Source organism: Elephas maximus, chromosome 3 (genome assembly GCF_024166365.1).
Source record: "Elephas maximus indicus isolate mEleMax1 chromosome 3, mEleMax1 primary haplotype, whole genome shotgun sequence".
In the NCBI taxonomy this organism is placed as follows: domain Eukaryota; kingdom Metazoa; phylum Chordata; class Mammalia; order Proboscidea; family Elephantidae; genus Elephas; species Elephas maximus.
In genome coordinates this window covers 206,216,676-206,338,571 of record NC_064821.1, presented here as the reverse complement: position 1 = coordinate 206,338,571, position 121,896 = coordinate 206,216,676, and the positions used below count along the sequence as shown (strand labels likewise).

General features: G+C 42.5%; 2 protein-coding genes across 3 annotated transcripts; one reads left to right on the top strand and one right to left on the bottom strand.

The window, feature by feature from the left end:
* The first annotated feature begins 15,225 nt into the window (after positions 1–15,225).
* ALDH9A1 (aldehyde dehydrogenase 9 family member A1) lies at positions 15,226–66,941 on the top strand. The gene is made up of 11 exons (XM_049881119.1): positions 15,226–15,468; positions 17,749–17,894; positions 35,016–35,145; positions 48,760–48,894; positions 52,287–52,483; positions 53,333–53,473; positions 58,589–58,777; positions 59,007–59,094; positions 61,833–61,974; positions 64,336–64,448; positions 66,248–66,941. The coding sequence occupies exons 1-11, from the start codon at positions 15,288–15,290 to the stop codon at positions 66,340–66,342; spliced, it is 1,557 nt and encodes a 518-aa protein (XP_049737076.1). The 5' UTR covers positions 15,226–15,287; the 3' UTR covers positions 66,343–66,941.
* A 6,077-nt stretch (positions 66,942–73,018) lies between these two features.
* MGST3 (microsomal glutathione S-transferase 3) lies at positions 73,019–97,029 on the bottom strand. 2 transcript variants are annotated; one of them, XM_049881117.1, is made up of 6 exons: positions 96,946–97,029; positions 80,124–80,247; positions 78,826–78,899; positions 76,150–76,207; positions 74,218–74,290; positions 73,019–73,266 (listed from the first exon to the last, which is right to left on the bottom strand). In XM_049881117.1, the coding sequence occupies exons 2-6, from the start codon at positions 80,238–80,240 to the stop codon at positions 73,133–73,135; spliced, it is 456 nt and encodes a 151-aa protein (XP_049737074.1). In that variant the 5' UTR covers positions 80,241–80,247; positions 96,946–97,029; the 3' UTR covers positions 73,019–73,132. The 2 variants fall into 2 exon arrangements, with proteins under 2 accessions (XP_049737074.1, XP_049737073.1); XM_049881116.1 differs by having other exon boundaries at positions 96,821–96,993.
* Between the last annotated feature and the right edge of the window lie 24,867 nt (positions 97,030–121,896).

The window sequence follows — 121,896 nt, the reverse complement described above, 5'->3', positions numbered from 1 at the left end:
CTGCTGAGATACCCCCAGACCAAGGGAAGATGGATGACTAGGACCTTCCTCCAGAGCTAACAGAGACAAAAAGTCTTTTCCTGGAGCTGATGCCCTGAATTTGGACTTGTAGCCTACTAGACTGTGAGAGAATAAACTTCTCTTTGTTAAAGCCATCCACTTGTATTTCTCTTATAGCAGCTCTAGATGACTTAGAACCTATGGGCAGTTCTACTGTGTCCTGTAGGGCCACTATGAGTCGGGCTCGACTTAATGGCAACAACTAACCCAAGTGTCAGGGTGCCTGAGTGAGAAATTTATATTCTATAAAGGAAGAATATGTGGACACTCAACGCTTAGGATGGAATTCAATCTGTAAACTATTATAAGAGAAAGTCTGTTAAAATGGGTAACAACAGGATTCTGACTCATTTTTTCCTATCTTTTTGTGTGGATGGTTCTCTGGTAATATATAGGCTATTCCCCACTGGAGGAATTATAAGAATGATAGATGTCTTAGTCATCTAGTGCTGTTATAACAGAAATGCCATAAGTGGATGGCTTTAACAAAGAGAAATTTATTCTCTCACAGTCTAGGAGGCTAGAAGTTCAAATTCAGGGCTCCAGCTCCGGGGGAAGGCTTTCTTTCTCTGTCAGTTCTGGAGGAAGGTCCTTGTCATTAATCTTCCTTTGGTCTAGGAGCTTTCCCATACAGGAACCCAGGGTCCAAAGGATGGGCTTTGCTCCTGTCACTGCTTTCATGGTGATATGAGGTCCTCTTGTCTCTCTACTCACTTCTGTCTTTTATATCTCAAGAAGATTGGCTTAAGACACAGTCTATTCTTGTAAATTGAGTCCTGCCACATTAACCTAACTGCCACTAATCACGTCATAGAGATAGGATTTACAATACATGGGAAAATCATATCAGATGACAAAATGGTGGACAATCACACAACACTGGGAATCCTGACCTAGCCAAACTGATACACATTTTTGGGGGACACAATTAAATCCACGACACTCCACCATTTCACCACCCAAAATTCATATCCTTGCCACATGTAAAACACATTCATGCCATCATACCATAGCAAAAGTCTTAAATCACCCCCAAGTGCAAATTCCATCCTGGGGCAAAAATCCGTCTTCATCTGTGAAATCTAGAATACAAGTTAGCTGCTTCCAAAGTACATAGGTGGAGCAGGCACAAGCTAGACATTTCCATTATAAATGGGAGAAATTGAAGGGAAAGAAGGCATAACAGGCACCAAGCAAGTCAGTAGAACACATAACATTAGGCCTCAAGTCTTGAAAATAATCCTCTGTTTTCTGAGTTCATTTAGACAGTGACCCTGCCCTCCAGACTCTGGGTATTGGCCACATTCTTCAGATTCTGAGTGGAAGTCCCTTGGCCCTGGGCTTCAGCTTCACCTTCTAGGCCCGCTGGAAAGGCAACTCTGGTCCCTTGGCTTTGGGTAGCCATCATTCTCCTAGTCTATCTGAGTGACAACTCTACCCTTTGAGACCAAGGCAGCTCTGCTCACTGTGTTCCTTGTCTCTTCAGTTACCGCTTCCTGATTCTTTGGCCTCTTGGCCCCTCTTGCCTTATGGCTCACATCTGCCTTGCTGGGGCAAGTGTTCCAAAGATCTGTCACTCCACCGATAAGTGCCTGTAGGCACCCCACTGTGCCAGTAAACTTTGGCTGGAAGGTACTCAGCTCTCTTGCTCCGTGAGTCAGCTCCAGCACTGTCTTATGCTGGTCTCTTGGCTCTGCTGCTGCTATTTCTCTGCTGCTGCAGCTCTCTGCTGCTGCTTCTCACTGTCTGTGCCATCTCCAGTGTAATAGCTCTCCTCACTTCAGAGAATTCACCAGAATTGTCTTAAAGTCCATAATTCCACCAACAGTCTCTTCAAGGCAATCTATGCTTTTACTATTGGGCACTTTAAAACTCTTCCAGCTTCTACCTATTCACAATTTCAAAACTGCTGCCACATTTTAGGTATCTGTTAAAGCAGCACCCCACTCTTGGTACTAAATTCTGTCTTAGTCATCTGGTGTCGCATAACAGAAATACCACAAGTGGATGGCTTTAACAAAGAGAAATTTATTCTCTCACAGTCTAGGAAACTAAAAGTCCAAATTCAGGGCACCAGCTCCAGGGGAAGACTTTCTCTCTCTGTCAGTTCTGGAGAAAGGTCCTTGTCATCAATATTCCTTTGGTCTAGGAGCTTCTCTGTGCAGGAACTTTGGGCCCAAAGGATGTGTTCTGCTCCCAGTGCTGCTTTATTGGTGGTATGAAGTCTCCCTTTCTCTCTACTTGCTTCTCTCTTTTATATCTCAAAAGAGATTGGCTTGAATGCTTCGAAGTCCAGAGTAGCAGGGACAGTGATCTGGGGACAATGGTTTCAGGGGACATCTAGGTCAACTGGCATAACAAAATGTATTAAGAATGCATTCTGCATCCCACTTTGGTGAGTGGTGTCTGGGGTCTTAAACACCAGCAAGTGGCCATCTAAGGTGCATCAGTTGGTCTCAACCCACCTAGAACAAAGGAGAACAAAAAACACCAAAGACACAAGGTAAATATGGGCCCAAGAGACAGAAACGGCCACATAAACCAGAGACTACATCAGCCTGAGACCAGAAGAACTAGATGGTGCCAGGCTACAACCGATGAGTACCCTGACAGAGAACACAACAGAGAATCCCTGATGGAGCAGGAGAATAGTGGGATGCAGACCTCAAATTTTCATAAAAAGACCAGACTTAATGGTCTGGCTGAGACTAGAGGGCCCTGGAGATCATGGTCCCCAGACCCTCTGTTAGCCCAAGACAGGAACCATTCCCAAGCCAACACTTCAGACAGGGATTGGACTGGACTATGGGATAGAAAACGACACTGGGGAAGAATGAGTTTCTTGGATCAAGGAGACATGAGACTATGTGGGCAGCTTCTGTCTGGAAGCAGGATGAGAAGGGAGAGGGTGACAGGAACTGGTTAAATGGACACGGGGAATACAGGGTGGAGAGGAGGAGGGGGTGTCTCATTAGGGGAAGAGCAGCTAGGAGGACATAGCAAGGTGTGTATGAGTTTTTGTATGAAAGACTGACTTGATTTGTAAACTTTCACTTAAAGCACAATAAATAAGAAAATAAATTAAAAAAAAGAGATTGGCTTAAGATACAATCTAATCTTGTAGATTGAGTCCTACCGTATTACCATAATTGCCACTAATCCTGTCTCATCACATCATAGAGATAGGATTCACAATATATAGGAAAATCACAACAGATGACAAAATGGTGGACAATCACACAATAGTGGGAATTGTGGCCTAGACACATTGACAGATATTTTTAGGGGACACAAGTCCATCCATGATGATAGGCATACTATTTTACTCAGAAAATAAAATGTGTGCCTTTATATATGGTGAGTTTTGCTAATAATAATAATATATTAATAATGCTAATGATAAAAACAGAGATAGGTAAGAGGAACTGCCAGTGGGATATGTATTTTGGAGGAGGCTTGTCTTTTCAAAAATCTATGAATTATATCGACAGATGTCATGACCATATTTCCAAAACAAATATCAGGAGTCATGATTTGATGAGTCAAAATGCATTTGTTGAGGGTAGAATATTTTAAATAGAGACTGTTCCATAAAATTTGAGATGTATGGTCTCTGTACACATAAGTGATGATCTATGATCCAGTGGTCCTAGAAATCTACAGGGCTCATCACCAACTCCAGATATACTTCAATATATCTAGTGGCCAACAATAATAAAGGTAGTAGCTTTTAGCTTAGCCCAGAGTGTTATATTAGTACTGCCTTTTCTATTTGAAGACCAAAACGTACAAATCTCAGTAGCATAGAGCGGGTTAACAACTTGGTATAGAGTGCTGTAAAACTTATCTCTACTCTAAACCTGAAAATCACACATCCTGATATTGCTGTAGGCAGTTGGAACCCACCCAGCAGTACTGAGGAAGAAAAGGCCTATCAGTCTACTTCCATTAAGATTATACCCAGGAAAACCCTGTGGGGCAGTTCTACCCTGTAACATATGCGGTCATGGTGAGTTAGATCCAGGACCAGATTAGGGCATGTGAAGGCCCTAAACACTGATACTCTGTGGTGCTTACTCACGTATTCAAATGGGTTATGCAAGTTTTATATATATTCATGTATATACATGTGTGTGTCTTAACTGTCCACAATGAACTTCTTTTTAAACGCTGCTATATTAGTGATTGAGCACAAAAGTGGCATATGCCATTTTAGTGGAATGAGATGAACTGGATTATAACATTTTTAGTGGATGTGGGATACTAAGATTTTTACTGTTATTATTATTAGGTGCTGTTGAGTCAGTTCCAGCTCATAGTGATACAACAGAATAAAACACTGCCCGGTCCTGTACCATCCTCACAATTATTGATGTGCCTGAGTTCATTGTTGCAGCCATTGTGTCAATCCACCTCGTTGATGGTCTTGATGGTCTTCCTCCCCTTCACTGACCCCCTACTTTACCAAGCACGATGTCCTTCTCCGAGGACTGGTCCCTCCTGATCACATGTTCAAAATACATGAGATGAGGCCTCACCATACTCGCTTCTAAGGAGCATTCTGGCTATACTTCTATCAAGACAAATTTGCTCGTCCTTCTAAAAAAAGAATATTTCACATGTTCTACAGCAAAGAAAATAAATCAGTGAACTCAGGTGCTTCAACAATCAATGTCAAATTCTGTTGATCTCTGTCATGGATTGAATTATGTCCCCCCAAAAATGTGTGTATCAACTTGGTTAGGCCATGATTCCCAGTATTGTGCGATTGTCCTCCATTTTGTGATAGTAATTTTATGTTAAGAGGATTAGGGTGGGGTTGTAACACCACCTTGCTCAGGTCACTTCCTTGATCCGAGCTAAAGGGAGTTTCCCTGGGTTGTGGATTACACCACCTTTTATCTCTTAAGAGATAAAAGGGAAGAGAAGCAAACAGAGAATTGGGGAGCTCATACCACCAAGAAAGCAATACCAGGAGCAGCATGATTCCTTTGGACCTGGGGTTCCTGCACAGAAAAGCTCCTAGTCTGGGGGAAGATTGATGAGAAGGCAGAATGAGAGAGAAAGCCTTTGCCTGGAACTGACACCCTGAATTTGGACTTTTAGCCTATTTTACTGTGAAGAAATAAACTTCTCTTTGTTAAAGCCATCCACTTGTACTGAGACAGGGACAGAAAGCTGGACAGCCTCAAGACCAGAATAACAGACCCATTGATCTGGGACTCTATCCCGTGGGTAATGTTACTAGACAACTCACACATGCAGTCTGTAATGCACGAAGTCCTACATATCTCTCTCAAGTTGTTTTTCAGAACCCCGCTATGGGGGTGGCGTCCTGCATATCTTGTAAGTTGTTTTTCAGGACTCCACCATAGGGGGTGGTGTTACAAGATAACCCACATCCTGGACTCTGACACATGAAATTCCACATATCTTTCCTACAAGTGGGTTTCCAAAGATGAACAGACTCAGCCAATCCCCGGGGCATGAGCAGTGAGAACAGGTGCGACCTTACAGTCTTGTCAAGTGGCCACGAGGCTGCGCAGTGCTGACGTGACATTGTCCAAACTGACTCCACCTTGGATTCCAGTTGTACACGCAACTAATTTCGTAAACCCTCAATTTCTCAGAAAGCCCCGCCTCTTTCCCCCAAAAGCAATGAGTAAAGCATGAGATCCTTCCCGCCTAAAACCCCTTATAAACTCCAGGAAAACTTCCCTTCAGGGAGAGACTGGCTGCTAGCGGAGGCCGAAGCCCCTCTCCGTCCCTCCCTCATGAGCCTTTGCTTTTTTCCTGTCACTAATAAACCTTTGTTCATGTGGAACCTCTGAGCCTCTCCTGGTCATTCTTGGTCAGTAGAAGGCAAGAACCTAAACAGGACTTGGTCCCAAGCTGGGAAGCCTTGCCCTACAACAGTATTTCTGTTACAGTGGCACTAGATGTCTAAGACAATCTCCCACAATGAAAAATTGACTTTGATCAATTTTGCTTTAAAAAGCTTATACTTCAATTTTGATGCTTGTTTCATAATAAATGCTATAATTCTAGACGAACAAATGAAAAGATATCATAAAAGAAAATTTAATGATCAGAGAACAAATATTACAACAAATTACTGTATTTTATTTTTAGATAGATCTCTCATCAACTGGTGCCCCTGTTTTGTTGATGCCTTAAAGCACATGCTTACCTTGCTTATTGAGTAATCCGTCCCTGAGTGTTTGCTATTAGGATTATGATAATGGTCATACCTCTGCTTCTCTGTTTGGTGAGAGCAAAGCAGAGTCAGGACAGCAGTGGAGGCCCTAAACCAGGAGACCTGGGTTTGAATCCCAGCTTTGAGCAAGTTGTCTCATCTCTTTGAACTCCAGTTCCCTCTCTCATACTTTGGGAACACTACTCACTACCTTCCAGGCTTGTGTGGATTAAATGTAATACAAGTAAAATGGCTGACATGATAATATCAAAGGTACTTAATGGAATTATGTCCCCCCAAAATTATGTGTATGAATTTGGCTGGGCCATGAGTTCCATATTGTATTGTTGTCCTCCATTTGTGATTGTAATTTTATGTTAAAGAGGATTAGGGTGGGATTATAACAGGCTTGCTCAGGTCACATCCCTGATCCAATGTAAAGGGAGTTTTCCAGCAGGTGTGGCCTGCACCACCTTTTATCTCTCAAGAGATAAAAGCGATGGGTAGCAAACAGAGAGGGCGGACCTCATACCACCAAGAAAGAAGCACCAGGAGCAGAGTTCGTCCTTTAGACCTGGGCTTCCTGCACAGAGAAGCTTCTGATCTAGGGGAAGATTGAAGAGAAAGACCTTCCTCCAGAGCTGACAGAGAGAAAAAGCCTTCCCCAGGAGGTGACACCCTGAATTTGGCCTTCTAGCCTACTAGACTGTGAGAAAATAAAATTCTGTTTGTTAAAGCCATCCACTTGTGGTATTTCTGATATAGCAGCACTAGATGACTAAGACAGTCCCCTTCCTTCATCTCAGCTCTTGAGTCCTGCCTCTCCTGGAGGCTCCCCTGCAACTCCAGTCAGGATTCATCTCAGTGAGTGTCTTGATTCTTGCTGTGTGCGCATACTCAGTTGCACTGGGAGGACCACAGAAGTGAAGTGGGGCGGGGGGAGGTACGAGGACCCCAGGGGCAGGGTGCTTCCAGGCTGGGAACAAGAGGGAGTGAAGGGCCACAAGAAGGTTCTGGCTCTTCCATGCCCTGTCCAGGAGCCTTCCAGCCTGACGGGACCAGGACCTGGTACTATCCCTGGGTCACCTGGGAAAGGAGGCATGCCAATTCCAGATGCCAGCTCCTGCCACAGGTGCCTGTCCCTTTTTCTGGATGGAGGCAGCCCATGGGAAGGTGGTAGCCAAGGGCTTGTTCAGATAAAAAAAAAAAATTCTTTTTAATTATTTTATTTTTAGGGGCCAAGAAAGATGCCTGGTGATAGCTGCAGGGAGACACTGGTACAGGAGTCCTGAGGAAGCTGGGCCTTTGATCCACTCAGCAAACGTTGGTGTGTGCTAAGCATTGCAGTAGCCCATAGTTCCCAGGTCCCCACATGAGGCAGGCAAGGCCGTCTGTCTTCTTGCTCCTTAAGTATCCGTTTTTTGATAAGCTGAGAGTAGAGAAGAGGCAGGGTCAGGGGAAGGACCTGAAGTGTGAAATTCTGGTCACACCACAGTCTAGACCCTGTATTAGTTTTCCAGGGCTCTCATAACAAAACCACAGACTGGCTGAAAACAACAGAATTTATTTTCTCACAACTGGAGCCTAGAAGTTCAAAATCAAGGTTTCAACAGGGCTATGACCCCCTCTGAAGACTTCAGGGAAGAATCCTTGTTGCTGCATCACTCCGATCTCTCCCTCTGTCTTCACGTGGCCTTCTCTTCTTGTGTGTCCTTTTCTTACAAGGATATCAGTCACTGGATTTAGTGCCTACCCTAATCTAGTAGGAAACCCTGGTTGCATAGTGGTTAAGTGCTACAGCTGCTAACCAAGAGGTCGGCAGTTCAAATCTGCCAGGCGCTCCTTGGAAACTCTATGGGGCAGTTCTACTCTGTCCTATAGGGTCGCTATGAGTTGGAATCAATTCAACGGCAGTGGGTTTGGTTTTTTGGTTTCTAAAAAAAAAATAAAAAATAATTTTTTTTTTTAATCTAGTATGTCCTTATCTTATCACATTTGCAAAGACCCTATTCTAGTATGTCCTTATCACATTTGCAAAGACCCTATTTCAAAATAAGGTCACATTCTTGAGGTTGTGGGTGGACATGAGTTTGGGGGGCACTATTCAACCCACTTACAGACCACCTTAACCATATGTCATTGGTGTTCTGGCCTCGCAGGATCGGCCCTGCTCACTTCTGAGCTTACCCATCTGCATTACTGCATTCCCCCTCTGTCAATTCCTTAAACTAAACTCACTTCTGCTTCAGGAACTTGGCACTTGAGGTTCCTCTGTCTAGAACATTCTTCCCCCAGTTTTCTGTACTGCTGGTTCTTCTTATCCTGTAGGTCTCAGCCTTCCCAGACAACTTGTATACGGAAGTCTCTCTTGTCCTTGTATGCCTGCCCTTTTACTCCTGTCCATTTCCTTCTTGGCACTTGCTGGTGGACATACACCTATTTGTTTATCGCCAGTCTTCGTGATGAGATGGACTGGCAGCTCCACGCCACAGGCAGAGCACATGTTTATTTAATTCTCCAAAGCATCCCCACACCAAGAAAGAACTGGGCCTGGCCATAACAGGCATTCAATAAATATGACTTGAATGATCAAGAAGCCTTGAAAAGGGGAGCAGCAGGAAGGTTGGGAAGTGCTGACTGTTCTAGTGAATAGAATAAGCTGGAAATCTGGAGCCCTATGATAACCTCAGGGAAGGTTGCAGACTGGAGTGACTCCTACTTCTCCAGCTTGAACGGCCCAGGCTTGGGGATCCCTGGCTGGAGGTGGAGTCCTGGCTGGCTTCACCAGGTCGAACCTTAGGTGTGCTCATCAGTATAATCTGAGTTGATCAAATGCATCTCACAGGGCTGGTGTGATTACTAGAAAAAAATCTGTAGATGTGCCAAACCAAAGCTGTTGCCGTGGAGCTATGTCTGACCCATAGTGGCCCTATAGGACAGGGTAGAACTGCACCATAGGGTTTTCAAGGCTGTAATCTTTATGGAAGCAGACTACCACATCTTTCTCCTGCAGCGAGGTTGGAGACCTTTCAGTTAGCAGCCGATCTTTTGGGTAGCAGCTCATCACTTTAACCACTGTGCCACTAGCGCTTCCTGTAGAGGTACAGTGCTAAGTAAATGGTAGCTTCTGGTGAACTCTTCACAGGGGAGGCTCCCAGAAAGATACACACCCTACCGTGCCCATGCCCCACCCCATACATGCATCCACAGTTCCTAATGTTTCTCCTCTCTACCCTGCTTCTGAACTGGCAAGAGTGATTACAGTGGCGCCTCCACTAGAGAGAAAGAAGGAGAAAAAAACAAACCAAACCCCTTGCCATTGAGTCAATTCTGACTCATAGTAACCTGACAGGACAGAGTAGAACTTCCCTGTAGGGTTTCCAAGGAGTGGCTGGTGGATTCCAATGGTCAACCTTTTGGTTAGCAGCCAAGCCCTTAACTGCTGCTCCATCAGGACCTGGATGATAGGAGGTCGTATTTGTTTAAGAGTTGATGTTTTAAGCAAGTTTTATATTCATGACCTTACACCAGCCATGCAGCTGAGTAACTGTTTTCTAATTTAATCCATAACTATTTCTAAGTAATGCCCGAGTGAGCTTCTGTAAAATCGGTCTTGTCACATCTCTAGGCCATTAGGAATAAATGAGGGTGAAAAACAGCTAGGAGTATTTGATGGTTTTTAAATAGTCAAGAATGATGCCATGATTAGATGTCTGCTGCGCTTCAACGTGCAGAAACTGCATTTACCAGGGCCGAATGAAGGCATGTGAGAGCCCTAAACACTGATAATCTGTGATGCCCCTCCTCTGCTTACTCACAAATTACTGTATTTTATTTTTAGATAGCGATTTCATCTCTAACATGTTATAATTAGGGAAATGCTGGTGGTGTAGTTGGTAAGAGCTACTGCTGCTATCCAAAAGGTCAGCAGTTTGAATCTACCAGACGCTCCTTGGAAACTCTATGGGGCAGTTCTACTCTGTCCTATAGGGTCACTATGAGTCAGAATCGACACAATGGAAACTTTCTTTTTTAAACATGTTATAATTAGAAACATTTCCTTCTATTCTTTGCTCTTACAAATTCTTCAATGGTTTCATCACAATTAAGTTGCTAAAAATATATACTTCCATACATAAGGATAATGAGCATAGTCTTTCTTGAATCATTGTTATATGCTGAGGGTTTTTGAGTCTCTTTAGGGACGAGAAAGAGCATTCTATTGTGCAGTCTGTGATCGTTAAAGTTTGGAATATGCATAAAGCAACTTCAACATTGGGAAACATGTATTGTATTTTATCTTCTGTTATGAAATCATACATGCCTACATGAGTAAAATTTGTCTTTCCTGAATCTGTGAACTTAGTTTTCTTGTAAGAATGAAATTTTTGCACTTCTCCATAAAGGTCTGTATTTAAGTCATTGGAATAAGCCTACACTGATTTCTTGGATGTTTTCATACATTCTTCATCAGGCATATCCACACTGTTTAAGAAGGAAAATCTATTTGAAGAACTTGATACACTTTTGCCCTTCTTTTCATGCAAGATTTAAGTGTGTCAATGATGGTGTTTTATGTGGTTAGGTGAAATTGATCTCTGGCACTCAATGCTCTGGATCACTTCTGTCATTTACTTGTTCTTTCTAGTGATTCTGCAACAATGATCTGCTCCACAATCAATATTTGCTGGTATTTGTTTTGTTGTGTTTTCAAAATTTTCAATATCTCCTCTTATAGTATGTAAATACCCTGTTAATGACTGGTAGAGATCTGCGCATGTCTTTAAATTTACTTCTGAGCTTTGGAGAGCTTGACTTGTCTGATGAAATGCTGCAATGTATTATTCCGCATAAAACCAACATAAATACATACCATAGTGTTTGCATTTTGTTGGTGATATTTTCAGCTTCTCTTTTGATCTCTCCTTTTTTGTCTGCTTTTCAGCAATATTTTCTAAGGCATTTAGAATCTGAGTGTAGGATTGCACTCATTGCTACAGCATGTGCTTTCCAATGTATATTAGAAAGATATTTTAATACCTGATCATCACCTAAATATGTTATAAGAACTGCCCATCAGAGAGAGTAGGGGTGGAAAAAAAATGTGTAGAGTAACTGAACAGTAGAAAAAAAATCAACCACTTCCTTACAACAATCTACTACACTATGTTCCATATGGTTAAGTGAATGTGCAGCACATGGTATGAAAATGGCATATGCATTACATTTTAAATTTTCTGCTGCATGCTTTTATAACACCCTGAAATACTGAGCGTTGTCATAGGACTGGCCTCTGCACTTAGAAAAATCAATTTTGCAAACTTTACATAAATAACGAAGTACTTTATTTGCAATTTCTTCACGGTATGACTTCTTAAGCTAGTAAATGTGACAAATTGCTTAACAAGTTTTCCACTTGTTGGAGATATGCGTCTTAAAACAATACTTAGCTGACCTGTATGAAAAAGATCAGGAGTGCAATCTACAGACAAACTGAAATATTGACCTATACCTAATTTACTGAAAATAGTTGATTGAACTTTATCACTTATTTTGTTTATTGTTTACATGTTGTTATAGACATATACGACGGGTTGTTCTTTCATGTGTTACCATATTTTGAGATGTGACCTGCTAAAAATGGATCAAACTGAGCAACAAGTTTAAGTAAACCGCCAAAATTTCCATTTTGTGGAGACTCAAACATTTCATTTGTTCCTCCAAAAGGTAGTCTATGTTCAGTGATGTTATAGTGACTGCAACAACATGTTGCAAAATAGCCTTCCAATACTGACGTTTTTCATCGTGTTTCTAGTTCATGAGTGAAGCCAAAACATGTCTTTGGTTTAAATATGACAACATACAATCTCTGTGAATTGAACCGTTTTCATGTTTATCAATCATATTTGAGTTGCCAATCACTAAATCCAACAGTAACAAACTGAGAATTAAATTATTTAGAACTGAACAGTTTGCAAACAAAATACAGAACCAACTGCTGGAGCATATAGTAGCCACTCTCTCGTAATTTTTGCCATTAGTTTTCCACCCTAGAAATATATTCTGACTACAGAACCTTGTTTGTTTCCAATTCAGAAATTTTCAACTTTAATTTTCAAATGGTCCACTGTGATGTTGACAATCACTTGGCCCTCTTTCTGTTCAGTAATTTACAGTTCATTGGACTATTGCTTATACCCAATTGGTGCAAGAGCGATCACAAAGAGCATGATTCAAATACAAGAGCATGCTCAATCTGAAGATGTATTTTGGTTTGCTTTGTGTGGGACAGGACCAGATATGTCACAGGTCATGTGATTATAGTGCCGTTGGCGCATTCTTATGTGATTGACGAGAGAGAACTGAATGTGAGGTTATACTCAATCGATCAAAAATGAAAAGGAAAATATAATTATTATAATATATAAAATTTATAAAATATACATTTTCTTTGCAGAATTGTTCAATTCCCATATTTGGAGATAGATATGTAATTGACGTAAAAATGGCACCACTTCTTGATGAGCAAGTTTGTTTTACAAGTTGTAACAATATTCATCAATTTCTTAAAAGAAAATCATTCTGAAGGGAAATGCAAAATAAAATACATTTATCTAATTTTTATTATCTAAATATTCACCTACTTTATTTCCTTGAGGAATTGTTCTCAATTTCCTTACATGAAGATACGTAAATATTTTGATGAACTAGAAATGTAAGGTTCTGATAAACACCCTTTGTTGCTTTCTTGGAAGATGGATTCAGAAACACAGTCATTGTTGCAAGACAGAAACATTTTGCATGATAAATGAATATTGGATTTTGTGTCCTCTTCCTAATACCTCATTCTTAGCATATATAGAGTAATATCAAGCACCGTGTCCTGCACAACAGACAATAAAAAAAAAAAACTCACTTGATACACGAATTAAAACTTTTTGTGTTAGATAAATACAAATCTTTCCAGTATTCTTGGACGTTTGCTATGTTAGTATTACAATAAATTATTACCCATGTTAGTATTATATTAAATGTATGCTAGATTGCACCCATGTCTATTCCAAACATATTTTAAAGTTATAAATATTATAGTTTACAAAACTTAGGACATAACTCTGCATGTAAATGCTATACAGTTAAAAAGTAACTTGATTGAATTGATTGCAATGGTTGCCTTATTTGAGTTCCCTTGCTTTTGCACATCATCTGGGAAAGGAGTTTCCATTGGTTGTTTGCCAGGACATGTACAAGATCATGGCCTTGTGTTTGTAGCCTGGCAAAGAGCATTGCTGGCCCTCCTGGCTGGAGTTGCTTGATCAATCAACGTGGATATACAAGATGGTTCTCTCAAAATGGATTAGAAACCTGTTATTTATCAATGTAATCCTTCCTTGCCCAGTAGCTGCTCATGTTGGATCCGGGTGCATATTGGGTGAATGCAGCAAGAGTCAGACTTGACAGCCCATCCACACCTCTTGTTTATTAGAAAGAAAAAGTGTACTCCCAAGAAACCTGCTGAGATAAGGAGTTCGATTTCATGGGAGAGAACCGTGGAAGACAGATGCCAATGAAGGTGTTGAAGTGGTAGGGGTCTCAAAGCTTAAACGACCTTGCATGTGGGTGCCCTCCTGAACCCGCATGAACTTAATTTCCTGCCAGCACATTCTCAGCACTGGAGCTGGTATCAGCTTCATTTAGTGCCCTGCCAGTTCCCTCCCACTGCAGTGCTTGCTTTTCCTCCTGTCCTGTCTGCTTGGCATCTATGGATCTTTGCTTTGGACAACGGGTGCCCCGTTTTGTTGATGCCCTAAGCTCTGCTTACCTCGTTTATTGGGTAATCTGTCCCTGGTCAGATAACTTAACGGCAACTAACAACAACAACAACAGGTAAAGAAAGAATATTGAGAAAAATTCCAACTCCTAGAAGAGAAGCAAGACTGTAAAAAACGACATCCAAATGGTCAGTTACTTTCTGTTCATAGAAGACTCTGCTGCACATGCATGGTAGTTCAGTAAGAAGAATGAACAAGGTTGTCTTTGTAAGATCCCTCGCTGACTGAGACCCGAGTCCTCTGAGCCGCAGGTTTCTAGTACAGCAGGCGTGTATTTATTCCTCAGACCTTTTCATGCGTACGTTGCTCTTTGTATGCTGTACAATGGGCTTCTGTTTGTGTCACTGTCATTAATAGCATTTACATTGCTCTTTTAGAATTTAAAAAGCAGTTTCACATCACAATGCCTCATACCTGCTTGAGAATACATCCCTTGGTCTTTACAGTAACCCTTAAATTGTATTATACAGATAAAGAAACGATGGATCAAGAGTGAAGTAACCTCCAAAGTCATACTCTTGGCAAGCGAAGAGCTGCAGTCCTCTGCTTTCTTTAGCTGATAGGATCAAGAGTGGGTTTCTATGATGTCCCTGAAAACGCTAGGCAAAATATAAAGCACTGCACGGCTGTTGCCATCAAGTCTATTCCGACTCATAGCAACCTACAGGGCAGAGTAGTGTCCCGTGGTGTTTCCAAAGAGCAGATGGTGGATTCAAACTGTCGACCTTTTGGCTTTGTCGACCTTAATCACTGAACCATCAGGGATCCTTGTCAGTACCAGGACCGCAGATTCGCCTCCCAGGCCCCACGTCCCCCACTTGGAGGCCCCGCCCCGCCGCTCACCCCGCCCGCGTCCTCCGCCGATCGCGATTCCCATGGGGCCCCGCCCCCGCCGCCCCGCCCCGTCACTTCCTCCACCCCTCTGCGCAGAACCAGGCCGCAGCCCTTACCGCCCCGTCCCGCCCCGCCCCGGAGGTCCCGCCCCTGCCCCGCCCCCGCCCTCGCCCCTCCCCGCCCCGGAGGTCCCGCCCCTGCCCCGCCCCCGCCCTCGCCCCTCCCCGCCCCGGAGGTCCCGCCCCTGCCCCGCCCCTGCCCTTGCCCTCCCCTCCCCGGAGGTCCCGCCCCTGCCCCGCCTCCCCGGAGGCCCGGCCCCAGTTCTTGGCACCTCAACTCCGACCTTAGCTGCGGCGCCGCCCCACATGTTTCTCCAAGCGGGCCTGGCCGCAAAGTCTGCGCTTCTCCGCGTTTTTCAACCTGCTTCTTTTGCCGCCATGAGTACTGGCACCTTCGTCGTATCGCAGCCGCTCAACTACCGCGGCGGGTCCCGCGTGGAGCCGGCAGACGCCTCCGGCACCGAGAAGGCGTTCGAGCCGGCGACAGGTATCCGGGGCAGGGGACGTGGCGGGGCCGGAGCGCGGGGCTGACGCGCCCCCATCCCAGGGGTGCACATATTTAATGCCCGGACCTCCATTTTAGTTAGCGCATTCAGCAAACATTTACTGAACACGGGTAAGTGAGAGTGAGGAGTATACAGTGTTAGGTGTAGGCACCTAACAGTTCTCTGCCAGCATCACGCGCCAGGATAGGAGGGAAGTCCAGCAGAAGGGAGAAGGTAGTGAGTTGCGTGGTGGGGTGATGACAGAGTCCACAAAGTCCCGGTGCATCAAGTTGTGCCGTTGTTAATTATTAATTTGTAACGCTAGGACCGCTATGGTATCTTCAGCCGCCTGCACAGAAGAGGATTTCTGGAAGGACGCCTGGGGTCGGGGAGAAACATTTGTACTGGGAATGTTGGGGCCCACACAGATAATTTCTAACGAGCATGAATGAGGACCTTCTTTCCGTTCTCTAGTGTTAAAATATTTCTGTAGGTGAATCAGAATTGGAAAGGAAAAGAGTCCCGCCTTTAGTGTTTATGTTTTCCTCACGCTGTGCTAGGCAGGCGGTGGATTTCCACTGGCAAAGCTGAAGATCACAAAGCTAAGGAGGAAGAGTTATTTGTTTGTTTTGCTGGTTTTAATGGAGTATTTATGGAGAGGAAAATGTTTTGTGCAAACCAGAATGGCATGTGGCCAGAATGATAAAACTGAATTGCAAGGGACAAGGGAATTGAGGATTAACCAACCACACCAAACCTCAGAGCAGCAGTTTGTCAGAGCAGGAAGGGGCCACAGATCATCACCCTTCTCTTGTAGTATGAGGAAGCTCCTTCCCCCTTTGGATAATGGTACAAAAGGAAGAAAAATTGCCCTTTATTTCAGTTATTTGCACTGTGTATGATTTCAGTCGCTGCCTTTACCAACCGGCTTCTCAAACTTGTAGCAGAAATTGCAGATTTTGTGACGTGTCTGGAAAAAGCACAGCGCCAGGAGTTCTTCTGGGAGGGGAGAAGGAACTGCTGAATTGACATACTTGTATTCTTGGGGAAAGAAAAACTGATCATTTCATATTTAGCCCCAGGATAGGGCTAGGGAAGGGTAAAGTTGAAGTAAGAAAAGGCGAGAATGGATTTGTTTATATTTGGGGCAGGGGGGAGGGGGGATACTATGTGCATAAAAAAAATATATATATATATACATGTATATACATATACATACATATATAGCTTTTAGGGATATCTTTTCTTGATATTGCTGTTTATTAACCATATTCATGAAGTATCAGTGTGGTATAACTTACATACAGCATAGACGAGGGTTTTAAAATCAGAGTTCATAATGCAGGAGACATTACTTTCAACTTTGATTTTGTAAGACCCCTGAGATTCTCACACAGTGTTAAGCAGTGTTGCTGTCGTGGATTGAATTGTGTCCCCCCAAAAACATGTGTATCAACTTGGGTAGGCCATGATTCCCAGTATTGTATGGTTGTCCTCCATTTTGTTTTTGTAATTTTATGTTGAGAGGATTAGAGTGGGATTGTAACACCACCTTACTCAGGTCACCTCCTTGATCCAAGGTAAAGGGAGTTTCCCTGGGGTGTGGCCTGTACCACCTTTTATCTCTAAAGAGATAAAAGGAAAGGGAAGCAAGCAGAGAGTGGGGGACCTCATACCACCAAGAAAGCAGCACCAGGAGCAGAGCACGTCCTTTGGACACGGGTCTCTGTGCCTGAGAAGCTCCTTGACCAGGGAAGATTGAGGACAAGGACCTTTCTTCCAGAGCCAACAGAGAGAGAAATCTTTCCCCTGGAGCCGACGCCCTGAATTTGGACTTGTAACCTACTGGACTATGAGAAAATAAATTTTGCTTTGTTAAAACCATGTGGTATTTCTGTTATGGCAGCACTAGATGACCAAGACAGTTGCAAAATGATTTATAGGAAGTTGATGTTAATAAACCCAGCTATAGGCTAGACAATGGCAGGGTTTCTTAACCCTAAATCCATGGTGGACTTTGGGCAGGGAGTATGAATTCTCTGTAATTCTGTCATGTGGGTGAGGATGTTTTTCTGAAGAGAGATTTGCAACAGTTATTAGATTCTTAAAAGCGTCTGTGACCCCAAAATATAGTTAAGAACTGCTGGTATAGGGGTGATCACTGAATCAAACCATACTTAAAAGCAAGAACGGGATCACTAAGAGGAGATCTGAAAACGTAATGCTTTATTTAAATGTGTGACAGCAGTTTGAGATAACTCTGCCTTTCCCCCTCTTTACAGGTCGAGTGATAGCTACTTTCACTTGTTCAGGAGAAAAGGAAGTAAATTTGGCTATTCAAGATGCAAAGGCTGCCTTTAAAATATGGCGTCAAAAATCTGGCATGGAGCGTTGCCGAATCCTTTTGGAGGCTGCCAGGATAATCAGGGTATGTTTTAATTTATTCCCTTCCAAAAAACCCCTCTTGCATTGCACTGAGGGTTCTTTTTGATGATTTGCAGTTCGACTTTGATGCAGTATTAGGTTGTACTGTTTTTATGAGATCGAAAGACATTCCCATATGCTCACCTTGGTCTGTAAAACAAGCGTTCATTCAGTAATGTCCATCTGAATCTTGACTCTTTGGGACATCTGCCTTGGCGGGTTTTCTTTTCCAACTTTGTTTTGAGTTAGTGGATCATTTGTAGCTTGTCTGTTCTTTTTAAATCATGTTTGGGTACTTGTTTCCCTTTTACTTTTTCCTGATGACTCTTAAGTCTCTTTTTTCCAGATTTGTTTTCTACCTTAATTGCCGGAGAAGATTTCATAGATGTTGCCTTCTTTAGGAGCCCTGGTGACACGGTGGTTAAGAGCTCTGCTGCTAACCTAAAGGTTGGCATTGGAATCCACCAGATGCTCCTTGGAAACTCTAAGGGGCAGTTCTGTTCTGTCCTGTAGGGTCACTATTGTAATCGACTTGCTGGCAATGGGTTTTTTTTTTGTTTGTTTGCCTTCTTTAAGAGGAGCCCTGGTGGCACAGTGGCTAAAGCACTTGGCTGCTAACCAAGAGGTCGGCAGTTTGAACCCACCAGCCAATCTGAGAGCGAAAAATGTGACAGTCTACTTCTGTAAAGATTTACACCCTTGGAAATCCTGTGGGACAGTTCTACTGGGTCCTGTAGGGTCTCTATGAGTTGGAATTGACTTGGTGACAGTGGATTTGGTTTGGTTGGCCTTCTTTAAAAAAAAAAAAGTTAAACTTTTAACAATCTTAAAAATCAAAAGTACTAGAGTTAGAAAATTTCAGAATATACAGAAAAATATGAATATCTCTGAATGGTAGGACTGTGGTGATTTTCTATCATAAGTGTGAAGTCAGAAACTGAAGGATCTGACAGCTATCCTGCTTATAAGGGTGTGTGTGTGTGTGTGTGTGTGTATGTGTGTATTTTGACAGGAGACCTGAAGGGTCTGACAGCTATCCTGCTTATAAGGGTGTGCGTGTGTGTGTGTGTGTGTGTGTTTTGACAGGAGACCTGAAGCTTTCTGGACCAGAGAAACAGGTGGTTTATTACTCATGGCAAAATTTAGCAGCCAGAGCAATATTTTAGCCCTGGTTGTTGAGCCCTAATCCTCAGAGTGATGTGTTGAGAGCCACATGTTACTCTGTGCCTGCAGCATGTTGAGAACCCCAGAATTATGAGACTTAACTTATATAGGGACTACTGGTAAATCTGCCCATTCTCTGCTCTGTCATTAGGCGTATCTCCCCCTAGTGTTTATTTATTCCCCTGGAATTTAAGCAGATGTCTCCATGAAGGGGAAGTAGAGAGCTTTACATCTCCAAATCTCTCAGAAATCTGTCTTTACAAAGACAATAATTACACCTTCCAAGACCTTTACTGTTCAGTCAGCTGGCCAGTGTCTTGCTGAGAAAATGAGGACCATGCAGAAATATTAAAATATTTATGGAGCATTTTCTCACAACAAAGCATTTCCCCCATTGTTCAAAATTCATTTTTTAATTTTAATCTAATTTCAATTCATTTTAATTGAATTTCAAATCATTTTAATTTGAAATTAAGATTTCATTTCATTTTGAGTTATCCAAACTGATAACTCAAAAATGGTAATTTATTATTTTAGTTTGGCTTTCATTAATTCCTAGTGCATAAACATTTAGGATTGGTATGCCCTTTTAAGAATTGACCCCTTTATCATTATAAAATGACTTTTTAAAATCACTTTTAGTATCTTGATAATTTTTTTGCCGTGAAATAGAACCTTTCTGGTATTAATATAACCATTTTACCTTTATTTTAATTCAGTTTAGAATGGTTTATCTTTTTGTATCTTCTTACTTTTAACCGATTTTTGTCTTTGTATTTAAAATGGGTTTATTGTAGGCAACATATAGTAGGGTTTTGCTTTCTTATCTAATCTGGTAATCTCTGCCTTTTAATTGGGGTGTTTAGACATTTACATTTAGTGTGTTTATTGATATACATGTATTTAAATCTGCCATGTTGGTTTTTTGTTGGCCCTATGGCCCTATCTGTTTTTTGTTCCCATTGTCATCTTTTTTCTGCTTTCTTTTGAATTTTTTTTTTTAAATATTATTTTGTTTCCTTTGTTGGCTTATTAGCTGCGCCTTTGTTTTTCCAGTGGTTGCTTTAGGGCCTTTATTCTTAATAGAAGTGATACATTTCTAGGGGGCTGAAATTTAGTTCTTTGGGGGTGGAAACAAGCCTACTCTTTTTATGTATAAAGCACAAATTACGATGTATCTGTGGTATAAAATTTAATGGGGAAGACAGGGAAAAAATGTGTAAAAAAGGCTTGTTGGGGGGTGATAATGAAAAAAAGGCTGAGAAACACTACTTTAGGATTTATAGTATACATATTTAACCTATCACAGTCTACCTTTAAGTACTGTTGTATGTATGTTTCTGTTTCCTATCTCCTAGCCTTTGTGCTATTATAGTCATATATTTTATTCCTAATTTGTTATAATTTTTGTTAGCAGTCAGTTTTATTTTCCCCCAAAAGTAATACATAAATCAGCATATATATTGTTTTCACAATTTTGTTTGTATTAAAAAAAAAAGAATATTACACATATGAAAAAGTATATGTTAAAAATAATGGAAGGAAAGAAAGAAACCCCCAAATTAATAGTTTTTGTAAATGGCTGGTGGGGTGATAGTAATTATAGTTTTCATTTCTTTTCTTTTTGTACCCCCATTTTCTTTAATATCTATGTATTGTTTATTAGTCAGAAATATGTTAGTACTTTTTTTTTTTTAACCTTTGGTCTGACGATATGCTCTGAACCTGTCCTTACCCAAAATAATTCCATAACTGCACAAATCCCACCCTCTGACCACAATTTACAATCATATCAGACCTCAGGCAGTTCTTTTCGTCATTTTTCTAGTTAACTGAAATTTGCAGCTCTTTACCCTCCTTCATTCTTTACGATAAACAATAAGTTATCTTTTTAAAAGATTTTAAAATAAGGGAAAATTATTTTTTTTATTTATCCACATATTTACCATTTCTGTTGCTCTTCATTCCTTTGTGTAAATTCAGATTTCCGTCTGGTATCATGTTCCTTCTGCTCAAACGACTTCCTTTAGCATTTATTATAATGCAGGCCTGCTGGTGATGTTTTTATCAGCTTCTGTATATCTGGAAAAGTCTTTAATTTTCTTTCATTACTGAAAGAATTTTAGGTATGTGTTCTAGGTTGACAGTTTTTTCCTTTCAGTACTTTAAAGTTGTTGTTTCACTGTCTCCTGTACTGCATTGTTTCCAAAGAAAAGTCTGCAGTCATCAGGGGCAGATTAACCAGTAAAAAGGTACATGCAGGTTTACAGTAAGTAAAGTATGTAAGGGTTTAATTGTGTACTTACTAATCTGTAGTGCACAATTGTGAAAACAGGTGAAATCGTGCACTGCAGATTAATAAGTAAGCATAAGTAAGCCTGTGTGTACCTTGCTTACTGGGTAATCTGTCACTGGTTGTCATTCATACTTTTGTTCCTCTACATATAATGTGTCTCTTTTTTTTTTCTGGCTGCTTTTAAGATTTTCTCTATCACTGATTTTAAGCAATTTGATTATGATGTACTTTGGTGTGATTTTCATCATATTTCTTTTGCTTGGGGTTTGTTGATCTTGAATCTGTATATTTATAGTTTCATTAAATTTAGAAAAGTTTTAGCCATTATTTCTTCAGGTATTTTTTTCTGTCCCTTCCTGTATCTCCTTGCATTCCAGGCTCCAATTGCATGTATATTAGGCCACTAAAACCTGTCCGACAGCTCACTGATGCTGTTTGTTTTTTTTTCCAGTCTTTTTTGTCTGTGTGTTTTATTTCTGATAATTTCTGTTGTTGTATCTTCATCACTAGCCTTCTGTAGTACCTAATCTGATGTTAAATCCCATCCAGCATATATTTCATCTCAGACATTATATTTCTTATCTTTAGAAACTCAGTTTGAGTCTTTTTTTGTTTCGTATCTATCCTTATCATGTCATGTTGTCCCTTGCCTTCTTGAATATATGGAAAATAGTTATAATGACTTTTTTTTTGGAACTATCAGCATTTATTGAAAAGCTAACATTAAAAAAATTTTTTTATTGTACTTTAGATGAAGGTTTACAGAACAAACTAGTTTCTCATTAAACAGTTTATGCACATATTGTTTTGTGACATTGGTTGCCAACCCCATGACATGTCAGCACTCTCCCCTTCTCGACTTGGGTTCCCCATTACCAGCTTTCCTGTTCCCTCCTACCTTCTAATCCTTGCCCCTGGGCTGGTGTGCCCATTTAGTCTCTTTGTCTTATGGGCTGGTCTCATCCTTTGGACTAACCTTTCCCTTGTGTCTTTGGTTTTCTTCATTCTCCCTTGTTCTAGATGGGCTGAGACTGGTGGAGTATCTTATCTTAGATGGCCACTCACATGTTTTTAAGACCCCAGATGACTCATCAAAGTAGAATGGAGAACATTTTCTTTATAAACTATGTTATGCCAGTTTGATGTAGATGACCCAAGACCATGGTCCCCACAGCCCTCAGCTCGAAAATTTGATCCCTTAGGGAGTTTGGATGTGTCTATGGAGCTTCCATGACCTTGCCTTGTACAAGTCGTGCTGGCTTCCACAGTATTGTGTACTGTCTTACCCTTTACCAAAGTTACCATTTAACTATTGTTGATTTAGTGGTTTTCCATCCTTACCCCTCCTCTTCCTTGTAATCATCAAAGATTGTTTTCTTTTGTATGTAAACCTTTTCATGAGTTTTTACACTAGTGGACTCATACAATATTTGTCCTTTTGTGACTGACTTATTTCACTCAGCATAATGGACTCCAGATTCATCCATGTCATGAGATGCTTCACAGATTCATCATTGTTCTTTAGCATTGTGTAGCATTCATTGGGTGTGTGTACCATAATTTATTTATCCATTCATTTGTTGATGGGCATCTAGGTTGTTTCCATCTTTTTGCTATTGCGAGTGATGCTACAATCAACATGGGTGTAGATGTCTATCCATATGACAGCTCTTATTACTCTAGGGTATATTCCTAGAAGTGGGATTGCTGGATCATATGGTATTTCTATTTCTAGCTTTTTAAGGAAGTGCCATATTGTTTTCCAAAATGGTTGTGTCATTTTGCATTCCCACCAGCAGTGCATAAGAATTCCAGTCTCCCTGCAGCCTCTTCAACATTTGTTAATTTCCATTGTTTTGATTTGCCAGTAATGTTTGGTGAGATGATATCTCAGTGTAGTTTTGATTTGCATTTCTCTAATAGCTAGTGGGAAACCCTAGTGGCATAGTGGTTCAGAACTATGGCAGCTAACCAAAAGGTCGGCAGTTCGAATCCACCAGGTGCTCCTTGGAAACTCTATAGGGCAGTTCTACTCTGTCATATAGGGTTGCTATGAGTCGAAATCGACTCAACAGCAATGGGTAATGGCTAGTGATCAGGAGCATTTCCTTGTGTATCTGTTAGCTGCTTGAATGTCTTCTTTGGTGAAGTGTCTGTTCATATCCTTTGCCCATTTTTTAATTGGATTGTCTTTTTGTTGTAGAGATATTGGATTTTCCTGTAGATTTTAGAGATTAGACCTTCGTTGGATTTGTCATAGCCAAAAACTTTTTCCCAGTCTGTAGGCTCTCTTTTTCCCTTTTGGTGAAGTCTTTTGATGAGCATAAGTGTTTAATTTTTGGAAGATCCCAGTTGTCTAGCTTACCTTCTGGAGTTTGTGTATTGTTTGTATCCTGTTTATGCCAGGTATTAGGGCCGCTAGCATTGATGCTATTTTTTCTTCTATGATCTTTATAGTTTTTGGTTTTATATTTAGGTCTTTGGTCCATTTTGAATTAGTTTTTGTGTATGGTATGAGCTATGGGTCCTGTTTCATTGTTTTGCAGAGGGACATCCTGTTTTTCCAGCATCATTTGTTAAAAGGACTGTCTTTTCCCCCATTTGATGGACTTTTGGCCTTTGTAGAAGATCAGGAGACTGTAGGTGGATGGATTTACATTGGAATCTCAATTCTGTTCCACTGGTAAATGTGTCTGTTGTTGTACCAGTACCAGGCTGTTTTGAGTACCATAACTATATAGTAGGTTCTGAAGTCAGGTGGTACAAGTCTTCCTACTTTATTCTTATTCAATAGTGCTTTACTTATCTGAGGACTTTTGCCTTTCCATATAAAGCTAATGATCAGTTTTTCCATCTCTTTAAAGTATGCTGTTGGTATTCAAATCAGGATTGCATTGTATTTGTAGATTGCTTTGGGTGGAATTGATGTCACAATGTTGAGTCTGCCCATCCATGAGCATGGTAGTTTTTCCATTTATATAGGTCTGTTTTGGTTTCCTGCAGTAATGTTTTGTAGGTTTTCGTTTACCTGCCTGATTACATTTGTTCCTAAGTATTTTATTTTTTTAGGGGCTATTATAAATGGTATTGTTTTCCTGATTTCCTTTTTGTCATTCTTTTTATTGGTTTATAGGAATCCTACTAATTTTTGTATGTTCATCTTGTAACCTGCTACTCTGCTGAATCTTTTTATTAGTTCCAAGTAGGTTTGCCGAGGAGTTCTTTAAGTTTCCTATATATAGTATCAGATCATCCACAAATAGGGACAGTTTTACTTCTTCTTTACCAATTTGGCTGCCCTTTATTTCTTTTTCTTGCCTTATTGCTCTAGCTAGAACTTCCAGCACAATGTTAAATAGGAGAGGTGTTACAGGGCATTCTTGTCTTGTTTCTGTACTCAAAGGGAAAGTTTTCAGCCTCTCTCCATTAAGAATGTTGTTAGCTGTTGGTTTTGTGCAGATGCCCTTCATTATGTTGAGGAATTTCCCTCCTATACCTATTTTATTGATAATATTTATCAGGAATAGGTGTTGGACTTTGTTGAATGCCTTTTCTGTGTCGATTGAGATGTTCATGTGATTCTTTTTGTTTATGTGGTAGATTACATTAATTTTCTAATATTGAATCATCCTTGCATACCTGGTGTGAATACCACTTGTATCTGTTCTACTTAGTTTTTGGGTGTTTGCTTCAGAGGGTCAACATGGTGCTTCTGCCTGTAGTGCCATGTTGGTGGAGATCCTAGTTATAACTTTTAATGTCCATGTCTACTAATGGTATCATCTGTGTCATTTCCGGATCTGTTTCTGTTGATTTGTTTTTTTCTTCCTGTTTATGTGTTGTATCTTCCCGTTTTTTTCATGGCAGTAATTTTTGATTATTATCGGATATTGTGAATTTTATGTTGTTGTGTGCTGAATATTCTTGTATTTTAAGATATTCTTAAGCTTTGTCCAGGGACACAGTTAAGTTCCTTGGGATCAGTTTGATCCTTTATGCTTTGTTAGGTGGGACCGTAACAGCTAATTTTGTCCCACTCTTGAGTTCTCCTGTAGCTGTGTTTATTAATAAGGTTTTTTTTTACCCCAGCTGGTGAGAATATGGACTATTCCTGGCCCTCTGTGAGCTCAGGGAAGTTTGTTACCTGCTATTCTTAGGTATTTATCTTCTTAGTTTCTGGTACTTTCCTCATACACATGCACTGATCAGTGCTCAGATGAAGACTCAGGGGGCTTTGCAAATCTTTGGAGTTTTCTTTGTGTGTATCCCTCGGCTTTCCTGTACTCTGCCTTGCAAACTCCTTAGACTTCTTGGACTCTCAGATCTGTCTCTTCAACTCAGGGAGTCTGCCAGGCTCCACCTAGGTTTCACCTCCCAGTTTTGTGGCCTGGAAATTTTTACCATAGTTCCTAACTGAACTTCTTTACAGGTAGTAGGCTGTGGCAGTTGTGGGGCTTACCTCATTAGTTTCCCTCTCTTGGGTATCACAGTCCTGAGATGCCTGATGGTCAGTGCCCGAAATTGTCATTTCACCTGTTTTATCTGGAATTGTTTAAGGTGGGAGGGTCAGTCTGGTCCCTGTTACTCCAGGATGGCCAGAAGCCCATTGATTCCTAGTGAAAATGAACAATTTTTTTCACATTTATTAGTTACGTGTTACCATTTTTACTTCCAATCTTTTGGTGCTTTTACCAGATTATAAAGATCTTGTTGGTGCAACCCAATCATTTCTCAGCTGGAGTCTCCTTAAGAAAGTCGCTCTCATTTGATTTAAAAGGAAAGGGAAGTGTTATATGTTACGATTACAACGCTGTTTAAACAAAGAAACAACTGTGTATGTAGACTGTTTATCTGCCTCCAGCCCTACCCAAGGTCAGTTCATCTTGTACACTGCCACCAGAGAGATCTTCCTCAAAGTGCACATTTGATCGTGTACTACCCTGGGTACAATCTTCCGGTGGCCCTCTCTTCATCAGTCTGGCCCATCTGGCCATTCATGATCAGACCCTTGTTTCTCTAGCTTCTTCACCTTTCTTCTTGCACCTTGAGCATCAGCTGACCTCTACTCCTGGCCTTTCTTTACCATGTGCGTACTCTCGTGTCCTGTACTTTGGCACATGCTGTGACAGTGTACACCTTTGAGAGCTTTTCCAGCTTCCTCATTCCTGTAAGGCTTTCTTCACCTTCCTAGGCTGAATTTGGTACCACTGCTTCGTTTCTCTTGCACCTTGGGCTTATATCTGTAGTAGTTAATGGGCAGTACTCTAATTATTGGTTTATTGCTTTCTTTCCCCTAAGACTCTTAATTTCCCTGAGCATAGGACCTTCAGTTCCTCTTTTTTGAAATCTGTTACGGTAGGTTTGAGCCTTGAACTATAACTCGGTAACCTTTCACCTGCATTGAAATTTTAGCATTACTTCCTGTAATGCAATTCTTTCCTCTATTCCCCTCCCAGTTGGCACTTCCCACTTAGAAGGAAAAATGGGAGTATGAATTAGCTGTAAGGAAAATGTGTATGACACTCTACACAGTAGTTGGGAGACCAGAGTGGAGGATACTAAAATTGGTAGTGAGGTTATTAAAGGTGAAACAAAAGATTGTGTATTACATGTAAGCAGACGTGAGACTTCAGTTAGGAACTGAATAAAAATGAGTTAACCTTTTAAAAGTCCTTACGTGACATGCAAAGTGCTTTTCTGTCCATAATCATGTTTAATTATCAAAGACATCCTGGAATGTAGCTATTATCTTACTTGATTTACAGATGAGGAAACAAATTTAGGAAGGCTAAATTTCTTATCTAGGAGTGTGTAACTAGTAAGCTGAAGAGCTAGTCTGTTGAACTTCAAAGTCTGTGAATTTTTTACTCTGCCCTGACTCTTTTTTTGTTTCACCTTTGGAAACCCTGGTGGTGTGGTTAAGAGCTACGTTAGCTAACCAGAAGGTCAGCAGTTCAAATCCACCAGGTGCTCCCTGGAAACTCTATGGGACAGTTCTACACTGTCCTGTAGGATCGCTATGACTCAGAATTGACTTGATGGCAACAGCTTTTTTTTTTTTGGACTTTTTTTTTTTATTAAGTGAAAGTTTACAAATCAAGTCAGTCTTTCATACAAAAATTTATATACACCTTGCTATACACTCCTAGTTGCTCTCCCCCTAACGAGACAGCACACTCCTTCCCTCCACTCTCTCTTTTCGTGTCCATTCGGCCAGTTTCTGACCCCCTCCACCCTCTCATCTCCCCTCCAGACAGGAGCTGCCCACATAGTCTCATGCATCTACTTGATCCAAGAAGCTCACTCTTCACCAGTATCATTTTCTACTCCATAGTCCAGTCAAATCCCTCTCTGAATAGTTGGCTTTGGGAATGGTCCCTGTCTTCGGCTAACAGACGGTCCTGATAACATGTCCAAAGTATATGAGACTAAGTCTCTGGTTTATGTGGCTCTTTTGGGCCCTTTTTTAAAAAATAATATTTTATTGTATTTCAGGTGAAAGTTTACACAGCAAATTAGGTTCCCATTTAACAGTTTTTATGTACATTGTTCTATGCCAATGGTTACAGTTCTCACAATGTTCCCATTTAACGGTTTTTATGTACGTTGTTCTATGCCAATGGTTACAGTTCTCACAATGTTCCCATTTAACGGTTTTTATGTACATTGTTCTATGCCAATGGTTACAGTTCTCACAATGTGAAATAATAATTCTCATTATTTCCATTGTTCTGTTTCCATTGATCTAGGTTCCTTTCCCCTCCTTGCCCTCTCATCTTTGCTTTTGGGTAAATGTTGACCATTTGGTCTAACATAGTTGATTGTTTAAGGGAGCACATTACTCATGGGTAATAGTGTATGTTTTATAAGCTAATATATTATTTGGCTGAAAGGTGACCTCCAGAAACAGCTTCAGTTTCAAGTTCAAAGGGTGTTATGAATTAAATTGTGTCCCTCAAAAATGTGTGTCAACTTGGCTAGGCCATGATTTCCCAGTATTGTGTGATTGTCCACCATTTTGTCATGTGATGTGATTTTCCTGAGTTGTAAATCCTACCTCTATGATGTTAATGAGGCAGGATTGTTGTTCTTAGGTGCCCTTGAGTTGGTTCTGACTCATAGTGACCCTGTGCACAGCAGAACAAAACACTGCTTGGTCCTGCACCATTCTCACAATTGTTGCTATGCTTCAATCCATTGTTGCAGCACTGTGTCAATCCATCTCATGGAGGGTCTTCCTCTTTTTCACTGACCCTCTACTTTACCAAGCATGGTGTCCTTCTCTAGGGACGGATCCCTCCTGATAACATGTCCAAAGTATGTGAGACTTAGTCTTCCATCGTTGCTTCTAAGAAGCATTCTGGTTGTACTGCTTCCAAGACAGATTTCTTCGTTGTCTTGGCAGTCCATGGTATATTCAATATTCTTTGCCAACACCGCGATTCAAGTGTCAATTCTTTGGTCTTCCTTATTCATTGTCCAGCTTTCGCATGTGTATGAGGCAATTGGAAACACCATGGCTTGGGTCAGGTGCACCTTAGTCCTCAAGGTGACATCCTTGCTTTTGTCTAGCTTCTCAGACTGTTTGCTAAGCATACAGATTAAGTAAGAATGGTGAAAGGATATAACTCTGACACACACTTTTCCTGATTTTAAACCATGCAATATCCCCTTGTTCTGTTTGAATGACTGCCTCTTGATCCACATACAGATTCATCATAAGCACAATTAAGTGTTCTGCAATTCCTGTTCTCCACAATGTTACCTATAATTTTTTATGATCCACACAGTCTAATGCTTTAGCATAGTCAATAAAACACAGGTAAACATCCTTCTGGTATTCTGTGTGTTCAGCAAGGATCTATCTGACATCAGCAGTGATATCCCTGGTTCTAAATCCGGCTTGAATTTCTGGCAGTCCTCTGTCGATATACTGCTGTAGCCACTTTTGACTGATTATCAGCAAAATTTTGCTTGCATGTGATATTAATGATATTGTTCTATAATTTCTGCATTCTGGTGGATCACCTTTCCTGGGAATAGGCATAAATATGGATCTCTTCCAGTCAGTTGGCCAGGTAGCTGTTTTCCAAATTTCTTGGCATAGATGAGTGAGCACTTCCAGTGCTGCATCTGTTTGTTGAAACACCTCAGTTGGTATTCTCTCAGTTCCTGGAGCCTTGTTTTTCATCAATACCTTCAGTGCAGCTTGGACTTCTTCCTTCAGTACCATTGGTTCCTGATCATATGTTACCTCCTGAAATGGTTGAACGTCAACCAATTCTTTTTGCTACTGTGGCTCCGTGTATTCTTTCCACCTTCTTTTGATGCTTTCTGCATGGTTTAATATTTTCTCCATAGAATCCTTCACTATTTCAGCTCGAGCCTTGATTTTTTTCATTTCTTTCAGCTTGAGAAATCCTGAGCATGTTCTTCCCTTTTGGTTTTTTATCTCCAGCTCTTTCCACGTGTCATCATAATACTTTGTCTTCTCAAGCTGCCCTTTGAAATCTTCTGTTCAGTTCTTTTACTTCATCATTTTTTCCTTTTGTTTTAGCTACTCAGTGTTCAAGAGCAAGTTTCAGAGTCTCATCTGTCAGTTTGTCATACTGCAGGGGCTTGTGTGTTGCGGTGATGCTGGAAACTTTGTCACCAGTATTCAAATACTAGCGTGGGTCACCCATGGTGGACAGGTTTCAGCTGAGCTTCCAGACTAAGACAGACTAGGAAGAAGGACCAAGCAGTCTACTTTTGAAAAGAATTATCCAGTGAAAACCTTATGAATAGCAGCGGAACATTGTCTGATATGGTGCCGGAAGATGAGCCGCTTTGGAGGGCACTCAAAATGCAACTGGGAAGAGCTGCCTCCTCAAAATAGAGTCAAGCTTAATGATGTCGATGGAGTAGAGTTTTCAGGACCTTCATTTGCTGATGTGGCATGACTCAAAATGAGAAAAAACAGCTGCAAACATCCATTAATAATCGGCACCTGGAATGTACAAAGTATGAATCTAGGAAAATTGGAAATCATCAAAAATGAAATGGAACACATAAACATCAATATCCTAGGCATCAGTGAGCTGAAATGGACTGGTATTGGTCATTTTGAATTGGACAGTAATAGGGTCTACTATGCTGGGAAGGACAGCTTGAAGAGGAATAGTGTTGGATTCATTGTCAAAAAGAACATTTGAAGATCTATCCTGAAGTACAACGCTAGTAGTGATAGGATAATATCCATACGCTTACAAGGAAGACCAGTTAATACGACTACTATCCAAATTTATGCAGCAACCACTGAGGCCAAAGATGAAGAAATTGAAGATGTTTACCAACTTCTGCAGTCTGCACTGATAATTACTGGTGATTGGAATGCAAAATTGGAAACGAAGAAGGATCGGTAGTTGGAAAATATGGCCTCGGTGATAGAAGTAATGCTGGAGATTGCATGGTAGAATTTTGCAAGACCAGCGACTTCTTCATTGCAAATACCTTTTTTCACCAACAAAAACGGCAGCTATACAGGTGGACCTTACCAGAAGGAATATACAGGAATCAAATGGACTATGTTTGTGGAAAGAGATGATGGAATACCGCAATATCATCAGTCACAACAAGGCTAGGGGCCGACTGTGGATCAAACTGTCAGTTACTTGTATTCAAGTTCAAGTTGAAACTGAGGAAAATTAGAACAAGTCCATGAGAGCCAAAGTACAACCTTGAGTATATCCCACCTGTATCTAGAGACTATCTCAAGAATAGATTTAACGTGTTGAACACCAGTGACTGAAGAGCAGACAAGTTGTGGAATGACATCAAGGACATCATACATGAAGAAAACAACAGGTCATTAGAAAGTCAGGAGAGAAAGAAAAGACCTAAATGGATGTCAAAAGAGACTCTGAAACTTGCTCTTTAATGTCGAAGAGCCAGAGCAGAAGGAAAAAAAAATGAAGCAAGATTAGAGGCATTTATGTTAATGAGGCAGAACGCAATCTAAAGATTAGGTTGTATCTTGAGTTACTCTCTGTTGAGATATAAAAGAGAGAAGCAAGCAGAGAGACAGGAGTACCTTATGCCACCAAGAATGAAGAACCAGGAGGGGAGTGTGTCCTTTGGACCCAGGGCCCCTGCACTGAGAAGCTTCTAGACCAGAACTGACAGAGAGAGAAAGCCTTCCCATAGAGCCGGCACCCTGAATTTGGACTTCTAGCCTCCTACACTGTAAGAGAATAAATTTTTCTTTGCTAAAGCCACCCACTTTTGGTATTTCTGTTATAGCAGCAGTAGATATGTAACATAAAAGGGTAACATAGGGTGACAGTGTCGGAGTGTCCTCTAGTCTGTATCTGTCTCGTAGGGCTGGCCTTTTTTAGGAATTTGAATTTCATTCTGCATTTTACTCCCATTCTGTCTGGGGCTTTCTGTTGTGTCCCTGGTCACAGTGGTCCGGTAGTGGTAGCAGGGTACCATCTACATCTGGTCTCAGGTTAGAGGAAGTCGTGGTTTGTGTGAGCTGTTAGTTCTGTGGATTAGTTTCTTCTTTGAGCCTTTGGTTTACTTCACTCTCTTTTGCTCGAAATGAGTAGAGACCAGTAGTTGTATCTTAGACCAACCCTGACTCTTGAAACATGCAGGGGGCTTTGGGCTGTCAGGATGTTAGTGAGCATATATTTGCTTATATGGTTATCTTAGCAAGACATTGGAGCTTGCTGAGGGGTTAGAAATCACGGAGAGAGGCAAGGGACCTGTTCTTTTCTTCTTACTTTCATCCCAGTGGACACCTGGTCAGGTCATGTTGAGAAGCATGTGATGTATAGGAGGAACGGGGTTATATACAAAGAAATGCTTGTAGCAGTGTGTTGTACATATTATCTTGTGGTTGCTCGTGAAATAGCAGGGAGCAGAAAACTTCATGTTATCTTCCCCTTCCCCTCCTGCCCTCCTTACTTCAGGAGGATAAAGGAATCCTGTTTTCTGTAAAGCAGTATTAACAATAGGTAGGGATCCACTTGGACTCTTTGGCAGTAGTTGTCACAGGCATTTTTTGATGATCCCTTTGTGATACATCAGAAGGCCTCATACTGATCTTGTGTAAATCACCCTTGTTATAAGAGTAGAGGATGATAGAATGAGGTAGGAAAAATTTCACAAGGCCTCCCAGTAAATTGAATTTTCTCTGGGAGTTATAATCTTGAAATAGTTTCCCAAACTACTTGCCTATTCATTATTTAAAAAAAAAAATCTTAGAATAAAACTTTCTACTCTAGGGTTTGGCAGTGACAATCACAGATTACTTCCTGTTTGTTCACCGCTGGACTCAAGTGGAAGCAGAACAGCATTTCGCTGTTGACAGTTTAATATTCATGTATTTGAAATGTTACATACTAATTCATCAGTGTATTCATGCTTATTAGTGGGTCAGCACTTACTTCCTCTCTAGGGCGTAGTTCCCCTCTTGCATTCTAGAAACAAAGTTGAACTAAGCCACCCATGGTTGATCATACATTTTGGAAAATTTTCGTATTGATTTTACACACTTAATTCAATAACGGGGGAGAATTTGTTTTCCTCTTTGGTAGTCTCTTTCCAGTACCAGTATAACTGGGAAACAAGTTAATTGTTAAAGGTTGTTTTGGTGAGTATAAAATCATAAGAGTCAAGGAAAGCCAAAAAAAAAAAAAAAAAGTCCCAAACCCGTTGCCATTGAGTTGATTCTGACTCATAGCGAACCTGTAGGACAGAGTGCCCCATAGGATTTCCAAGGAGGAGCTGGTGGATTCGAACTGCCAACCTTTTGGTTAGCAGCCAAGCTCTTTAGAATCAGGGAAAGAGAAGACAAATTATTGGTTTAAAAGAGAATTTAATTTGACCGTATTTAAACATAAATTATCCTTTCTTAAGAACTATGTCTACTCGGTAACTGCAATGTTTACTTAGAATTTACTAACTTCTCCTTTTAGAAGTAAGCTCCTTAAAGGCAGAGACTGGTGTCATGGATTGAATTGTGTCCCCCAAAACTACCTGTCAACTTGGCTAGGTCATGATTCCCAGTATTGTATGGTTGTCTACCATTTTGTCATCTGATGTGATTTCCCTGTGTGTTGTAAATCCTGTCACTATGATGTGATGAGATGGATTAGTGGCAGTTATATGGATGAGATCTACAAGATTAGATAGTGTCGTAAGCCATTATCTCTGAGATATAAAAGAGAGAAGCAACCAGAGAGATATGGGGACCTCATACCACAAAGAAAGCAGTGCCGCATGCTGGGAGCAGAGCACGTCCTTTGGACCTGAGGTTCCTGCGCTGAGAAGCGCCCAGACCAGTGCATCCCAAGGACCTTCCTCCAGAGCTGACTGAGAGAGAAAGTCTTCCCCTGGAGCCTGCGCCCTGAATTTGGACTTGTAGCCTACTGGACCGTGAGAGAATAAATTTCTCTCTGTTAAAGCCATCCACTTGCGGTATTTCTGTTATGGCAGCACTAGATGACCAAGACAACTGGGTACATACTTTTTCTTAGCAATGCAAGTATAACGAATTAATCAAAGCACTCTATATCCCTGGACTTTGTAGAACGACAAGGTGTCCAGGTACCACTATCAAACTGTTCTTTCCTCCATTCCATATTGAGTTTCATAATCCTATTTCCATCTTTCCTGAGGTTTGTACTTGTGTTAATTTCTGTTGCCGTTCCATTTTGCTTCTGGTCAGCCTTACTGCTTGTCACTTTTAATAAGAGAATGTTTTTTCTTGTCAGTTGCTTGAATAATCTTTTATGTGTTGAGATATTCACCCTATTGTTTATTTTAAATGGGATCCACAATAGCAATTTTTTTTAAATTTCTTACATACTCAATTATTTTTCTCTTCTTTAGATCAAAAAAAAAAGGAAGGTGTTATTTAGCTTTTATTTATAGGTCTTATTTCTCAAGCCTGTAAACTCATCCCTGCACCATCTCTAGAGTCTCTTTTTCCTTAGTAAGTTGTGCAGGCCAGAATGGGAAACGGTATTTGAAAAGAGTATTGATTAATGGTGGAGCCCTGGTGGAGCAGTGGTTAAGAGCTCGGCAGCTAACCAAAAGGTCAGCAGTTCAAATCCATCAATCACTCCTTGGAAACCCTGTGGGGCAGTTCTACTCTATCCTGTAGCATTGCTGAGTCAGGATCGACTTGATGGCAACAGGTTTTTTTTTTTTGATTGATGAATGGTGAGCATTAGAAAAGAATTATCCTATAGTTTTAACATGCTGTATTTCTTTGGGCAAATTAAAGGGATTACATATGTATAATCTCTTAAATGTCAATTGTGTGTTAGGCTATTTTTTATAACATCCCTAAGGACTCTTCTCTCTGACTGTACACATATGTATACATATTTATACACATATAATATTCATTTGTCAAACTTTATAACTGATCTCAGAATGAGGTTTTGATCTTAAGTCTGTGTTAATTAATTAATTTGAGAGGGAGAACAGGGCTGCTCTTTAGCAGTAAACTTTTATCTCTTCCAAATATAATACTGCTATTCCTTTTATTTTCATTTAATGTGCCAGTTTTTGTTTTTAAAATTTGGGCAATGTATGTTGTTTGAATGTTGAATATGTTGAAGTGTATGGTAACATGTCTTGAATGTAATCGTCTTTCTATTTTACTCAAAGGAACGGATGGATGAAATTGCCACTGTGGAGACCATCAACAATGGCAAGTCCATCTTTGAGGCTCGGTTGGACATTGATACTTCATGGCAGTGCCTGGAGTATTATGCAGGACTGGCTGGATCCATGGCTGGTAAGACTTCACCTGGACTTCCGTAACGAGCTGACAAGGAAGCAGAAGAGCAGAGCCTGGTGGTAAAGGGCACAGATTTTGGGATTAAGGCAGTTTCAGCCTGAGTCACTTCCTCCGTGGGTGGCTCTGGAAATTACTTAATCTTTCTTTATGTAAACAGGAGGTAGTAATCCTTGCCTTTTGGGTTGTTATAGGATTAAATGAGATAATGTATATAAAGCACTTCTCATGGTGCTCGAGCTCTAGGCCAAGTTGCTGAAAAACCAGTTCTCAATGTGCCATATTTATGCAAAAAATTCCTTTGATCACTTATAAGGTTTATAGTAGTTGATGGTTTGGTAAGATCCAGGAGAGATGTGGGGAGCCAGGATGCTGAGGTTTTGAAATCCACAGACTATTCCCCTATTGTTGCTTCTCTCTCTGCCCCTCACTCTTCCTCCCTCCTCTGCCCCTTAGCCTCTCTCTGTCTCTCAGCCTCTCCCCTTTTGCCCTTCAGTCTCCCCCTCCTGTCCCTCCATCTCCCCCTGCCTCTCAGTTTCCTCCCTCCACCTTCCCTCTCTCTTTCCCTTTGCCTCTTAAAATTTCTCTATTCTGCCCCTCAGGTTTTATATCAAAGAAAGTATATAACTTTTCTGATTTGGGAACCTAATATAGTATATTTTAGTCTAGATATGGTTTTTGATTATCTGCATGTCAGTTTGATCAGAATGTTATTTTCTTTCTAGTATAATATTTCATAAGGAGCCCTGGTGGTGCAGTGGTTAAGTGCTCAGCTGCTAACCGAAAGGCCAGCAATTCAAACCCATCAGCTGCTCTGTGGGAGAAAGATGTGACAGTCTGCTTCCTTAAAGAGTACAGTCCTATAGGATCTCTGTGAGTTGTAATCAACTCAATGGCAACAAGCTTGGGTTTTTTTTTGTAGTATTTCATGGAATTAAAAATATTTTTTTTCTTTCTCAGTAAGGTCAGATAGTCCTAAGAGGACTAATATTTATTAATATTGAGTTCTTTTTTGTAGGTTTATCTAGCATGAATAGATTTGGGCAAATTCTTTTTGCATTAGTTTTCCTGTTAGTATGGGAGGGGAGTTGCCAGTTTCTGATGTTGGGGTTTGTTTACGTTACTGTTAATGACTTCACTGAGATTACATGAATTATTTTTGGTGTCAACAGTCTAATTGTCATACACTTTTGTACACAATTTTCTGCACAATATTGTCAAAGATTCGTGTTTCTGAAATCGTATACTGTGCGGATCCCCTTTAAAAGGAAAAAACACCCTTTTTAAGTCATTCATGTTGACTTATATTATTTGTAATGCCATTTAAATATTTATAAGCATAAACTAGGTACAAACCGTTTAAGGTTATAGCTCCTATAAAACAATAACCGCAATTAATGGAAAATTGAATACAGGTGAATCTGCGGAACTACTATAGCTCATATGAGCGTGGTTGGATGTTGCTGTTTTGGAGATGTTCACATGGTGGCAATGTAGGCAGACTACTGACTATAGCTGGGCTGTCTTTTCTTTTTTTGGTGCCCTTCCTGGCAGCCACATTCACTTCTGTAGTTTTAGCTCTTACCCGTGCTGTAGAAGACTCCCAGATCTGTGTCTAACGGCCTTTACTCTCTATGGAGCTCCAGACCCAGGCTTCTAGCTAGCTGTCTGGAGACTTACTCTGTGGACTCTTCAAACGCAACAGATTTCAAACTGAGCTTGTAGCTTTTTTTTTTCTTAAACCCATTATACTGTATGTAGATTATTAATTCTCTGCTGGACACTCTGCTAAAGAGAATGCATTTGTCTGGGTGGACTACTCAGCCCACCTGGATACTTAACAGGGGCAGTCATTATACCATGTGATAAGTATGTGGAGAGGTGTGAACAAGGCAGGATGGGAGGCGTAGCTCAGACACTCCTTCTTTCACAAACCTTCCCAATTTTTGCTAATGGGTATGATCATTTTCTTCATGGCAATCCTCAAAGTACTATATGTTCATACTCTCGTATTGCACTCAGACTCTTACCTTGTGTTTTTGTTCTTTCTGTATTTCATCCTCCTTTTGATAATAAAATATATCTTTGTGTTTCCCCCAAAGACTGAAAGCTTCGTGAGGGCAGGGGACGTGTCTGTCTTAACATGATCCCCAGCACTTCCTGAGTGCTTTGCACACTATAGAGGCTTAGTAAATGTTTCATGTAATGGATTTATTGAGATACAATTCACGTACCATCCAATTCACCATTTAAAGTGTATAATTCAATGGTTTTTAATATATTCAGAGTTGTGCAACCGTCACCACAATCAGTTTTAGAATATTTTCATCACCTCAAAAAGAAATCCCGTACCCTTTAGCTGTCACTCTCCGATCTTTCTATACCCCCCAGCCCTAAAAAACCATATATGTGGCCTTTTATGAGTGGAACTATGTAATATGTGGCTTTTTGTGACTGGCTTCTTTCACTTAGTGTAATATTTGGAAGGTTCATCCATGTTGTGGCATGTATCAGTACTTCATTCCTTTTTATTCCTGGATAATATATTGTTTTATGGATATGCCATATTTTGTTTATCCATTTGTAGGAGGACATTTGGACTGTTTCTGCCTTTTGGGTATTACGAATAATGCTGCTATGAACATTCATGTACACATTTTTATGTGGACACATATATTTTTATTTCTCTTGGATATATACCTGGGAGTAGAATTGCTGGGTCATGTGGTAATTCTATGTTTAAGTTTTTTTTTTTTTTAGTAATTCAGCTTTCATTGCATCTTTTCAAAGCATTCCCCTTAGTTAAAAAAAAAAAAAAAAAAAAGAATTAATGAGGTGTTGCAAACATACAAAGAGAAAAACAGAATGGATACCTGTTCCTACACTCAGCTGTATGAATGCTAACATTTTGTCATACTTCAGATTTTTCAAAAAGAAATAAACATTACTGATGACGTTGAAACCTCCTACACCCTGTCTTAGGCTGGGTTCTCTAGAGAAGCAAAAGCAGTAAAGCGTGTATAAATATATACAGAGAGATTTATATCAAAGAAACGGCTCATGCGATTGTAGAGGCTGGAACATCCCAAGTCTGTGGATTAGGATAGAAGCTTCTCCCAATTCATGTAGCCGCAGAGGCTGGCAAACCCAAGGGTGGCAGGTCGGAAAGCAGGGCTCTTGCTTACAGGCCATGAATATCAAGGAATCCCAAGATCAGCAGGCAAGACTGCCAGGCTTCTCCTGATTCATGCAGCTGTAGAGGCTGGCGAACCCAGGATCAGTAGGTCGGAGACCAGGGCTTCGCTCATAGGCTGTGAAGATTGACAAAACTGAAGATCGGGAGATAAGCTGATAGCTCAAGTCCCAAGAACTGGAGGTCAGATGAACAGGAGTCAGCCGCAGGATCCAGCGTGAGGAAAAAGTCAGAAGGTCTGCTTATATTGAGATGCAGGCCACACCCCCAAGGAAACTCCTTTTCAACTGATTGGCTACTTAACAGCAGATGCCATCATGGGAGTGATCACATATAAACACTGAGAATCATGACCCAGCCAAGCTGACACACAGTCTCAACCATCACAACACCCCATGCTGACTTGACTTCCATACCTCTCTCCTCATCCGTAACAACTATCCTGAATCTGGTGTTTAGCTTTTCCGTGTGTCTGTGTGGTTCTTTGTTTTAATTTTAAAATTGGGTTTAGATGAAAGTTTACAGTATAGATGAGTTTTTCATTTAAAAGTTTTATACACAAATTGTTTTGTGACATTTGTGACAGCACTTTTCCCCTTTCCCTTTCCACCCTGGGTTCTCAGTGTCCATTTGTCCGGTTTTCCTGGCCCTTCCTGCCTTCTCGTCGTTCCTTTTCGGCAGGTGTTGCCTATTTGGTCTTATATACTTGATTAAACTAAGAAGCATGTTCCTCACATGCATTATTGTTTGTTTTATAGCTCTGTCTAATCTTTGGCTCAGAGGTGAGCTTCAGGAGTAACTTCAGTTCTGAGTTAGCAGGATGTCCAGGGGCCATAGTCTTGGGGATTCCTCCAGTCTCTGTCAGACCAGTCAGTGTGATCTTTTTGTGAATTTGAATTTTGTTCTGCATTTTTTGCTGTTCTTCCGTGGACCCTCTATTGTGATCCCTTTCAGGGTGATCGGTGGTGGTAGCTGGGCACCCTCTAATTGTGAGCTCAGGCTGGTGGAGGCTGTGGTTCATGTGGTCTGTTGTTTCTTTGGACTAGTATTTTCTTTGTGTCTTCGTTTTCCTTCACTCTCCTTTACCCCAAATGTGATGGGACCACTAGATGTATTTTAGATGGCTGCTTGCAAGCTTTTAAGACCCCAGACGCTACTCATCAAAGTAGAATGTAGAACATTTTCTTTATGAACTGTTATGCCAGTTGACCTAGTTGTCCCCTGAGATGGTGGTCTCCAGCCCTCAGCGCCACTAACTCAGTCCCTCAGGTGGTTTGGATGTGTCTAGGAAGCTTCATGGATTTTCCCTTGGTCAAGTTGTGCTGACTTCCCCTCTACTGTGCGTTATCCTTTGCTTCACAAAGTTAATGCTTGTCTACTATTTAATTAGTGATTTCCCCTCCCCACCCTTCGCCTTCCTTGTAACCATCAAAGATTGTTTTTTCTATGTATAAACCTTTTCTTGGGTTTTTATAATAGTGGTCTCATACAATAGTTTTCCTTTTGTGATTGACGTGTTTCACTTAGCATAATGCCCTCTAGATTCATCCATGTTATGAGATGCTTCGTGGATTCATCATTGTTCTTTGTCGTTGCACAGTATTCCATTGTGTGTGTGTACCGTAATTTGTGTATTTATCCATCTGTTGATGGGCACTTAGGTTGTTTTCATCTTTATGCTATTGTGAATAGTGCTGCAGTGAACATGGGTGTGCATATGTCTATTCGTGTGATGACTCCTGTTTCTCTAGGGGTGGGATTGCTGGATCATATGGTATGTCTATTTCTAGCTTTTTAAGGAGGCACCATATTGTTTTCCATAGTGGTGTACCATTTTTCATTCCTACCAGCAGTGCATAAGAGTGCCAATCTCTCCGTAACCCTTCCAACATTTGCGATTTTCTGTTCTTTGGATTAGCATCAGTAATGTCAGGGTGAGATGGTATCTCAATGTAGGTTTGATGTATATTTCTCTAATAGCTAACAATCGCAAGCATTTCCTTATGTGTCTGTTAGCTGCCCGAATGTCTTCTTCAGTGAAGTGTCTGTTCATATCCTTTGCCCATTTTTAATTGGGTTATTTGTCTTTTTGTTGTTGAGTTGTTGAAGTATTCTATAGATTTTAGAGATTTGATACTTGTTGGAGATGTCATAATCAAAAATTTTCCCCAGTCTGTAGGTTCTCTCTTTACCCTTACAGTGAAGTCTTTTGATGAGCATAAGTGCTTAATTTTTAGGAGCTCCCAGTTATCTAGTTTATCTTCTGGTGTTTGCTTTGTTAGTTATCCTTTATATTATATTTATGCCATATATTAGGGCCCCTAGTGTTGTCCCTACTTTTTTTCTTCCATGATTTTTATTGTTTTAGGTTTTATATTTAGGTCTTTAATCCATTTTGAATTAGTTTTTGTGTATGGTATGAGGCATGAATCCTGTTTCATCCAGTTTTACCAGCACCACTTGTTAAAAAGACTGTCTTTTTCTCATTTAATGCATGTTGGTCATTTGTCAAAGTTATAGCTGACCATAGGTGGATGGATCTACATCTTATTTTTTTCCATTGGTGTATGTGTCTGTCCTTGTACCAGTACCAGGCTATTTTGACTACTGTGGCTGTATAGTATGTTCTGAGATCCAGTAAGGTGAGGCCTCCTACTTTGTTCTTTTTTTTTTTTTTCAATAATGCTTTGTCTATCCAGGGTCTCTTTACTTTCCATATAAAGTTGGTGATTAGTTTTTCAGTCTTGTTAAGAATGCTGTTGGTATTTGGATTGGGATTGTATCATATTTTCACTTTGGGTAGGATTAACATTTTCACAATGTTGAGTCTTTCTATCCATGAGCATGGTATGTTTTTCCATTTATGTAGGCCTCTTTTAGTTTCTTCCAATAGTGTTTCATAGTTTTCTTTGTATAGGTCTTCTACTTTCCCAGTTAGATTTACCTTTAAATATTTTATCTTTTTAGGGCCTATTATAAATTGTATTGTTTTCCTGATTTCCTTTTTGAAGTTCTCGTTGTTGGTGTATAGGAATCCAACTGATTTTTATATGTTGATCTTGTATCCTGCTACTCTGCTGAATCTATTAGTTCTGGTAAGTTTCTTGTAGGATCTTTGGGGTTCTGTATGTATAGGACCATGTATCATCTGTGAGTAGGGATGGTTTCACTTCTTCTTTTCAAATTTGGATGCCCTTTATTTCTTTTTCTTGCCTTATTGCTCTTGCTAGGACCTCCAGCACAATGTTAAATAAGAGTGGTGATAAAGAGTGTCCTAGTCTTGTTCCCATTCTGAGGGGAAATGCTTTTCAGTCTCTCTCCACTGAGAATGATGTTGGCTGTTAGTTTTGTATAGATATCCTTTATTATGTTGCGGAATTTCCCTTCTATTCCTGTTTTTTGAGAGTTTTTATCAGGAACAGATGTTGGACTTTATCAAATGCCTCTTCTGCATCAATTGAGGTGATCATGTGATTCTTTTCTTTTGTTCTATTTATGTGGTGGATTACATTGATTTTCTAATGTTGAACCATCCTTGAATACCTGGTTTGAATCTCATTTGGTTGTGGCATGTTATGTTTTTGATATGATGCTGAAATCTATTGGCTAGAATTTTGTTGAGAATTTTTGCATCTATATTCATGGGAGATACTAGTCTTTTGTAATATCTGGCTTTGGTATCAGGGTTGTGCTGGGTTCACAGAATAAATTTGGGGATATTCCTTCCTTTTCTATGCTCTGAAATAGTTTGAGTGGTACTGGTGTGAGTTCTTCTCTAAATGGTAGAATTCTCCAGTGAAGCCATCTAGGCCAGGACTCTTTTTTTGTTGGGAATTTTTATATTACCTCTTTAGCCTCTTCTCTTGTTATGGGTCCGTTCAGATTTTCTACCTCAGCTTGTGTTGTTAGTTTAGGTAGGTAGTGTGATTCTAGAGATTTGCCCATTTCCTCTAGGTTCTCAACTTTGTTGGAGTACAATTTTTCATAGTATTCTATTATGATTCTTGTTATTTCAGTTGAGTCTGTTGCAATGTCCCCCATCTCGTTTTTTATTTGGGTTATTTGCTTCCTATCCTGTTTTTCTTTTTCTTAGTTTGACTGATGGTTTATTGATTTTGTTGATATTTTTGAAGAACCAACTTTTGGTCTTGTTGATTCTTTGTATTGTTTTTCTGTTCCCTATTTCATTTATTTCTGCTCTAATCTATTGTTTCCTTTCTTCCGGTGGCTGTGGGCTTCTTTTGCTGTTCCCTTTCTATTTGTTTGAGCTTTAGGGCTAGTGTTTTGATTTTGGCCCATTTTTCTTTTTTGATGTGTGTATTTGTTGCTATAACTTGACCTCTAAGGACTGCATTTGCTGTGCCCCAAAGGTTTTGATATGATGTGTTTTCACATTCTGGGAACTTTTTTATTCCCTCTTTCATTTCTTCTATTATTCAGTTTTTTTTTAAAGCAAGGTGTTGCTCAGTTTCTATGTATCTGATTTTTTTTTTCCCTTGCTCTTCCTTGTATTGATTTATACTTTTGTGGTACTCTGATCAGAGAGAGTGCTTTGTATTATTTCAGTGTTTTGGATTTTATGGAGAATTGCTTTGTGGCCTAAATGGTGCTCTGTTCTGGAGAATGTTTCATGTACATTGGAAAAGAATGCTGCTGTTTTGAACAGAATTTTGCTGTTTCCCTGCTGTAGGGTGAAGTGTTGTTTATGTCTATGATGTGCAATTGGCTGATTGTACCCTTTAGCTCTTCTGTATCTATGTTGAGTTTCTTTCTAGATGTTCTGTCCATTACCGAGAGTGGTGTGTTAAAGCCTTTACTATTATTGTGGAACTGTTTCTGTTTTCAGTGCTGTTAGGGTTTGTTTTATGTGTTTTGGAGTCCTGTTGTTGGGTGCGTATATATTTTGTAAGGTTATTTCTTCTTGGTGGATTGTCCCTTTGATCATTATATAATGTCCTTCCTTGTCTTTCATGGTTGATTTTGCCTTAAAATCTATTTTATCTGAGATTAGTATTGTCACTCCTACCCTTTTTTGGTTACTGTTTGCTTGATAAATTTTTCTGCATCTTTTGATTTTTAATATGTCTATATCTTTGTTTCTAAGGTTTCTGTCTTTTAGACAGCATATTGGTGGGTCATGCTTTTTAACCCATTCTGCCACTCTCTGTTTCTTTATGGGTGCATTTAAGCCATTTACATCCAGTGTGGTAATCTATAGGTATGAGTTTATTGCTATCATATTGTGCTTTTTTGTGATGCTGACGTTTTCTTTGTTCCCTTTTCTGCGTCAAGTTCCTTTTGTTTGTGGATTTTCATTTCTTTTGTTATAGATTTCGTGTTTACTGAGACTTTATGTTTCTCTTCTTTTTTATTCTGAAGAGTAGGTTTGTTAACTTTCTTTGTGGTTACCTAGAAATTTACCCTTATCTTCCTAAGTTTGAACCGGGCTTTTATTACTTCATATTGCCTTGACTCCATTTGAAAGTCCTATACCTATGCTGTTTATTCCCTCTTTTATTATTTTGATGTTATCGTCATTTATAAATAGATGTCTCTCTTTCCCTGTTTTAAATCTTTTAGGTTTGTATTATTAATGAGAGCTCTTTACATAGGTTGGTATCTGGCTGATGCTGTCCTGTGTCCTAGCTCCGGTTGTTGTCTGATGTTGTTCGTTCTCTAACCGAAGGACTCCCTTTAATATTCTTTATTAGTTTGGCTTGGATTTTACAAATTCCCTTAATTTCTGTTTATCTGGAAATGTCCTAATTTCACCATCATATTTGAGAGAGAGTTTTGCAGGGTATATTATTCTTGATTGGCAGTTTCATTCAAGCATTTATGTATGTCATCCCATTACCTTCTTGCCTGCATAGTTTCTGCTAAGTAATCAGAGTTTAGTCTTATTGTTTCCCCGGTGTAAATAACCTTTTGTTTTTCTTGAGCTGCTCTTTCTTTGTTTTTGGTTTTGGCAAGTGTGATCATGATATCTTGGTGACTTTCTTTTGGGGCCCACCCTATATTGGGTTCGTTGAGCTTCTTGGATGATCAGCTTTTCATCTTTCTTGATATTTGGGAAGTTTTCTGCCAGCAAATCTTTAACAATCTTCTCTGTGTTTTCCATTTTCTCCCCCGTTCTGGAACTCTGATCTATGTTTAATGTTTGACGAACTGCCAAACTAATCCAGAGTGGTTGTACCATTTTACATTCCCACCCACAGTGTTTGAGGGTTCTGCTTTATTGACATCCTTGGTAACATTTGTTAATATATGACTTTTTTATTTTAAATGTCTGAGTTTTTATGTTTTGATTTGCATCTCCCTGATGAGTAGTGACGCTGAGCATTTTTTCATGTGCTTATTGGTCATTTGTATATCTTCTTTGGAGAAATGTCTGTTCATATCATTTGCCTATTTTTTAATTGGTTTATTTATCTTTATTACTGAATTATAAAAGTTCTTTATATATTCAGGTTATGAGTCACTCATTAAATGATTCTCAAATATATTCTTCAATTCTCTGTGTTGTCTTTCACTTTCTTGTTAGTGTTCTTTGAAGCACAAAATTTTTAATTTTGACAAAGTCTGGTTTATCTATTTTTTTCTTTTGTTCTTGTGCTTTTGGTGTCATATCTAAGAATACATTTCTAAATCCAAGGTTTACGCCTATGTTTTAATCTGTTTTATAGTTTTGGCTCTTACATTTAGGCTTTTTATTGATTTTGAGTTGATTTTTTATATTGTATGAGGTAAGGGTCCATGTGCATTCTTTTGCAGGTGGCTATCCAGTTGTCCCAGCATGATCTGTTGAAAAGACTGTTCTTTTCCGTTAATGGTCTTGATACCCTTGTTGGGAATCAGTTGACCATAGACACATGGGTTTGGTTTATTCCTGCATTCTCAATTCTGTTCCATTGATCTACATGTCTGACCTTGTCCCAGTACCACATGGTCTTTGTTACTGTTGCTTTGTAGTAAGTTTTTGAGAAGTGTGAGTTTTATAACTTTGTTCTTTTTAAAAATAGTTTTGTCTGTTCTACATCCTTTGCATTTTCATGTGACTTTTAGGGTCAGCTTATCATTTTCTATGAAGAAGCCAACTATTATTCTCATAGGGATTGTGTTGACTCTTTATATCATTTTGGGGAGCATAGATATCTTAACAGTTTTAAGCTCTCTGCCTCACAACTGAACCAATGAGCAACATCCATCCTGATAAATGGAGAAAAGATTGAAGTTGTCAAGGATTTCATTTTACTTGGATCCACAATCAACAGCCGTGGAAGCAGCAGTCAAGAAATCAAAAGATGCATTGCGTTGGGTAAATCTGCTGCAAAGGACCTCTTCAAAGTGTTGAAGAGCAAAGATGTCACCTTGAAGACTAAGGTGCGTCTGACCCAAGCCATGGTATTTTCATTCGTGTCCTATGCATGTGAAAGCTGGGCAATGAATAAGGAAGACTGAAGAAGAATTGATGCCTTTGAATTGTAGTGTTGGCAAAGAATATTGAATATACCAAGGACTGCCAAAAGAACGAACAAATCTGTCTTAGAAGAAGTACAACCAGAATGCTCCTTAGAAGCAAGAATGCCGAGACTGCATCTTACATACTTTGGACATGTTGTCAGGAGGGATCTGTCCCTGGAGAAGGACATGATGCTTGGCAAAGTAGAGGGTCAGCGAAAAAGAGGAAGACCCTTAACAAGATGGATTGACACAGTGGCTGCAACAATGAGCTCAAGCATAACATTGATTATAAGGATGGCTCGGGACTGGGCAGTGTTTCATTCTGTTGTGCATAGGGTCGCTGTGAGTTGGAACCAACTCAACAGCACCTAACAACAACAACAGTATTAAGTTCTCTGCCTGTGAACATAGGATGCCTTTCCATATATTTAGATCTTCTTTAATTTCTTTTGGAAACCGCGGTGGCATAGTGGTGAAGAGCTATGGCTGCTAACCAAAAGGTCAACAGTTTGAATCCACCAGGCGCTTCTTGGAAATCCTATGGGGCAGTTCTACTCTGTCCTATAGGGTTGCTATGAGTTGGAATCGACCCTATGGCAATGGGTTTTTTTTTTTTTAAGTCTCATTTAACTATGTTTTGTAGTTTTCAGAGTATAGGTTTTGCACTTTTGTTAAATTTATTTTAGGTATTTTTTTGATGCAATTGTAAATGAAATTATTTTCTTAATTTCTTTTGGGATTGCTTATTGCTAATTGTCATGGATTGAATTGTATCCCTCAAAAATATGTGTCAACTTTGCTAGATCATGATTCCCAGGATTGTGTGACTGCCTACCATTTCGTCATCTAATGTGATTTTCCTATGTGTTATAAAATCGTACCTCTATGATATTAATGCAGCAGGATTAGAGGCAGTTATGTTAATGAGGCAGGACTACAAGATTAGGTTGTGTCTTAAGCTAATCTCTTTTGAGATATAAAAGAAGTGAGCAAAGAGACAGGGGGACCTCATACCACCAAGAAAGAAGAGCCAGGAGAGTAGCGTGTCATTTGAACCTAGGTTCCCTACACTGAGAATGTTGGCTGGGAAGATTGATGACAAGGACCTTCCCTGGAGCCAACAGAAAGAGAAAGCCTTCCCCTGGAGCGGACACCCTGAATTTGGACTTCTAGCTTCCTAGACTGTGAGAGAATAAATTTCTCTTCGTTAAAGCTGTCCACTTGTGCTGTTTCTGTTACAACAGCACTGGATAACTAAGACACTCGTGTATAGAAATACAGCAGGTATTTGTGTGTAGACCTTCTATCCTGCAGTTTTGTTGAACTTGTTTATTAGTTGTAATAGTTTCGTCGTGGATTCCTGTACCAGGACACACCAGCTGCTGTGGAGTTGCTCCGACTCGTGGTGCCCCATCTCTGTCAGGGTGGAACTGTGTGTGGAGTCGTTCCGACTCGTGGTGCCCCGTCTCTGTCAGGGCGGAACTGTGTGTGGAGTCGTTCCGACTTGTGGTGCCCCGTCTCTGTCAGGGCGGAACTATGTGTGGAGTCGCTCCGACTCGTGGTGCCCCGTCTCTGTCAGGGCGGAACTGTGTGTGGAGTCGCTCCGACTCGTGGTGCCCCGTCTGTGTCAGGGCGGAACTGTGTGTGGAGTCGCTCCGACTCGTGGTGCCCCGTCTCTGTCAGGGTGGAACTGTGCTTCATAGGGTTTTCAGTGGCTGAGTTTTTGAAAGTAGATCACCAGGCCTTTCTGCTGAGATACCTCTTGGCGGACTCAATCCTCCAACCTTTTGGTCAGCGCAGAGTACGTTAGCCATTTACACCGCCCGGGAACTTCATCGATTCCTTAGGATTTTCTGTATACAAAAATGTGTCTTTGGGAAGAGAGTAGTTTTGCTTCTTCTTTTCCAATATGGATGCCTTTTCTTTCTTTCTTTTTTTTTGTTTCCTAATTCCCCTGTCTGGAACCAGCAATACATTGTTGAATGGAAGTGGCGAGAGTGAACACCCTTGTCTTGTTCCTGGCCTTAATGGGAAAGCATCCAGCCTTTCACCATCATGTATGATTTCAGCTGTGGTTACCAGGTTGAGGAGGTTCCTTTCTATTTCTAGTTTGCTAAGTGTTTTTTATCATGACAGGGTGTTGGATTTTGTCATACCTTTTTTTTTTTTTTTTTTTTTGCTTCTATTAAGATGATCATGTACTGTTTGTTCTTTAGTCTCTTGATATGGTATATTACATTAATTGATTTTTGGTTTTTAAACCCAACCTTTCATTCCTGGGCTAAATCCCACTTGGTAATGGTGTGTGCGAGTCCTTTTAATACGCTTCGTGTTTGCTGGTATTTTGTTAAGGATGTTTACATTGATATTCATAACAGATACTGGTTTGCAGCTTTCTTGTCATGTCTTTGTCTGAATTTGGTATTAGGGTAATGCTGGCCTCTTAGAATGAGTTAGAAAGTGTTCCCTCCTCTTGTATTTTTTGGATGAGTTTGAGAAGGGTTTGGTGTTAATTCTTCTCTAAATGTTTGGTAGAATTCACCAGTGTAGCCATCTGGGTGTTTCTTTGTGGGAAGTTTTGATTATTAATCGTTTACTTGTTGTAGGTCTATTCAGATTTTGTATTTCTTTTTGAGCTGGTTTTGGTAGTTTGTCTCTTTCGTTTGTCCATTCATCGAAGTTGTCTAATAGAGAGAGCCTCAGTAAGTGTTCAGAGAATCAAATTAAGTTGAGTAAACATGGGTTTGAAGGAATGATAGAATTCTCTACGTGAAGAGAGAGTGGGGAGGCCAGTGTAAGAATGACGAATGAATAATTGAATGGAAACAGGGGTGAGCACAGTATATTGGGAACAGTGAGGAGGCTGGTCTAACTGGAGTACACGGTAAGTACAGGTGTAGGGGAAACTGGGGAAAGCAGAACTACATTCTTCTTTATACTCTGCTTTTTCCCCTTAGGTGAACATATCCAGCTCTCAGGTGGATCCTTTGGTTACACCAGAAGAGAACCGCTTGGAGTATGTGTGGGAATAGGAGCGTGGAACTACCCTTTTCAGATTGCCTGTTGGAAGTCTGCTCCAGCTTTAGCTTGTGGTAAGAATGAATTATTCCCCACTTACGAGCCATCTGCTCTCTCCCCTTTCTTTACCTCTTACCTCTCCATACCCACATAGTTCACATCAGAAGGGACCTGCTCTGGGACATACAAAGATTCAGAGGATGTGATTCCTTTCCTGCCCTGCCTTTCCCCTTAAGGAGCTTACAGTTTAGGTTACACAGGCAGATCGTGTCTATACTATTCCCATGTTTATGTATCTATTTATCCTTGTATTTGGAAAAGAAGAAAGTTTATTTTGGAATTGGTCGTCTTATTTCTACTGTCAAATTGAATTAGATTTGTGCAACTACTGAGTTCTCTTTCTTCTTCGACCAAGAATTTCTGTGTACTAAATAAAAAAAAAATAGCACTTAGAAATTTGACTAAATTTAGGAAGAAGATAAACTTCTTCATTTGCGTCTTAAGATAAATGTTAAAGCATCCACCAAAGAAGAATTGCCTTAAGTGACTTAAAAACAGTTTTCTCATACTATTTAAAAAGAATTAATGGGAAAAGAAGACATCTTTAGAAAAAGCCGAACTCCCGAAAAAGCATTACTGTTAAGTCATTGTATCGATATACAGCATTTGTCTTGTTACCACATTGTGTTCTTATTTTAGCATATTCCTGTGTGAGAGGCAGCTGTGATAGAGTAGAAATAATAATATCAGAATTAAATCATTAGCTCCTGAGACCCCCATCAGGCCTGGTGGTGCAGTACTGAGGAGCTCGGCTGCTAATCAAAGGGTCGGCAGTTCAAACCCATCAACTGCTCTTTGGAAACCCTATGGCCAGTTCCACTCTGTCCTATAGGGTCACCATGAGTCGGAATCGACTTGACGGCAGTGGGTTTTGGTCTTCATTTCCCATCTTTATAAAATAGGACTAATCACACCTACTTCATCTTGATGTAAGTAGAGAATGAGATAATACATGTGAAAAGGCCTAGATGTACAGGTATAAGATTTTACTGTTGAGATTGGGCAAAGTTATGTGTTATGGACTGAATTATGTCTCCCCAAAATAAATCTTAACCTCTGTGCCTGTGGTTATAATCCCATTTGTGAGTGGGTTGTCTTTGTTACGTTAACGAGGCAGAATTCCTGTCGGGTGTATCTGTATCTTGAATCAGTCTCTTTTGAGATATAAAAGAGATTAAACAAGCCAGCAAGCAAGCAGAGATGGGGGAAGATTGATGCCAAGCCACATGGAGATCACCAAGGAACCAGGAAACAGAAGCTGAAGAGACAAGGACCTTCCTCAGAGTTGAAAAAGAGAGAAAGCCTTCCCTTAGAGCAAGTGCCTTGAATTCAGACTTCTAGCCTTCTGAACTGTGAGAAAATCATTTCTGTTGTTAAAGCCACCCACTCGTGTTATTTCTGTTACAGCAGCACTAGATAACTAAGACAATTTGAGACCGGCAGTGGGGTGCTGCTCTAACAGATACCTAAAAGGTGGAAGCAGTTTTGGAATTGGGTACTAGGTAGAGACCGGGAGAGTTTCAAGATGCCTAACAGTCAAAGCCGAGATTGCCCTGACTACACTGTTGGGAGAGTTATGGACGTTAAATGTGCTTCTGGGGAGGCTTTAAAGGAAAATGGTGGACATGTGATTGCACAGTGGAGGAGGGGTGATGCTTTTTATTCTGAATTATGTTCACATGTTTGGTGGAAGGTAGAACTTATAAGTGATGAACTTGGATATCTGGCTAATGAGATTTCAAAGCAAGGTCTTAAAGGGGCCACGTGGTTTCTCCTTGCCACTTACAGTAAAATGTGAGAGGAAAGAGATGGACTGAAAAATGAACTGTGCAAAATGAAAACAGAACTGAAAGATTTGTTGAAAAATTCTGTTGTACAAACTAAGGACATGGCTACACGATATTTTGTTGAAGAGATTAAGCCTGTGACTGACAGATGTAACCAGCTACCACAGCAGAAAACCCATCAGCTTAGACTGAAGGGGACAGAGAAGGAGCAAAAGGAAATAACGCTGTCTGCCTCTTGGAATTCTAGAGGCAGGAAACAGGCCAAAGGAGCTACATCTGTTGTCCTCCAGGAAAAGAAAAGGACCATCCCTGAAGCAGCTCAGAGATCAGCAGAACTGTTGGAAGGAGCATGGGAAGCAAGGCCTTCTCAGCTTCAAAGGGTGAGGCCACAGCCTCCTAGGTTTCAAAGGGTTGGGTCTTTGCCTACTTGGTTCCAGAGTGTGCCAGGGGGTGGGGCCACCACTCAGAGCTAAGGGACCAGGACTACCATGGCCAAGGGACAGAAGAAGGGGGCTTGCCAGGGCCAAGAGGGTAGGGCCACTACTCAGATGGACTAGGACAATGGGGCTGCCCAAATCCAAGGGAGTAGAGTTGCCGTCCCAGTGGGCCTGGAAGGTGGAGCTGAAGCCTAGGGCCCAGGGGTCTCCCCCCAGACTCCAGAGGGTGTAGCTGGCACCCAGAGGGCAGGGCTGTTGCCCTGGTAATCCCAAAGAACAGGGGATTATTTTCAGACCTTGAGAACTGACGTAAATTGTTCTGTTGGGTTTTGGAGGTTGCTTGGTGCCTGTTATCCCTTCTTTCCCTCCAGTTTCTCCCATTTGTAATGGAAATGTCTACCTTGTTGTACTGTGGAAGATAACTTGTATTCTAGGTTTCACAGGCTTGCAGATGAAGAGGAGTTTTGTTCCAGGATGGATACACCTAAACTCTCTCCTGTATTTGATTTAGATGATTCAGAAGATGAGATTTTGGATTTGGAGCTGATGTCAGACTTTTGTGATGATGTGATGGGGTGAATGTGTTTTGCATGTGGCAAAGACATGAATTTTGGGGGCCAAAAGGTGGAGTGTTACGGATTGAATTTGTTCTTCCAAAAATCCGAACCGCTATGCCTTTGGTTATAATCCCATTTGAGAACGGGTCGTCTTTGTTATGTGAATGAGGCAGGATTCATGTAGTGTCTGTCTTGAGTCAATCTCTTGAGATATAAGAGATTAAACAAGCAAGCAAGCTAGCAGAGATGGCAAGAGATAAGGAGATCTTCAAGAAACCAGGGAACAGAAGCTGAAAAAACAAGGATCTTCTCCTAGAGCTGGTGCCCTGAATCTGGACTTCCAGCCTCCTAAACTTTGAGATAATAATTTGCTCAAGCCATCCACTTATGGTATTTCTGTTATAGCAGCACTAGTTAACTGAGACAGTGTGGTTTGCGATCTGTTTAATGACAGAAGCCAAGATGAGAAGAACAAGATGCGTTTACTTACTGATAACATTCTTGATTAAGGATTTGAGGTGGGAGCAGGAAGCAAATGGAGTCCTTCTCGAATTATCCTCTAGTCCTGTCCTTAAAGGATCACCGTCTTAAAGTCTTTCTGTGCTTGTGTCTTGTGTTTATGCAGGTAACGCCATGGTCTATAAACCGTCTCCCTTCACGCCAGTTTCGGTGTTGCTGCTGGCTGAAATCTATGCTGAGGCTGGTGTGCCTCCTGGGCTCTTCAGCGTGGTGCAGGGAGGGGCCGCCACAGGCCGGTTTCTCTGTCAGCATCCTGACGTGGCCAAAGTCTCCTTCACGGGAAGCGTGCCCACTGGCACAAAGGTGAAGACAGAACCAATGCTGTTAACATAAGTGGCTATCTAGATGGGGCAAAGTCAGGCCTATCCAGGGTATACTTTGAGAGGCTTGTTTTCTGATTTTAGCTACCTTAGCTTGAGAGGGGCAGAAGGTATTACTGGGCCAAGGTCTAACGTTTACGAGGGGTGAAGGGAGGACATTTGGGGTGTTGAGGACAGTCAATTTGTGTTAGGCCAAATAGGGGTGGAAGTCATCATTTCCTGCCTATGTATTTGAGAGGGCAAAGGGCCTGTGTTGTTTGGTGACTTAACTCATATATAGCAGCCTTTTCAGGAGGAAAGGTATTTTCTCAGTTTGTTTGAGATTCATTATTTTGACCTTAATTTGTACTCTGAGCTCCATCAGCCTTAAACACAGTAACAGTAATATAAAAGAGTTCCTGCCTGTGATTAAAAAGAAACCCATTGCCATCGAGTGGATTCTGACTCATAGTGACCCTATGGGACAGAGTAGAACTGCCCCATAGAGTTTCCAAAGAGCGCCTGGTGGATTCGAACTGCTGACCTTTTGGTTAGCACCTGTAGTTCTTAACCACTGCGCCACCAGGGTTTCACTGCCTATGATAGTCACGTGAATAGACAGCATTTTTAAAATGAACTCCTTTTTCAGAATGTCGAGTACAGTTCTGTGGACTTTTTCAGCTTCGTGGAAAAGGGCATTTAAATGGATGAAGAGTAAAGCATATTGACAAGAATGAGGCTTCAGGCAGTACACAGTTGAAGATGAATTTGTAGGTTCAGAGTCTAGTTCAAATAACATGAAGTCTAATTTGTATTAAACTTCTTCTGAATTCTTTTGTTCTTGTTATGTAAGATCATGGAGATGTCAGCTAAAGGAATCAAACCTGTTACCTTGGAACTTGGAGGCAAATCTCCACTCATCATCTTCTCAGATTGTGTCATGGAGAATGCCGTGAAGGGGGCACTAATGGCCAACTTCCTCACACAAGGTGAGGTAGGTATCTGTCTAGGGAAAAGGTTTAAAAGGAATCTCCACTGCTTCCCATCTAATTCAAGGGGGAAAAAAAAAAAAAAAACTAAACCCGTTGCCATCGAGTCAGTTCCTACTTACAGCAACCCCATAGGACAGAGTAGAACTGCCTCATAGGGTTTCCAAGGAGCTGGTGAATTCGAACTGCCGACCTTTTGGTTAGCAGCTGAACTCCTAACCACCATGCCACCCCGGCTCCTCCCATTTAACAGCATGTTTTAAAGTTGTTGTTTTTTTCTTTTTTAATAATTTCAGACTTATAGAAAAGTTGCACAAATTGTACAAATAATTCCTATGTACATTTGACCCAGATTCCTCAAATGTTAACATTTTCCCAGTGTCTTAGTTATCTAGTGCTGCTGTAACAGAAATACCACAAGTGGGTGGCTTTAACAAACAGAAATTTACTTTCTTACAGTTTAGGAGGCTAGAAGATGAATTCAGGGCACCAGCCCTAGGGGAAGGCTTTTTCTCTCTGTTGGCTCTAAGGGAAGGTCCTTGTCTCTTCAGCTTTTATTTCCTGGTTCTTGGAGATCTCCATGTGTCTTGGCATCTACTTACTCCATCTCTGCTAGCTTGCTTGTTTAATCTCTTTTATGTTTCAAAAGAGATTGACTCGAGATATACCCTACAGCAATCCTGCCTCATTCACATAACAAAGACAATTTATTCCCAAATGGGATTATAACTACAGGCATAGAGGTTAGGATTTACAACACATATTTTTGAGGCACACAATTGAGTCCATGACAACCACACATTTTTTTCATTCTCTGTATTTGTCTCTTCATACACATGCATATTATTAATTTATTTTCTGAACTATTTGAGAGTAAGTTGCAACCATAAGGCCCCTAAGTGCAAAATACTTCAGTATGTGTTTCCTAAAAAATAAGTGTATTCTCTTACATAAGCACGTGCATTAGTAAACTCAATAAATTGACATTGGCATAGTACCATAGTACTATTACTCAGCCTACAGCTCATATTCAGATGTCCTTTTAGCAAAAGAAAACAATTACACACATTCCTCCCCTCCCGCCATCTAGGATCCTCTCCAACTGCTGCATTGTGTTTAGTTGTCTCCTTCGTCTCCTTTGTCCTGGAACAGTTTTCCAGTCATTCTTATCTTTCAGGATTGACATTTTTGAAGAGTACAGGCCATTTATTTTGTAAAATATCCCTCATTTTGGGTCTTCCTGAGGTTTCATTTTGATTAAATTCAGGTTATTCATTTTTGGCAAAAAGTACCACAGACGTGGCAGTGTGCCCTTCACAGTGACATATAATGTCTCTCCAGTTTCTTGAGATGTTAACTTTGATCACGGGCTAAGGTGGGACTTCACTGTAAAGTTACTCTTAATTTCATTTGTAGTTAATAAGTATCTTGTAGCAGATATTTTGAGACTATCTTGTTCTTCATCAAACTTTTAGCCCCTAGTTGTAGCATCCATTGATGATTCTTTCTGGAAACGGTTTTTATGATGGTGGTCACCAAATGGTGATTGTCTGTGCTGTCATTCCTTCCACATTTATTAGTTGTCCTTCTACTGAAAGAAAGAACTTTCTTCTCCCCTGTATATTATTTTTGAATTGTTTATTTATATTAGCATGGAGCCATGGATTCTTATTTCATTCTGTGGATTATAATTCATTACTATTATTATTTTGATAATAAATAATTGCTCATTTGGCCAGTGGGAGCCCTTCCTGTGACCTTTTGATATGTCCTGATTCTTCGTTGATCACTTCTTTACTTTCTGGCACAGCAAGGTGTTTCAGGCTCATCCTGTTCTTTCCCCAGCCAAGCTCTGGAATGACCCATTTATCCAAGGAGCCCTGGTTCCATTTAGTGGTAAAAGGTATTTAGAAACCAAGATCTGGGTGCCAGGTGTGTTCATTGCTACCGGGGTATCATTGCTTCTGGGTGCTCTCAGAGGCCAGAGCTAGGAAATATGTGTGTATGTGTGTACATGTGCACTTATATGCATATCTATCTCTGTATATTCATAACCACAGTTCATACAGATACTTCAATTACTGTCCAGCACTACAGGGTTCGTTTTAATCTTCTCCTTTCCCATATTTGTGAGGAATTGGGCTTTCATTATGTATAATACATTGCTCAGTCCTAGAATACAATTATAGTAGTTTCGGATTTGTGAAAAATAGACCTTCTAACTAGAATTACAAAATATTTTTACTTTTTTTTTTTATCTTTAGCCTGAGGGATTGTTAAAATATTGTGTTAGGTGGATCAGTCCTCCCTCCCCTTTAATTTGGTTATATTATTTTAAATAACAGGTTCGTTTGTTTCTGTACAAACAATACAGGCTTCATTTGGGATTTATTTCCTCCCATCCTTGCTGATTTTGAAGAGTTAGGTGAAACACTAACATGGTTGTAAATGTCAGAATTTCACAGCAGTGGTTCAGTCAAAGAAGTGTCACTCCGCTCCATCTCTTCTACCCTGTTTCCATCCCCCCCTTTTTTCATCCCATTTCTGTCTACCCTCTGTAGGCAGCCAGCCTAATTTGTTTCTGGTTTTTCCTTCCTTTTTTTTATTTCTGCACAAACGAACAAGTACGGGTGTATTTCTCTTTTCCCCTTCTTTCTTACACAAAAGGTAGGTACATTACAGGTAGGTACCCTTTTGAACTTTGCCCTCTGCACTTGATGTATCCTGGAAATCACTCCATTGCACTTCATAGAGATCTCGTTCACTCTCTTTCTACAGATGCATCGTGTGGCTACCTTTGTTAATCCAGCTGCTTTCTCTTGTATGGGCATTTAGGTGGTTTCCAGTAATTTGTGATTATAAGCAATGCTGTACCGAATTACTTCGTGCTTGTGTATTTTTGTATTGCTAGAGATACGTTTTCAGGGTAAATTCCCAGAAGTGGTCAACACATATGTAATTTTATACCAAAAAACCAAAAACCCATTGCTGTCAAGTCAATTCCGACTCATAGTGACCCTATAGGACAGAGTAGAACTGCCCCACAGGGTCTCTAAGGAGCACTTGGTGGATTTGAACTGCAGACCTTTTGGTTAGCGGCTGTTACCTGATTAGGGTCTCTGTACTGGAGCAGTCGAGCCAATGAAACATACTCCAAGTCAGAAAGTGTGAGAAAGTATATAGAGATGTATATGTTACCGGAGACTCAGCAGCAACACAGGCTGTCTCTATGGAGGCCCAAAGAGCGATTTTTTACATTAGAGCTTATATAGAATTTTACAAGGGTCAGAAATGTCTTTGTAGTTACTTGGGTCAGAAATGTATAGTTACTTGGCCAGAGATACGCACCTGCCAGACATCTTTATTAGGCTAAAGATATACATATCAGATACCTGGGCTCCAATTTTCCTGTGGGGGTTATAAGCCACAGGTGGTCAGACAGAACAAAAGGTTATTTGCATCAGTTTAAAACAAAGAACAAGTCACTAACGTTAGGTCAAAACAAAGTTATTAACAGAGGTATGAGATGGAGGAGACAGGCAGAGGAATGAGAAAAACTTAAAGGTTCACCATGGCATTAGTTACATCAAGCTCTCAGTTGCCCGTTTTGAAATAGGAGAAAACATGCTGGAGAGTATTGGCGTCACACAGCCATAGCACTTAATCACTACGCCAGCAGTGTTTCCAATGTAATTTTATAAGATACTGTCAAATTCTCCTCCAAAAAAGTTGGACCGATTTGTATTCCTGCTGGCACTTCCTTATAGCCTCTCCAAAAGAATGTGATTTCATCATTTTTAACTTTCACTACGTAGATTAGAAATGGTATTTCAATGCAGTTTTAAATTCAGTTCTCTAGTTATGAGTGGAGTTGAACATCTTTTCTGGGTTTAAGGATTAAGGAGTGTGTGTGTGAATTGTCTGTTCATAAATTTGTACATTTTTCTGCTGGACTTTTTTTGGTCTTTTTCCTCCAAATTTTTAGTTTTTTTTTTTTTTTATTCACATATAGTACAGTTCACTCTTTTTGGTGTATTGTACTGTGAGTTTTGATTTTCCTTTAAATATTAAAAGATTAGCCCTTTATCTATGATGTATGTTGCAAATATTTTTTTTTTCCAGTTTGTCAGTTATCTTGGCAAAAGATGCTTTTTGCCACGTGAAAGATTTTTATGTAGTCAAATTTATCATTTTTTTTCTTTCATCGTATCTAGATTTTGAGTAATAGTTAGAAAACCTTTTCTATACCTAGAGGAATTCACCTCATGGATTCATATTTTATACTTAAAAACCCAACTCTTAGATAACTAGAATTTATTCTTGCGTCTGGTGTGAGATATGTGTCTTATTTTCTCCTTTCCAGATGACTAACCATTTATTTAGTCCATGTTTGTCCCAGTGGCTTGAGGTAAACTAAATTTCCTTAAGCATTGGGATCTATTTTTGGACTTTCCTTTCTATTCCACTGCTCTGACACCATTTGAACTGTACTTGTGCTCATTTCTGGGAGTCTGAATAGCCATTCAGAGACAAACGTACAGTAGAAACAAACATTGACTGTGGAATGCTGTTTTCCATTAGGTTCAAGTCTACCGTTCTTACTCTACTTTTGTTTCTCAGTCCCCTCCCACTCAGACCTCCACTCTTAATATATACAGCCAGATTGATCAACTGACAGGGGAAATAGGAGAGGTCCTGTTGGTCACATGGATCTATTATGACCTGAAGAAAATCTAAACAAACAAGATATACGTTTTATCTGAAAGGATAGTTTGTGCTGTGGAGTGCTATGTCCCCCAGTCACTCTGTGGGCCTATTCAGTATGGGCCAATTTTTAGGAATAGAAACATCCTTTTAAAAAAGTGTAGTGTTTCTTTTATGTTTAGAGCTATTTAATTTTTTTCCCCCATTTTTCCTCTTAACCCACTGCCACGGAGTCAATTCCAACTCATAGAGACCGCATGTGACAGAGTAGAACTGCCCTGCACGGTTTCCTAGGCTGTAATCTTCATGGGAGCAGATCAACAGGGTTAGCAGTCGACCGCTTAACCAGTGTTCCACCAGGGCTCCTGTTTTTCCTCTTATACACGTATAAATTTATGTCTCTGTCTGTCCTTTAGGTTTGCTGTAATGGCACAAGGGTATTTGTACAAAAGGAAATTCTTGATAAATTTACAGAGGAAGTGGTGAAACAGACCCAAAAGATAAAAATTGGAGATCCCCTTCTGGAAGATACAAGGATGGGTCCCCTCATCAACCGACCACACCTGGAGCGAGTTCTTGGGTTTATTAAACTGGCAGAGGAGCAGGTGAGAGACGATTGTGGGTGGAGTGTGTCACTCTTCAGTTACTTGGCTGTTTTCACGTTTCATATATTAATACCCATTTGGCTTTTAGTATCCTGAGCAGTGTTCTGCTTTGTACTTGCAAAGAAGTGACTAAATATGCATTTGTTTAGGATACACTTAACATTTCAGGAATGCGTATTGGGGGTGTATGTTTAACATAAAATACACATTATTTTATCTTTTTTGATAGGGCGCGAAAGTGTTATGTGGTGGAAACCTATACGAACCTGAAGACCCCAAATTAAAGGGTGGATATTACATGAGACCTTGTGTATTAGGTATGTCCTCTTCTTGTTTGCTTTGAAATTGTCTAAATTAAATAGTGAATGGATACAAAAGAATATCTGTAAAATATTTGTGGGGTGTCCCACGCAGTGTCCCTACCAGCCTGGTTTAAGAAGTAGAAGTACTCTGTTACCTTTGAAGATGCCCGTGCCCCTCTGCTAGGTGGCCACGTCTGTTAGTTTGCCTGGAGCTTTTTGGCTGTACACCTGTTGCTCTGGAAGCTAGGAGCTCAAAATATTGAAAATGGATTTTTATAAAAGAGTAATGAATTCCATTTCTCAAGAAAGTTGAGGAAGAATGTGTATTTCCTGTGCATTATAGGTCCATAAATGTAATAAAACCAAATTGCCAGATAGTATATTAATATTTAAAAAATATATATATAAAACTTCATAATTTTTAGCACCTCCTTTCAATCTTAAAAATCTCCCGCTTTGAACAATAAAGTATACAGCCATCCTGCCCTATCCAAACTCATCCATCTCATTCCTGCATCTGAGGTGACCACTAGTCAAATGTTCTTAATTACCTTCATACTTTTTCTGTCATTGTACAGTGTATGTTAGTAATCCCTATAAAAATAGTTAGTTTTGCAGGCTTAAAAACAAACTATATATAGATTGAATCATGCCGTATAATTCCTTATACCTTGTCTTGAAGATGGGGTGAACTGGTTTTTGTCCCTAAGGTTGATGGTGATGCCAGTGTTCAGTACTTGATATTTGATGCAGTTTAATCCTTAACCCTTGCTAAAGAAAGAGCCACTCATGTTTAAAAGCTGCAAACCTAAGGTCCATACCATTGATTAGCTTGCACTTATTCAGTGAATAATACATATGAAAAGCTTACAATTATTAACTGAAATAAATAGGTTACACCACAGTGTATGTTTTTATACATAATCTATCGAAAACCAAATATATGCATAGCAAAAAAGGGAATGGAATGTATATTATTATACTGATAGTGGTTTTGTCTGGGTGCTGGGATTAAAGGAGATTTTTATTATTCTTTGTGCATTTCTGAATGTTAAAGATCTTCTAGAGAGAACATTTATTTTACAAGTAGGAAAGAAAAGTTATTTTATAAAAAGCTATGAACCTAGGCAAGTAACAAGGCGCTAACGACCCTAACTTTATTCTAGCGATTCTCAAAGGCTGCTTTGTGGCCCATTGCCTCAAAATCACTTGGAAAACTTATTAAAAAAGGTCAATTCCTGGTTACTGCCCTAGACCCCAGAAGGGAACCCTCAGGGGTGAGGCCTAGAGAGCTGCAGTTAATTAGCCCCCAGTTCATTTCGGTGTACATTAAAGTTTGGGGATGACTCCAGAGTCTGAATCCTTAAGTTGCTGAGGTAAGATGAGGGCACTGATGTATAGTGGGTGTGGCGTTTCAGTCAGGAGCCTTCCTTCTCTTATCTCTCAGTTGCCACCGTATACCCTCCTCTCTCCAACATACAACTCACAGCACATGTTATCAGCCTACGTAAGATAAGAATGTTTTCTGGAACTATTAGGTAACGAATTGTTTTGAGTAATTAAATATTCTGGTTAATGGTTTCCCTAAAAATTGTATGTGGATTAGTGCTTTTCAAAGAACTAGAATATAATAAACTGCCCTTAAACATGAATGCTTACTTTGCCTTTGAAGATGGTTTAGGCGCCCCTAAAGTGCACTGTAACTCGTAGGTGACCAGTGTGCTAGTCTGAGTTCGTGCACACACACTCTGCTCCACCTCCTGAGAGACTGTAGAATCCTCATCTTTGTAGACATGTGCATCGTTGGTTTTGGGACACTTTGGCTGCTGGCGTGTCTAGCAGGGTTCTCCAGTTGTTTCTGCCCCACACTGCTTATGTATATAACAGACCCTCACAGCCAGCATTTCTCACTACGTGCTGTGGTTGCCAGCATTGAAACAGGACGTCCTTCAAGTACCGTGCAGATAAATGCACCCCTCCCTTTGAGAATCACTGCGGGGCAGTGTTGGGCATCTAAATATATGAGTGTCTTTATGATGCATGTTTAAAAATAGTAAGTGTGAATCGAATCATTTTAGGGAATTAGCCGTGTATAAAGTGAACATCCCCCTCATTTATTTCTAAGTTTATGTTTTCATATTGGATTTTCTTCTTTTATAAAGTTTCTAATTTTAATCATACCACAGAGTCATTAAGAAAATTTGGAAAATGTATGAGAAAATACAAAGAAAACGTATTAGTTATATATAACATTTTAACAGAAAATTGGGTTGATATTGTGTACAGTTTGTGTCTTTTTCAGTGAACATTTTGTCATGAGCATTTACTCATCGAGTGTTCTTATAGAAATATATTTAGAAGCTTCGTCAAAGTTCGTCGTTAGGATGAGTACAGTTCCTATGGTCATGTTCTCTGTCTTGGATGTTTGGTTTGTTGCTTCCAGTTTTCAGCATTATAAGTAATATGATGAATATCCTCGTACATAATTCTTTGTTCGTCTCATTAGCTGTTTCCTTACAATAAATTTTAAAAAGTAGATTTAGAATTACCGAATCAAAGGGCACGACTCTAGTCCATATTGTTAAATTGTCAGGCAGAAAGGGTGTTCCAATTTATACTCAAGCCAACGTCATACTGAGTTTTGTCAGCTGTGTGTATTCACTGTTCACTGGGAACAATAAGAAGACACATTTTCAAGGGCCTGGAATAATAATCCCTTCACTGAAATTTGGTTTTATTATAATGTTTTGCAGGTAATTGCAGAGATGACATGACATGTGTGAAGGAAGAGATCTTCGGGCCGGTTATGTCCATTTTATCGTTTGACACTGAAGCTGAGGTTCTGCAGAGAGCCAATGATACCACTTTTGGACTTGCCGCTGGCGTCTTCACCAGGTGTGTGGGAAAGGGCACCCAAAGCAGATTTGGAGGAGTGGGACCGCAGGATCTGCTGAGATACCTAACTGATCTTACTGCCTTCCTGGAATTCGTATTAGCCGACAGCATTTCCTGTTTGCTCAGGTTAAATCAAGGTACCAAGCAGCATGTTGTAGTTTGTCCTGAATGGTCAGAGAACCTTGCTCTAGTGATTTTAAATTGAGCTATGAACTCTGTTAATGAAAATTCTTTTCATCATTTCACTGAATAAACATTTAACATTCTGATCTGTGTAAAGCATTGGGTTAGGTGCCTGCTGAAAACTTACATGCCAAGGAATTTAGAGCCCTGAAAGCATATAAATACTGGTCTTCAGAAATATGATTTTTAGTGACTTCATCATTTAATTATTTCTAATTGGAATGCTCACGGAGGCATTTTTTCTATTGTTGAGTGTGTAGGGTATTGTTTCCAATTTTAACTATTGTAAGTAATGTGATTAATATCTTAGTACCTAATTGGAACCACTATAATAAAACTAAATAATTGGTAACAAAATTTCTTTGAAACGCAGCTTACCTGGTCACATGCAAACTTAGGTTAGTCTTTGGTAGGAGCAGGCAGTGTTCTAAGGCTACCTTACCCTGGGGATTATGCCATTTCTTTGATGATAAGCAGGTTAAATTTTTCTGTAGATGGTGGTCAGGAACCCGGGAAGGAAGGCCCAGATCTCCCTTGAGGGCCTGATGCAGTAGCTTTCTTTGAGCTCTGAGCAAAAGCTTGAGGAGCTGCTTTTTTGACTTGGGGATTGAGTGGTGTCTTAGGCATCTAGGGCTGCTGTAACAGAAATACCCCTCACAGTAAGGTAGGCTAAAAGGCCAAATTCAAGCTCTCTGTCGGCACTGGGGGAAGGTCTTTGTCCTCAATCTTCCCCTGATCGAGGAGCTTCTCAGGCGCAGGGACTCCGTGGCCAAAGGACGCTCTCTGCTCCTGGTGCTGCTTTTTTGGTAGTATGAGGTCCCCACCTCCCTGCTTGCTTCCCTTTTTATCTCTTGAGAGGTGCAGGCCACACCCCAGGGAAACTCCCTTTACACTGGATCAGGGATGTGACCTGGGTAAGTAAGGGTGGTGTTACAATCCCACTCTAATACTCTAAACATAAAATTACAGTCACAAAATGGAGGACAACCACACAATGCTGGAAATCATGGCCTAACAAAGTTGACACATATTTTGGGGTGGGGGGGGCGCATACTTCAATCCATGACAAGTGGGTTAAGTCTCTGCTCTTGCTTTGCTTTGCCGTCCCAGTACCACGTCCAGTGTCAAAGGAGGGCAACTCAAATCTGCTGCACCATTTTTTTCTTAACAGCTTTATTGGGATAATTCACATACTACACAATTCACCCATTAAAAGTGTACCATTCAGTGTTTTTTAGTATATTCACAGAGTTGTGCAACTACTGCCATAGTCTAGTTTTAGAACATTTTCATCACTCTGAGAGACCCTGTGCCCGGTAGCAGTCACTCCCCATTCTGCCCTCCCCCGCACCCCTGGCAGCACTAATCTACTTTCTGTTTCTATGGATTCGACTCTTCTAAATACTTACATAAATACAGTCGTACAATGTGTGGTCATTGCTCAGCTGCTAACCGCAAGGTCAGCGATTCAAACCCACCAGCGGCTCCATGGGAGAAAGATGTGGCAGTCTGCTTTTGTGAAGATTTATAGTCTTGGAAGCCCCATGGGGGCAGCCCTACTCTGTCCTATAGAGTCACTATGAGTTGGAATCCATGGAAATGGGTTGACTGGGCGTGAAGCGGTGTGGCATTGTGGTTTGTGGTTTTGATTTACACGTCTGTGGGGTATTTTCTCACCTTCTTGATGGTCTGGTTTGCAGCATAAAAGTTTTTAATTTAGAGAAAATCCAATTATTCTGTTTTTCTTTTGTCTGTTGGGCTTTTGGTGTTATATCTAAGAAGGTACTGCCTGACCCAAGGCCATGCAGATTTACTGTCTTCTCTGAAGGGTTTTATAATTTTAGCTCTATGATCCACTTGAGTGATTTTTGTGTGTGGTCCAACATTGTTCTTATTTGCATGTGGATACCAGCACCATTTGTTGAAAAGACTGTGCCTTCCCCATTGAATTGTTTTGGCATCCTTGTTGATGCTTCTTATTTTACAGGTGTCTTTTGGATGAGACTGTAAAACCCAAATCCACTATTTTGCCTGGATGATAAAAGATTTTAAAACACATTTTGAAGGAGCAAGAATTTGGCAGGATTTTGGAACCCTTGAGACTGGCAGTCCAACTTCTCCTGTGACAGTCATAGTGTAAGAACTGTGAATGACCCACACTTCCTTTTCCCTGCTCAGGGACATCCAGCGGGCTCATCGCGTGGTGGCTGAGCTTCAGGCCGGGATGTGCTTCATCAACAACTATAACGTCAGCCCGGTGGAGCTGCCCTTCGGTGGATATAAGAAGTCAGGTGAGCTCTGGGGAATCTCGGTAGTGGGAAAGCAAACCCAGGTCTCTAGGGATCCTGGTCATAGTTCAGCCAGCCTAGACCAGCGTTCCCAAACCTGTCTGTCCATCACAGTGACCTGGGGACATACATAAGAGTCTTGGTCATTCCCAGACCCACCATATCAGTTTCTGAAAATGAAAGCCAAGCATCTTTTTTTTCCTCCCAAAATCCTCCAAAGGCCTTGATGGCTTGTCAGCTGCTGACATACATCTCAGAAAAGCTTATCTTGGTAGAGTTACTGTTGTCTTCACGGTCTGTGATCCATGTAAGCATAAAACTCCTGCTGTACAAGGTGCAGCGTAATCTGCTGTGAGTGTTCAGATTCAGCTCAGGGAAGTATCTCTAAAGTGCTATCTCAGAAAGCTTGTTTTGTTTTCTCTATTTTGCTGAATTAATACAAGTCCCCTAATCTAACATGTTACATCAGTTGTCACTCTCATTACACTTGATGGCATACGGGAAGGTTTCCTCTAAGCCACTGCACATTCATCTCCTTTATCGATCATCAGTCGGATGTGTTACTGTAACATAGCAGATTTACCAGTTGGTGTGGCAGGAGCAGGCTTGAGACATCAGAAATACAGCCATTATCTCAAAGTTGCCTGTGTTACATACTCATTCCCCATGCCCTTCTTTATTTAGACTGCAAATTGGTTTGGACTTCTTGGATGCACCGTTGTAAGAGCGTCACCTCCTAGTCTTTTTGGCACGTATTTGTACCCGTTGCGGTGCTGACAAACATATAAGCCCCGGTGAATACCAATGGGGTTATGGGTGTTCATTTGACAGGATTAATTTGGTAATGTCCCTAATCATACTCCACTAAATGTCCTTGTTCCTGTGAGGTACTGAGAGGTGCTGTACACACAGACAGAAATGCATGGTGGGAACCAGGGCACCATTTCATTAGTGTATAACCCTTAGTGCAGGGAAAAATTGATTTGGAATAAGCTTAGGTTCAAGGCCTTAGTGGGACCTCCTAGGCCAGCTGCCTTTTCCCCACATCTAAACCTTCAAACCAGTGTGTACAGACTTGCTTACAGGGGGTGAGAGAAAGGATAAAAGCCCCCAGATCTGCAGAGCAGCACCTGGCCTGATGTGCTCAAGCAGCCTGCTGCTCAGAGGTCTTGTGAAGAATAAGAGACAGCGCAAGGCTGTGCAGGACCTTTGTGCGTCTTACCTTTTGAATGCCCCCCTCCCCGCACACACACCAGAGACGTACATTTTGGGGGCCTAGGTCTTGCTGTTAGGACGCAGAGCCTACCTAAGTCTGAGGCAGGGTGCACAAGAGAGGCCGAGCATGCGGTTGTCTCATCCGCTAGTGTCTGGGCCGTATCTTGAGCTCTGAGTCATGACAGGGACATAAAGAGCCCACTCCTCACGTGTGGGGGGATGTAAATAGTAGGTAATACCTAAACCCATCATGTAGAGTTGAGTTTTAAGTTTGCACCAGCTTTTACTTGTTGTAGAGACTGCTGTAATGTTTGATAAGTCTGAACATTTTTCAGGCCTGAAATCAGTATAGGGGATACTTGAAGATTCATATTGATATGTAATGAGACCTGTGTATTTTTTTTATCCCTGTCTTTATCCCCAAAGGCCACTGAGTCATTCTTCCCAGGCCCAGCTCCACAGTTAACCAGAATCTTAGGTTCTGTGTTTTTCCCAGCCCTGATGAGCAGTGCCTGTCCTTGAAGATCGTTGTGACTTCCCAGACTGCTGCAGAGGGGCCTCGTACTGACTCCTTCTCTTCCTTTCAGGATTTGGCAGAGAAAATGGTCGTGTGACCATTGAATATTACTCACAGCTGAAGACTGTGTGCGTGGAGATGGGCGATGTGGAGTCAGCTTTCTGAACGGCAGTGGGATCCTGACCACACCGCCACGTGTGGAATGCCAAGAACCTCTGCTTTTGACAGGCAGTACCACTGAATACCGCTCTCAATCCAGAATTTTCATCATTCAGGACAGGAGAATGGTTTCGGGCTTGGGGTTACTCTTTCTCTTTCAGCCATCTTCCTAATTGAAAAATGTGTCTAAGTGCTTTTTAGGTAATAATCAGGAAAATTGTGATTTTCCTCAAAGTCCTTCTGAAAAGGCCTAGGATTATTCTTCCCCGGATCTGACCCACCAACAGTATTAATTCTCTAGCTCATTTTAAAGAAAGCATTCTTTTGTAAGCTCCTGGTGGAATCTGCAGAGATGATTTCTGCTCACTGCGAAAGCTCACAGTCGGGATAGAGAGGTGACTAGATAATGGCTGGGTGCAGCCTGTGTGATGCTCATTTGCTGTGTTAAAGCCTTCTTTCTGTTTGTGTTCAGGGCTGGGGTAGAGGAAGTCTGCTTCCATTCTTCAACTACAGCTTGCTGTCTTACGACCGCAGTTACGTTTTTTGTATGCTTATGTAACACTGCAATGAAAATAAATCACACTGTTAATTCTTTTAGTTTTCTTTTGATGAATACTGTAGACAGACTCTTTGTTGTCTTTGCTACCTTGGGGTGGGCAGTCAGCAGATGGGAACATGGGGAGAGTGAATCACGCATCCTAAGGTTATAGAGGGGCAGAGGACAGGGCTGAGATGAGGAGTATGAGGCGGAGGGGTCTGCGTTTCTTTGCAGCAGGGGCAGAAGGCAGGTTTCAGTTGCTGCGATGTAAGCGGTCAGGCTCCTGAGCCCCCACAGGCCTGGTCCGTGGTACCTGTCCTTCCGAACCCTCAGGTCACTGTGCCTTTCCAGCTGGTTGCAGTGCCGCCTCACCCCAACCGCTCCTCTCCCTCTCAGGGTATTAGTTGATGTATAACAGCTGATCTAGTGTAAGTCAGCGGTAGGGGATGATGGTTATTAGTGCCTGTATGTGGTTATGTGGGAAACCCTGGTGGTGTGGTGGTTAAGTGCTATGGCTGCTAACCAAAAGGTCAGCAGTTCGAATCCGCCATGCGCTCTTTGGAAACTGTATGGGGCAGTTCTACTACTGTCCTGTACGGTCGCTATGAGTCAGAATTGACTTGACAGCACAGGGTTTGGTTTTTTCTTTTGGTATGCGATTATGCATTGTAACAGGCTAATACTTTGGTTTTAGCGTATAAGAAAACTGTTTCTCCTGGCCTTTCTTGGTGTTTATTTGCACAAGGGGCACATATGTGATACTAAGGAGGCCAACAGAATTCCCTCACACTGTGTCTCAGGTGGTCCTTATGTGACTTCAACAGAGGGGAGCCTGGGAGAAGACAGGTTTCTGGCCGTCCCTCTACAGAGCAGACAGGGAACAGGAACCAGCATTGGAGCGCGCGGCGTGTCTACTGCTACATGCCCTCTCATTTAGAGCATAGGCAGCAGAAGGAAGGGACTGCATTTCTGCCTTTCAGATGAAGAAGCGAGAAGCGGAGATTTAGAGAGGTCTTGGTCTTCAAGTTAGTAGTTGAGCAGGATTCAGGCCCAGGCGTGTGGGACTTCAGAGCCTGTGTCTTTTCCTGCCTCTCCTTGTTCTGGACCCTAACCCAGTGTGGCCCATAGTGTGTGTTTCACAGACTTGCCAGACCAGAGAAACTTTTTTGTTTGTTAATGAAGTGTCTTATGAGAGTAGTGATATCTACAAAACACACTTTGGGAAACAGTGACTTAACTCAAAGGTCAGACCTTCCTCTGATTTGGAAGAAGTTGTACTATCTAGCTAAACTCTCCTGAGATCTTTTTTTCCCATTATTTTGATTTACTTTTGGGAATTAAGAAGCACAAAGTGCCCTTGTCCCCCCCTCCCCCATGTGGCCTTACCTCCCAGAGGTCACTACTGGTGACACTGGGGTGCACAGTTCCCAGGATTCCCCTGAGTTTCCTGGAGCCTGATGAGGCCGCATATAAACCAGCAGTTGGGCTTCTGGGGCTGAGGAAGAAGGGTAAACCTGGCTTCAGAAACGGGATGGGAACTAAAGCACCTCCATTTTCTGATGTCAGGATCTAGTGCACATCCTTTCACGTGCATTTCAAGATGTCTTTGACTGACACGTTCCTGGGTCAGTGTATTGAAAGATTTTCTTTATTTTTACTCTTGTATTAAGGCAAGAAAGAAGAATCAGTGCACTCTCATTTTGGCTTACTCCTTTGTAATAGCTGTTAGCCCTGATCTCCGACTTAGCCCTGATCTCTGACTTAGATTTTTAGTGACCCCATACAGAAGCATTCCCTAATTGGGGCAGATCTTGCACTAAAAAAAGACGCCGCCGGGGCCTTTATTTCTTCTCTGCTGCTGCTTTATTTCTTGCCACAAAGATACTGTTGCCACCTGAGGATCCCTGGTAAGGTGAGAATCTGGGAGAATGGAAGGTCAAGTTTACTGAGACCATCCATCCAACTTTCATAGGAATGAGAGGATCCCGAGTCCCTCCACATTTTACAGCATCACAGTTCCCACCGAAACCCACAGCTCCTCTGAAATGCAGTGGTCTGAATTTGGTTTTCCTCTGCTGTAAAAGTGAATCCTTATCAGCATTGAAAAGTGAGATAGACAGCTCCACAATAACAGTAGGAGACTTCAACACACCACTTTCAGTGAAGGACAGGACATCCAGAAAGAAGCTCAATAAAGACACAGAAGATCTAAATGCCACAATCAACCAACTTGACCTCATAGACATATACAGAACACTCCACCCAACAGCAACCAACTATACTTTCTTTTCTAGTGCACATGGAACATTCTCTAGAATAGACCACATATTAGGTCATAAAGCAAGCCTTAGCAGAATCCAAAACGTTGAAATATTACAAAGCATCTTCTTTGACCACAAGGCCATAAAAGTGGAAATCAGTAACAGGAAAAGCAGGGAAAAGAAATCAAACACTTGGAAACTGAACAATACGCTGCTCAAAAAAGACTGGGTTATAGAAGACATTAAGGACGGAATAAAGAAATTCGTAGAATCCAATGAGAATGAAAACACTTCCTATCAGAACCTTGGGGACACAGCGAAAGCGGTGCTCAGAGGTCACTTTATATCAATAAATGCACACATCCAAAAAGAAGACAGGGCCAAAAGTGAACCCTTGGTTTTTCTTATACCTAAAGACCCATCTTTGTCTTTTCAGGGTTTGAGGGGGAAAACGTCACAAAGGGGATAAAGGAGAAGACCTAGCAGTTAAAGTTTCTCACTGTTGCTGTGAAAGCTATCAAAAAATCAGCAGTGAGTGACCTTTTTAACATAAGCTTACATCATGCTTTAAACCCTAACTCCGACTTTTAATAAGCAGGTAGAATAAAACCTAAAGTCCTCACACGGCCATCGGCGTTCTCGGATTCCATCTTGTACCACTCTCCTGGTTCATTACTCTTCCAGCTTGCTCTTGCCTCGGGGACCTTAGCACTTTGTCCCTCTTCCTCTCAGAGCATGTTCCCCCCATCTTCACCTCATAGGCTCCTTAAAGCCAAAAGGTAAAAATTGACCTCCTTAAAGCAAAAGTGTGGAGTCCCTGGGTGGAGCAAATGGTTAAGCACTTGACTACTAACCGAAAGGTTAGCGGTTCCAACCCACCCAGAGGCACCCAGGCAGGCTTAGCGATCTGCTTCCTAAAGGTCACAGCCCTGAAAACCCTACGGAGCGCAATTCTAGTCTGCACGATTGGGGTCACCGTAAGTCAGAACTGACTCGACAGCAGCTTACAAGACACCTCACCCTGCTACCCTGTTTTCTTTACTTCAGAGCATGCGTGTATATCTGAGGTTGTTTCCGTGCTTGTCTTCCCACCTGGAATGTAAACGCTAAAGGCGGTAACTGTCGAGTCACCGGGCTCATAGTAAGTATGCAACGTTTGAATAAATGAAGGGGTTACAAGGGCAAAGTGGCCCAGGCGCCAGCAGCTTCCGCTTGTGAGCATCTCAGGCCTCGCCGCAGACCTGTGAATCAGTCAGTCTACGTCTTAACTAGACCCCCGGGCAGTTCACCTGCGCGGTAGTTCACCTGCGCACTGCTTTAGGGCAGTGATCCTCCAGTCTGGCTGCGCATCAGAGTTACAGGCAATCCCCGGTTCCCAACACTGACTGAGGACTTGTACTTGCCCTTTAATGTTACGTAAATTTGCCCTCACTTTGACAGGATTGAACCAACCCCTGCTCACAACAGATTCCTCATCACACCTTCACTTGCACACACAGCTTTTAAATCATTGAAAAGGCTTCACGCTGAATACGAACTGTATGCACCTGTTCCGACTTAGCGAAAATTCGACTTTAAGACACAGGAGCGGATCTCGTTAGTAACACGGGGACTGCCTGTACTCGGCTTTAAAAATACTGAGATTTTAATTCCTTTGTGGCCTGGCCTAGTTATCTGTAGTCTTAAAGGTTCCCCAGGTGAGTTTAATGGGCAGCCAAGGTTGAGAACCTCTGCTTTAGAGCTTTCCTATCCAAACACAGTAGCCACTAGCCATGCATGGCTGTTTAAACTTAAATAGGAAATTCAGCTCCTTAGTCACCTGACCTACATTCCAGGTACTTAATAGCTCCACATGGGCAGTGGTTGATGTACTGAACAGTGAGGACAGAGCACTTCTATTGTGGGAGAAAGTTCTGCTGGACAGTGCTGCTTAAGGGGTAAGGAACTGAGGCTGCTCGGTGTTCAGTAGAGCTAAGAGAGAATCTTTGGAGGCGAGTGCTATTTGGGATAAAAAGGCAAGCAGGGCCAGCTCTGAGTTCCTTAGAGCAAAGAAGGTAGCCTGGTTGCTGACTTTTGATCGAGTAGTGCTTCTGAAGTGACACACCAGCAGGTGAGCCCAGTGCTTCCTGCCGCACCTCGTGCCGGAACCTGAGCCCAGCCTTTGCCGTGGCCGCGGAAGCACCGAGCTAGGCACTGCACGTGCAGTATCTCATTTGGTCCTCAAGAACTTTGTAAGTGTCGTCATTATCCCCAGTTTACAGCTGGGTTAATAAACTTGCCCAAGGGCCCACAGCTACCTGCAGGCGGGGACTCTTAAGGTATAGTGTTGATAAACCTGTAACAAAATTGAGAATGTGTTTCCCTGTGGAAATCGACTGACTCTTTGAAATGCCCTTGAGTTAGCAGTTCAGGCTGGCAGTACTTGTGCCAATGCTTTCTCCGCTAGATGGGCGTTAACAGAGACCCTGACTTGTCAGACAGGCTTATTCTCTATAGCAGCGGCTTACAGGCTGCACTCTGCCAAGCTCTAGGGTTCCCTGGAGGAGCTGTAATTGGGGGAACCAGGAAATTGAAAAGGCAGAATTCTGGGTCCCTGCTTCAACCACAGAGCCTTTTATGTATTGGAGTTCCTTATAAGACTTCATTTGAGCCCATTCTGTAAAAACAAAATGACAAAGACGGATCATATTACTTTGAAAAGTATATCCCATTAAGACAAAACAAAAGTGAACAACCAACTCTGTCTCCAGGTCTTCCCCGACCTGCTTGCCTGGTGCCTGTCATCTGTGCACTGAGAAAGGAAGCCCCAGCGAGCTCTCCAGTCCCTTTACGTGCATTGCTTATATGCTGAAAACCCAACCAAAACCCCACTACAAAACAATTAAAACTAGCCGATTACAAATTTTTCTTACATTATTTTTCTCAAGTCAGGACCAAAGCAAACAAAAAAAACCCCACAAAACTACTACCCATTATTAACATCATTTTATAAAAGGACATCTTAATGTAAAAAGGAAAAGGCCGAGCTTTATGAAAAAGTCCTTATTTTTCGGAGTTTGCTCGACACCAGTCAGCCTGCTCATAGACGCACACTGGCGTGTGTACCAATCTCGGCTGACTCTTATCAGATGCTGAGAGCCCCAGGTGGTCATCTGGCCAGGGCCCCCCTCGTCAGTGGTGGAGCGCGGTCTGTAAATGCCTCATCTCCCTTAAGCGGCAGAGGTACAATGGGAAGAGCCTGGATGTTACAGTCAGACTCGGGGTCAAGTCCTGTCTCTAATCCTTACAGGCCTCCGAGCACTTCACATGTGGCCACCGAGAGAGTGAAGAACTGATTTGTTTTATTTAAATTTCATTAATTTAAAATTAAATAGCCACACGTAGCTAATGGCTACTGGACCACCTAGGTCTAGACACTGTACTTGTTAATACAGTTATGGCCACACCAGTGTTTGGAGCAGCGATCTCATATGCCAACTTGCATTGTTCTCCAAGTCCAAGTCTCTCATGTTTGTTACCTGTACAGTCAGGTCCTGTGTCCAAATACAGAAGTTACACCTTCATCCCTAAGTTTCACCTGACAGCCTACTGCTGTCGTCCACAGAGATTTTAAAAACTCCTTACTATTCTCCTAAGTTAACAAATGATAATCTTATACCCTAACTGTAATTAAAAGATTTTTCTTCTTTGAACCTGTTTCTTACCATTGTGGCACAGCTGTGAGCGTATCACCCCAAGTAAGACCTCTTATCATCACACACTAAGCATCCCCCAGCAGGGTGACCAGTACTCAATACGCGTGTCTTCTCTCTCATCTAGTAGGGACAGGCCACTTATTTTAGATAAGAGACTCAAAAAGAGATAAAAATAAAAATGAAGTTATATAGTCAGGAGGTTTAGGTATGAGGCTGATGCCAGATAGATTTTATTATATTTAGAAAAACAAAATTGTAAATTAAGGTAAGTCATTCAAAACAAGTTTTTAAGCCCCTGTAATTCAGCAGCAGTGGGACCCACCGCCCAAGCCAGTTTTAACCCAGCCAAGATGCTGAAAAGCAGAGCACACAGTCGTGCCCATCAAGCCAATGAGGGCAATGAACCCCACGGCACCTCGGTTCCGCTTGCGTGGTTCTGAAAAAGGAGAAAGAGCAGAAGTCACCAGGGATGCCCTACAATCATGATGCCTTCAATACTCAAAAGCCATTCTGCCAAGCAAGGCACCTGAGGGATGTACCTTAGATATCTGGCCTTAAGAGGTTAACCAACTGTAACCTGAAACTGTCCATGTGTCAGGTACTGCATGCAAAGTAATTTGTCACAATAGAATTGCTGATCCTTAGAAAAGTATCAGGTAATAATTAGAGCCACTCTGTTCCAGAACCCTTCAGAAGGGAGCGTTTCCCTCTTCTTTAATGAAGAATATATAGCCAAAAAAACATTTCCCCCTTCTCTCTGGTGCACACACCACTTAGTAGTGGTTAGGTCAGTCTCTGGGAGGCACAAATAGTTAAGCGCTCAAGTACCAGCTGAAAGTTGGCCGTCTCAGCCTACCAGAGGCTCCTCGGAAGACAGGCCTGGACATCTGCTTCCGAAAGGTGACAGCCTTGAAAACCCTACGGAGCAGTTCTACTCTGCACACGTGGGGTCGCCATGAGTCAGCATCCACACCAGGGCAGCTGACAGTGACAACGCAGTAGTGGTCAGGAGCCAGGGCTTTGGAGTCGGACTCCCCGGGTTTGAATCCTGGCTTACTAGTTTCTATTTAGTGGCTCTGTGACGTTGAGCCTTCATGTTTCCTGGGCCCCAGTTTCACCATGTATACAATGGGATGATACTATCTACATCACAGAATTTTAAGAAGCACATGCAAAGTTTTTAGACTAGCAATTGTCACATAGAAAATGCTCAATAAAAATTAGTTTTGTTCTATTCAAAGGTTAATAAAAAAAAGAATATAGACCTTTCACCTAAATATCAAGCTACTTTATTTTCCCTTTTCCTCAAAGTCCTGCTAAAAAAAAAAAAATATGGTAGCACAAGATTTTAAATGTGTTTCCCTGGCAGCTGTCAATATGTACTTACCTCCTGTGTAATAGCCATAAGCATAAAGAACTCGTCCGACGATCCAAGCCAAGCCCAGGCCAGAAGCTACACGCTAAAATAAAAGGGCTACGTCAGTATCTGCATTCAAGAAACAGGAAAACCTTTACCAACACCTAAGGATTGATGACACAGTGTTTCAGCAAAAAGCTAATCATTTCATGGATGTGGTAAAATACTCCCCACCAAAGTTAAGGTTGATTTAAGTTATTTTTTCCAGTCAGGAAAATCAAAGATCTGCAGTTCCTCATGGGCCTGGGAGCTGAGGACTGGTCTTCTAGAGGGTAGGATGGGAGGAACCTTCAGCTTGTCCTGGGGAATACAAACCACTAGGGCACAAGGGGAGAGGCCAGTCTGGGGCCTCCAGGACACCAGAGGAGGAGACTGACCAACAGTCAGGACCAGTACTGCCACCCTAGCTGCTGTCTGTTGCGTTACCTCCAGTGACACCACCCCTGGAAAGGGCTCTGAGCAGCTACGCTGTAGCCAGTACACAGGCTTGGGCCCCTCTAGAAAAGACTGGGAGGGTGTGGTGCTGTGAACCTCAGAACACGCAGGCTCGGCAGGAGAAGGCTCCCCATTCCCAGCACCCTTGAGAAGAGGGAGCAGAAACTTATGCAAAATGAAGACACCTCCCATCTGGGTGCCATCCTGGGTTACCCACTGTGTCCAAAGCAGTAAGGGAGAAGGTGTGTGCCATCTTCCCCAAGTGCCTCTCCAAGTGACTGGTGCTATCAGTGGTGGTAAAGTTACTCCTTAAGGATTTTTGTTTAGTTGATTTTGGGTAAAGTTAAGCACGAAATAATGAAAAATAAAAACTCCAGTCGCCTAAGTCATTATTTACAAACTGGAGTCTCTGCCGGGCTGTTCCCTACTGTAACACTGCATAATTACTATCGCCCTAGGAACGACTGTTAGGTACTTGTCCTCAGGGTCCTTTTTTAGAGTAGTTTTAAGAACTAAGCAGGAGGAACATAATCTGGGGAAGGGGACCGAAGTGGGGGTGGGGTGGACACCAGCTGATGCCTAACTTCGATGCAGGTGATACCCTCACCTCTTGCTCTCCACCCCCTCACTCCACAGAGGCTAAACAGGCCAGGCAAGCTCCGCCTCAGGGCCTTTGTCCTTGCTCTTCCCTTGCCTGGAAACCCAAAAACCTGCCTGGAAAATGGCTGCAGAAGTTGGCAGCACCTGCCTCCTTACCTTCTTTACGTTTTCATTGCCACCTTCTCAGCAAGGCCCTTGCTGGCCACCATATTCAAAACGGTCTCCCCACCCCAGCACTCCCTAGTCCCTCTCCCCCACACTGTTCTCCTCCATGGCACTTCCACCTTCTAACATACTGTATCATGGGGGATAAAGATAAGGCAGTCTGCTTCGGTGAAGATATACAGCCTTGGAAACCCTATAGGGTTGCGATGAGTTGGAATCAACTTGACACAATGGGTTTGGTTTTTTTCTTTTTAACATCCTATATAATTTGCTTATGCTGCTGGCTGTCCATGTTCCCTAAGGCAAATTCCATGTGACCAGGTGTCTTTGTTGTGTTCACTGCTGTAAACCCAGGTGATCAGCAAATGCTTGCTGCATGAATGAATGAATATGGCAAATGAAAACTCTTACAGACATGAACTTTCTGGTATCAGACAGACCTGAGTTCAAATTCAGATTCTTCTATTCTAAAGCTTTTTGACCTTGTGAAAGTTATAGAATATCCAAGAGTCTTTTCCTTACCTGTGAAAATGGGGAAAATTGTACCCACTTTAGAGAGCTTTGTAAGAAGTAAGTAACCGAGTGAAATCCTGTGGAATTCGTGGTGCCCAGGCATTACCGATGTTCACTGCCTTTCTCCCTCCCCAATAGTAGCTCAACGAACTGAAGTCAAATAGACGAAAACCCAGTGGGAAGACTTACCGGGTGGTAAACACCTCCAACAGCTAGAAAAAATAAGAAGGGAGGATACACTTCCAACCTGGAATAGACAGAAAGAAACTTTTTTAAAAAATGCCCCATGTACCCCAGAGGTCACAGCGCCCAGACTCTGCTAGCCGAAGACTAAAACCATTCCCAAAGCCACCTCTTCAGACAAAGATGTGACTGGACTATAAGACATAAAATGATACTCGTGAGGAGTGTGCTGCTTAGCTCAAGTAGACACATGAAACTGTGTGGGCAGCTCCTGTCTGGAGACGAGGTGAGAAGGCAGAGGGGGACAGGAGTTGGTTGAACGGACACGGGAAATACAGGGTAGAAAGAAGGAGTGTGCTGTCACGTAGGGAGAGCAACTAGGGTCACATAACAATGTGTGTCTAAGTTTTTATATGAGAAATTGAATTGTAAGCTTTTACTTAAAGCACAATAAAAATAAATATAAAAAATGCCCCATTTAGTCCCTGATAGAGCAGGAGAAAAATGGGATACAGAACTCAAATTCTAGTACGAAGACCAGACTTAATGTCTGACAGAGTGGACGGACCTGGGAAGACATGGCCCCGGACTTGATATTTGTGAAGAGAGTGCTTCTTAGCTCAAGTAGATACATGAGACTAAATGGGCAGCTCCTGTTCGGAGGCGAGATGAGAAGGCAAAAAGGAACAGGAGCTGGTTGAATGGACATGGGAAATGTGGGGTGGAGAGTGTGCTTTCACATTATAGGGTGAGCAAGGACCCAAGTGAGGACAGTAGAGCTCCTCCTGTCCCGCCATCACACCCACTCCCTGATTCATTAGTTCATAGGGCACTGGGCAGAATTTCAGTAAGGCCAAGTTGGGGCTTGGGGCTCACTGAGAAAGGTTTACATTTCCCAGTATTTCCAGAGCCCTCCCCCAGGCTCTGTGTCACTTCTAGGGGCACAAGCTGATCTTGGCCCTCAAAAGGCCCCTTGAGCAATGATTCTGAGCCGCCCAGTGGGAATGGGCACACAGCCCCAGCAGGGGAAGAGCTCGGACCCAGGAGCAGCCATAACTGCCCTGTTGGAGTGCAGAGGAGGTAGGGGTGGGGTGTTGAGGCTGGAACAAGGGCGGATGGTCCTGCCTTGGGGCACCCAAGACCCCCTGCTGAGTTGTTTCAGCCCCAAAAAAAAAAAAATTTTTTTTTCTTTTTTTTAACTAGGGTCACATAACAAAGCATGTATAAATTTTTGTACGAGAAACTAACTTGAACTGTAAACTTGCACTTAAAGCACAATTTTAAAAAATGCCCCATTTAAGTTTGACTGTGTAAGACTAACCCACCCAAACCAAAACTAGCTAGGCAGTTCAAATCCGCCAGGCGCTCCTTGGAAACTCTACGGGGCAGTTCTACCCTGTCCTATAGGATCGCTATGAGTTGGAATCGACTCGACGGCAGTGGTTTCTTCTTTAATGTAAAACTAAGATGAGCACTGGTGGCGCAGTGGGTAAGTGCTCGGCTGCCAACCTAAAGATCGGCGGATCCAACCCACCAGCTATTCTGTGCAGTGGTGTTCACTAGGGTTGGTGTCACCCGGTGCGGTAACTTATGGTGTCATCACCCTCCCCAGTGGCCCAATCCCGCCCCACCTAGGACTGAGGACTATGCTGCATGGCCCACCCCTCCTGTCAGCCCTCCCCCCGTGGCTCCCCACAGCCCCCCACCCCCACAATTCACCAAGGTGGAGAAACTCCTGTCTAATTTGGGTGCTGCAGCCAGGCTGCACGCACCCTGACTGGTGTGTGAAGGGGTCGGCTAGGGGCAGCCATTGTCGACCTTGGGGTCATTTTGGTGTCATCCCCTCTGACAGTGTCCTAGTGATGCCACTGGCACAGCAGGAGAAAGATGTGGCAGTTCTACTCTCCTGTAAGGTCGCTGTGAGTTGGAATCCACTCCACGGCATCGGGTTTGGTTTTGTTATGTAGAACCAAGAAATCCAAACAGTTCATGTACTTGGCTGCTAACCGAGAGGCTGGAAGTTCAAGTCCAGCCAGAGGCACCTTGGAAGAAAGGCCTGATGATCTATTTCCAAAAACTTAGTTTTCCGTTGAAAACTATGGAGCACAGTTCTCCTCTGACACACACAGGGTCACCACGAGTTGGACTTGACGTGATGGCAATTAGTGGTGGTGTAACTATGTAAAACTGAGAGCCCTTTTCATTCTCACTTGCCAAGTCAGAAGTCAAGAGTAAAATAAACATCGATTGGAGGGTGAAGACCAGGCCACAACGATCCACCACCTTTTGCTCTGCATGGGATTAGAGGTAACTCAGAGTGCACTGAGGATGGTCATGGCAAATGCGAGTGCGCTTCCTGAAAGACCTCAAAGCCTCTATACTCCCTAGGGCGAGGCCATTCCTCATCACTTTAAAGGGGGCATGTTACAAACTGAGAAGGGCAATGTAACATTAAAGACATTTTTGAAAAGATTACCCCGAATCCAACCATTCTGACAACTCATTTTTGTTTAATAAAAATCTTAATTAAAATCTGATCACATGCATAATTTATTATACTTTTAGCAAAGTGCCCATGACGGCCATCATTGCTGCTCCTCAGCATGTACGGAGCACAGATGTGGAGGTCCTGGGCAGGATGCACTGCTCCCCAAACACCCACCCGGCAGGGCCAACACTCACGTGTTCTGGTGTGCTCGCTGAATACAGTTGAAGAGATGCCCGTTTTCTGGGTCCGTGCTGTACATGGTAGGATACTGTTAAATCCAGGTGCATATTGTTAGTCCAAACGGTCAAGAAGCATATTCAGAGTTGAAAGTTAGAATCAACCTTAAAGATAATCTATTTCCAGAGCATCTTCTATCATTTGCTAGATGATCATTCAATTTCTGCTTAAATATTTACAGTGACAAGGGCCTCAATATGCAGAGGAAGATCTGATCTGTTCCCATTAAATATCCTGTAATAAGATATGTTGCTAACCAAAAGGCTGGAGATTCGAGTCTGTTAGAGGCACCTCAGAAGAAAGGCCTGGTGATCTATTTCCAAAAAATTGGCCATTGAAAACCCCATGGAGCCCAGTTTTACTCCAACAAACATGGGGTCACCATGAGTCAGAATCGACTTGATGGCAATTGGTGGGGGTGGTCGTGGAGTAAAGAACGTGTGTCTCTGCTGTTAGTTGAAGGAACAGAGGCAGCTTGTGCCAAACTCAAGGCTGTCCATTGATGTTTCAGATATATTAAAAAGACCCCACAGGGAAACAGCTCCATCCCAAGAGTCATCAAAGAGATCTTTGCAAGATTTCCCTTAATGGGAGAAGAGAAATTGAGTGTGTGAGAATTTAAGTGTCCATTTAAAAACAAAAAAGGAAATTGCATATGAAAGCTTTAAAAGAGGTTAGAGAGTCTAATTATAAGTTGCTAAACAGAAATCGACAATTAAAATTGCTCACCAGGGACAGCTTCAGTAATTATCCCTTCCACAGTAGCCAGAACTGAAGTATTTATAGACTCCTCCCTGCGTCGCCCATCTAAGCCCAGGCTACACCTCAGCACCATGTATCCTTCTGTACTTGGAAAACCAACTTAAGAAATCACTTTTTGAGTGATATGCCAGGAAAAAATGTTGCTACTTAACCCTCTTCAGAAAATACCACCCTTTGTAGCAAATAGCTCCAGCCAAAAAGCACTGTTGTGATCCCTGCACGCCTTGCCTTTCTATAGGAGTCGTGGGTGATGTAAACGGTTAAGCGCTTAACTAGTAACCAAAACGTTGGCTGTTCAAACCCACCCAGAGGTACCTCAGAACTATCCTCCAGCAGGGCCTGTACTTCTTGCCTCTTTCCTGCCACTAAGTGCCAAAATTTCTGATAGGTCAGCTCTGGAATTGCCACTGCTGACAACTAGCTCCTAGCTCTCCCTCCGAGCCCATGGCCCCAGACAAGCCTACAAAACGCCCCAGCCTGTGCTCCCACTCACCTCCACCTTGTACTTCTTGCGGGCCTTGGAGACATTGATGGCTAGATGAGTTACCATTATGAAGCTGGCGGCACCAGTTAGAAGCACGAAGCCATATTCCTTAGAGAGGACAGCCATCTTGGGTCTGTGTAAGAAAGAATACCGCATTAGGACATCACCCCGGGCACTGCACGAGGCCTGTACCTACGGACCAAGAGGAGATGGGAGTCAATCTGATGATTCTCAGAGCTGGGTGGAGATGTTACTGCTTATCACACAATGGAATGAAAAAATTATTCACTCACAATATATACAGAGAGTATCTGATCCTATCATCTTTTGTGCCTGAGTTCTTTGATCAACACTCTTTTTATGAGATTTATCTATACTGTTACGGTTGTTGCTGTACACAATGATACAGCCCCTAAAAACCAGATATGTGAAAAAACATTTAACATGGCCAAGTGATAAAGGGTATATTAGATGACAAAACAAAAAATAAGAAACGGTAGAAGACTGTGTACCCAAAATGACTGTATGTTTTGTGCACCTGTGTGTTCTGGCATGCGGGGCCCTGTGAGGGCAGGACCTCCCATCCCCATCAGTCTGGGGGCACATGCTGGGACCGCAGCAGGGACATCACACAGGCAGGGTAAGGCCTGGATCAGGTGCTTTTAAAGCCCGCCGTGTGCCAAGATAAACGGCTACAGGCAGCTCGCAGGAACGCAAGCTGCCCATCAAATCATCACTTCAAAACCAGCCCCAGGACCTGTTGTGATGTCCGCAATTTACTTTGAAATGCATCAATCGGTGAAGCTGAACGCCAATATAGCAAATGTTAATTGTAGAATCTAGGCGGTGGCTATACAGGTGTTCACCATACAGCTCCTTTAACTTTTGTGAATGCTTGAAAATTCACAAAAGCTAATTCCAGCTTTTTTCTAGTGTTCAGGATTTCACCTACTGTCCTGCCCCAGGAGGAAAGGAAAGAAATCGATTGGGCATGAAGAGACGAAACCCTGGCAGGTGAGAGGAAGCCCTAGTAATTCTCAAGCTAAATTACTGCTCCCTGCCAACCTCTGTGAGCGTTAATAAGCAGATGTAAGCTGGGTCAGAGCTTGGCAGGACACAAAGGAACAGCTACAGTGCCTCCCCAGATCCTTAACTGACGGCTCTGCGTGTGCAGGGCAGCCCCAGGTGGGCAGCGCCTGTGTGTGCTCTGCCTTGTGTATTTTTATTGCCATCCTGAAAATTCTGTCTTGCTTTACCTTTCCGGTACGTCTAGGAGGGCCACCCTATAACAAAGTGTTTGTAGTCATCCATACAAACAACGCAACCAGATGAGAACAACCCTATTTTCCAGAGAGAAGCCCAGAGGTTAAGTGATGTTCCCAAGGTCTAAAACATAAAGTGTCCAAGCTGAGACTTAAATTCAAATTCATTTGGATCCAAAGCCCCCTTTCAGTCCCACTTGAAAATTTAGGGCTTAACTGACATTGGATCAGGACATCTTTTTCAATATAGAATTTGAGGCAGGAAAGCAGCTCGATTTTTTAAGTTTCCCTTAAGTTTGAGAAATACCACTTCAGGCTGAAGCCCTTGGTTTGCAGGGACTGCATAATCAGTTGTGGGGACAGCGGGGGCACTGGGCACCAGACCAGACCTGACCTGCTCTCCAAGGTTCTCTCTGCAGGAACGGGGGGCACACCTGGGTGGGGGCAGGAGAAAAGTACTGAAAGTTGCCTGGGATGCCCTCCCTGACACCATCTCCACTTCCACCAAGTGGGGAGTCCTGCTTCCTAAGTCCATAGCAACCCGTACTCCCCTGCTGGTGAGACCGGTGCGAGAACAGAGCAGCCAGTTATAAAAGCATCTAAGCTCCCGTGCAGAGGGACCATGTTTGTCTGGCAGCCTCTATTCCAAGCACAGAGTCTGCTCAGCAGAAGCGTGTGGAATAAGTGAAGCAAGCTGCAACTCCAGATGGCTTTCGGGAATTACCCGCACTAAGACGTCTGTCACCTGGCACAGCAGAGAGAACACTCTTAGCCAACCTGAGTTTCCTTTCCTTACCTCAAAAGTATCTACTGAAACAATGGAAGCAACTGGATGTATGAACTACTTGAGAAAGAGGAGCTCAGAACATAGGAGAAATGCTCCGTCATCATAGCTGCTGAAAACACAAATCCAACAGGTACTAAAAAATGGTTAGGGATTGTCCTTTAAGGACAGAGCTAACCGAATTCACTTAAGGTATATAAAAAATTTTATCAGCAGCCAAATTCCTGTTCTCTGAGGATTTCGGGTAGAGATGGACATTCCACCCTTAGAGATGGCAGGTGAGCGCACTGGGAAGGGGGACCAGGTCAGGTCACAGTGCCACACTCCAGGCAGCACTGTCACACCCTAGGCTGTGCCAGGCCCAGGCTGAGTAGATAGCTTCTAGAGGACAGAATTGAGCAGCTGATAACTGGCACGTGGCCTCTCTGGCATGAACTCTCATTCGTGCAGCCCCAGAGGCACACCACATTATTGATTACATACCTGCTCTGTGTCATCAGCAACCCTTTTTTTTAAAAAAAAAAATTATTTTTGCTGTTGTTGAAAATATACACAGTGGAAATCTGGAGGGCACTATGCTGAGTGAAATCAGTGAGCTGCAAAAGGACAAATATTGTATGAGACCACTATTATAAGAACTCAAGGTTTAAACACAGAAGAAAACATTCTTTGACAGTTACCAGGGTGGGGAGGGAGGGCGAGGGGTATTCACTGACTAGATAGTACACAAGAATTATCTTAGGTGAAGGCAAGGAGAACACACAATGCAGGGGAAGGCAGCACAACTGGACTAACCCCAAAGCTAAGAAGTTTCCTGAACACAGCCAAACACTTTCAAGGACACAGAAGCTGGGGCTGGGGTCTGGGGACCATGGTTTCAGGTGATATCTAGGTCAACTGGCATAATAAAGTTTATTAAGAAAACGTTCTGCATTTCACTTTGGTGAGTGGCATCTGGGATCTTAAAAGCTTGCGAGCAGCTATCTGAGAGGCATCAATTGGTCCCAACCCACTTGGAGCAAAGGAGAATGAAGAACACCAAAGACACAAGGAAAATACTAACCCAAGAGACAAGAGGGCCACATAAACCAGAGACTCTATCAGCCTGAGACCAGAAGAACTACATGGTGCCCAGTTACCACCAATGACCGCCCTGACAGGGAACACAAGGGAGACCCTGACTGAGTGGGAGAAAAGTGTGGAGCAGAACTCAAATTCACGTAAAAAGACCAGACTTAATGGTCTGACTGAGACTGGAGGAACCCTTGAACACACGGCCCCTGGATGCTCTCTTAAGCTAGAACTAAAACCATTCCCAAAGCCAACTCTTCGGACAAAGATTAGACTGGACTATAAGACATAAAATAATACCAGTGAAGAGTGTGTTTCATAATTCAGGCAGATACACGAGACCAAAAGGGCAGCTCCTGTCCGGAGGTGAGATGAGAAGGCAGGGAGGGGCAGGAGCTGGTTGGATGGACACGGGAAACCTCGGTTGGAAAGGGGGAGTGTGCTGTCACATTATGGGGACTGCAACTAGTGTCACATTATGTGTATAAGTTTTGGTATGAGAAATTAACTTGAGCTGTAAACTTTCACCTAAAGCACAATTAAAAAAATATATATATGTACACAGCAGAACATACACCAATTCAATGATTTCTCCATGTACAATTCCGTGACACTGATTACATTCTTCAAGTTGTGCAACCAGTCTCACCCTCCTTTTCCTGACTGTTCCTGCCCTTTAACATAAACTCCCTGCCCCCTAAGCTTCCTTTCTAACCTTTCGAGTTGCTGTTGTCAATTTGATCCCATATAGACAGCTTTTTAAAAGAGCACAATGCTCAAGGCAGACATTGGTTACTAATTAAGGGAAACTATATTTGGTTTTTCAAAAAAAAAAAAAGAAAAAAAAATTTTTTTTTATTTGGTTTAAACACTTCAGGGGATATTTTTGGTTTATGGTTTAAGATTATCTCAAGGCAATAGTTTTGGGGGTTCATTCAGCCTCAATGGCTTTAGAAAGTCTGGATTTCATGAAAATTTGAAATTCGGTTCTGCATTTTCCCCCTTTTGAGCAGGATTCTTCTATAGAATCTTTGATCAAAATGTTCAGTTATGGTAGCCGGGCACCATCCAGTTCTGGTCTCATAGGCAAAGGAAGCAGTTGTTCATGGAGGCAGTTAGCCACACGTTCCACACTGATCAGTTAGCTATTAGAACATGCACTTGAACATTGATCAGTGAAACTGCTATGTATCTCCAAATACATATAAGCTCTTTGAGGACAGAGAACATGTTTCCCACCTAGCTTTTTTCATAGTAACTTGCATGAAGACAGGAACTTAATAGAATGCTGCTAAAATATGTTCTAGGTCAGTGGTTCCCAAACTTTTTGTTGTTATTGTTGGCTGTTGTCCAAGTTGGCTCTGACTCATGGTGACCTTATGTGGAACAGAATGAGACACTGCCTGGTCCTGCACCATCTTTATGATCATTGGTATGTTTGAGTCCATTGTTGTAGCTTTCGTGTCAATCCATCTCACTGGCGGTTTCCCTCATTTTCATCGGCCCTCTACTTTAGCCTATGGAGCAGTTCTACTCTAAATACATGGGGTCGCCATAAGTTAGACTCGACTTGATTGCAATGGGTTTGGTTTTAGTTTTTTACTTTACCAAACATGATGTCTGTCCCTTTCTAGTAACTGGTCTTTCCTGATGACTTGCCTAATGTAAGCAAGTTGAAGTCTCACCAGCCTTGCTTCTAAGGAACATTTTGTTTGTATTTCTTCTAAGAGTGATTTGTTAGTTCTTCTGGCAGGCCATGGTATAGTCGATATTCTTTGCCAATACCACAGTTTGAATGTATCGATCCTTCTGTCCTCCTTTTTCATTGTCCAACTTTCACATGCATTCTAAGGCAACTGAAAAGACCACGGCTTAGGTCAGATGCATCTTATTCTCAAGCTTTAGCAGCATGAAAATCATCTGAGGGGCTTAAAACACACCCCACCTCCAGAGTTGCTGATGCAGTAGGTCTTAGGTGCAGTCTAAGAGTTTGTATTTCTAATGAGTTCATAGGTAATGCTGATGATGATCATATTTAAGAACCACTGTTCTAGGCAAAAAGAAAAGTTGCAGGAGGAAGTGATTTTATTAGACTCAAAAACCATGGGCAAAGTCTTGCTTTGGTGATCCGTATTCTGCCAATACCCTTGATGGCTGCCGAGGGGCCCTTCTCCTGTGGCGACTCCAACAAGACCATGGAGCTGATGAGACCAGGGGCTGTTCTGCAGAGCAAGCTCCAGCTAAGCCCCCACAACTACACATTGAGGGCATGCCCACCGGAGACTGGCTTCTTCTTTCAGCTTTAACAGAAGGCTCAACCAAAACAGGTGATACTTTTATTTTTTTAATTCATTTATTTTTCATTTAACACTTTCCTCCCTACCCCCTACATCTCTTGCCTGCTAGCTAAATTCCTGGGAGTTAAAATTTGTTTTATGTCCAGAATTTTGTGACACACCCTCAGTATAGGTTTGGCCATCTCAGAATTGGAATTTTTGCCAGAAGCCAGGCTTTTGTACCCTACCTTTCTCCCTGCTCTATCTGGGCTTTTGAGGGTACTACTGTTAAGTTTGTGTGAACCCACAGGGGTTTGTTCTGGGTGGAAAGGTATTCCCATCTCCCCAGCCCACCTCCTACAGCCCTCAGGCACCTGATTCCCGAGTCCCGGGGAGCTGCTGCCTGGGGGAGGTGGGTGATAAAAGTCACTACTTTGAGAAAAGTTAGAAAAGAACAATAATAGTTCTACAATCTCCATATCAGCTTTCAGTAAAAGTAAACCCTTATCATGGACCTTTTCTAAAGAGTAAGAAAACAAACAGCCCAGAAGCAGCTCGCTGGCTTTGGCAGCTCTGGGCTGCAGTCTGGCCTCCCTCAGGACTGCGTTCTTTTCCCATCATTTCTAGCAGCCACAGAAGCCTTGACTCTGCCCTTGGTAAACCTTACACACCCCTACAGCTGCTTTAGGAGTGGTGCTAATGCTACTGGGACTGCTACCTCAGAGTCCCTGAGTGGCACAATGGTTAAGCAGTCGACTATCAACCAAAAGGTTCACAGTTCAAACCTACCCAGAGGTGTCTTGGAAGACAGACCTGCTGATCTGCCTCCTAAATGTCACAACCATGAAAACCCTATGGAGCAGTTCTGCCCTGCACACATGGGGTCTCAATGAGTCGGAATCAACTCCACTAGACAGGAATTGGTTTAACTGCCACCTATATGGGGCACTCAAAAACAGGTGATACTTGGAAAAAAAAGTCAGGAAAAAATGGGCAGAAGAAATTTTTGAAAAAATAAAATGTATCACGTTACAGATCCAAGAATCTCAGTACAACCTAGGCAGAATAAATGCTGCAGACGTCATAAGTCAACTGCTGAAAACCAAAAATAAAGACAAAATATTAAAAAGCAGCCAAATAAAAATGATAATAAGAATGACGGCTAAGTTTTCATCAGAAACAGTGGAAGCCAGAAGACAATCATGTAACATACTTAAAGGTAAAAGATTATCGACATACAATTCTGTATCTAGTGAAAAATCTTCTCAAAATATAAGTGAAATAAACACATTTTCAGACGGAAAAAAAAGATACAGGTGGTAAGACACCTCAGTATCTTCTGAGACTGTCTTGTGAGCCTGACCTGTAGCAGACAATGGACCCCCAGATCTCTTCATACACAGCCACTCGCCAGATCAGATTTTCGGCTAGTCAAATGAGTCGGCGTTCAAGGCTTTTCATCTTTCGAAACTGTTGCATTATGCTGCGGGATGACCTCTTGAGACTATCACTTCCAATACCATGGATTAGGCGTTCCTCCAATTCTGAATGATTAGCAATATGACTTCAAATAAAAGGCCCATTTAAGGATCCAATGGAACCTCCAACTAATTCCTCATGGAATTTTTCATCCCATCTGGCAGACATAGCAAAACGGGAAATAGTGTCTCCACTACATACTGAATACCTAGTATATTGACACCTACTACGTATAAAGTGCTCCTTGTATGCCAGGCACTGTGTACTGCTTTCCTAGGACTGCTGTAACGAAGTACCACAAACTGGGTGGCTTAAAACAAAGAACTTTATTCTCTCATGATTTGGGAGGCTAGAAGCCCAAAATCAGGGTGTTGGGAGGGCCATACCCTCTCTGAAGGTTCCAGAGAGTTATCTTCCCTTGTTTCTTCCACCTCCTGATAGCCCGCAGCATTCCTCGGCTTGTGGCAGCATAACTCCAATCTCTGTCTCCATTTTCACATGGCCATCTTCCCTCTGTGTCTGTGTGTCTTCACATGGTGTTTTCTCTCCCTCATCTTATAAACACCAGCCGTACTGGATTAGAGCTCACTCTACTCCAGTATGACCTCATGTTAATTAATTACATCTCCAAAGACACAAGTATGCAACATGGATGCGACACTTAACATCCACGATACCTTCTGTGAAATAGGACGTTAGGTGATTTGGACATTGTGCGAACACTGTATTATATGCAGGATTGACAGTCGCCAGTTGGCCTGGGACGCTCACCAGACTCTAACCTGCACAAAAACTTTGGCATTGCTGCCACCACAGGTAGTCCTGTGTGGTGGTCACCCAGGCTTATGCCCAACCCCTGCACACCCGCCAGGGTGCACACTCACTGTCCAGCTGGCCACCTCCTGGCCCTGCTACATCGCCAGTCCCCTTGTTTTCCTTCCTGCCTGCCTGCCTTCCCCATTTCCTCTAATGGGCTTTAAGCTCTTGAAGCCTCGCCTGCACTACCCAGGACCACTCATCAGCCACCACCACAGAAGGAACCTGAGCTGAGTGGGGCCCGGCATCCCCCTTGGTGGCTCCAGTGCATCTGCAGCAGTCCCTGCCTGAGGCTAGTGGGGTGGGACAGGCAGCCACGGATGGTTGTCGGGACCCCCTCCCCCTGCCATTCCATGGCTGCGGTGGAGACAGGACCTAGCGAGCTAGTAAGAGACAGACTGAATCTCCAGTACATTCTTTTCTCCCACCGGGATAACCTTATGGAACTGCTGAAGTATATGCAGTTGGATACTGCCCTAACAGATGTTAAGTGACACACATTTGCATTTTCAAATAAAGCCATTTTCACAAGTATGGAATTAGGACTTGAACATATATTGAGATCTACTACATATAAAGTGCTCCTTGTATGCCAGGCACTGTGTACTGCTTTCCTAGGACTGCTGTAACAAAGTACCACAAATTGGGTGGCTTAAAACAAGAAATTTATTCTCTCATGGTTTGGGAGGCTAGAAGTCTAAAATCCTAACCCATTGTAAAAGAATTTACATAAATACCCTTCATCCTCACAATAATCCTACGTGGTAGTTACACTTATAATCCCCATTTTACAGGTGAGGAAACTGAGGCAAAGAGGAGTTAAGTAAGTTGCCTAAGGTCACACAGCTAGTGAGTGGAGAGCTGGGGTCTGAATGCAGGCAGACTGACACTGGTATTCATGTTCTTCACTACTAAACCATGCTGCTGGGTTTGCTCCATATCCAGGAGTGGAATTACCTCCTCCCCCTAGTACGGGGAGCAAGGAGAAAGCCCTCCACAAAGCTCCTGTTCAGGGACAGTACAGAAGCTACAACCTAGGTTTCCCCTCCAGGAGCAGAGAGGGAGCAACACAAGTGCCTAGGTGAGGACAGAGCTAGATCCAGGACCTCTGAACACTTCACACACTCCTAGGATCACATCGGAAGCCTGGTGGTGCAGTGATTAGGAGCTTAGCTACTAACTAGAAGGCTGGAGTTCAAATCCACCAGCTGTTCTTTGGAAACCCTATGGAGCAGCTCTACTCTGTCCTATAGGGTCGCTATGAGTCGGAATCAACTCCGCGGCAATGCGTTTTTTGGTTTTCCAATGTGTATGCCTTTTCTTTCTTTGTCTTGCCTAGTTGCCTGGGCTAGAAGCAGTACAATGTTGAATAGAAGTGGTGAGAGTGGACATCATTGCTTTATTCTTGATTTTAGGGGGAAAGCATTCAGTCTTTCAAACTGAATATGATGTTAGCTGTAGGTTTTTCATAATACTCTTTTTGAGAATACTTGCAAAACAATTTTTTTTTTTTAAGAACAGCAGCCCTTCTATTTGCAACGTTTCTGTTTATCAAAGTCTTTATTATTGCTCAAACAATGATTTTTAAAGCACATATCAGGTTAACGGGAGAAAATTAGGAAAAGTATTTTGAAGCAGGCGTGGGTATGGGACTTGAGAGCAGCAGAAAAGCACCAGGCTGTGGCCTCAAGGCCTTACAGGATGGTGCAGGTGGCTGGAACTGTACTGGAGGCAATACCTCATCAGTGCAGCCAGAGTCAGCTAGATTTTAGGAAAAGTAGAAGACTCCATCTCACTTGAGGAGTGATCAAACTTGGGTTTAAAATGAAGGCAGTAAGTATTGATCTAACTCTTAGAAGATGTGTTCCACCATTCCAGTGCCTGGGTTGGCCATATGGAGTTGTAATATGATATTTGGCTAAGGTACCCTCCTCTATGGGAATATAACTACTTTAGCTAAAGCTCTGCTCAGCCTGTCCTCCAGTTTCTGCTTCTGCCATCACCTGTCCTAGCCACTGGGGCACGGTGCCTTCAGTTACAAGGCTAAGCCAGAAACCTTCCTGAACTACATCCAGCTAAACACTGCTGGGGTAAAGTTCTCTACTGTTTACCCACGCCCCTCCTAGCTTCACCCCAGAAAGTCCCCAGGCCATAATCAGCATCCCACAAATGCAGAACAGGCAGGTTTTATGAATTGGGGCGCTTGCCTCAAATAATTCATCACTCTAAGCCACAAAGTGACAACAGCTTATCTTTTACTAAATGAAAATCAGCTTTTTAAGGGAGACGAGATTTTGCCTTTAAGCTCTCTCTTTGCCCGCAAACAAACAAGAGCCAACTCGGACAACGGAAACCCCTGCACCATTTGCATACTGCTCTCCTCAGAAGCAATGCAGTTTCTCAGCTGGTGTCTTATGTTTCTGAGGGGAGGATGGGACAATAATGAAGAATTCGTGGACCAGCTCGGAGCCATTACCCAATGTTTCATTAAAATCCTTAACTGGCTGCCTGCGCTCTTCATCCAGTTTTCCTTATACAGGGTCCTTTATTTTACACAGCCAAAATCAAGGTTTTAACAAAAGAGTAACACAAAAGGATGGTGAGATAAAGGGCTAGTCTGACCAAATGGAGTTCTTCGAGTTCCAAACATGGGGTGGGGGCTCAAACCTCCGAGGTGGCACTGGAAGTCCCCTTTGCATGCTTAATACCCCCCTGGGAAGCTGCCTAGCCTTATTTCTATCTCCAGATGTTTCCACAAAGGAACAGAGCCCAAAATCATCTCTAGGCAGGGCAGCTGACCCTCCGGAGCCCAAATCAAGCTCAACGGGGACATGTGAGAGCATGGAGGGAAGCAACACTGTGGCAATTCCTTGTTTCCATTATGGGAAAGAAACAGAGGAGTGACAGGATTTCTCTGGCCCATTCTATGCTTTAAAAATGCTGGTTCTGGTCACTGCTGCATTAAACAGACGGAAGACTCTGAGTGTCAAAGCTTCAAATGACAACTAGATTTTTAAAAGACTACACAGAAATTCAAGAGAAAGAAGAAAAACTCAGGAGGTAAAAGGTAACTTTTTCCTCATAATTACACTGCATATTCAAAAGATATTTCTTCAAGGGCTAAACATCAAAGGTGAGTTAATAGGAAAACAAAAACATTCCAAAACATCAAGCCAATTCCAATTCATGGCAACCCCTTGTATGTAGAGTAGAACTGCACTCTGTAGGGGTTTCCAGGCTGTGATTGCCTGGCCTTTCTTCCCAGGCACCTCCGGGTGGGTTAGAACTACTAACCTTTCAGTTAGTAGTTGAGCACTTAACCACTGTACCATTGCAATGAGAGCATTATTTATCCAACGCCAGGTAAGAAAACAGCCAGCAGGTCATACCGTGGGTCTTTTCCAGTTAACGTCTTAATCCCAGGACCTCATATTCCTCAATTCCTCATCAGTGTTACTGGCAGGATATGTGGAAAGTAGAAACTGACTACAATTTGGGCAGACGTAAGAGCTGTTCCTTTAAGAGATCAATGTGCTGTCACCCAAATATATTCAGCTTTATAGTTAAATAGGTGCAGCTTGGCCAGATAAAATATCCAAGTTTCAGATGCCATTTTAATTTCACACTTGGGTGCATCGTTAGCACTGCAGACAACTGTTTGAATACATGCCTGTGCTGGTTGGCAGTAGAGGGTATGAAGGGTCAGCATGTTGCGCAAATCCAAGTGAATGGCTCTTGGTTATGGGGGACCAGCTTGCACTGACACAGGTAAACTCTGTTGAGATCAAAATAAGCAAATTACTTGTTCTCTGGAGTCTGACTTCAGGTATTAAACACACATGTCTGAATGGAACTGGATCTCCCCTGGGAAAAACTGGCAATTCTGCTCTTCAGGAATCTAAGAATACTAGATTGTAACAAGACAGAACAAATCCTAGGTTCCTTTGGCAGTGTGATGACAAACTTTCCCAAACAGATTCTTGGTGCAAAGGGCACCGTAGGTCAAAGTCTGTTGATTTATTGAAGCCTAACCTCGAAGTTCAGGACAGAGGGGGCCGTGCCAGGCCACCTGGAGCTGAATCTCCTAGGAGATGTGATCCCAGGGATAGCCCAGAGATATTTCCCATGGTCTGAAGGTTTATAACCTCAGAGGGTAGGAAAGAGTGGGAGGGGACTTAATTTCTCATAGCTATTCATTAAACAAACCTGATTTCATAAACTCGATGCAGGACAAACCATTTTTCCTATAGAATCCCTGTCCTAAATCCATGTCTACCACCTTCAGTATTTCCTTGGGATGATGCCTTCCATTATTTATCCCCTACTGAATGCTGTACACTATGCTAGGTGCAGGGCTATGAGGGTGATCAAGGCTAAGAAGGAAAGTACTGACCTTCCAGAATACAGCCAAATGGGGGAAGACAACATCAAAAGAGGGACATAACACAAGAGGGTAACAGACTGGGATAAGTGCTACAGAGGACATGTAGTAATGTGAGAGAGAAAAGAGGCAGAGAGAACAGCAAGGGCAGAGGCCTGGAGAGAGGAAAGAGCTTGACTTGTACAGGGAAGAGAGACCAGGTGTATCCGAAGGCTGCTGATACAGACTAAAGGAAGAGGGATAGAAGATGTCAAATATTATTATTAATACTTATAATTAACACATATATCACTTAAAAAAAACTATGTGCTAAATGCTTTAAGCTTTTTACCAATATTAACTCATTTGAATCCTTATAGCATCCCTATATTGTTGTTAGGTGCCACTGAGTTGCTTCTGACTCATAGCAACCCTATGTACAACAGAATGAAACACTGAGTGGTCCTGTGCCATCCTCACAATAGTAGGTATGTTTGAGCCCACTGTTGTAGCCACTGTCAATCCGTCTCATTGAGGGTCTTCCTCTTTTTCACTCACCCTCTACTTTACAGGCATGATACCCTTCTCCAGAACAAGAAGCATCAGAGAGGTTAAGTTACTTGCCCAAGATCACACAGCTATCACAGGGCAAAGCCTAGTATCACACACACCCAGGCAGTCTGTCTCCAGAGTCCATGTTCTCAAACCTTGACTATACTGCCTCTCAATGAGGTTGGAAAGCAAGTCTTATCACACCTGACCTCTTCTGAAACTTTTCCACCTCCCCAGATCCTCTCCTGAGCATAAAATATACTAACAAGAATAGAGAACTAATAATTAACTCCAAGTCTGAAACTGATTAAAGGCTGAGATGTTTCTAATTGGAAGCAAAGGAGGGGGGAGGGGGGAGCCTAGGGAGAGGTCCAACAAGGAACATCTTCTTCTTAATGGGTGCTGCAGTATGACAAAGGAGTAGAGATTATAGGAAGGAAACACCCTCCAATCTTTCACAGCACACAATTTGGAAGGAGCAAAGCAACAAAGAAATCTGCATTCCGTTTTGTTTATATCCCTATTGCCATGTAGCTGTGCCTGAACTGGCATTACACAGGTGCCTAGGGCCCAGGGCTGAATTACCCAGTAAGCAAGGTACGCATGGGCCCAATTGTACCTTCCCGCTGATCTGCAGCGCACAATTTCACCTGTCCCGCACCACAGCAAAGACGTGGTGAAGCCCATGTGAAACTGCTCACTACAGACTAGCAAGTAAATACAATTAAGCCTGTACCTTGCTCAATGCAAACTGGAGCATACCGTGCTTACTGGTTAATCCACCCCTGCTAGGGCCGCAGGACAAGTGTGATGGTTACGTGTCAACTTGGCTAGGCCATGATTTTCAGCTGTCTGGCAGGTATTATGCAATCATCCTCCATTTTGTGAGCTGATGTGAGCAGCCAATCAGTTTCCTTGGAGGGTGTGGCCTGCATCTAGTATATATGGATGTTCTGGCAAAGCTCTCTCTGGAGCCTACATCTGAATTGTCACCCTCCGACCTCACGTTCTTAGGAAGTAAGTCAGGAACCTACCACTTAACCTGCAGATCTTGGGGATTTGCCAGCTCCCACGATCCAGTGAACCAGCAGCCTTCCACCTGACCTGCCGATTTTGGGTTTGTCAGCTCCTACAACATGTGAGTCAGGAGAAGCCTCCATCCTAATGTCTGACCCATGGATTTGGGACTTGTCAGCTTCCACAACTGCATGAGCCATTTCCTTGAGATAAATTTCTCTCTCTAAATATATATGTATACACGCTTCACTGGTTTTGCCTCTCTAGAGAAGCCAGGCTAAGACAACAAGTAAGCCCCAATTCCCAGAAGAGGAAAAAAAAAAAAAAAAAAACCTGGAAAATGAGTCATATTGACACCACTTGGGTTTTCCACCACAGGCTACGTGGGCTGGCTGTAGTTAATTCTCAGCAGCTACCACATCCCTGCTGGGTACCAGCAGTCCCGAGGGAAGGAACCGCCTAGCTTGCTGGTTCCTGCCTGAAACAGGGGTCTGACTCTTCTGTGCCTGCTTGTTCTTAGAAGGATGCCATGATACAGTCATTTGCACTTCTTAAGCTGGAGAAATAAAACATCACTTGTTTAAATAAATAAAAAAAGAATGATGAAAGGCACTGAAATCTTGAGCTCAAATTCCAGTGAATGATCAGGTCAGCTCTAGAAAGAACTCAGATTCCAAATGGTGACATCCTTAGAGCTATTGGCAAATGTATTTGGAAGGTAGCACAATTTTCCTGTCTCCTCATTGTTGCTTCTCTTCCCAAAGATAGGTAGGTAGACAGACACTGTAAGACAGTGAGGGAAGCTCAGTCAGGAATTTTATTTTACACAGCAAATACGTGATAACTGCTAAACTCTCCCTGTTCAGGAGGATGGTATACTCATACGTAGTATTAACAAATTCAGTTGCAAAAAACAGTAACAGTATATTCTTCTAACCGGATGTTGCTTACATCAGCTACCTGGCCGATGATCAGTTGGGAACAGCAATGCAATGGCGATCTGAATGTAGATTCAGAATATTTAAGTATAAACATAGTCTCTGTCTTATAGGGTCCCTATGAGTCAGAATCGAATCTACAGCAACAGCTTATAGGAAATAATATATTTAAATACAATTGGATGTATTAAAAAACCTAAAACCCGTTGCCATAGAGTCAATTCTGACTCATAGCAACCCTATAGGACAGAGCAGAACTGCCCACAGGTTTCCAAAGAGTGGCTGGTGGATCTGAACTGCTGACGTTTTGGGTAGCAGCCAAACACTTAACCACTGAGCAAATGACATGAAATTACTTTTTTGAAGCGAACAATGCAGAGGCATTTAGTACATTTACAATGTCATCCAACCATCATCACTACCTAGTTCCAGCCCAGAAGGAAAGCCCGTGCCCATTAAGCAATCATCCCCCACTTTGCTCTCCCCTAAACTACTTTTTGACAGGTTGGTTTGTCATCCACCTCACTGCAGTCCTCTCCAGGGGCATTTCAGCATTTCTCTCATGGATGTCTTCTCTGTGCTAATCTCCAGGTTAGGAGTTTCCCTTTCAGGGCTGGGCCTCCCCTGAACTCTAGCCCAACAGGAAGCCAGTGCCGTCATATCGATTCCGACTCATAGTGACCCTACAGGACAGAGTAGAACTGCCCCATAGAGTTTCCAAGGAGTGCCTGGTGGATTCGAACTGCCGACTTAACCACTACGCCACCAGGGTTTCCAGCAGGAGGAAGTCTAATTCCGGGGACAATGCCCTCCCCTGTCCAGTCTTGCCCTTTAGGGGAAGGAAGACCCTAGAGTGCAGTGTCTATGCTGGCTACTGTATCACTACCATTTTATATATAGTAACATCTGTTCAAAAAAACATTGCTCCACAAGGTTTCTATTTCTGTAACATTGTTTCAGGAGGAAGAGCCTAACAGCCTGTCTTCCCTGGGGTGAAAGTATTGTTTGGATTTTAGATGTTAGTGTTACATTTAACTCCCGTGTGCGAATAATTCTTGATCCCTTGATTCAGACATGCTGTCATTGCTTATGTCACTGAAGTAAAACACAGCCTCAGGCGATCCACAGGTTTTCTGAGAGGAAACCCTTGCCCCAGCTCTCATACACAAAGAAATCGAATCTGCAGCAATTCCACACGACCATGCCTAGGCCCACAGCGCTTGTGACTTGTTATTAGGTACTGACCAGTCAGTTCCGAATGACAGTGACAGAACGGCCCCAAAGGACTTCCGGGGGCGGCTGGTGGATTTAGAACTGCCGACCTTTTGGTTAGCAGCCGAGCTCTTATCCGCTGCGCCACCAGGGCTCCTCCCCTCCACGACTCCTCCTTTCCCCAATTGCAGGGATTCAAGCCCCAACTCCTGCCACCCCTTTCCTACCCAACCTCCCAGCTCTGCTTTTTCCTTTTCCTCCTTTCCCACACTCGGCTTCTCTCCTAAACCACAAAGTAGCCAGTGAACTCGTGACTCCCAAGAAAACTATTAGCAGAAGCCACAACTTCGGGGAGTAACTCCCCAAGGAGTCTCCAGATCCTACCTCCGCCCTGCCCCACCTCTGTGGCCCTGGGCCTCCCAGCAAGGACACCAGATAAAGAGGGAAATTCTCTGAAAACCAAGGCACGAACTTAAGCAAAGACCCCTCCCCTCTCCTGCAGCGTCTGCCGTAGATATGAACCCAGTTTGAGGTTGCAATTCAAACGGACACACTCTCTACCAGGCAGGAGGAAAACAAACACAATTCCCTCCGAGGCGGTTCCTAGCAACACATCCACCTCCGCGGCGCGCCCAGGCCATTTTTAAAACCAATGCCACCGCTCAGGCCTGCGCAGCCAACAGCCCCTGCGGGGCCGGCGCGCCCTTCGTCTGCACCCGAGCTGCAGCTGGCAAGGTCAGGTGGGCTCCGGGGAGGCAGGAAGAGGCCCGCCTCCCGGACTGCACAGCCGGGGGAAAGAAGGAGGAGAGAGGAATCCAGGAAGGGTTGACCTTGAGACTCTCCCCAAGCTATTGACGGCGAGCGTTCCAAACCCACTGTGTCAGGGGGAGGATGCAGGGCAGGTGGAAGGCAAAGGGCAGGCAAAGGCCGAAAGCAAACCTGCTAATAAGACGCGAGACGCAGCGCAAGTTCCTGTTCAGCTCGGGGCGCCTGGGTATGGCTGGTGCTCAGCACAGGGGGTGAGGTGATGCGCCTGCTAGCTCCCCGCAGGTGCTGGCACCTACCTGGATCACCTTCCTTCTCCCGGCTGGTGCAGACCGCAGCGGCGCAGCGCAGTGTGGGTGCGGCGCCTCGGGCGGGGCGGGGCGGGGCGGGGCGGGGCCTGGAGCAGGCCCCGCCCCCGCCTGAGGGCCGCGCGGCCACGCCCCCGGGGCGGAGCTCTGGGCGCTAGGGCGCGCTTTGGCGTCGGTTTCTCCCGGGAGGCTGGCTGCGAGTGAGGGGTTGGCTGGTCTTTCTCCGCTTGGTCGTTCAGTGATTGACCTCTCATTCGCAAATCCGTACACCTATTCCCTTCCTCAGGCCCCTCGTGGATGCCTTCCTGAATTGTACCAACCGATTCATACTGCTCAGGTCGGATTTGCAGCAGTGACTGCTTAGCGCGGTTCTAATTTCTCCCCAGCAGCGCCCCCGTGGCACCCCGCCCCGGTGTAGGCTTGTAGCGCGCCTGCGCGGAAGGGAAGTTCGTGCGGTCTCGGTGCGCGTGGCCCGCGGTCAGGGTGCGGGCCCCCTCCCCTCCCGTGTAGGCTTGTAGCGCGCCTGCGCGGAAGCTCGGGCGGTCTCGGTGCGCGGGGACTGCTCGCGGTTGGGGCGCTGGAAGTGCCGTGTCATACTTTCCAGCACTCACTAGGGAAAGGGTTGAGGGGCGTGTGCTGGGCCTATAAGCTCACCTAACAGATACTGCCGTTAGTTTGCTGAGAGCCTGAACCAAGCCCTGCCCGATGGCGGCTGCACCCGTCCGCGCCCTGCCCTCTGCTCTCCTGTAGGCGTAGTCCAACCCCCGCAGCTCTTTCTTTGGGGACAGGACGACATAGGCCCAGGGACTCAAGGACCTTTGAACCCATTCCCCAGTTCCGTCCTCGTGGCAGGCCCCAGGGTCAGCTGAGTTCTTAGATGAGGCCTGAGGGCCAGAAAAAGTGGGACTTGCTGTTTTTGTTTGATACAACCAGGTTGGCCCTGACTCACGGTGATCCCATGTGTTCTAGAGTAGAACTGCACCAAAGGGTTTTCTTGGCTGTGATCTTTAGGGAAGCAGTTCTCCAAGCCTATCTTCTGGGAGCTGCTGGGCGGGTTCCAACCGCCAGCCTGATTGCAAACCACTTCTGCCACTCAGGCTCCTGGAACTGCTTCTCAGTGCTGTAAGCCAAAGGAGCTGACTGCAAAAAGCACCAAAGTTTCCAGTTTTTGCGTGTTTGAAGTGGGCTCCCCACCTGCTTTCTTGGGACACTTAAAGTTCTACCAAAGGTCGCCACACCTGGGCCTCCCCTAGCGTCTCTTCTGTAGGGGATGTCTCCCCCTCTATGAGAGTGTGCTTGGGAGCTGAATGATTTCAAGTCTTGGTGTCTAAAGGCTGGAATTTAGACCTTAGAGAACTCTAGGCTGGGTGTTTGCTCCTTTTTATTGGGTTGACATACCTTGTTGTTAGGTGCCGCCGTCCGGTCATTTCCAACTCATAGCGACCCTATGTACAACGGTAGGAAATAGTGCCCAGTATTGAGACATCCTCACAATATTGTTGTGTTTGAGCCCATTGTTGCAGCTACAGTGTCAGTTCATCTCCTTGAGGGTCTTTCTCTTTTTTGCTGACAATCTGCTTTACCAAGAATGATGTCCTTCTCCAGGGACTGGTCTCTCCTGATAACGTGTCCAACCTATGTAAGACAAAGTCTCTCCGTCTTCACTTCTAAGCAGCATTCTGGCTGTATGGATTTGTTGGTTCTTCTGGCAGTCTGTGGTCAATATCCTTTGCCAACGCCATAATTCAGAGGCATCAGTTCTTCTTCAGTCTTCCTTATTCATTGTCCAGCTTTTGCATACGTATGAGGCGATTGAAAATACGGCTTGGGTCAGGTGCATGTTAGTCCTCAAAGTGACATCTTTGCTTTTGAACATTTCGAAGAGGTCTTTTGCAGGAGATTTGTCCAATGCAATGTGTTTTTTGATTTTTTGACTGCTGCTTCTATGAGCGTTGGTGTGGATTCAACTAAAATGATATCCTTGACAACCTCAACCTTTTCTTCATTTATCATGATGTTGCTTTTTGGCCTAGTTGTGAGGATTTTTGTTTTCTTTATGCTGAGGTGTAGTCCATACTGAAGGCTGTAGTCTTTGATCTTCATCAGTAAGTGCTTCAAGTCCTCTTCACTTTCAGCAAGCAAGATTATGTCATCTCCATATCACAGGTTGTTAATGAGTCTTCCTCCAATCCTGATGCCCCATTCTTCTTCATATAGTCCAGCTTCTTGGATTATTTGCTTAGCATACAGACGGAATAAGTATGGTGAAAGGATATAACTCTGATGCCTACCTTTCCTGACTTCAAACCATGTAGTATCCCCTTGTTCTGTCTGAATGACCACCTCTTGGTCTAAGTACAGGTTCTGCATGAGCACAGTTAAGCGTTCTAGAATTGCCATTCTTTGCAATGTTATCCATAATTTGTTGTGATCCATACAGTAGAATACCTTTGCCTAGTCAATAAAACAAACCAAAAGGGAAGAACATGCTCAGCATTTGTCAAGCTGAAAGAATTGAAGAAAAAAATCCAAGCCTTGAGTTGCAATATTGAAGGATTCTGTGGGGCAAATATTGGACGATGCAGGAAGCATCAAAAGAAGATGGAAGGAATATACAGAGTCACTGTACCAAAAAGAATTGGTTGATGTTCAGCCATTTCAGGAGTAGCATGTGATCAAGAATTGATGGTGTTGAAGGAAGAAGTCCAAACTGCACTGAAAGCATTGGCAAAAACAAAGCTCCAGGAACTGACAGAATACCAATTGAGATGTTTCAACAAATGGATGCAACGCTGGAAACGTTCACTCATCTATGCCAAGAAATTTGAAAGAGAGCTACCTTGCCAACCAACTGGAATGTGCCCATTCAAAAAAAAAAAAAAAAATGATTCAATAGAATGCAGAAATTATTGAAAAAATCATTAATATCACACCCAAGTAACATTTTGCTGAAGATCATTCAAAAGTGGTTGCAGCAGTATGTCAACAGGGAAGTTCCAGAAATTCAAGCTGGATTCAGAAGAGGACGTGGAACGAGGGATATCATTGCTGATGTCAGATGGATCTTGGCTGAGAGCAGAGAATACCAAAAAGATGGTTTTCTGGCATGTCTGTACATCCAGAATTACTTTGAGTGCTTATTAAAATCTTTACTATTGCTGTTTCAGCAATTTCCAACCATTTTCACACATGAGTAAAATGAACTGCTTTCTCTTTCCCCTCCTTAGGTACGAGGAAGGTCATATATTCTAAGACTTCTGGCATGTTGGGTATGGAAGGGTGTTTTGATTGAATATCAAAAGGAAGCAAGTAGAAAAGTATTTTTGCATTATTATTTTTTCCTCTTCTTGACTGTCCTATGTAAGAAAAAGCAGCCTGAGGAGGTTTCCACTTATCCCTGTGTGATCACAGACAAGTACTTAACCACTCAGGACCTTAAAAAAAAAAAAAAAAAAAAAAAACTCATTACAAAGGCAATATTTGCTTATTGTAGGAGTTTTGGAAAATACATTAAAAAATATTTTGTTGGCAAAATGGAATCATACTATATATATGAGTTTCTAGTCCTCTTTGGACACTTCATAAATTGTAAACTCTACCCCCTGTCATTTCTGGAACAGTTCAGTCTGCAACGTTATTTGTAATGACTTCACATCATTTCATAGTATGGATATACCAACCCCCTCTTGTTGGAGTTAGCCTGTTTTCAGCTCTTCCCTGTTTCAATGTACAACCTTGTAGATAAGTCTGTGTGCATGCTCTTGCTCATTTCTTTTGGCTAACTTTCTGTAAAGGGTAATTTCTGGGTCTGAGAATGCATACATTTTTAAGTCCTTTGATATCTATTAAGAAGTTGCATTCAGGAAAAGGTTTATAATCCTCTTCAGCACTGGACATTGGATATCATTTTCCTCCATCTCCAAGTGGGAACAAAACCTTTCTCCCATGGTTATTGGGAAGTTCAAATGAAGTGCTACACAAAAGTCCTGCATCCCTTTTGTCACAGGGTAATATATTTTGCAGGTCCCATTACAACATGAATTATGATGTGGAACACTTTGGCTTAGAGGTTACTCTGTCCCTGCTTCACTCACCATTAATTCCTTCTCCATTTACAATCAGGGTTCTGCTTCCAAACCTCTTCTCAGACTGCTCTCCCAAAGGTCACCCTTTGCCTCATAAACTCTCTCTATCCTTGGATTCTCAGACACGGCTCTCTCTGGATTCTTTCCTTTCTACTCCCCTTTACTGGTTCCTCTTCCTCTGCCTGCCTCTTGAATATGTTCATGAATTCCTTCAAGGCTCTATCCTCTATTTTTTATTCTCATTCTTCTATTAGTGTCTTCTGCGGCTCTCCCTTGCTGATTGTATCCACTTCTGTGGCTGTTTTGGCTATCTAGAATCCAAACTCTCTTCTCTTTTGGGAAAAATCTCTATTTTTTGGTATGTTCTTGGAAGGTAATACCTACTCATATATGAAAGTTAAGGGGCCCATTCTCCGCCTCCCTACCTCAGAAGAGCTAGTGAGCTGGGCACATGCCTTTGGCTTTGCCAATCAGAAGCTCATTCTCGGGACTCTGCCCCTTGAAGGAATGAACAGCAATGTGGGGGCATTTGGAGTTCTCATTCATTGTGGCCACAGCAGGGCAGACCACCTCTCAGAGGTTTTTGCGACCACTCTATTAAAAATTGCAGCCTCCTTTTCCTGAAAGCATTCCTTAGCCTCTTTCTTTTATTTTCTACCACCTGATATATTTTTTTGGATTTAATTAATTTATTATCTGGCTCCTCCACTGAATGTAAGTTATACCAGGGTAGGATATTCTCTATTCCTGCTGTGTCCCCAGTGCTCTGAAGTGCCTGGCATAAAGTAAGCTCTCAATAACTATTTGCTCAATGAGTAAATGAATGTCTAGTTCCTGTTGCCCAGCCTTCTGGAGTCCTGTGGGTATGAAGCGTGTTCCTCCAGCCTACCACTGGCTCTGTGCCCCTTATAGCCTTCTAAGATTTCTCCTGTTCAGCAAGTTAGCCAGAGTCAATTTGTACTCCATGAAAAACCACCTACTCTATTAACAGGTTTCTCACCCATGTTGTTGTTAGTTGTGGTCGAGTCAGTTCTGACTCATGGCGACCCCGTGTGTGCAGAGTAGAACTGCTCCATGCATTTTCAAGGCTGTTACCTTTCAGAAGCAGATCACTAGGCCTGTCTTCCAAGGCACCTCTGGGTGGGTTTGAACCACCAACCTTTTGGCTAGTAGTCAAGCACTTAACTGTTTGTGCCACCCAGGGACTCCAAAACCACATTTGTTGCCTTTCCCATCAAACCTTCACATGTTTCAGCCAAGGACATCATCCAAGTAATCACCTTAGCTAGAAACTTGGCATCACTCCTTGGTGTTGGGAATAGGATCATCCTGAAATGGAATCCCAGCAGAGCCATTTATTAGCTGTGTGGCCTTGGGGGAAATTATATATCTTCCTTGAGCCTCATTTTCTCCTTTATCTGCAAAGTGAGTGTGCTAATACCTATTTGCCTGGCTGGTGTGAAGACAGCACAGTGTCTGGGTCTCCTGTAAGTACTCAATACTTGGAGGCAATTATTATTACTAATTTTTGTTGATGGAACCTCCAAATGGTCTGAAATTCTCTGACCTGGACAATTACAATATTCACAATAACCTTTCAAAATTCATCAACTAACTGCCATTACAGTTGTCTTTCTAAAGTGTATCTTTTCTTCTGTGACTGACCAATGCCTTTACGATGAAGCCCAGACTCTCTAACACGGCCTTTCAAGATCCTTAACAGCTCAGTCTCAAGCTACTTTTCCAGAATTCTCTCACGTAATATTAAAACAAACAAACAAACCCACTGCTGTCGAGTCGATTCTGACTCATAAGGACCCTATAGGACAGAGTAGAACTGCCCCATAGGGTTTCCAAGGAACAGCTGGCAGATTCGAACTGCCGAGCTCTTGGTTTGCAGCCCTAGCACTTAACCACTATGCCACCAGGGTTTCCCACATAAGTGCCTACTAGATGCCAGACACTAACGGAATTTACATTTTAATGGGGGAAACTGTCAGTAAAAAGGAGACAGTTACAGATTGTGATAGTGATTTTGACCTGAAGCTTTTAGAGGCATGGTGAATTTCTGTCACTTTTTTTTTTTTTTAATGTGTATGTGCTTCTGCCACCCGTCACAAAAAGAGCATGTTCCAGGAAGCCATTACTCCTTCAGCCTGAGTCCCACAATGAGACACACAGCTTACAGACCCAAACCTGATCTGCACTCTGGAGCCAAGGTTGGCTGAATGCAACCAAGGTCAACTAAGCCTAGCACAGTGGCAGCCATCCTGCAGACTTGTGTGTGAGGCATAAATATTTATGAGAGTTTGGGGCTGTCTTATTTTAATAGAACTGGAATGATACCAAGATAGAACCAACTGCCTTGCTTATGAGCTGGATGTGTGGGATAAGGAAGAGAAAGGAATCAAGGTTTTTGTCTTGAGTAATAGAATGGAGGAAGATATCTCTTACTAAGGTAGAGAAAATTGGTGGGGTAAGTGATCTGTAGGAAATTCAGGTTCAGTTTTGAACATCTGTAGTGGTTAAGAGCTTGACTGCTAACTAAAAGGTTAACGGTTCGAATCCATCCGCTGTTCCTTGGAAACCTATGGGGCAGTTCTACTCTGTTCTATAGGGTTGCTAGGAGTTGGAGTCGACTCCAAGGCAACAGGTTTGTTATTTTGGGTTTTTAGTAGTTAGGGTAGGGTAGTTGCTGTTGAATAAATAACCTTAAAATAGCAAAGGCTTAACATAAATGAATTTTTTTTCTTATTCAGGAAAAAATTCAATGTGGGAATTTGGTGGATAATGTTTTATTGATTCTTGAATCCAAGCTCTTTCTATCTCATGACTCTGTCCTGCTCTAGAGCTTTGGAGTTCTCTGCTGGCTCCTCTGAATCTGGCCCCAAATGGGGAAATGAGAGAGTGGAAGATTCCGTGGGAGAGCTTTTTTATGAGCCAGTGAAGAAGTGGCTTACATCATTTCTATCTTCATTCCACTGGCCAGAACTGAGTCTGATGGCTATATCTAGCTGCAAGGGAAGCTAGGAAATGCTTAGGTGGGTGCCCCCAATGGAAAGGATTTGGTGGGACAAGTAGCCAGTCTGCCACTGCATCTTATGTTGAGATGTTTGTTAGACATCTAAGAGGGGACAGAGATTTGCTGGTGAGATACGTGAGTCTGGCTCTCAGACTGGAGGTCTAAGCTTGGGTGCACATTTGGAAATCAAGAATGTGTGCATGGTGTTTAAGATCACGTGTTTGAAATGTAGAGCGAGAATAATATGAGGTTCAGGACAGAGGTTTCTACTACTGGGCTCTCCAACATTTAGAGATTGATAAAGGAAGAGGAACCAGAAAAAGAAACCAAGAAGACGCTGCCAATGAAATAAGAGAGAGGGTGAAGGAAAGGGTGGTGTTACAAATGCTAGAGAGGAGAAAGGAGTGGTCACCGGGTAAGTGTTGCTGAAAGGTCAGGTGAGATTTGGAAAGAGGTGACATTAACAAGAGCAGTTTCAGGGGACTGATGGGGAAGGAAGCCAGATGGAAGGTGCGTTGAAGAATGAACTGGACTTGTGGAAGTAGTGTGTAGAAAACTCTTTGAGACGTTTGGTTATGAAAGGGGAGTAGAAAAATAAGCAGCAACAGGAAGATGACGAGTAGCCTAAATAATGCAGTAAAGAGGGATTTTGATGATGTAAGAAATGGTATAACTAAAGGAGGAAAATCTTTGGGCAGGCAAGAGAAGATGTGAGAAGAGAAGAAATGGGAAGACCAGTTTTTGATAAGAGAACTACTTCTTAGTAATAGGAGGGGTGATTAAAAAAAAAAAAAGCATAGATGCAATTAGTCTTAGGGAAGGACACTTCATCCCTGTCCTTATGTTTCCATCCATGTGAAAGGTGCTCAGTTGTTGTTACTCTTGGCTTCTCTCTTCTCCCTTATCCATGCTGTCCCTGGGGAGGTGGAACGACTTACCTGATCTGTGAATTTGGGAAGAATAAACTGAGCTGCTTGGCTCAGCTTCATGCTTCTTCCTGCTGGGAAAAAGCTGCCCATAATGGGCATTCATGGATCATATGAATAAATGTGAGTGGCCTCCTTTTCTATCTTTCCATAACTAGTGTCATGGATTGAATTGTGTCTCCTCAGAATGTGTGTAAACCTGGCTAGGCCATGATTCCCAGTATCTGTGGTTTTTATCATCTGAAGTGATTTTCCCATGTGATGTTAATGAGGTGGCAGGGGCAGCGGTTATGTTAAGGAGGCAGGACTCAATCTACAAGATCGGATTGTTTCTTTGAGCCAGTCTCCTTTGAGACTCTTTGATGAGCATGATTCATTTCATTGGTTCTTGGAAATCTGCTCACACTTCTCTGTGTGGTATTCTGTTTCTCCATTCAATTTGGTATCTGATACGTATTAGATTTTGGCACCTCAGCCAAAACTTAGCTTAATATCTGTATGCTGCATGTGTACCTCCATGACCCATCCTGGCTCAATGACATATCGATATCAAATAAATAGCTCATCAGTCAAAACACAATTTCCAAAATAACTTAAGTGATTTCCTTGCATTTCCCCTGAACACCGTGAGGGACATTTACAGATTACAGTAATAGATCTAAAAGCCTCCTTTTTCACTACCATTTATAGTCCTCGTATACCATAGTGCTCTCATTTCTCTGTCTTCCAGATTGCCTTCAATTCTTCCCCTGGCTTTAACAGGTGACCCTTCTTCCTCTCCTTTTCCATTTCTGCCATATTTTCTATGGCAGAAAAAATGCCAAAGAAGAATCTAGCCATGTTTATCCTTGCCTTGAATGGGTGTGTTAGAGAATGTTTGACCGTTCAGAGATGGTGACCTGTACTCCATTGCCTAAGTTCTCTTGTAATTAGGTGTGGCTTTGTAAGTTCTTCCTAAGGAAATGTACACAAAAGTGAAGTGTGCTATTTCCAGACCCAGCCCATGAGATTGCCTGTACTCGTCTTTCCCCTTTTCCTTGAGCTAGAATGGTAATGGCAGAGCTACTGTCAGCCTGGGTCCCTGAATGCCTATATGGAAGAGAGCTGCCTACTGATCTGGAATAGCTTCTCTAGAATGTTCCCTAGAAGCTACACTGAAGGGAATGACGAAAAACAAGACTCCAGGAATTGATGGAGTACCAAATGAGATGTTTCGACAAACAGATGCAGTGCTGGAGGTGCTCACTTGTCTATGTCAAGAAATTTCATAGACAGCTTCCTGGCCAACTGACTGGAAAAGATCCATATTTGTGCCCATTGCAAAGAAAGGTAATCCAACAGAATGTTGAAAGTATCGAACAATATCATTAATACCACACATAAGTAACATTTTGCTGAAGATAATTTGAAAATGGTTGCAGCAGTACATTGATAGGGAACTGCCAGAAATTCAAGCCAGATTCAGAAGAGGACATGGAACCAGGGATATCACTGCTGATGTCAGATGGATCTTGGTTGGAAGCAGAGGATACCGGAAAGATGTTTACCTGTGTTTTATTGACTATGCAAAGGCATTTGATTGTGTGGATCCTAACACATTATGGGTAACATTACGAAGAATAGGAATTTCAGAAATTACGAAGAATAGGAATTTCAGAACACTTAATTGTGCTCATGCAGAACCTGTACATAGATCAAGTGGCAGTCGTTCAAACAGAACAAGGGGATACTGTGTGGTTTAAAATCAGGAAAGGTGTGTCAGGATTGGATCCTTTCACTGCTCTAGCCACAGTGGACTTCAGGTCTATCCTCAAACACACCAAGCTTGGTCGGCATGCTCTCCCCCGGGATCCTTGTATCACCCTTGCCTCTTCATTCAAGTCTCTGCGCAATGTCACCATCTCAAGGAGGCGTTTCCTAACCAGGCCATAGAAAACAGGCAACCCTCTGTTCACTCTGTATCTCCTTTGCTTGTTATGTTTCTCTTTAGAACACTTAATACCTAACATTTTGTTACAATGTAATATCCCTGGAGGAATATCCCCAGGGCCCAGAGCAGTTTCACCATTTGGTAGATGTCCAATAAGTATTTTTTTAATATATGAATGAGTGAATATATGAGCAATCCTGTTGTGGTTTGCTGAGCTGTTCGAGTTGGCTTCAGGCTTGCCGGTGAGTAGAGGCTTAGCTCACTTCTGCCTCCTCAGATGCTGAGCTGTGTCCCAGTGCTAACCAGGTAACTGGTATTAGCCGTCAGTCTGGTGTCTCCTCAGCAAAGATCTGCCTTCCCAGCTATGACCCTGCCCATCTCTGACACACTCTGTCCTGTCAAATTACCTAGACCCTGAGCAAAAGACTCCATTTTCAGATAAAAAGCTCTCTAAGAGCTAAGCCACCTTTCCTGTTTAAGCACTCAGGCTAAAAGTTGTGAATGAAAAAGCATAATGAGTGTATGAGTCCTTTTTCCTCTTAAAGTATGCCTGTGTTTTATTTTTAACCTATGATAAAACCAATTCCATTGCCGTAGAGTTGATTCAGACTCATAGCAACCCTATAAGACAGAGTAGAACTGCCCGAAGGCTGTAATCTTGAAGGAATCAGACTGCCACATCTTGCTCCCGTGGAGCAGCTGGTGGATTTGAACCACTGACCTTTTGGTTCACAGCCAAGTGCTTTAACTGCTGTGCCACCAGGGTTCCTTATTGTGTTATAAAAGGTAGATATATTTTTAAATAAAAATAGATATTTATCATTGAAGTTTTGGGGATTCAAAATAAGGGAAAAACAGAACACAGTAATCCAAAATTCTGTTACTAGACACGATTAGTTTAAACATTTTTGTGTATATTCTTTCCATCTTTTTTCTATGAACGTAGAATAAAATGTATTTTAAAATGCAATTGTATGTCAAAATGGCACGTACTTACAAGTAATACCACATCATATTTTATGGATGTTTATTATACTGTTGGATGGAGAGGGCCACTATTAAATTTCTTGTAATTCCCTCTAAAAACAAAGCAACCCAAATCTATATACCCCGGCCCTTTATCTATCGTTTGTCCATCTCTGAGTCTACCTATCTATCTATGATCCACGTTATCATCTATGTTTCTTTGTATAGAATTGACTTGATAGTGACTAACAACAATGATTACTAGTAAATCTGACTCTTGATTTAGTTGTATTAAACAACTATGGCTTTTTTCTTTGAAAGCTTCCAGTTCTTACTTTTTGCCTATTTTCACATTGGATTGTTTGTTGTGATCATGTTATGATCCCGGTGCCGTATCAACTTATACAAGCAGTTCTCTGTAGATTAAGGAAACTAGCCCTTTGCTGTCATATATGTTGTAAATACCTTTTCGACAGTGGTTTTGGACTTTGTTTAGACTCTTTTTATTCCATAGATAAAAAAGTTTTGTGTATTCAAGTTTACTAGTTTTTTACTTTATGGCCTCTAGGTTTTATATTCTTCAGAGAAAGGCCTTTGCCACGTTCACTTATGATTTCCTTTCGGAAGTTTATGCTTTAATTTATGTTCAACTCCTTGATACATGTTGTATCTTTGATAATTTATGCTTAAGTCTTTGACACTGCAAAATAAATTACCAGTGACAGAATGAGGTAACATAAAAACGGTGTGGTGGGGCCTCTGACCTCCTCGAACTTCACAAGGGGGAAGGAGAATCAAGATCAACAGCCCAAGGCTGATGACTCCTGTGATGCAGAGGTCAGACCTGCCTCCACCCTCCAACCTTTTTACCAATTCACCAACTGCCCCTCCCACAGGACTCTCTACTTCTCTGCTGGGTTTGACAATTTGTTGCGATGGCCACGCAGAACTCACAGACACACTCACGATTATGGAGTTTATTAGGGAAGTAACAGGTTACAATTCAGGTTCAGGAAGGCTCAGGATACATTTCTCCATCAGGATAGCTTCTTCCCAGCCCTGCCATAGGTAGGCCTCTCTCTGGCCCTGGGCCCCTGCCCTGCTCTGGAAGTGTTACAAAGCTCTTTTAGCTCTGCTGATAAGTGCTGGAGGCACCCCACCCCACCAGGAAGCCTCGTGCCTGAAGGGCCTCAGCTTTTTCACTCTGTGGGCTGTGAAGCCCTGCTGCAGCTGTCTCACTCCTGTTGCCTGATTCCAGTTGTCTCTCAACACCATCTCTCACTATCTTCCATGTAATAGCTCCTCCCTCTGTCTCCTGGATCTAGAAGGTTCTCAACAAAGGGATTCTGGGCCCAAAGGATGTGCTCCACTCCTGGCTCTTGTTTCTTGGTGTTGTTGAGATTCTCCCTTCCCACCTCTGGGTTGGCTCATTTTAAGCCTAGTGGGATGGCAAACTGACAAACCCCCCAGTTAGGGTTATATACACCTTATTTGCATGGTCCCACCCACACAAGGATGCCATGCACCTTATTTACATTATTAGCAAGCTATATAATCCCCTTGGTGGGCCACAAGCACCTCATTTGCATAGTCCTACCTAGTCCTTAAGTGCGAGTTACAAAAACTGTGGCTAGAAGGGCCATATTAGGTAATCTACTGCACTACAGGTGGGAATCCAGCTTTTTCCCCTTAACAGTTAATCAGTTGATCCATGGTTTTCCTCCTTGTTTAAAATGCCTTTATTATGATCTAAAATGCCATATGCATTTAGGTCTATGTCTGGATTCTCCATTCTCTTTCACTGATGTCTATTTTTTCTCCAGTACAAAAACAGCTTTAAATTTTTCCTCACTGCTGTGTTTTTTAAAAACAAAACATTACCTTTTTCCTTAACAAAAAAAAACTCAAAGCCACACACAGGCACAAAGAACCCAGGTGCTAAGAACTCAGAGGAGCAAATTTCTGTGGCCAGTGGGAGGAGGAGTAATGGGAGGATATCTGTTTTTGGTTTTGAGCTGGTACAGAAGATAGAGTCCCTGTTGTTCTGCATCCTTGCTAACCTTTGAAACAGTCAGTTTGTTAGACTTAAGCCATCCTATTAAGTGTGTGGAAACCCTGGTGGCATAGTGATTGAGAACTATGGCTGCTGACCAAAAGGCTGGCAGTTCAGGTCCACCAGGCGCTCCTTGGAAACCCTCTGGAGCAGTTCCACTCTGTCCTGTAGGGTCGCTAGGAGTCGGAATTGACTCAACAGCAATGGGTTTTGGAGTGAGTATGTAGTGGTATCTCATTGTTATTTAAGCGACTACTTTTTAACTCTTCCTATATTTGATTTTTCTATTGGCTGCCCTTTTATCTCTATATATTGTGTATATACTACTTCTTGGAAACCCTGGTGGCGTAGTGGTTAAGTGCTACGGCTGCTAACCAAATAGTCGGCAGTTTAAATCCACCAGGTGCTCCTTGGAAACTCTATGGGGCAGTTCTACTCTCTCCTATAGGGTCGCTATGAGTCGGAATTGACGTGATGGCACTGGGTTTTTTTTTTTTTTTTTTATACTACTTCTCGGTATATCCACTTTAGACGTTGCTTCTTAACCATGTACTATGATAGTTAATTTTTATCACCCTGTAACTCCCCAGAAACCCTGGTGGCGTAGTAGTTAAGTGCTGTGGTTGCTAACCAAAAAGTTGGCAGTCCGAATCCACCAGGCACTCTTTGGAAACTCTATAGTGCAGTTCTACTCTGTCCTATAGGGTCACTATGAGTTGGAATCTACTCACCAGCAATGGGTTTGGTTTTTTGGTTTTGTAACTCTCCTACTCTATACAGTTATACTACCTTCCTCTCTTCTTCCATGATCACCTATGTACTGTTACACAACTTACATCTCTCTTTCCTTTTCCATTGTCCAGAGGCAGTATCACTTGAATTCCCCACTTTTGATCTTTATGCATCCACTTACCCTTCCCTCACCCCTTCCCCCACTTTCCAGTTCTCTACATCTTTCAACTGTGTTTTGACTTTTACATTGCCAGTGTTGATAACATCTAGCCTCTGTTCTGTAAGCACGGTTATTCTCCATGATTTGCTAATAGTTTGAGTTTAAAGGTTGAAATGCCGATAATGAGTGTTAACATTAGAATGACTTGGTAAATACTGTTCATTGTGTAACCAAGAATTGGGTTGTACCTTTATTTTGTGTCTAACGTTATGATCCCTGTGCCACTAAATAGAGAATATTGCTGATGATGTCAAGTTCAAATGCAATTGCCCTTGGCTTCTTAAATAGTGACCCAATGGGCATAATGCAACCTTCTTTAGTGCAAAAATACTATTAGTTTTACATCCAAATCCATTTTCCCTTCTTGTAGCACTCTGGGAGACTACATTTCCCATCCTTCCTTGTATTTAGGTATGTTCATGTGACTGAGTTGTCCCCAGTGGGATGCAAGAAGAGCATAAACACCTTCCATGCATATATCTTCATGCTCTTTCCTTTCTGGCTTTGTGAATGCAAATGGTGAAAAGAGCCTAAGTAGTGTTGGAGCCACAAGAAGGAGGGACCCTGGACCCTTAAGTGACTGTGTGGAAGAGGGCTAGCACCCGCTCTGAAGAGTCACCCAAGACTGCCATGTTTTAAGAAATAAACTTCGAATGTGTTCAGCCATTATTTGTTGGGTTTTCACTGCAACTTAGCTTTCCCTCCGTAATACAGAAACTGGTATCCTGAGGGGGGAGGCTTCTAAAAACTAAAACCTGAATATGTGATATGGGTTTAGTGGTTGGCTGGCAGGTCGCAAAGAAAGATATTGCAGGCTAGGAAGACAGAGGCCCATGTTATCAATGAAAGTATGTTTAGTTAACCCATCAGGTGCCTAGTGATAACTTAAAAGGCAGACCAAGTGCCAAGAGGACATGTAGTTCTAGAGGATGTAGCAGAAAATAGCTTGTGTGTGTGTGTGTGTGTGTGTGTGTAGCTTCAAACTGCTTATGTTGTTGTTGTATGCCATCGAGTTAATTCCAACTCACAGTGACCCTATAGGTCAGAGTAGAACTGCCCCATAGGGTTTCCAAGGCTGTAATCTTTATGGGACCAGAATGCCAGGAGTGCCTGGTGGGTTCAAACCACTGAACTTTTGGTTGGCAGCCAAGCACTTTACCATTAAACCACCAGGGCTCCTTAAACTGCTTATAGCAAGATATTACCACACAGAGATGGCCCCAGACAAGAGCTAATTGGTTGGAAAGCAGAAATGAAATGGAAATGATAACCTATAAACCAAAAAACAATTTATCTGCCATTGCCCATACCCAAAGGGGATCAGGGACAGGAAAAATTATCATTTGAAACGGGGGAGAAAAGGAAACCTAGCAGTTACTAGCCCATTGCCTGGGTTCTTCCAGAGCTGAAAAAGCTGACTGCATCTGCACCTCGAACTACACTGAAAAAGCTGACTGCATCTGCACTTCAAACTACACTGAAAAAGCTGACGGCATCTGTACCTCAAGCTACACTGAATAAGGTGACTGCATCTGCACCTGAAAGTACTCTGAAAAAGCTGACTGCATCTGTACCTCGAAGTACACTGAAAACGCTGAGTGCATCTGTACCTCAAACTACAACGAAAAAGCTGACTGCAACCGTACGTGAAACTACACAGAAAAAGCTGACTGCCTCAGCACCTCAAACTACACTGAAACGGCTGACTGCATCTGTACCTCGAAGTACACGTAAAACGCCATCTGCATCTGTACCTCAAAATGCACTGACAAAGCTGAGTGCATCTGCACCTCAAACTACACAGAAGAAACTTGCTGCATCTGCACCTCAAACTACACTGAAAGAGTTGACTGCATCTGTGCCTCAAACTACACTGAAAAACCTGACTGCATCTGCACCTCAAACTACACTGAAAAAGCTGACTGCATCTGTACCTCAAACTACGCTGTACAAGCTGACTGCATCTGCACCTCAAACTACACTGAAAAAGCTGACTGCATCTGCACCACAAACTACACTGAAAAAGCTGACTGCATCTGCACCTCAAACTACACTGAAAAACCTGACTGCATCTGCACCTCAAACTACACTGAAAAAGCTGACTGCATCTGCACCTCAAACTACACTGAAAAAGCTGACTGCATCTGCACCTCAAACTACACTGAAAAGCTTACTGCATCTGCACCTCAAACTACACTGAAAAAGCTGACTGCATCTGCACCTCAAACTACACTGAAAAACCTGACTGCATCTGCACCTCAAACTACACTGAAAAGCTGACTGCATCTGCACCTCAAACTACACTGAAAAAGCTGACTGCATCTGCACCTCAAACTACACTGAAAAACCTGACTGCATCTGCACCTCAAACTACACTGAAAAAGCTGACTGCATCTGCACCTCAAACTACACTGAAAAACCTGACTGCATCTGCACCTCAAACTACACTGAAAAGCTTACTGCATCTGCACCTCAAACTACACTGAAAAAGCTGACTGCATCTGCACCTCAAACTACACTGAAAAAGCTGACTGCATCTGCACCTCAAACTACACTAAAAAACCTGACTGCATCTGCACCTCAAAGTACACTGAAAAAGCTGACTGCATCTCCACCTCAAACTACACTGAAAAAGCTGACTGCATCTGCACCTCAAACTACACTGAAAAGCTGACTGCATCTGCACCTCAAACTACACTGAAAAAGCTGACTGCATCTGCACCTCAAACTACACTGAAAAAGCTGACTGCATCTGCACCTCAAACTACACTGAAAAGCTGACTGCATCTGCACCTCAAACTACACTGAAAAACCTGACTGCATCTGCACCTCAAACTACACTGAAAAAGCTGACTGCATCTGCACCTCGAACTACACTGAAAAAGCTGACTGCATCTGCACTTCAAACTACACTGAAAAAGCTGACGGCATCTGTACCTCAAGCTACACTGAATAAGGTGACTGCATCTGCACCTGAAAGTACTCTGAAAAAGCTGACTGCATCTGTACCTCGAAGTACACTGAAAACGCTGAGTGCATCTGTACCTCAAACTACAACGAAAAAGCTGACTGCAACCGTACGTGAAACTACACAGAAAAAGCTGACTGCCTCAGCACCTCAAACTACACTGAAACGGCTGACTGCATCTGTACCTCGAAGTACACGTAAAACGCCATCTGCATCTGTACCTCAAAATGCACTGACAAAGCTGAGTGCATCTGCACCTCAAACTACACAGAAGAAACTTGCTGCATCTGCACCTCAAACTACACTGAAAGAGTCGACTGCATCTGTACCTCAAACTACACTGTAGAAGCTGACTGCATCTGAACCTTGAACTACATTGAAAATGCTGACTGCATCTGTACCTCAAACTACACTGACACAGCTGACTACATCTGTACCTCGAGCTACCCTGAAAAAGCTGACTGTATCTGTAGCTGAAACTACACTGAAAAAGCTGACTGCATCTGTACCTGAAACTACACTGAAAAAGCTGACTGCATCTGGACCTCGAAATACACCGAAAAAGCTGTCTGCATCTGCCCCTGAATGTACACTGAAAAAAATGGCTGCCTCTGCACCTCAAACTACACTGAACAACCTGACTGCATCTGTGCCTCAAACTACACTGAAAAAGCCGACTGTATGTGTACCTCAAACTACACTGAAAAAGCTGACTGCATCTGCACCCAAACTACACTGAAAATGCTGACTGCATCTGCACCTGAAACTACACTGAAAAAGCTGAATGCGTCTGCATTTCAAACTTCATTGAAAAAGCTCACTGCATCGGTATCTCGAACTACACTGAAAATGCTCACTGCATCTGTACATCGAATTACACTGAAAAAGCTGACTGCATCTGTCCCTTAAAGTACACTGAAAAAGCTGAGTGTACCTGCACTTCAAAGAACACTGAAAAAGCTGACTGCATCTGCACGTCAAATTACACTGAAAAAGCTGACTGCATCTGCACGTCAAATTACACTGAAAAAGCTGACTGCATCTGCACGTCAAATTACACTGAAAAGCTGACTGCATCTGCACCTCAAACTACACTGAAAAACCTGACTGCATCTGCACCTCAAACTACACTGAAAAAGCTGACTGCATCTGCACCTCAAACTACACTGAAAAACCTGACTGCATCTGCACCTCAAACTACACTGAAAAGCTTACTGCATCTGCACCTCAAACTACACTGAAAAAGCTGACTGCATCTGCACCTCAAACTACACTGAAAAACCTGACTGCATCTGCACCTCAAACTACACTGAAAAAGCTGACTGCATCTGCACCTCAAACTACACTGAAAAAGCTGACTGCATCTGCACCTCAAACTACACTGAAAAAGCTGACTGCATCTGCACCTCAAACTACACTGAAAAGCTGACTGCATCTGCACCTCAAACTACACTGAAAAAGCTGACTGCATCTGCACCTCAAACTACACTGAAAAGCTGACTGCATCTGCACCTCAAACTACACTGAAAAACCTGACTGCATCTGCACCTCAAACTACACTGAAAAAGCTGACTGCATCTGCACCTCAAACTACACTGAAAAGCTGACTGCATCTGCACCTCAAACTACACTGAAAAAGCTGACTGCATCTGCACCTCAAACTACACTGAAAAAGGTGACTGCATCTGCACCTCAAACTACACTGAAAAAGCTGATTGCATCTGCACCTCAAACTACACTGAAAAAGCTGACTGTATCTGCACCTCAAACTACACTGAAAAGCTGACTGCATCTGCACCTCAAACTACACTGAAAAACCTGACTGCATCTGCACCCAAACTACACTGAAAATGCTGACTGCATCTGCACCTGAAACTACACTGAAAAAGCTGAATGCGTCTGCATTTCAAACTTCATTGAAAAAGCTCACTGCATCGGTATCTCGAACTACACTGAAAATGCTCACTGCATCTGTACATCGAATTACACTGAAAAAGCTGACTGCATCTGTCCCTTAAAGTACACTGAAAAACCTGAGTGTACCTGCACTTCAAAGAACACTGAAAAAGCTGACTGCATCTGCACGTCAAATTACACTGAAAAGCTGAATGCATCTGCACCTCAAACTACACTGAAAAACCTGACTGCATCTGCACCTCAAACTACACTGAAAAAGCTGACTGCATCTGCACCTCAAACTACACTGAAAAACCTGACTGCATCTGCACCTCAAACTACACTGAAAAGCTTACTGCATCTGCACCTCAAACTACACTGAAAAAGCTGACTGCATCTGCACCTCAAACTACACTGAAAAACCTGACTGCATCTGCACCTCAAACTACACTGAAAAGGCTGACTGCATCTGCACCTCAAACTACACTGAAAAAGCTGACTGCATCTGCACCTCAAACTACACTGAAAAAGCTGACTGCATCTGCACCTCAAACTACACTGAAAAGCTGACTGCATCTGCACCTCAAACTACACTGAAAAAGCTGACTGCATCTGCACCTCAAACTACACTGAAAAGCTGACTGCATCTGCACCTCAAACTACACTGAAAAAGCTGACTGCATCTGCACCTCAAACTACACTGAAAAGCTTACTGCATCTGCACCTCAAACTACACTGAAAAAGCTGACTGCATCTGCACCTCAAACTACACTGAAAAACCTGACTGCATCTGCACCTCAAACTACACTGAAAAGCTGACTGCATCTGCACCTCAAACTACACTGAAAAAGCTGACTGCATCTGCACCTCAAACTACACTGAAAAAGGTGACTGCATCTGCACCTCAAACTACACTGAAAAGCTGACTGCATCTGCACCTCAAACTACACTGAAAAAGCTGACTGCATCTGCACCTCGAACTACACTGAAAAAGCTGACTGCATCTGCACTTCAAACTACACTGAAAAAGCTGACGGCATCTGTACCTCAGGCTACACTGAATAAGGTGACTGCATCTGCACCTGAAAGTACTCTGAAAAAGCTGACTGCATCTGTACCTCGAACTACAACGAAAAAGCTGACTGCAACCGTACGTGAAACTACACAGAAAAAGCTGACTGCCTCAGCACCTCAAACTACACTGAAACGGCTGACTGCATCTGTACCTCGAAGTACACGTAAAACGCCATCTGCATCTGTACCTCAAAATGCACTGACAAAGCTGAGTGCATCTGCACCTCAAACTACACAGAAGAAACTTGCTGCATCTGCACCTCAAACTACACTGAAAGAGTTGACTGCATCTGTGCCTCAAACTACACTGAAAAACCTGACTGCATCTGCACCTCAAACTACACTGAAAAAGCTGACTGCATCTGTACCTCAAACTACGCTGTACAAGCTGACTGCATCTGCACCTCAAACTACACTGAAAAACCTGACTGCATCTGCACCTCAAACTACACTGAAAAAGCTGACTGCATCTGCACCTCAAACTACACTGAAAAACCTGACTGCATCTGCACCTCAAACTACACTGAAAAAGCTGACTGCATCTGCACCTCAAACTACACTGAAAAGCTTACTGCATCTGCACCTCAAACTACACTGAAAAAGCTGACTGCATCTGCACCTCAAACTACACTGAAAAACCTGACTGCATCTGCACCTCAAACTACACTGAAAAGCTGACTGCATCTGCACCTCAAACTACACTGAAAAAGCTGACTGCATCTGCACCTCAAACTACACTGAAAAACCTGACTGCATCTGCACCTCAAACTACACTGAAAAAGCTGACTGCATCTGCACCTCAAACTACACTGAAAAACCTGACTGCATCTGCACCTCAAACTACACTGAAAAGCTTACTGCATCTGCACCTCAAACTACACTGAAAAAGCTGACTGCATCTGCACCTCAAACTACACTGAAAAACCTGACTGCATCTGCACCTCAAACTACACTGAAAAAGCTGACTGCATCTGCACCTCAAACTACACTGAAAAAGCTGACTGCATCTGCACCTCAAACTACACTGAAAAAGCTGACTGCATCTGCACCTCAAACTACACTGAAAAACCTGACTGCATCTGCACCTCAAAGTACACTGAAAAAGCTGACTGCATCTGCACCTCAAACTACACTGAAAAAGCTGACTGCATGGGCACCTCAAACTACACTGAAAAGCTGACTGCATCTGCACCTCAAACTACACTGAAAAAGCTGACTGCATCTGCACCTCAAACTACACTGAAAAAGCTGACTGCATCTGCACCTCAAACTACACTGAAAAGCTGACTGCATCTGCACCTCAAACTACACTGAAAAACCTGACTGCATCTGCACCTAAAACTACACTGAAAAAGCTGACTGCATCTGCACCTCGAACTACACTGAAAAAGCTGACTGCATCTGCACTTCAAACTACACTGAAAAAGCTGACGGCATCTGTACCTCAAGCTACACTGAATAAGGTGACTGCATCTGCACCTGAAAGTACTCTGAAAAAGCTGACTGCATCTGTACCTCGAAGTACACTGAAAACGCTGAGTGCATCTGTACCTAGAACTACAACGAAAAAGCTGACTGCAACCGTACGTGAAACTACACAGAAAAAGCTGACTGCCTCAGCACCTCAAACTACACTGAAACGGCTGACTGCATCTGTACCTCGAAGTACACGTAAAACGCCATCTGCATCTGTACCTCAAAATGCACTGACAAAGCTGAGTGCATCTGCACCTCAAACTACACAGAAGAAACTTGCTGCATCTGCACCTCAAACTACACTGAAAGAGTCGACTGCATCTGTACCTCAAACTACACTGTAGAAGCTGACTGCATCTGAACCTCGAACTACATTGAAAATGCTGACTGCATCTGTACCTCAAACTACACTGACACAGCTGACTACATCTGTACCTCGAGCTACCCTGAAAAAGCTGACTGTATCTGTAGCTGAAACTACACTGAAAAAGCTGACTGCATCTGTACCTGAAACTACACTGAAAAAGCTGACTGCATCTGGACCTCGAAATACACCGAAAAAGCTGTCTGCATCTGCCCCTGAATGTACACTGAAAAAAATGGCTGCCTCTGCACCTCAAACTACACTGAACAACCTGACTGCATCTGTGCCTCAAACTACACTGAAAAAGCCGACTGTATGTGTACCTCAAACTACACTGAAAAAGCTGACTGCATCTGCACCCAAACTACACTGAAAATGCTGACTGCATCTGCACCTGAAACTACACTGAAAAAGCTGAATGCGTCTGCATTTCAAACTTCATTGAAAAAGCTCACTGCATCGGTATCTCGAACTACACTGAAAATGCTCACTGCATCTGTACATCGAATTACACTGAAAAAGCTGACTGCATCTGTCCCTTAAAGTACACTGAAAAAGCTGAGTGTACCTGCACTTCAAAGAACACTGAAAAAGCTGACTGCATCTGCACGTCAAATTACACTGAAAAAGCTGACTGCATCTGCACGTCAAATTACACTGAAAAAGCTGACTGCATCTGCACGTCAAATTACACTGAAAAGCTAACTGCATCTGCACCTCAAACTACACTGAAAAACCTGACTGCATCTGCACCTCAAACTACACTGAAAAAGCTGACTGCATCTGCACCTCAAACTACACTGAAAAACCTGACTGCATCTGCACCTCAAACTACACTGAAAAAGCTGACTGCATCTGCACCTCAAACTACACTGAAAAAGCTGACTGCATTTGCACCTCAAACTACACTGAAAAAGCTGACTGCATCTGCACCTCAAGCTACACTGAAAAGCTGACTGCATCTGCACCTCAAACTACACTGAAAAACCTGACTGCATCTGCACCTCAAACTACACTGAAAAGCTGACTGCATCTGCACCTCAAACTACACTGAAAAACCTGACTGCATCTGCACCTCAAACTACACTGAAAAAGCTGACTGCATCTGCACCTCAAACTACACTGAAAAGCTGACTGCATCTGCACCTCAAACTACACTGAAAAAGCTGACTGCATCTGCACCTCAAACTACACTGAAAAAGGTGACTGCATCTGCACCTCAAACTACACTGAAAAGCTGACTGCATCTGCACCTCAAACTACACTGAAAAAGCTGACTGCATCTGCACCTCAAACTACACTGAAAAAGCTGACTGTATCTGCACCTCAAACTACACTGAAAAGCTGACTGCATCTGCACCTCAAACTACACTGAAAAACCTGACTGCATCTGCACCCAAACTACACTGAAAATGCTGACTGCATCTGCACCTGAAACTACACTGAAAAAGCTGAATGCGTCTGCATTTCAAACTTCATTGAAAAAGCTCACTGCATCGGTATCTCGAACTACACTGAAAATGCTCACTGCATCTGTACATCGAATTACACTGAAAAAGCTGACTGCATCTGTCCCTTAAAGTACACTGAAAAACCTGAGTGTACCTGCACTTCAAAGAACACTGAAAAAGCTGACTGCATCTGCACGTCAAACTACACTGAAAAGCTGACTGCATCTGCACCTCAAACTACACTGAAAAACCTGACTGCATCTGCACCTCAAACTACACTGAAAAGCTGACTGCATCTGCACCTCGAACTACACTGAAAAAGCTGACTGCATCTGCACCTCGAACTACACTGAAAAAGCTGACTGCATCTGCACTTCCAACTACACTGAAAAAGCTGACGGCATCTGTACCTCAAGCTACACTGAATAAGGTGACTGCATCTGCACCTGAAAGTACTCTGAAAAAGCTGACTGCATCTGTACCTCGAAGTACACTGAAAACGTTGAGTGCATCTGTACCTCGAACTACAATGAAAAAGCAGACTGCAACCGTACGTGAAACTACACAGAAAAAGCTGACTGCCTCAGCACCTCAAACTACACTGAAACGGCTGACTGCATCTGTACCTCGAAGTACACGTAAAACGCCATCTGCATCTGTACCTCAAAATGCACTGACAAAGCTGAGTGCATCTGCACCTCAAACTACACAGAAGAAACTTGCTGCATCTGCACCTCAAACTACACTGAAAGAGTCGACTGCATCTGTACCTCAAACTACACTGTAGAAGCTGACTGCATCTGCACCTCAAACTACACTGAAAAAGCTGACTGCATCTGCACCTCAAACTACACTGAAAAACCTGACTGCATCTGCACCTCAAACTACACTGAAAAAGCTGACTGCATCTGCACCTCAAACTACACTGAAAAAGCTGACTGCATCTGCACCTCAAACTACACTGAAAAACCTGACTGCATCTGCACCTCAAACTACACTGAAAAGCTTACTGCATCTGCACCTCAAACTACACTGAAAAAGCTGACTGCATCTGCACCTCAAACTACACTGAAAAGCTTACTGCATCTGCACCTCAAACTACACTGAAAAGCTGACTGCATCTGCACCTCAAACTACACTGAAAAGCTGACTGCATCTGCACCTCAAAGTACACTGAAAAACCTGACTGCATCTGCACCTCAAACTACACTGAAAAGCTTACTGCATCTGCACCTCAAACTACACTGAAAAACCTGACTGCATCTGCACCTCAAACTACACTGAAAAAGCTGACTGCATCTGCACCTCAAACTACACTGAAAAACCTGACTGCATCTGCACCTCAAACTACACTGAAAAAGCTGACTGCATCTGCACCTCAAACTACACTGAAAAAGCTGACTGCATCTGCACCTCAAACTACACTGAAAAAGCTGACTGCATCTGCACCTCAAACTACACTGAAAAAACTGACTGCATCTGCACCTCAAACTACACTGAAAAAGCTGACTGCATCTGCACCTCAAACTACACTGAAAAAGCTGACGGCATCTGCACCTCAAACTACACTGAAAAAGCTGACTGCATCTGCACCTCAAACTACACTGAAAAAGCTGACTGCATCTGCACCTCAAACTACACTGAAAAAGCTGACTGCATCTGCACCTCAAACTACACTGAAAAACCTGACTGCATCTGCACCTCAAACTACACTGAAAAAGCTGACTGCATCTGCACCTCAAACTACACTGAAAAGCTTACTGCATCTGCACCTCAAAC

Coding starts and splice junctions, on each gene's coding strand:
- MGST3 (XM_049881117.1), bottom strand. CDS start 80,240: ATGGCTGTCCTCTCTAAGGAATATGGCTTCGTGCTTCTAACTGGTGCC. Junction 74,291..76,149: donor TTGGAGGTGTTTACCACCCG/GTAAGTCTTCCC, acceptor CTTTTATTTTAG/CGTGTAGCTTCTGGCCTGGG. Junction 73,267..74,217: donor TTATGGCTATTACACAGGAG/GTAAGTACATAT, acceptor CTCCTTTTTCAG/AACCACGCAAGCGGAACCGA.
- ALDH9A1 (XM_049881119.1), top strand. CDS start 15,288: ATGTTTCTCCAAGCGGGCCTGGCCGCAAAGTCTGCGCTTCTCCGCGTT. Junction 17,895..35,015: donor AGGCTGCCAGGATAATCAGG/GTATGTTTTAAT, acceptor TTTTACTCAAAG/GAACGGATGGATGAAATTGC. Junction 35,146..48,759: donor ACTGGCTGGATCCATGGCTG/GTAAGACTTCAC, acceptor TTTTCCCCTTAG/GTGAACATATCCAGCTCTCA.